Raw genomic sequence first — 144,179 nt, 5'->3', positions numbered from 1 at the left:
ACAAAGTAATTCTTATCTATTTTTTTGTTTTTCTAGCTTTTGTTCAGATTACTGATTAATATCCAGTTCCTATAACTGGAACGTTATTAGTGGACGATGTAGTGTGCAAATGATTTTTTTAAATTTAAAATTACCCTCTATGCAGCACTTCTCTATAATCCTGTATCAATTGAAGTGTTGCACCTCTGTTATGAAATTTTAGGAGTATACAGCTTTGTTTGCAACATCATTCTCCCACTAAACACCTTGCTGCTCATCCCACTGATTTCATGTGCACACCCCTATGGAGACAGAGACTCGTCCAGCTGGATGAGATGTGATGTTAACCCTGTGCTGGCTCTCTGACCAGCTGTGGGCTTTGTAATGGCTTTTTCATTTCTTTTTTTGCTGGTTTTCCTAGCAGAATGTAAAGATAGGGGAGTGGTAAGAGGAGGCATTTGCCCTTTTCCATAAATTTCTATTGCAAACATGTTGCTCAGCACGTCTTCATTATCCCAGGGGCCTGTTGCACATAAATCTCACTTAAATGTTAATCAGCTTCAAGTGAGCTGCAGTCAAATGAAGGTTTACAGATGAAGCAGCCCAGAAGGGATCTGAAGTGGAGGAAGAATCAGAGACTGGTCTTCTGCCTTACTTGGGATTCAATGCTCTGGACAAAAAAGAAGCTGTTCCATTGTGGTCCTATGTAGGGAAACACGAAACTTTTCCTAAGTTTTATTGTTGCTGTAGGAAGCAGATACTCTGAAATCCTCAGAAAGCCGTGCCTTTCTTCTCCAAGACAAACCATGGAGCTCTGCTCTCTGGGTGCCTGGAAATGCCTGAAGCAGGGCTGAAGGCTCCTGCTGGCAGTGGAAGAGCCAGCTGCCACCAGCCAGTGCCCATCCCCAGGTCTTGGCTGCTGGGCTGCCATGCAGGGCCACCCATGCAAGCATCTGGGTGACTTCCATGGATTCATGGCATCAGTGGTACTGTCTGTGCACTGCCAGAAGGGGGAAGGATGGTTTGTGTGCTAATTTTGATTGATGATTGGAAAACTGATGGTGGTGGCAGGGCTGACTGTGATGAGGTACCACAGGTTTAGAAGAATTCACATTTCATACTTTGTCTCAGTAGATGCAGGCCCTGATCATCTGAAGCTTTATGTATATTCACAATCCATGAGTGTGATTAGCTGGATTACTTTATTCAAGCTGTTCAGGTACTTCAGGTGAAACACTGGTGTGTGAGGCTGCAACACCAGCACCAGGGTTTTATTGGCTCTGAGTGCTTGAAACTGCTCTACTGGCTGGTGTTTCATTTATTTCTGTAATTGTGTTACACAGCCTTGTTAATGACTGCATGCCATCACAAGCAGAAATATTTACAGAGGCTGGAGGGGCAGGACACAAGCCTTGCATGCAGTGCTGAGGTGTGGGCCAGGTGGTCCTGGCAGCTCCTTCCCAACACCCACCACCAATCCCAGGGGGTTTTTATATGGCACCTTGTTTCTTGTTTTTCCCCTTAGCTGCAAGTTTTTCATAGGCTGCAGGTGATCCACACCCTCTTCTCTTGGAGTCCAGCTAGGAGTCTCCAGCCTGCTTTTGATGAGTTAAGTGAGGAGGAAACCATTCCAAAGCAAGGCTTGGCACATGTCCAGATGAGCCAAAAGCACCAGTCTTTTTCCAGGAGCAAGATTCCAGCTGAAACTCAGCATCTTGCAGTGCAGAAAAAAGGAGCAACATGCAAAAAGCTCTTGTGGGCAAGGGACTTGGGGAGGAAGCCTTGGGGCATCTTCTGTAACAGACAGCACCTTCCTGGATTACTGCTGTGTGATTTATCCTGCAGGTCACCATCAGCTGGATGAAGCTGTCCCAAAGGATTCCTGTGTCTCACATTCCTCTCCAGGGCAGTGCTGCAGCTAGAGACAGGCAGGGCAGCCCATGCTCCATGCAGGAAGGGCTCAGAGGAAGGTGCTGCCCCACTGCCTGCTGTGCCCTGATGTGTGCCACCACTGCAGGCTGGCATGCAGGGGGATGGAGAGGGGCCCCCAGCTCCACTGTGTTTCTGCTTGGTGCTGTCATGTGCAATTGCTTTCAGATCTCATGCTCTGACAGTTTTGTGTAGCTCGAGGGTTTTTTAAATATTATTCATCAGGCTTCAGGTTGCAAAGCACTTAGATGGAGCAACCACCTGTACCTGTTACTGAGCAGCCCTTATATTGCAAGGGCTCATGAAGAGCAAAATCTGCCATTCAATTAGGTACAGGCACAGTACTTAACTGCAGGACAGGGTCTGTGTCTTGTACAGAGCAGGAAGGCCAGAAATCCATTTGCCACAGTCACTGATTCTCCCTGGATAGCTTCAGTGTAAAATTCTTCAATTCCTGGAGCATTTAAAATGAATTTTAAAATTGGCCATCCATGGTACATTAAACCCTGCTCAGAATATTTACAGACTTTTATATACAGAAGTACTTTAGTTTATACTAGGCCTGTGGCTTAGGAATATCCCTCCTATCTCTTCACCACTGAGAGCTTTGCTGGTAATTATTTATATGTAAAACAGAAAGACACTGAGAAGGAATTTCAGCATAAGAGGCTGGAGCAAAGTCCCAGAGAAATCTGAAGGCAGCAAGAGGGACACAAAGTAGGAATGAGCTGTGGTTGCTTGGAGGACGTGAAAAAGCAGAGGTGCAAGACCAGCAAAGAGGGAGTCTGGTATAGCAAGGATGGCAGCTGGGCAAAGCCAGGCTTCTTCCTGGCTCAGCTGTGTCACTTGGACTGTCTCAGAAGAGCTCCAGCTCCTAAGCAGCCTGAGAACAAATAAACCTTGTCATGGCACTTCCTTCACCCATGCTAGAAAGCTGTATGTGCTGCGGTGACTAGCTAATACAGTGCAAAAATCCCTTTTGTAGGGCAGCTTTATTTAACTTTTGAAAAAATAAGGTCAGAAATTTAGGGCAATTAGTGTGAGCAAAGCTCAGCAGGTTCACATCTCCCTTATGCAACCAGATCTCTAATTACTATCTGCATATTTTAAACACTTTATACACTTTGAAATATGATTTTTCTCTGACTACAGTGTTGTATGCTATTTCTTGGGGTTTTCTAGCAGTTAAAAGCTGCATATGGTTTCTGTCTTAATATGTAATTCTCTCTCTACTTCATCTTCAGTAATATATTTGAGTAAATTTTGCTGTTTATTTACAATTGCATTTGGAATTACAGGTTGTAACTTGAGTAAGTTGCATGGTTAGGAAACCGTAATGAGCTGTTGAATTATATAGATTAAGCTTTTGAATTATATAGATTAGATATGTGTAAGCAGTTTCATGGGTAAGCAGTTTACTACATTTGTAGACCTGCTTTATGGAAGGTATGTATTTTGTACCTTAAGAGTTGATATACACCTGTTAAGCTGATGTAGGACTTGCAGTTTTGGAAATACAACTGATTTTAATGTTTTGTGTCCATTTATCTTGTTTACACAGAGACTTTGCTTACGTGGCAAGAGACAAGGACACCAGAATTCTGAAATGTCATGTGTTTCGATGTGACACACCTGCAAAAGCCATTGCTACAAGTTTACACGAAATCTGCTCAAAGGCAAGTGGATTTAAAATCAGCTGCATTTGTCTGTTCAGAGGTCCCTGAGCCTTATACATGTAATCAGCAGTTGTGTGCAGTGCTAGTTTAGTTTATGTAACTGGCAACAAGAAACAGTGTAGAGGATTTGTAAGGGAAAGGATGCAAATAGATGGGCATTTACATTTGAGGAGGATGATATGTGCCTTTGATTTGACAAGTGTGTGTAGAGGCCAAAAGCTTTCCTGAATAATAAGCTGCAGGTTCAAAATGGAAAAAGAACACAGAGGTTCAATTAATAATAAACAATGATGTTAAACTCCATAAATAAATCAGACCTTGTTTGAATGGTGTTATTCAATGGTATTATCCTGCAGGACCGAGGAAAATAGTTGCTAACTGTTAAAATTATTAACTGTTAAAATTGTTATTTAAAAAGAATAACCTGCTTAGTCATGTACTCTCTGACTTATTCAGATTTCAGAAATAGGGTTGTAAAATGAGTAGATTGTAGTTGCTGCTGTACTATATATATATTCTTTTTAATGCTGTATTATCACTGTCTTCTTCAGATTATGGCTGAACGGAAAAATGCTAAAGCTATGGCTTGCAGCTCGTTGCAAGACAGGACAAATGTCACCCTTGATGTTCCTCTGCAAGGTACTGTGTGTTACAGCTAGTATCCTCCTCAGGATGGTCCTGGTTTAGATAAGTGTTGTTTCTGATGCAGATTTTGACAAAAATGGAGCATGCTGGATGGAGAAGTCAGGAGTGTATCCTGATGTATCTGTAATATAATCTATTATATCATTAATCTATAATTAATGTATCTGACTGATTGTAATCTGTTCCTGTATTACTTTAAGAATTTTTCTTGGTTATGGTGGCAGTTATGGAGTCCTGCTCAGTTATGTCAACTCATGCATTTCCTCTTTTATTTTGAAATGCAAGTGTTTCAAACACAGTCATACTTATTTGTGGCTACTCAGGATATTGTCTTTTTCAAATCAAAATACCTCCTGACTTGAGACTGCACCAGTTGGCCAAATCTTCCTTAAAACCAGAATATTCTCCCATTACTCACTTGGATTCAGAAGTGCCATAGGAGTTCTCCTCCTAGGTTTCAGCATCTATTTTAGCAGCTTCTGAGGCAAGGGTGCAAGTGCTGGGATGTCATCCAGCTTTTGCAGACTTTACTGCATGGTAGAAGGAAGTTGCCTTTGTGTGCTGTTGTCACATCTTAGTAGCTGCTGTTTTGAAACTGTTCCAGGAGAACAAATATACTTTGCATTAGCTTTTCAGAAAATTATATGCCTCTGGATCCACCAGTTTGTACTGAATATCTTGCTCCTAATCCATACATCAGCTTGTGCAGTGGTCTGTGTAATGTGTTCTGTTCAGGCAGTAGTATTGATTACATGGAGACTGTGTTTAACATATTAGCAAGGATGGTATTAAAGCAGATTGTACATAATTGTTGTAGTGAAACTTAGGTCTGTACATCTCAGAGACCCATATTTTCTGTGGTTTAATATGCCAGCATTATAATGCGCTTCTATGCTTAGCATAGACCAAAAATTCCTTTAGAAATTATTGAGGCTTGTTCTTGTTAGAAGAAATAAAAATTTCTTTAAATCAAGGCAATACCTTCAGAGTGCAATTAATGGGTAAACAGTTTTATATTATTGATGAAATAAAAGTGCTTTTTTTTCTTCTGTGAATGCTGATTAATAGAAACTGACTTTTGTTCCCATGCAGTAGATTTCCCAACACCAAAGACAGAACTGGTACAGAAGTTTCACGTCCAGTACCTGGGCATGCTACCTGTAGCAAAACCTGTGGGTATGTAACACTTCAGTGAATTCCAGAGTTCCTTGCTTAAACTCTAATGGCTCATCAGCTGCCAGTGTATGACTTCTGGAGGGTAGCACCTCTTCTGTTTCAGTCACATGAATCAGGCATGAAGACATCCAATATTCAGGGCATCACATGAACATTTGTTTTGCAAACAGGGTATTCTGGGAGCTGCCAAGAAGGCAGAGTTTCTTTCTACAGCTTTCTCTGAATATGAGTTCTGCTACTAATGAGAAGGACTGAAACAGTATAAAAGCTAAACAAGATGCTATCCTGGTTTTTTGTAAGCCAGAGGCACCTGCTTTGCTCTTCCAGGGGTGGAGAAATACAACTTCATAATACCTTCTTCCATTATCAAATTAATTTTAATAAGGAATCCAAAACAATCTGTTTTCTGTACTGCTGTGTGAAGATAAAAATATCTGTTGTTATATATATATATATATATTATTTTTCAGTGTTGCATTTTATTCTTTTTTAGGAATGGATACTCTGAACAGTGCCATTGAAAGTCTAATGGCTTCCTCTAGCAAAGATGACTGGTTGCCAGTTACCATGAACGTTGCTGATGCTACTGTCACAGTCATCAATGAAAGAGTAAGGCAGACTGTGTTCTTTAAAACACAACTAAAATAATATGAGTATTGAAATCCAGGAATACAGAAATGGTAGTAGGGTTAATTTTAACTAAAATTCATTTGCTTATTTTGCATTTTATTTCTTTCCAGAATCTGCAGAGGCTCTTACTGCTCATATCAGCTTCAGTTTTATGTATCATTCCAAGCATGTTCTCAGAAATAAATTATCATAAATATTCATTAGATAATTAAATTCAGTGTTTTCCTTTCTAGGAATTTCAAGCCTAAAATGTTGTAGGTTAAGCCCAAAGTAGTAGCAATCCTAAATTCCAAACTGCATTTGCCTTACTCTTGGTATGGATGCCAAGAGTAATATAAAAATCTGTGTTACAGAAGAAAATGTAGAGCATTTTCCATAGAGGTTAACACAGTGAGACTTACTAATGCTGTATTTTAAATACGTCTTTTGATGAGGTACTAAACCAACATCTCCATAACACACCAGTGATAGGGGAGCATATTTTGGAGTCATTATACCTATGTACCCATGTTGTTGGTTTCTTCACAAAACAAGCAGTTTCCAAAGTGTGCAACATTTTAAAATTTTGTGGTAATGCTCAAAGCCTCAGTGGCAGCCTAGAGGGGGAGATCCAGCCCAGGTCTGAGCATGCTTGGGTCATACAGATAAGAAGGAATTACAATAATGTATCAGGATATCCTCCCATTTAATGAAAAGTGGAAGTTCCACAGAGCATGCAGCAGTAATGCTGAACCCTTTGGTTCCTGAGCAGAATGAAGAGGAGGTGATGGTGGAGTGTCGTGTGCGGTTCCTGTCCTTCATGGGGGTGGGCAAGGACATCCACACCTTTGCCTTCATCATGGACACAGGAAACCAGCACTTTGAGTGCCACGTGTTTTGGTGTGAACCTAATGCAGGCAATGTATCAGAAGCTGTTCAGGCTGCTTGTATGGTAAGTAACCTTCTTCAAAGGCATCTAATAGCACTTTAGATTTTCACTGCCTCCATAAATTCGCATTTTTTCAAATTTGTAATTGTATTCATTTCAAGACAGAGAAAAGAAAGATAGAAATAGGAATTAATATTATTATTTAATCAATTAAAATCCAAACATTTTAGTGTTTGAAGCACCAGCTTAGTGAACAATGCCCCTTTAATTATTTTCCCTCCTAACCTCTGCAGCATCTATGCAAATTAGAAATCTTTTCTTTCACTACACAAATTATCTAATGCCAAAAAACCATTTTGCTTGGATTCATGTTATGAAATGCAGAAAATAATCCTTTTTCAAGAGTAACTGAACCCAGAAAACTTACTTTTCAGTTTTCAAATGGGTATTTATATGATTTACACCAATATTTGTTGTGTGCTAATGGACAGTTTCTGCCCAAACATTGACAGACCAATTTCCGATTAACTTCAGCTGAGCTTTTTGCCACAGCCAAAGCAGATGTTTGACTAATGAGAAAATACAGAAGTGTGTTTGAAATGGTCAGTGAATTCCTTGCTGCAGAAATGGTTTCAGAGTGGCTTTGCTCTGTTGCAGTTGCGGTATCAGAAGTGCTTGGTAGCCAGACCTCCCTCACACAAAGTCCGGCCGCCGCCGCCGCCCGCAGACTCGGTGACCCGGAGAGTCACCACCAACGTGAAAAGAGGAGTCTTGTCCCTCATTGACACTTTGAAACAGAAACGCCCGGTGCCCGAGATGCCATAGCTGCTCCAGAGAGAAGGCTCTCCCACCAAGGGACTGAAGATAGCCTGGCCTCACTGGGGCCAGTGAACGGACCACGTCTGCCCTTCCATTGCAGCTGCTGATGCTTCCTCTCCAGAGAGTTCACCCCATGGAAACAATGTTACACACGCATGTTCTCTCCTTCCTGCCACCATCGCCTGATATGAAAAGAAGCATGAATAATTTTTTTGCTGTCAGTGAGTTACATCATGGGCAATGGAAGGTCTGTTTGATTGTAAATACATGAACTTTACCTAAACTCACACAAAAAAGAGAATATGGCCACGTCCCTCCCAGTGAACTCGTGCTAAAATCTTTGGAGTGAATGATGCCTGAGTTAAAAATTTCAACTTCTTGAGCTGGATTTGTCATAAACCAATCTTAAATCCTACAGCACTTTGCTCTGTTTTCAACACTGGAATAGGTATCAAGTATTAGCTACCATTGAATTACTGTAGATTAAATACCAAGTTTTATTTTTTACTGAACTGCACCTGTTAGTTTTAAATTGTTTGTCAGCATTGGTCTAGCAACTACTTTAACATCTCCCTGACATGTTTTTGAATTGTAGTGTCATTATGTCATCTTCTGGTTACACATTATGGTCTTACAGAAGAATTTTGTTTAAAACCAAACCAATGATGAAAAATATAGAAGTGTTTTCAGTAATTGAGTTGCAGGCTGATCCAGTGAAGCTTTTAAGCTTTAAACATACAAATTCAGCTGCTAGCTGTTAAATTTATTCTCCTAAATCTATCATTAATTCATCAAAAATAATTTGTTTCATGGAGGGCTCAAACCAATCAGGAATAAGAAGTAGTTAGTGATTTTATTCTCTTACAACTGTTATAGAGACTAAACTATTCCATACCTTTTCTATACAAGTGTTTGATGAAATGTTCAGTTCAGTGTCTGGTTGCGTAATTCCCCCTTCCCCTTGGAGTTTGTTGCTGAATACTTAGCATGCCAGAAGAACAATTACATTTCTTGTTATTTACAAAACTTCCTGAAATTTATTTTACTTTCAATAACTTTTTGTTACTCTTGTAACAAAATAAGAAGAGAGTTGTTTTTTAACAGGGTAGTGTTTCAGGTAGTACAATTGGATTTCACTGCTTTTGCTCCAAAGACTTCATCTGATTGATTTGCTTTACACACCTGCAGACCCTCAAAATCAGCCCAGCATTGCCCTCAAAATTGTACCTCAGGCTGATTTTGAAATGCAGTCCTGCATCTTCAGTCTCTTCCTTTGTCATCTTCTGTCTAAACCTGCAGATTGATACAGATTTTGGAACATTATGTTTAACTAGTGTTAAAAATGTTTTGCCTCCATTTATAGCTAGGTTCCAAACTGTAACTGTCTCCCAAGTCTGCAAATCTTGTGATAAAGGAGCACTGGCAAAGTTTTTGTTACAATAGCTCTTTTATTTTAATATGCAAGAGACTGTTATAAACAAACTATTTTCTTTTTTATTTCCTTGTTTGAAGAAATTAATGACCACACCTGGCGAAGTAACTTAGGAACACAACAGGAAAATAATGATGATTCAAGAAATTTCTGCGCTGAAAAATGCAGGAAAATCATTACCAAACTCAGTGTGATGTATGAGCAAGTGTCAGGTGAAGGCTGGCTATGCAACTATTGTAATTAAATTTAGCTTTCTACAATACCCTCTGAAGAGCTGATCCTCTGAGGATCTCAGATCTCTTCATGACCACGATCCTGCACGTCGGGCACTGAAGCAGCTCTTTCCCCTCTCAAGGCTCACGCTCTTGCCACCTCCTTTGCACCACCTCTATTGCCTGCACAGCTGGAGAAGCTGCTTGTGCTGAGTGCACAGGGAGGGCTGGAGGGGAGGGCGTGCAAACAAACCCAGAGCACAAAGCGTGGGGATGGCAGCTTGCATATAGCTTCTGTAGTTCCCAGTCCTGATCCCAGCCACCCTGCTAGGAGCAGTGTAAAACTCACTTCTAGCACAGAATCACACAACTGTTTGGTTTGGAAGAGACCTCAAAGGTCATCTCATTCCAAACCCTATCAGAGGACACTTTTCACCAAAGCTGTCCATCCAACCTGGTCTTGAATATTTCCAGGGATGACTGCTCTCAAACTGTGGTGGCTAACAGGTACCCTTAGGTAGGATTGTGATGTTAAAAGTTTCCTTGTTCATCCTTGTGCTAGTGATTCACATTTTATTTTATTTTAAATTAAATACTTTGAAAGTATCTTTTTAAAGTTCCTGCTGACAACATCGTGATTTGAGATTGGCAACTGTTGTACAGCAGTGAATTAATTTTAAACAGTATAATGGAATTTTTTCATTGCATCTGCACCATGCTGATTCTTCCCAGGAGAGATCCAGACTCTCTTTAACTAAACCAACACTTGGCAAACAGCAGTGTAAAGGTTCTACATCCGTGTTGTCAAGGCTAGAACATCTGGTTATCTTTCATTAGCAATGGATGCAACTGCAGGCAGGGCTGAGGAGAAGACAGAAGGGTATTTGAAAAGCTGTGCATCACTCACCCATGTATGTTTTAAAAGGTTTATGTCTGTTAACAAAATGCTGTTGATTTTCCAAATATTTAAGTAGTGTGCTTGATGATTTGACTATACGTGGCCTTTTTGCTTCAGTAGAGCTCCTAATTCTCCAAAAGATTTAATATACACCCAGGTGTTTGCAGAATCAGAGCCTAGTATTGCAAAGCCTATTATCTTTTGTTTCACAATATATTCAGACACTCTTTTTACCACGGCCAAAAAAAGTATGTATGAGGTGTGTGTGTGTTTTTGAGCAACTGCAATTGTTCTAGTTGATGTTATAGCAACCCTTCAGTTATCTATGCATTTTTTATAATACCTAGTGATTCTGTAGGCCGGCAGCCATGTTCACTATGCCTTGTATGTCTGATGCCATATTCTAACTTAACCTGTTAAATACAGCTTAAAATATTTTTATTTTATTTATTCTATTTTTACTGAAATATCCTGCTTTATTATGTTGATGTATTGTCTTTACTGGATGTGCTCTTGTAACATTCTCCACTCTGTATACTATAGGTTGTCTTAAAAAAGGCAGGCTTTGTAATTATTTATAGTCACATTTTTATTGAAGTCTGTAGAAGAATCATGTAAAGCAAAGCTAATGTTGTAATTTTTTTCAATGCAAGCAGTAAGTTAGAGGTATCACATGTCAGTCAGTCATGTCATTAACACACCCCCTTGCAGAAGCAAGGAGATTTATATTCACAGTCAATGACTAATAGATAAAAGCCTTTCTTTTGAAATCTGTAGTGCTGGCTGTAGGTTTTATTTAAGCCACTTACTGTTTCATTTACAGGGGAGCAAGGAGGTGTGGGAGATGCAAGGCTATGGAGGCCACCTACAGGGTGGTTAACTGGGAATGACAAAAATAGCATAGGAATAGCACAGAATCCATTCACAATAAAACAAGGTTTAGTGATATATTTCCTGTGCAGAGTCACTTGTACCTACAGAAGTATTATGCCCTTCAGTGGCAGAGGAACAAAAATTGTGGAGTATCTAATAGCTCACACCCCGGCTGTCACTAAGGGTTCTACATTTCTTAATTTTATCAAGCATTTCATAGATCATTCATCATGGAATCTAAAAGTGTTAGTACATCACCCATGGAAAAGAGAACATTCTCATTTCAAGAGCCATTATGGGCACAGCATTTCAGCATTACCCCCAAATGCATTACTCCTTTCTTGGGCACATTAATTAACACATTGTCACATGTGCTGTCCCATCAGCCCATGCAGGTTTGATTTAACAACAGTGAGACAGAAGGAAACACAACACTGTTTATTAGCAGAGCCCAGTCTTACATAAAAGTACATGACTGACAACAAAAAGGACAGTTTTCCCTGCTGTTGACCACTTCTCCATATTTAAATGTAATCTGTTCTGAGAATAAATTTAGCTGCATAAAGTGATTGTCTCACCTGTTACTGCTCCATGAAACTGCAAAATTATTTTGTTCAGAATGGTGGTTGAGGGAAGGGAAAAACATACTGGTGGTTTAGAGGCAGTAGCAGTACTCTGAGAACTTTTGTATCTGGAAAGCTGAATCAATAGTTTCTAGTTGAAAATGACAAATAACTGGATTACAGAAAAGTAGTTACATAAGATGCAGTTTTACTGAAAAAAGACTGTTACAGGCATCTACCTACAAGCCTGAAGTCAGTCCCAGGTGTTGCCACCATGTGATGTTCCATGCTTACAAAGTAAGCTGCTGACCTGCAGTTGAAAAATTCACTCTCTGATATTCTTGGTAAGCCATCAAGATTCTGACTGGTTTAACCTCCATAGTGTGTTAAAAATGCAAATTCCTGAAAGCAAGACAAGGGCAAGTGAGGGACATCATGGCACATATTACGTAAGTAGCCCAGAAATTCTGTTATTAGACACATGTATGTTGTTTTACAAGTAATTTCAACTTTCATAATGAATTATACAGATCTTGATTTTTTTTAAAAAGATCATTATTTAACTGCAGAATCTCTTAAGTTTATTTTAAGCATTTAACAACCATATTGGGGGAAAAAAATCTCCACAGTGTCCATTCCTTCCATCCAACATGTAGAATCCCTCCTCCTCCAAGATGTTTTTGAAATAAAATAAGATTTTTTTTTCTGGTTCTACACATGGCATGTGTATGGGTCTAAATCTATCCTAACAAGTTTATTCCGAAATAAGAGTAGAGTTCACTGTATTACTGGAGCAGGCAAGGAGCATGGATTGCTCACAGGGATATGCAGAGGGTGAGGGATGTCTTTGTATAGGACAGCTGGCTCACATTAAAATGCTGTAAGAAATTTCACTGATTCAGTGAAGCAAAGATATTTATAAGATGAACAAGAGCCAGCTGCCTACACTGCTGGGGTAATATCATTCACATCCTTTCTTTAAAAGGTACTGCTGATCCCGTAACACTGACTGGTGTGGGTGAAGACAAAATAGAGATGTTATAACATTTTCTCTGGATGGGTCTAAATCCAGACTTGTATGTCAAACTGGTTAAGTCCCACACTACAGTGGTGATGCTCCTGGCAACACTTCCCAAGAATCTGAAATGGTTGCCTAGAGGAAGATTTCTGGGCCACAGATACCTTTGTCTTTCTGTATTGTTGTGCTGTCTCTTTCATTTTTACAAGTTCTAGATACAAATCAGGTCTATTGTTAAAAGTATCTCTGTGCCTCCTTTTATCCTCTACTCAGATTACAAGACAGTTGCAGATGTTTTACAGTTATTTTATCTTTGCTAGCAAAAGGGAGCAGCTTAGAAGCCCACAGCTGTTTCCAAAGACAGGCAGCTAGTCTTTGTCCAGTCACTATTCAGCTGACTAGCAGTAACATTTATAAAAATGTTACCTTGACAGTAGCAGATCTTTTCAACTATGAACTGTTAAGAAATTGATAAAAAGCAGTTATGAACCATGACATAGTCTGATGCGACATTATATGATGATTCAGTGTTCTTAGCATGAGAATATTTGATCTATTTTTCACTGTTAGTATTTCAGTGCACACTTAAGAAGAAACCAAGAGAACACACACTAGAAAGCCTATGCATGGGCTTCAATGTACTTGGCCAGTTTCCTGGACAAAAGTTCACATCTATTTTTAAAAATACAAGGCTTATTTTCCATGCATCTGTCTTAAGTGGAAACTCACAAAAATAGTATCTAGCACTTGTAAAGAAAAGCCACTTTAAAAAATTCAGTCTCACTTTAAAAACATCAATTTGACACTGATTACCTGTACAGGTTCAGATACAGTGAAGGATTGGGTATACAATTCAACTTGTCACTTCAGACTGTATAGCAAGAGGCTATAGGTTTTTGACCTCACTTCCCCCAACAATATATCGGCCTTAGGCAGCTGAGCTCCATTCACTTAAAGTATGATTACTGGACGAGAAGTTACTATCTAAACATGGATATTTCTATATACATAGCCCATAATACATCTTTCCTAAGGCCAGATTATCCTTGCATAAATTTATACTGTAATTTAAGACTATTGATTAGGATACAGTAACCTTTACCTTCTTTACAAAGGGAGGGCAGAGTCTGAAGGTTCATACAGCCAAGTTGGCTTGACCATTTTTGACCAGGGTGGTGGAACTATCCAACCACTTGGACCCTGTGCTCCAGTCTGGCCATGAAAGCCACGTTAAGTTGATACCCTGAGTTTGTTTCATTACAGCCTTTCATATGGTGTTATCAGTGAAGGCAAAGTGATTGTTGTGGGCTTCAGTACATCCCTGTTCTGTTCTGTGCATGCCTTTTGATCAGGTGTCTGTCTCAAAAACCTTGCCCAGAGGTGACAGATGAGATGTTGGCTTCTGCACTTTCACTGGTGCTGTGTATCAGTCAGGGTTCACAGATTTCTTCAGCTCAACACAGCTGTCTGTTCAGGGCACATTCTTTTGCTGTGTGTTACTGGCTGCTTTTTTCCCTTGCCCAGTCTTCTGTGGTGTATCACTGGCTGCTTTTTTCCCTTGCCCAGTCTCCTGTGCTGTGTCACTGGCTGCTTTTCTCTCTTGCACAGTCTTTTCTTTTGGGGAGCCTGCATGGTTTTTTTGCACCTTACTGGCTGGGCTTTTTGGGCATATGGGGCACACATGTGTTTCTTGTATCTTATGGGCTGCTTTAGGCACAGGAGCCTTAACCTTAGCTGCAGTTGGGCGGGGAGGGAGCTTTGCAGCTTTTGGCTTACTGTCACCAGCAGCAGCCTTACGCCTACGTTGTTTTACTTTCGGCTTTTTCACCTCTTCTTTTGGTTTTTCTTCAACAATGCCATCTAGTAGAGCTTTTGCTGCAGCAGAAGCCAAAATGTCTTTAGCAGACGCCTTTTTCTGAAAATTTCACAGGAAACAACAGTGAATCTAAGCCACAATACAGAGCTTCTCAGAATTTACTCCATGAGAAAAAGAGCAGAATCTAGCAAAAGGACTTAAGTTGCATGTGATAAATGTTAACCAAACTATTTATTCACAAAACTAGGAACTTGACTTGTGTAAAAAGGTACTGGAGCATTTGTTCTTCATAGGCTTTCTTCTCTGCTGACCCAAAGAGGGGAAGCTCAGTTCTGCCTCTGTGATGTGTGTCTGTCTTAGCAACCAGCTGTTTAACCCCAGCCCGTCGCCAAGCCCCACACGGCCGCTTGCTGAGTCCCCCACCAAGAGAATCAGGGAAGGAAATGGAAGAGTAAAGCTAGGGAACTCCTGGGTTAAGATAAAGATTGTGGTTCCCTGGGAAGACCAGTGCCATTACTGCAAAAGTCCTCCCTTCCTCCTGCTTCCCCCCACTTTATGTATTGAGCACGATCTCACAAGGTCTGGGATATCCCTTGGTCAGTTTGGGTCACCTGTCCTGGCTGTGTCCCCTCCCAGCCTCCCACACACCCCCAGTGCCCTCACCAGGGTGGCACTATGGAAAGCACAAAGGGCCTTGGCTCTGGGTAAGCCCTGTTCAGAGGTAACAAAACCATTTCTAGGTCATCAACCCTATTCAGCACAAATCCAAAACACAGCTCCACACCAGTCACTGTGAGGAAAATTACCTCCACCCAGCCAAAACCAACATATTCCCACAGTGACCTGTTCTGTAGTGTGCCTGTATGAATAAAATATCCATTGTGTGTGTGTATCAGAAATACTTACTAAAATACAGAAATTTCAGTAACATTAAGCATGAATAATTTTCACAGTAATGAAAGTTCTTGCTTATAATAGATAAGCAAGGAACTCTCAAACTGGGAACCGGCTCAACATCCAAGTATATAAAGAGAAACGATGGGAGAGAAACTATTTACAGCTAGCTAAGAATGTTTCTGTAAACAAGGAATTTCAGTTTAAATTGTAAATACATGTTTTCTACTTTGTGGAAAACGTTCATTTGCTGAATCACCTAAAAACTGGCCATTGGAGCAATTGCTTCTTTGTATTAGAATTTAACCCAAAAAAATTACTTGCATTAACTACCTGCAACAAAAGTGTTTGTTTCTCTGGAGAGAGACAATATGGTAGAGAGATGAACATAGCATGATTAATTAAAACTCAGACCAAGTTTAAAATATTTAATATTGTAAAGAAAGAGGTTAATAATAGGTAACTTGAAAGGCTTTTCATATGTAATTCTCTTATTCTTAATAAAATCTACCTTCCCCCAAGAGGCAAGCTTCTTTCAAGCACTGTAATTGCAGTATGACAGAAAATGGTACAAATAACCAAGACCTCCTATCTTTAATTTGCAATGAAATTGGGATTAGTTCTTTCCCACAGCCCTTCCACTTTTGGTGGAAAAAATGTGTGTTTTTCTTAGAAACAAGAGGAAAATGTTGATGCTCAGAGATGCACACTAGCCCTTTAAGGCCTTTCCTCAGGAATCATGCCAAGACTTTTCCGTTTACTCAGCAAAAGTCTCCTGTCTTTCAAGCTAGATTTGCATATGCCTGAGTTTGGGAAGGAAACATATTCATACCTATTTTATTCAAATTGTAATAGTGACCCATAGGGATTAAGATTTCAGCTGCTTGGAGACTGGAAAATCTTGGTGACACATATAACAAATACATTTACTAGATACCATTTATCCTGAGTCTAATCAATCTGTGCATTTCATTCCAAAGTGTGATAACAGCAATGTATTTCCTCCAGATCTTGCTGGCACTAACTTGGATCAAGGGTCTGCTCTGATCATGAGCTCCACAACAGGCACAGCTTTTAAACTTGTGCTCAGCATAAAATTCCACAAGTGGCACATTTCAACTGCTCACCTGTCTTTTGGTCTTAAGACAACTAAAAAGCAGCCAGGATTTTTATTTCAAATCTCCATTTTGTTATTCTTCTGTGGAAAGTTGCACTACTCATCTTCTATGAAGTGATTTTAAGTGTTTATTTTCATAGCTTACCTCTCTCTCTAGAACAGCTAGGAAACAACCACTGGAAATTTCTGATGGCTCTATTTTGAAAAACATTTCAGTGGAAGACTCTGAATCAGAGCAAGTAGAAAAAATAGAAGGAATAAGCCTGTGAAAAAGAAGTGGAAGACCAGAAAATAATATTTAAGAATATAACAGGAAATAAACAAGGATATATTAAAAGTAATTTTCAAATTATGTCTTTCATTAACATAGATTTATCATTATTTTAAAAAAATGCAATTCAAGAATGGCATGAGAATTCATCTTTTTAGAATTAAGTGGGGGTTTTTTTTCATTTTTTTTCAGTAATTCCTTTTTTTTCCCAATTAATAAGTATATTAATCACCAGATAATAAATACATAATATGACAACAAAAAACTATGTTCTTTCTCAGTTGTGCAATTATTGAGTGATCAAGTTGTCCCTGAAGTTGGGGAATGGTCTGAAAACACTAAGGAACTGCAGAAATTGTAGAGGTGTTGACTTTGAGTTATAATAATAATAGTACTAATAATAGATATCATAACTAATACCTATCTAAGCTAAAAATCTTAGGCTAGGAAAATTTGCTATTTGTTCTAATTGAGGGCTTTTTCTCCAATTTTACAGTTTTGCCTCTTCTGTTCTCTCTGAATTCCAGAAGTACCTGGCTGTTACAAAGCAGTCTCAAGGACTTGGCTCATATGGCTAGCAAACTATACTAAGCTGTCTCAGTATAGAAAAACACTATCAAAATGTCCTTTTGTAATTATAATTCCCTCCTCTTCACTGAGGGAGTCCTACTCCTTAATGCTCCACTAACTCTCTTGTGAGACAGAGGTTTATTCAAAGATGGTTACAGAGAAATGCATTCAGTATTTGAAAGCAATAACCTGGTTTGGCTGGCTATTTCACTTTTAATGGGAAGTCTGCAAAACTGCTTGTTTCCAAGTTCTCACCACCATCTGGATTTTCTATGTTCCTTGGAACTTGATAAAACAGGCTGCAAGGCTCAAATCCTCCTCACATTACTAAATAAAGCTCTTAAGTCTTATGACACAGACTTTTGATTTTACATCAGCTTATTCAATGGAAAAAAAACCCCAGTGGCAATCTTTTATTGTGTACAAGTTACTGTTCACCAGGAATCTCTTCAATGACCCTGGAAAATGATGTAGAAATTAATTCAAATTTGATAGGCCAAAGCAAAATGCATGAGTGGTATAGACTACTCTATACACACCTGTCTGCCATGTGTACCCTTGCTTTAGGTAAAACTGCTGCTGTAAACTGTCATATCCTGAAGGTAAGTTCAGCTTCACCAGTGTGAACATGTTTTAAATCACCTTTAAAACTGCAGAGCCCTAAAACCAGCTGTGTGACCCCAAACTCCAACAGAGCTTTCTTTTGTTTGGCACCACTTCAGTACTGCAGAGTAATTCCAAAAAGATAAAATGCACATAAGCAAAAATGTTTTAAGAGTTTCCTGAAAGCCCTCAATTTTCTTGGAAAAGGGAATTAGTATTCAGTAGATCTTTGATGATTATACAACATGTTTTATTACGACTTGTCTCTCAAAGATACTGGGAACGTGGGGGTTAGTAACTCTGCAACAGCCTTTCATTCTGTACTGCACTGTTTTAGTCAAATAAGTTGTCTAATTAATTCTAAGAAAAGTGTAAAAGGAATTTTTTTAAGTAGTACATGCATCTTAAATGGCTTGAGCTTTCATCTTAAGCATAATCACTCTGTATATTTTATTTATGGCAATCTATTACTGCTCTGTTTGTGCTGATTACCAGCAGCTTTATTGTAGCAAGGACTATGATGAAACATCCAAGATACTGCAGGGAAGGAGGAACTGAATCTGAAATTGTCATTTATGAAACTCAATCAATTGTCAGTCAGAAATTTGCTCAGGTCTGAAAAAATCCTAATGTAATTTTATTGTCCTTTTCTTACCATCCAAGATTGCCTTTTTGAAAGTGTAGTATCATTGGTGCTTTGACAACATTCATAATGCTTCTGCACAACAGTGAACAGATTTTGGCTTAGCTTTGTGGGGAGGGAGGGGTTTTACACAAGGGGGGATTTTTAAAAAAATAATTAAAGGTCCAGGAACTTTTTTAAAAAAATAATTTCTATGTCATGAATTTAAATATTATTTATATTCAATAATTTAGAGACCATTACATTCCAAGGTTCCCCAAGTTCTCCCCATAGAGTAACAGCTGCACAGAGATCAAGACAGGCTCCAGAAAATTTCAAAGTCCAAAGGAAAACACAAGCAAGAGGCCATAAATGCTTTTGGTCTAGCACACCATCCTTGGCAAGACATACCCTGATTTCATCCCACTTAATGTAAATAGACTGCTATTTTCTATCAGTGAATTTGAAAAAATATGCACTTTATTGCACTGTGTCTTATGAATAACATACAACTTTTAAACCTTCTTTGGACTGGACACAGTTAATATTTACTCTTTTAATCATGCAATATTTAGTTACACTGAATATTTGAGCCACAGTACCTTTTCCCTTTGATAGCCAGACTATTAACTAAGGTAATATAAAATCTAAAAATACAGTATGACTCTTCTGTGATTTTTACAACATAAACTCTTTTAAAACTGCATCCAGTAATCCACTATTGTATCTATGTGCAAGTGAGTGCCAAGTGTTTGCACTTATGTGAGTGAAAGGAAAATACAGAAAATACCCATCAATCTTTGAACAATTCCTCTGGCTGACAGGGTGATAGCTAACAGGTTATAAGTACACATGAAGTATATAGCATACATACTTTTTTCATCTAAGTTTGTGTTTTCCATGATTGCACAGGATGATCTCTTACTGTAACCTGTCCTTCCCAGAAGTCATTCATCTGAATACAGCAATGAGCAATCCTACAGCAAAGGGTTCTTATTCTTCTGTATGATTCTTAAATTTAAGATTTAATTTCTTTTTCCTTTGAAATTGATCATTTTACATCAGAAGCAGAGAGCATGCTAGCAAGTTAGTTTCATTCTCTGAACACTAATACAGTAATAGCAATAGCTCTATCTGAAGAATGTTATTTCCAACAGTGATGCTTTCCTCCCATCTTAATTTCAGATGAACAAAAATATTAGATGAAAAAGTCAATAGAATACTGCTAAGCAATCTCATAAACAGAAAGAATGGCATGACAGGCAGAAAAAGCTATTTTAATTTCATGCAAGATACATATCAGTCTAGGATAAGAATTATGCCACAATTCAAAGTCACACTTTAATTTTTCCACAGATAAAACTACTCATTCTGTACCTATAGCGTCGTGCTTTATCTCTCTCCACTCCAGATTCCAGTGCTTTTTTCACTACAAGTTCATTTTCTTCTGGGTAAACTGAGCAAGTGCAGTAAACAATAGCTTGTACTTTGTTAACTACAAAACAAAACACAACTTCTTTACTCTTCAGATTCTTCATACTGACAGTGGTTTGGTAAGGATTAAAAGCATCATAAAAACTATGTCACTTTTAACTCCCGATCTCTAGTGTTTTTAAATAATTAAAATATTTTCAAACATTTGCAGATTGCACAAAGTCAAAGCTGTCTCCAGTCTTTTCACACAGCTACCAAAGGAGAGAGGAAAAAAGAGGCAGCATGCAGATGGGGGGAGAATACATTTGCAGAATTTCTAAAGCAGAGTATAACTAAGCCATAAGCCAGCTCTCTACAGAATACTGAAGAGTATTATATTAATGTCTGTGGACACTAGGGCACAGAAACACCTTCAGACTGGAGGAAATCATTGTTCAGGGGGTTTGGTTACGTGCTTATTCATAATAATTTGTGCATTTTTAACTATATTAAAACTGGTGATACTACAATGGAATTGATAGCACAAAGTCTTCCCAAAAATTGGGAAACCAGCACACTTACATTTCAGTGCATGAAGCAACTCATTAAGCTGCCTCTCAGCAAGAATCCTCAGTTTATCCTCTGACACAAATCCCTGGAAAAGGTCTTGTAGCAAATCTGCATCTAAAAGCAGACAGTAGTAAATTTAGTCTTGCAAACTGGTGTCTCTTACTTGCTTCTAGTTAATGAAGATTGCACAGTGAAAGGATTTATACAAACAGTCAATACAGGAATGTAATCAAGTAGAAAATTATATACATATTGGTATCTTCAAATAAATTTTCTGCCTATATCTTTTTACTTTAAAAGAAGCTATACACACTCTGCTCCCCAGAATCACCCTCACACTTTCATACTATCAATCTGAAGCAGTCACAGAATCATGCAAGTTAATTTATAGCAATTAAAATAAAGAAGGTTTCTTTAATAAAATTATACAATTTACGGAAGCACCTGCGCTGATTAGACTAAAATACTTGGATCTATTTCTACCAGAAAGCATGAGCTAGATATTGTATCAAAATTTACCTCCATGTTCACTTAAAATAAGCTCCATTGGATTACCAGCACCCAGTTCAGAGCACTGTGGTATCAGCAAAATAACTGTTGCCTTTTCAAGTCTTGGGTCTGTTGGCCGAAGCTCAGTAAAGTCTTCATGTAACAAGCAAATATCTGAAAAACAGGGAAAACTCACCACTTACAGACTGCAAGCAAGCCTGCCTACAGGTGACAGAGGTGAAGAGACTGTGGTGTTACACGGAATTGGACAGAGCTGGAGCCTGCTAGATTCAGATTCTCCACAGTATGGCCTATGGATTCAAGCTGATTGAAAAGCTGCATCTTCCACTGAGAAGACAGTTAATGTGCTGCATTCTGTCCTGTCAGTGTCCTCCAGGTAAACTGGACAGGTGTGTCTGTTTTGGATTAACACTCTCAAACAGCTGGAAATCAGAGTGAAAGCTAGAGCCAAAACACCAAAAGTTCCCCACTACCAGCTACACCAACTGCTAAGTAGTAGTCACTTCTACAGAAAAAATCACCAATATTTCAGGAGATATGATCTGTGCATCTGTGATAGGGTTAGACTAATTAACTTGACTGTAGCTGAAGAGCTATCAGCTCACCTTGTGACAAAAAAGTTGTTAGTGCCATCCCCAAGCCACCAAAGAAGGGCTCTCTGAGTTCTGACAGAATTAGTCCATATTTACAGATATCACAAACTGTATCTCAATACTTCCTCAATACCAACTGTTTCAGCACCTACTTGTACATCCCATGTGACTGAAACTGTTCATCAGTTCTTCTTCTTTTGCCGAAGATTTCACACCACAAACAAAAATGCTGGAGCTGCTGTCATTTGTCAGCACTGACATATGGGCAATGGTCAGGTGGGAACCCAAGTGAGCCATTATAATGTCAGCACCCTCAGTCAGCAGCGCGCGTGCGGAGTGCACGGCGAGGCTGCGAGACTTGTCCTACAACACAACGACACAAAAGTTAACTGTGATCACCTATCTTGGCTTCTGTGAATGCCAACCTTCTTTTCCAAATGAGGAAAGTCTTCCATTCATAGGAAATGGAAAAGAAAGGAGGAAAAAAACTAATAAGGGATATTTGCTAATACAGAATTAAATACATTACAAAACCAAGCAGTCACTCAATAAATTTAAATAACTTAAATCTAAATAATACAAGAAAAAGCATAGTATCTGTAGGTGAAATTAAAGTATATATCATCCTCGTAAGGAGGAACTCCTACCAACAGCTTGTTTCAGAAAAGACAAACATTGGCCACAATTCAGGCAGAATTCATCCTCTGAGGGAGCTTAACAGAGAAATGCAAAACTATTCACATAGCTCTTGATGATAATTACAGGAGAAATGTTGCCCTTGTAGATCAAAGATCAAGATTTTGCTGAAATTTGAACAGAGAGGCAGATAGGAATGCAGAAAGCACAAGAGACATTTCCACAAGAGTAAATGCTCTTGTACCACTGGTGATTAAGAGAAATTTTATCAAATTACTTAAAAAGGCAAGGAGTGATGATACTGACCACAATTACCAGGTCTTGCATCAAATCTGACAAAATGATAATAAATAGAAAGGGAAAAATAAAGTGCTAAGCTTTCAAATTCACATCACTGTCTATGTACACAGAGCATTCAAGCAACACCCTACCCCACCACAGAGATGGAAGTTTTGATGGTTTTATTTACTCATTTTGAATACTTTTAAGTAATTACACTCAGAATTTGTTCCCATTACCTACCGGGCTGTCATCTATAGTTCTTTTCTGTAAGTATTGTATTTAAAATCTACAAACTGAAATGGAATATTGACTACTGAGTCACTTTTTAAGTTGAGCAATAAATTTTGAGACTAAAGTTTTCAGACATGTAGTGAAAATGCTGGTTGAAATGTTTCTGCTAGCATTTCAGATAATTCATGGTTGTGTTGATGCATGGTTACTGCAAGCCCCTACTCTAGAACAGAAACCTTCCACCAAACTTCACTGGGAAGCTCAACAATGGCAAGTCAGGAAAAAGACCAGTGGAGATTATGGAGATCAAGGAACCACACTGCACAAAATACAAAGAACTGTGATCATTCCATCACAAACATGCATTTGAAGAGGAAGAAATATTACAATAGTATATCACTATCTACTAAGTGAAGGAAAGCATATGGAGTTATATTGAAACTTTCCTCACATTTTCAGAAGTGAGACTGTCTCTTTTGACCATTTTTATATTTACTTCAACAGTTCTAAAATTAAATTTGAAACATTCTACTAACTCAATTACAGCTATCAATTAAGCATTGACATTTGTATGCTACATTTAGTAAGTGGATCAGTTTGTAACCTAATTATTACAAATGTCCAAAACCTTATGAGAGTTTATCACTGCCTGATTTAATAGAATAGTCACTCAATTCACAACCTCTTTCTAAAACAAAACAATTATTTCAATTTTCAGATCATCTGACTCAAGGCTGAACATCAACTCACCTGCAGCAAGAGTTTGCAATCTGCAGAAAGATCTAAATTAAGCAGTTCTTCTTTAAGAGAGGAAGGAAAAACCAATACATCTCGGCAATGTTGGTCCACAGCATATGTGTAATGGTCAAAGTCTGACACAGATTCAACCTTTGTGAATCCCTTCATCTCCAAATCTTTGATAACATCTTCAAGGCTGTTAACATACAACTCTGACCATTAAATATACAAGAGTTACTTAAGCAACATAATTTACATTGATTATAAGAATTTTTTACTTCTGTTATTGTGTGTGTGTATGCATATGCATACATGTATAGGTATAAAATGCATACTGCCTAATGCAGGAGGGAAACTTACTCTCCTTTAGGCATGTAAGTTCTGGTTTGAAACAGTTAATAAGTCTGAGACAATTAATTAAAAACGAGGTATGTGTCTCCAGAGAATGATTCAATGCTTCAAAACAGAAATGTCTATGTGCTCAGGAGATGCTGTAGTAAATTTACTGCTGGGATGCTGTATTCTTTCAATTGCCTTCAATCTAGCCCAACTCACCAATAATTTTAATGGCTGACACTGAAAGAATCCTTGTGTAAATGTAATGAAGGCATAACTGCTGAGGTTAGCAATTCAAATATCATAAAGATTTAAAGGTATATATATAGCAGGAGATGTTTCTTGAAATGCTATTTTAGACAGTGCCATAAGTTTATACAGTACATTAAACATGGGATGGAAGGAGAAGATTTTATTTATTTCCTATTTAAGGGCTCTAAACTCACACTCAAAGTAAGGTACATTATCTTGAAGAGCCTATAACCTAAGCACTGAACACTGATCCAAGACAAGAGAAGTAAAACAAAATTCTTAAAAACGTTACAAAATGGATTACCTGTCTAACAAAACAGATAACAGGATAATGTGGTATGGTTCATGTATCAGTTAGTACAGAACTGGGAACAGCAGTGTTACATCTATAGTAGCCTAGAGAATACAAGGATTTTAAAATGTGTATTTTAATTTAAAGTTTACATTATCCTTACAGAATAAACAGCAGGTTTAAGTATTGTGTTTTAACACCCTTTGTCAAGATTATGGTTTAACTAATACATCTGCTTTTAAAGACATTTTCTCTTATTTTTGGTCACCAAGTTAACTCACTCATATTTTTTTCTAACTTTTTTTCCTCATTTATCTGAATGACCCACACAAACAACAGAACAGGAAGAAGAACTGTTACAAAATAGTGTATAAATACCACTACTACAATATATAAAAACTTCCAAAAAAAAACCACAATGGCACTGCACTAAGCAGAATTTTCCTGTAAGAATTTTTAATTACTGCTAAAAGTATAACCTGGAAATTCTAAAACAAGTGTGTAGCAAACTGTATCACTTCATATGCAAATACATCAATATCAGATGATATTTTAAAGATCTTACCTGATTTTAAATGTGTTTATCCAAAAACAGATAGGTAAAGCAGAAGTCCTTTGTTCCTGCTTTGATATGGTTTCTGGTACAAAGTATTCAATTGAAAGAGCATCATGTTTGATGCGACATCGTGCTAGTGCAGCTGCCAGCTTGGTCTCATAGCTATAAAAACAGTCACAAGTTTAGTAAGTTTTATAAATGTTTTCATCAGCTGTTAGCATGCAACATTTCTGTTACAAAACCATCTTGCTCAGAAACCAAATCCAAAAGGGACACCTTCTTCTGCAAGCTGCAACAGAAAATACAGTTACAGAACATTTCTACCCCAGACAACAGCAGATGCAAGGTGTTATTCAATAGCTATGATTATTTTATTTAAATCAGGCAGGACTGGAATTATAGCAGGGGACTCTCAAATACATCCATTTTCTCAGACAGTTAAAAAAAAATCTCAGCATGTTTTGGAATGGCAATGAGTGGAATACAACCATCAGATGCATTCAAACATTTGAAAAATGAAATACATACATGTGCAGAATGAGCATTTGATGAAAGCTGGCCCCTAAACACGTACAAAAACAATGCAAGTATGATGGCAACCAAGAGTCACTTTTATTATTATTATTATATAAAAATGTCTGAGAAAATATTTCCAGTCTTTTCTTCCCACAAGCTTCATGCATATTCCTGATACATGATAATTCAAAATAAATAAAAATTACTGGTGAACTACTTCAGATATCTTACTCACCACCATCTAGAAATACCTTGCACTTAAGAGATTAATGAACTTTTTGGGCCATTCTAAATCCAGCAGCAACACAATTTTGTCTAATAAATACCTTTTGAGTTAAACAAAATGTTGTTGGTAGTTTGATGGAAGAGATAATAAATATTAAAATGTTTCCGTATTCTGGTTTTTGTTCTCATTATTTAAAATAATAAATATTTAACAAAGTTTCAGTAGAAGTAGTAGAAGTACTGCTAAATAGATAAATGTTATTCCATTCCATGACCTCTTGATTCTATTACACTTGCATTTATGAATATTTACTGAATATTTAATTTCCTTCCTAGAATTGTATGAAAGTTTCAACAATGCCAAAATAAGATGCCTGCAAGATAATCCACAATATAAGGATGGTTTCTTAACTTTATTTTTCATAACTATATAAATATGAACGCTTGCCTCTAAACTAGTCTCTCATTAAAAAAAAAAAACCCACAAAATTTTAAGGTGAAAGACATGTTTATTAATTACCTTTAAAAGGCACTGATTATACAAATCTTCATTTTTGCTGATCTGTATCAACAAAAAATAGCTCTTTGCACATATACCTGTATAAATAATTTCCTATTTCCTGAACTTCTGCTACAATTTCCTCTTCAGCAAAAATCTTTCGGTTTTGAAATTTTCGGTCTTGTAGGTCACAAAGCATCACAACAAGCAAGCTGGTTAGCTCATCTGGCTGCAAGAGAAAAGCAACTGGATAGAAAAAGTGACCCAGCATGAATTATTTCTGAAAAAAGATCCATATCAAACAGCAGACTCCCATGCAAAAGACATTAAAAACCCTTAAATGCTTACTTGCAAGAATATGAAAGTAATTACTTGTGCAGAGTTAATAAAACAGTTTTTTAAAAAATATTTTTTTAAACTCAAATACATAACTTGCAAGTTGTTTTGATTATCAAAATTAAAAACATTCTCCATGTACGCAGATAAAATACTGTATCTTAACTTCTAATGTTATCAGAATTGAAACTTTGAAATTACTTACTCTTCAGAAAGTAGTTTGTCAAATAGCTAAGCTAACAAAAACTTCTTGTCTATCAATTCCTCTCTTGTGAGATTCTTATATATGTAGCATCCAGTACGCTCAGTTGTAATAACCCTTCTGCTTGTGGGATATATAAAACCTCCTTTCTCTGTCTAAATCTTTAAACCAGGGAGCATGTCCTTCTTAAGGACAATAATTTCTGCACTTCAGTTACTACTGTTTGCCTCATTACATTAAATTCTTACAGTTATTATGCCTTCTAAAATTCTCACCTTCTCACAAATAGACTAAAATTAGTTAGAAAACTCAAGTTATTAGGGAGATAGCACCAAACACAAGATGTTAACATGAAAGTCTTACTTCCTTACATAAGGCAAAGATAATGGTGTTAGATCATTTGCCTGCTCACATCAAACTCCACAAACCATATCAGCTCAAGTTTATCTTGCAATTTTCAAAGGCATCAAAGAAAAAACTGGAAGGAACAGCAGACTATTGTGCCAGCTCTAGAATTCCTTTCCATGTCAAAGCAGGAAAGCATGTTGAGAGAGTAAACTGGACCCGTTTTTGCCAGAACAGTATTTGTATACAGTGCTGTTTGCCCAGAAAATGAACCATGGGGTCAATGCATTTTTTTGTCCAATGGGATTCACACTATGCTTTCCAACTCCCAAGGATAGGAAGGAAACATTTTTTTCTCCTGCTCACAAGGGGACACAGCTGGAAAGGAAAGCACATGGACATGGACAATATCACTGAGCAAGTACTGTGCTGCAGTGAAGTTCATGGCTCACTCTCCCACCTTCTTCCTTTGAAGGCTTTGACTTCCAGCAATCAGTTACAACAGAATCTCACAACAGACTTTGGAGATGGATAAGGTCAGCAATATTTCAGTCTAAGGCTGTCATGTACAACAAAGGTTGTTTGGAAGAATGTTATAGAATCCTCAGAAAAGGTACTAATTACATCAACAGAGAAAATAAAAATGCCTAAAAAAAAGGTTCACTTACTATTGAGTAGGATGGGTAAACCTTACTCTCTACCAACACTTCTTCAAGAAGATCTTGATCTGCAAAAAGAAGAAAATGTTGACAAGTCATGCCACTCTCTACAATATTCTATGGAAGTAAGTCACTAAATTGTAATTTTAAACATCATGAAAATTGAGGGCAAATTCAATCACCGACAGCAGCAACCCTATGTAATTAATTTACATGAAAAAGAATAGGCTTTACATGTTTGATTTCACAAATTCTAATAACACTTAGCTATATTTAAATATTTGAGTAGTCTGGTAAATACATATATTCATCCATAATTAGGAAGTGAAAAGAAGCACTGAGATGAGCTCAGTTGGTTAGAGCAGGGTGCTAGTAACACCAAGGTTGTGGGTTCAATCCCCTTACAGGCTTTTCTTGATGATTCTTGTAGATGCCTTCCAATTCAGAATATTCTGTGAATCTGTGACTCTGTAATAACCTGAAGCTTTACAAAAATTTCCCTAGATCAGGCAGACACGGAACATTTGTTTTTCCACGTTTTTCTGCTGCATTATTTCTGTTAGCAATTCTTGAGTGAGTTCTGTACTTACATTTTAGAGTTTTGAAAGCCAGTTCATAGGACACACGCCTGGACTGCTCATCTTTAAAAGCCACCGTGGGAGACCCCGAGGCATCGCCGTAGCGCAGCAGGATTTTACCTGAACTCTTTTCAGTACGAAGGCCTTGAAAAATCTTAGCTGCATTTATGTAGATGGAGTCAGGATAGCCATCCTTCCCAATGTGAGGCACTGCTCTTTTTTTAACAGATCCCTTCTCATCCGAAATTTTCGTTTCACTCAAGACTGAAGTACCATTTATAACATCCACATGTGAAGACTCCAAATTACTTTCAGAATCTGGCATTTTTCCAGTTGCTGACTGTGTAAGGGCAAGTCACAATCCTGCTGCGTCTGCAAAAAAGCAAAGTTTGTATCGAATAATGAAATTTTCTTTCACTAGAATACACTTTTCCCTTCCTTTGAGGGCTTTCAATTTTCAGGCTCTAATCTTGCAATTACAGATATATGCGTATCATCTATATCTCTATACATCTCTCATCTTACACATCATAGAGAAGTATTTATAAGAGTTTTCTTACATTTGTTTTCACCAATGCACATGCAAAGACTGGTTACTTGTTTCAAAAAGTCCAGTGCTTTACAATCACAGGTCCTTCATGGAATATACACACAGATCTGATTCTGTGTCCAATAAGAACCATTATTATTGCAGGCAGAATAGCATCTCTTACTAGCAATTCTCCTTTAATAAAAAAGACACCAAAATTTCAAAGCAGACATCATGTCTTGCAAAGAGCCATCTTGGAAAGAGCAGCAGTGAATTCCAAATGCTTGTCCACTAAACTGCATATCTGTTCTTAAAAGTGGAAAACATAGATCAGCCAAATGTTAAAGTATTTAATGCATTACCTAAGCACAATTTTTAATGCAGGAAACCCATTCTGAGAGTCTTTAGAGATAATATCCAACTCTCTCTAAGTCCCTGTGCATTTCTTAACTTTTCTACACATCTTACATTAACATATATAAAAATGACCTTCCCAGAGGTGGAATAGGGCTTCAAGAAAATGAAAGTGTCCCGAAATTAACTGAATGCAAAAATATTCTAAAGTTCCACATAAAACATATTTGAAATATTGGATTTACCCTACTTGCTCTGGTTGTTCCAACATGCATTTATGATAATGCCTGGATATGCAGAAGTCATATTAACCGTTCAGAAGTGGGTTAAGCCAAAACAAATTTAAACACAGAATAAAGATTTTTAAAAATCTAACTAGTCTTCCTGCCTAGGAAAGAATAATACAAAAGAACTATGAGGAATTTAGTAGCTATAGCACAAAAAGCTAGGCATGGATCTCAAATGGAAGGGGTCTTCTTCTTTGCTACATGATTTAGTTCATTACAACAATTCTCAAGCTTTTTCCCTGCACTCCCCAGCACCACTAAGGATAAAATACACACCTCTTCTCCCCAGTTCAGAAACACTTGCTCAGCATCCTATCTTCCTCTCCCCTTTTCTCCCTCCCATCACAAAAAACCAGAGTGGCAATGGAGGATGGCAGCACACAGAGTTGGAGGGGCAAGGGAGGGGGACACAAACTGTTCCTTCTCCAGCAGGCAGCCATTAAATCTCCATGCTGGGCCAGCATTCCCCCATTCAAACTCCCTTTCCCAAACATGGGTGACACTCAGCCCATCTCTCCCCTCTCCAAGACCAGCACAAGTCAGTGTCTGACCAGCCCAGCACACTCCACACAATGGACCAGTGTGGCTTCCCGAATTCTGGCAACCCATCTGGAGGAGGCCACATCTCATTCTCCTTCCTCAGGATTTGCTCTCCAAAACTGAGAACTGCTAACCCTGCAGAAGCAACCCTTACTGTTACTTTACAGAGGCCTCAGACAAACAGCTTCTTCCAGCAGTTTTGCTCCAACATCCCTGTTAGATGCAGCAGTTATGGATCCATGGAGCAAACATAAATGTATTTTATGAAGCCATATTGAAACACAACAAGCAATGCTATCAAAAGAAAGCCCTATTCTCCACTAGAATGAAGCACCAGATCACCTAAAACAAATTGAAACACTTGTGCTCAGAAAGGGAAAAGAAAAACCATAAATGCTTTCATGATCTTTTACACTATTTTGACCAGCAAACATATATCTCACAGAAACAGGGGCACCATGTCAGAGACCTGAAACTTATATGTCTTCTCCAGGGGAATGCAAATATTCTATTTTAGAATATGGAACAAGTGAACTATGTCTGTGGTGTAAGGACTTTGAAGATTTGTAGAGTTTCCAATTACTCTTTGTGACTTCTTTGCCAAAGCCATTTCTGCTAGCCACAACACACACTGCTATCAATGACTTGATGAATATACTTTCCCAAAAGATAAATGTCACCCTAATAAAGATGAGATGCCAGTGTTCTGCCCAGTACAGCATGTTTGCAACTCTGTAAATCACAGTCTGATTTACTGAATGCTGTACCAAGCAGACAACGCCAAGCTGGATTAATACAAAGCTCAGCTGGGAAGAAGAGCTTCCCAGACAAGAGAGAAAAGATCCTGCCTTTGTTTGTGGATCTCAAGCACATTACTCAGTTGATAGGGAAAGAAAAACCACTAAGGTCTCAAGGTCTCCAAAACCAGAATGGCTTGAAAGATAAGTCCAGCTTTGCCTTAATAAACTCAAGCAGACAGAATTATGACATTTATTCACTGCACAGCATAGTAAGTGATTCACACACACATCCCCATAAAAATCACTAATTCCTTTGTTTATACACCAGTAAGTGTATTTTTCCCATTTCCTCAGTTATCACCTTTTTCAGTAGCCTCTACAAATAAGGAAAATAAAGAGAAAAAAACCCACGGCACCTGTGTTGTATCAGGTACAGGAGGCAGCCTGACCTCCCAGCTCCGATTCACATGAACAGGGACCCCACGAGAAGCGGGTGTGTGAGCATGGACGTGGCTGCTCACATACAAACAAACAGTAAGTCCCTGACAGCCGTACATGCACCCCGGTTTTCGTCTCACTAACTCTGTGGGGACGCATGGCTGCATCTGTTTCCTACCATCCCTGCGGACTGACACTGAGCTCCAAAGCCTCGGCTGTCCCCAGCTCCAGCCAAGCTGGAGGGCAGCAAAGACTGCTGAGAGTCAGGAAAGTAAGTCAGCCACGACACCATTCCCCTACTGCGCTTTATTCATGAGAAACAGCTGAACTCCACTCACAGGACAGGCATACAGAAGGGCAGCAGGGAAAAAAGCAGCTATTTCTTTGTAAAATCAGGCAAAGCGTTGGTTCGTTGAAACCCTGCTCTGACAGGCCCTGAAAGGCACACCCAGCTCCCCAAAGCCGCGCGGCCGCGTCAGCGCCACTGCCCTTGGCCTGGGCAGGGCCGCGGGGCTCGTACCTGGCCGGGCTCCTGCGGCGCCCTCGGGGCGCTACGGGCGGGGCTGCGGGCAGCACCCCCGGGCCCGTGCCGGGCAGGGGCCGCCCCATGCCGGGCAGGGCAGCGGGGCCCCGGCACGGCCCGTCGGCCGCAGCCGCCCGGCCCCGCCGCGGCCCACACGCACCCGCGGCACCGCTGCGGGGGCCGGGGCGCCGCCACCCGCTGTGCTCGGGCCGGGGCGCCGCCCGCACAGGCCCCGCCGAGCGCGGCCTGGGGTTCCGGCTCCATCCGCAGGGGCCGGGCCGAGCCCCCAGCCCGCGGCACCCAGCGGGGCACAGAGCGCTCGGCAACGGCGCGCACGGGGCTGGGGCGGAGAGCGCTTCCAGAGGCTTCCCTGAGCCGACCTCCGAGCAAATCCCTTCGCGGGAGACAGAGCTGCTCCCATGCTCCTTTTGGAACCTCAGTTTGTTTTGTTGTTTTGTTTGGTTTTTTTTAAACCCCATTGGTTAAAAAAAAAGTCCAAACAGCATTAATTGTCGCAAACTCCATGAGCACGCTTACAGCCGAGTGTTACCGACACTCTCACGCCTCACAGCATCCAAACGCCACCAGTGACAGGACTGGAACTCCCCCAAGTACAGAAATAGCCCCAGAAAAGGTGCTGGAGTTTCACTTGCACTTCAAATTAGCAGCGTGATCGTGTGACGTTTTAGCTGTCTTGGCCTCTGCTTTTACTCGGAGTTTGAAAACATAATTGGGACATGTTCTATTATTGTTTCCAGATGTTTTCTTTTTAAAAAGGAAGGGAAAAGGGAAACAATTATTGAAAATATTTCAGCAATCAATAAGTCAGCCACAACCTTTGTAAAAAAACTAGAAATCTCCTTTTTCCCTGTAGAGTTTGTTCCTGTTACATAATGCTTTCATGGACAACTTTAATTCTCCTCAATAAGGGGAAAACTGCTGTGATTCTGTTAAAATCTGTGATGACTTTTGGAGTGTCATTTCTCCAACAAGATCCTGCCTAGCACCTCCCAATAGCACCTGTCACAGGTACGAGTGCCCTTACACAGGGAAAATAGAAGTACAGACTTCTGCAGCAGGGCTGCACAAAAGCTACGTAACCAGGGCTTTGGTATAGGTTGGCTGCACGTTTGGTAGAGCACAGTACAAACCTTAGTATAGCCATGCTTTTACAGATTGTGTGTTTACAGAGTTTTTTGGGAACAAGCTCCATTGAAGCACACAAGCCAGTGCTTGTTATTCCTGCCAAAAACTTGGGTGTTAGCCAGATCCCTTTCTGGTATCAATCTTATCAGATATCTAAGCAAACCAAGATGTGACTCTGTGCAATCATCTGCATCAGGACTAGAAAGTTTGGGGAGTCAAAAGCAGAGCTTAATTTGTTGATGAAACCTCTCTGGTCTGGATCTGCTACGTGCTCCAGCATGGCTGGTGCAACTTTGGCAGCAGCAATTAGTTACAAAGTGAACCAAATATGCTGAGTAGACTTTGCACGTAGCAGCTCAAACAGATCTTGAATTCCTTCCTGATAAACGGGTAAAATACATGTTTAATAGGTTGTGTGGGTCAATAGGGCAGTATGCTAGCTACAGTATAGATAGAAAGGAATTTTTTGTGCTGGTTTTTCCATTTTGTCCAAATAGATACGGCAGGTCTTTTACAAAGACACGGCTCAAAATTGCTGCCCAAAGTCAATTTCATTTATGTGTACTAATATTTCATCTTTACTTTGAAATAGTTTATTTTGCTAAAAGTTCTGCTAAGAATTTTCAGTATCTGGAGCTATTTGTCTTTTGAACAAAATAAATATATATTAGCACCACTACCTCATTTTAATTTTGTCTGTGACGTTTTGATCTACTATCCCCTCATACTAAGCCCCTGTAAAACTCCCTCATATTTTAAGTTAGACTTTTTCATCTACATGCTTTTAACTTATTCATGTACAGAAAAAAGGAGAACGGTGTTCTGTTCCATCTGGGGCCTTTCTTCTCAGAGCTTAGGAGGCTCTGGAGCTGAGCAATCTCATTAGGGTTAATTTGATGCAAGCTGAAGTGGCTCACTGGCTTGCAGGCTCAGCACCCTAGGTAGTGCATGAATGAATTGCTGACAAAGTTCAAGTAGAACATTAAAAATGAGAATAAAAGATTAAATCTCACTTTCTTTCAGCGCAGCTTGTAGTACTTGAGTGTGTTTGTTAGGCTAAATAATGTCAAATTTGGTAAATTGTTTCATTGAAGGTGAGCAATAGAAAACCATTCAGCTGTTTTATGTAAGACAGTGGTTTAAACTATATCTTGTACTACTCAAGGACTGGATAAGGTAAAATATCCAGTGAGCTTGGTGGCTTGAAGATGACACAGTGCATTGAGTTGATACTTCTGCGGCAGTGAGATTTTGCTCCTAAGTCACAACTTTCATCTTAGAGTCCACCGGCCTATATTTGAAGCCAGGGATCTTTTTTTCCTATGTACATAATTTATCTGATTTTTATCTGACCACTCCCTCTGTATCCTAAGGTCTTTCTGACCTTATTTCTAATGGTGTCCCTCATCCTTAGTACTCTGAATATTTTTATGTATTGGCAAACTATCACATCTCATTGCTCCTCTCCCTTTCCAGATTGTTGCTGAACAAAAAGAAGTCAGTATATAAATTACTAAAGAACTCCACTGATGACTTCCCTTCTCACCTTTCCTTACAATCTTTTTGCCAGTTATTCATCCATACAAGGACATTATTTCGTACCCCTCTTATTTTGAAATTACAATCCCAGTATAATAAATTATGCAGAGGCAGAAAGATCAAAATCTGCCATACTGATTGTGCCCACAAATGTTGATTTCTGAAACTCTCAATTTCTCCAAAAAATCAAGAAACATCAAATATTTGATTTTTCTAGTGAAGTGGCAGGTCCTGACATGGTACAGTAAAACCTAGGAGTTCACAGGAGTTTCAATTCATCTAAGCCTTTCACATTGTAGAAGTTTTGATTACTCATTGAATTCACAGGAACTTGGGTTTAATGGCTTGTGAAGTTCTTCATAATTAAAGCCCAGTAAATAATTTACTTAAAGCAAGTAAGATGTCATTAACATTCTATACCAGATGCCATGTGTAACAAGCACATCTGTACTTAGCACCACGCTGTTATTGGTGGCCATGGAACCTGACCCTGTGTGAGGTTGCCCTTTTTTTGTAGTTCTTTCAGACTAGATTCAGTATGTGAGAAAGGTTGCCATTTTTTTTTTATTTTTGACCCAACACAGGTTGCCAAATTAATATGTAAACAGACCTACTATGTAGTAACTGGGAGTGGGTGAGTGAAAAAAGACTTCACCAGTTTTGTCTCTTTTAATCACTCTGTAAGTAACTGTGATTTCAGTGAAACTGAAAATAATTTTGATGCAGAAATGATAATAAATTTAATTGTTCAAAACTGATAGTCACTGTAATACTTTGTTTCATTCAAGGGTGGTTTTGATTCCCTTTTCAAACCATTTAACAAGTACCATGTGTTAAACTTAAAACCTTTAGGGAGCTGTAGTGACGAAAAACATATGACATGTTACCTTAAATTCCTTTTTTCTTTTATGTCTTTCCTCCTTGTTGAAGTGTTACATTTAGTGTAAATTTCTGAAATACTCATCATATCCTGGTTATGGTCAGCTTCCCTGCCTCAGAACTGGAAGATTTAGAGCAGAGTGTTTTCATTAGATTTAGAAACTAATTTGAATTCAGTATAATAACTTCAGCCTTAAATCTTCATCTATTCAAGCATACACAAACTGGAGTCCAGCTGCCTGGACTCAAATGTAAGCTGAGAGCATGGAACAGATGGAGGAAGTGCAGGTGATAAACAAATCTTCCTCCTTTGCTTTTCCAGTCGATTTGCAAATCCAGTCAAAAATGTAAGGGGTCCATTCAAAACCCATATTTTACATTTAGTTTTTCTAGGTTATTTCATTTTATTTTCAAAGATAATGGCCAAATGAGTCCAAAAGTTGCTAATGGCTACTGAATGATCAACTCTTCACTGGAAAGCTTGCCCAGATATGTTTTATGCTTAACAACTGAGATTTCATTTAATTTTTATCTCATTACACTTGCAAGAAATCTTGTATTAGGCTTTATAATAAGGAGGGGGAAAAGTCTGTTTTGCTATGGAATGTTATGAATTTATCTCATTCACTCTTCTGACCAATTATTTTACTGCTGGGAGGACTGGAACTCAGAATAACACAGAACAACTAACAGGAATTGGCTTGAAACTAACAAATGCCCTCGTAGAAAATAATAGGATAACTAAAGCATTATTTTAGCACTTGGAAGTGTGGAGGACAAGGGAAAGCTGATGACAAGGAAAGCTCAGGAAGAAATCTGAAGATCAGGCACCAGAATAGTTGATGTTAATAAGATCTGTAGGAACTTGAAAAAAGAATGGAGGAATATGAGCTGCTTCAGGGATAATAGGAGTAAGAGACAGAGGAAAAAGAGACAAAATTTCTAGCCAGAGGCTATCTATCAGAGAAGGAGCAGAGCAAATTAGTGGAGTTTTCAGTCACATAGAAGCAAGGGGTACAAAAATCACTGCAGTGGTAATTAACATTTTAGTCACTCGTGACCTTAGCTTTCCAAGTCTTCAAATAATATTATTATTATTAACATTCTGAAAAAACACAGCAGCCAGGGTATTAATAAAACATTCCTCTACAGATACACTCTTTCATTACAATATAGATTATGTAAAAGTATTTCTATCATTTATTTACCAAGAATATGCAAAACTGAGTGCCTTATTTCTCGTGATTATGACCTCTAGCTAGTATAGTAATCATTACTGCCAACGTTAAGATTCAAGAGTGATTTTCTGTTCACAAATACTTTTTATAGAGAGACAGGCATAAATTCCTGTTGGTATACATGGACAATTGTCAAAATAATATTGTTTAGCAAAGCTAGACTTTGACATATTCATACAAAAAACCACCCTCTTCAGATACTCTTAATATAAATATGTGTATATACATATGCAAATTTTGTAATTTATATAAGAATATATAGTATAAATATATATTAATATTATATATCTATATTAAAATACTAATAAAATTGCAAAGGGGTCTGCCAGGAAGATAAAGGAGATACAGCACAGAGAAGTAGAGCACAGTCAGATAATTTGACACTGAAAAGCAGCAGCTATGTGGTCTGGCAAGATATGAGAGAAGACATTCTTTCACCTTTCCGGGACAAAACATTCTGGTTTTAGTGACATAAACAGCTCCTTTAATTTTCATCTTGTACATAAGTAAGCACACCTCTACAGAATGGAGAGCCCTGAAGCTGTACATGCATAATGAATCAAGCCTCAAAAGATTTGTTCACATCCCTACAGCTGCAAAATAAATAATGACCTGCCTCATTAGTACATATTTTGTGGTACATGTCTAAAGTGGTGCTCAACACTTCTGTTGTCTGTTTTCTTCCTTTCTTCCATAACTCAGGTTCAGAGACAATCTGAATGTCTAGGACAACTTGTGCAGATGTGAAGAAATGAAACCCTCTGATCTGTTCCAGCACCCCTGCACAGGTAACCCTACACACCAAAACAGATGTAGGCTCTTGACAGAATGGCTGGGGGGGGCATTCAGCCTTTCACAACTTGCATCTACTGAGATAAATTTAAAGACTGCTACTGAGTTTAGTGATACAGGATCATGCTTTGCCTCTGCCCAGGTAATATCCACCTGTCAGTTTTGAGATTCTTAGTTCATTGTACCCATTGTTCCAAATTAAGTTAATTCCATTCACAAGGAAATAGTAAGTATCCAGTTCTGCAGAAGGACTGGTGTTGTAGGGTTTAGATGTTCCTTTCCCCACTCTGACATGTCACACTGTTGTTGATACCCCTCTTACTGTGATGGCAGTTTCAGTTACAGAGCCACAAATCTATGCCTGCTAGTTCTGCCTAAAATCCAAATTCACTGCTGCCTATGTCTCTCCCCTGATCTTGTCTCTGCTCTGTAAATCAAGGCCAAGGTAAATTCTAAAGAAGGCAGTAAGATATCTGTGGTCTAAATCAAGTGAATACACATGCTGCTAATGCCTGCAAGCACCCACTTCACTGTGGTTAATTTTGTTGTTAGCATTATCAGTGATACACCCAACCAATCTTCTTGAGCTTGGTTAATTTTTTCTCCTTTTTCTGGAGGGGAATTCCAGTTTTCAAATTCCTTCCATCTGCAAATGGGTCTCCAGCCCCTTTCTTACAAAACTGGGAGTATTTGCCAGAGCAAACAGCTCTTACAGCTCTGGCTGTTTATACCTTGTAAGAACAGGGGTGATTTAGCAGGAGAGCCTTGCATTCCAGTAGCCTTCCCCATGACTTACTGCCATCCAATAGCACACTTTTCAGCCCATTTTTGTGTCTCTTAAGAGTTTGTAATATGTGTTAGGCAGTGATATAAATAAAAACTGCAAAGCCTAAAAAGACAGAGATCAGTACTCTAAGCACATGTTATTATTATTGTTGTTGTTATTGTTATTATTGCAGTCCAGAAGATTTTGCAGGCAGAAAATACCATCTTTGTGAGGGTTTTCCTACTTTCTTTCCCTGCTGGAAACTAGGTAACATAGTAACCAAGAGTTGATCTCAACTGAATGTCAACATGCTGACTTTGCAACTTAAGATACACACCTGTGTTACAGACACCTTTCTGATTAACAGCATTCATCACAGTGCCTGCATGCAATTTTCTCTGCTGATGAAGCTGATTTCTCTTTCAGAAATCTTCGGCACTCCTCTGCAGATAAGAATATTGCAGAGAAATCTGTGAGTCTAACTCTTCTTGGAATGCTGCCAACCATTTGAGGTCTCAAAATTAACTCAGCCCTATTCACAAGATCAATCACTTCTCTATCAAATGTATTTTATGTAAAGCAGATTTGTGAAGAGTGGTTTTAAGCAATGAAATTTCATTGCAGCAATTGTGGCAGTGCATATGCATCATCAGATCACTGCCTAGGAATGAGATTGCTTGACCCATTACGCAGCCACAGCCATAAGAAATACACTGTGCTCCTGTTATTGCTTTTTACCATTTGCAACCCACTTGGTAAGTTTTTTTGAGTGAAATTGTCCATTTTTTCCCTTCTCCCTTTGTGGCACTCTTCCAGCAATAATGACAAAATAGTCTGTTAATAGCAGGAATGGACAAGTTTTTTAGAATGACCATTGCATTCTCACCAATACCTGGCAGAACTGATAATGAAAAGACACATTCTTAGCCCTTGCAAGTCACAGTTGCATTTTTATCTTCTTGAACAAACAGAAATGAGAAAGTCCTCCCAAACAAAGATTAAAAGAATTTAATTCACTGAACAAGCAGAGGCAACATAGGAGTATTCATCAAAGCCAGAGGGATAAAGAAGAGAAACAGTGGTTTTGAATCACATTTCTGTTTTGGTATTATGCTGAAGTTCAATGTTGCTCAGGACATAACCTAAAACTAGAAGCAAGTTGTCACTGTTTGCCTTCTGATACATCTTAGATAAGTGGCTTTTTTCAGACCTCTTGTCTGCAAAACAGGTAACCTGCATACCTCAGTGACTTTTAAAGCTGTCTTTATGTTGTGTAATAGAACACTGCTAGGGCTTGGAGCCTGTTCTCACAGTGCCCATCCTTTCCTCTCTTTGTGTTCCTCACTTTGAGCCTGGTTTCTTTTAGGGAGTGAAGAACAGATGTGACCTGTTATAAAGTCTGGCACTTCCCTAGCCTGTATCCTGCAGTGTTTAAGTGCTCTAAGAAATGGGGCAGGCTTTAGAAAACACAGCCTTCCAACTGATTTCATGCATCTAATAATAGCATCTCAGGCAAGGAACTGTGCATGTGCCTTGTGCAAGCAATCACAGTCTCAAAGTAGGCAGAGACATACAAGCTACAAACTAAGAAAAACAGTTTTATAGGTTGCTGACAGGTTTCTATTCTTTCCATGCAGGAAAGTACATCAATTCAATACTGGAATGGTCAACATGAAGATAAGAAGACAATTTTCTTCCCCATGGTTTTAGTATAAAAGGATTTATGCAGCTTTTACTGTTCTCATTGAGGACTGGCCTGAGTCTTTCTTGCATGTGATTTTATGGCTTGTTTGCTTTTTTGCATTACTCAGTGGATGTTGGTGATAAGGTTGCACTTTCTGAGTGGTTAAATTTGTTAATATTAATAGCTAGAGATACCAAAAGCTGTTGTGCACTGCTGTGATCATATTAGCTTTCCAAGCAAAATTTCCTGAACAGAAATAGCTTGTCTGTCCTAGATCAAAACAGCCATCAGGCTTCCATTTAAAATTTCACTGATTCTGCATCTGTATTCTAGTCTGGTTCAAGCCAAAGAACACTGTGTACATTAGCATTTCACAACTTAGTAATTGTTCTCAAACAGTTTGAGTTTCTGTAGAGACTGTTGGAATTTTATCTATTGCTTTTCATAGAGAAAAAACAGTTCTATTCAAAATACTGCAAGGAAAATTAACAGGGAAATACTAAAAAAAGGATGAGAGTATAAAAGATTGTGAGTATATTCTCATTTATCATAATCTTTTTTCCCAAATCTTTACATATATTAAATTCTTTGTGAAGCACTCATTCAGTTATGCTAGCAAAGGATACCATGACATTAACTTGCAAAATAACATGGAAGGTAAAGCTCTTCCGTTCTTTCACTTGTTGAAACCTTCAGTGATACTGTTAATCAAATAGAAGCACTGCTGGGCCCTGAGTTTTCATCTTTTTATGTAGGTGAATGAAACACTGACTGTTTGATATCAGTGTATTTATTGGCAATTTGAAGATTTTGTTCTTCCTGACCGGGCTTCTTAATTTCCCTTTATCTGCAGAAGTATCATTGAGAGGAAAATATAGGGATGCAAGTCTAAGCAACATTTTTCCTTTCAGAAACAAGTGCTCCAATAGGTTTATATTTAAGTTACAGAAGAAGTTCTCAATTATTTAATCTTTTCTAATTTATTAAATCCCTGTCTTGTTTATCCAAATCAACTCCACTTGGATTCAGCAGTGTATTATTGGTCACAGGAAGCCCTAGGCAGTGGTATTTGTCACAGGAAGCCCTGGGCAGTCAAAATACTACTTAGCTCACCTAGTTTGAATTTAAAATGTCTTTGTTACATGGAATTGCATATTTTCTAAATTTATGTGTTCAGGTCATTGGCAGTTAGAAAAACTGACAAAGATTTCTAAAACAAATGAAGAGTATTTTACTTCTGCTTGAGGATATTCACCCTGTAGATTCATCCCACTTAATTAGTGCAATTTTTTACTTGAGATGTACCAGTGAGAAGGAGAAACAATTAATAATGGCCATTTCAGTGATATTCCAATAAGGAATCTGAACATTGTCCTCTAAACAGGCGTTGAATTACTCCTAAGAAATCTTCCAGATTTAATCTCTCAAGTTTGTGTTGGAAGTTCACAGCATGAAGTCCAATGATCCATTCAAAACCTACAGCAAAAATCTCACAGAGTTTTTACAGATTTCAGTTCTGGCACTTGGCTGCTTTGGCTCAGCAGTAACCCCCTGATGATGTGAAAGCTCCCAGAATGTGTGGAAAGGATATCTGTGGTGTAGGGAGCTACTCTCCTCATCTGAAAGATTTCTAGTAGTGATTTGTGTTACAATTTCAGCCAAGAGAGCAGTTAATAGTAGTATAAACCTGATCTGATTGCTGAATTTCCTATGGTTCTGCTACTTCCTGGCACTGTTCAGATTCTTCCAGTTTACCTTGCAGAACTCAATCCACAGTGGTATCCTGATACCTGCATAGAAGGAAATTGAAAAATACTGCCATCTATTTCTTCACATGAGAAGAATTCCAGAGGAAAAGCAATATTTCCAAACTGAACTCTGACAGAATGTTTTTTAAATTGAACGTTACAATGAAATTCTGTAACATTGCACTGAATTTACCATACAAAACATAATTTCAATAGAAGACATTGTCAATTTGGCAGTGCTTCATCAGACATCTTAGTTATCTGATTGCATTAATTCTACATATCCAGATTCTCCTTGTTCTGGTGTTATATCTCTCCCCACTGGAATCCAAGCCCTGGAGTCAAATAAGAAAATATCCCCTACTCTTTGAACATGTTGGATCAAAGGAATGAATGACATCTCTGATCTCAGAGAACAGAAAAGCACACACTTCGGTAAGATCTTGCTCACTGTTAAGAAGCCATGACTGAAGACACAGCACATGGTTAAGAGAGTTAGGGCCAGCCCATAAAGTCCAGAGCTCAAACTTCATCTGTAACTGAATTAATGTGATTTCTGGTGCTAATGCTCATTCAGTCCCACACTGAAAATTGCAGATCCAACATTTGTGTGTTTGGAACATAATGTTTAAATAGCATAAAAGTCATTAAGCTTTTCTCTAGATAAGCTTAATTTAATCACAACCTTTCTGAGCCCCTCATAACAATCTGGGGTTTTCTCCTACATTCCTGAGGCATTGACATCCCTTCAACTGCTATGAAGAAACATCACCTTCAATCAAGTAAAACAGCATCATTAGCTGGTTCAGCAAACTCCTCGGGCATTAAGGCGATGTTGTGGAGTCAAGCGCTCTCTGTTAATTGTTTCACTCAGACTGCTGGGGGAAGCGGCCATCTGCAGCGTGGCGCATCCCAAAGTGTGTGCAGTACACCAGCCTCAGGCTCCGGAGCTGCCGGGAGCATTCAGGAGCTGCAGCCCTGCAGGAGGGGCAGGGAGCCGGCCAGTGCCCGGCTCGGCATTGCCACCTCCCGGCCCAGCCCCGGCACTCCCGGCCGGCATTCTGCGGGATTCCCTCCGCTCCCGAGCAGGGGCAGCGGCTCCGGCTGCTCCAGCGCCGGGCAGCGCTGCTGGGCAGGGTTTGCCGTGCAGGAAAGGATGGTGAGCGAGGAAACACGGGGCACAAGGGCACTGGGAATCCCGCAAAGCCCGTGGGACAGTATGAAGGTGCTTTCATGGGTGTGAGGTTTGTGCATTCACAGAGGACACTGCAGGTCCTCGCTGTATTTTCAAATGCTAAGGCTGAGAATCAATCCACTGTTGCACCAGGGACACCCTCACCCGTCCGCTTCATTGGCTTTACATGTTGCTGGCTGACTTTTGGGCAAAGTTCAGTATTTCTTAACTGGCATCCAGTACAAATGAGCAGTAGCCTCATTTTCCTTGCCTGTGCTTCTCCATTTATCTCAACCTTCTGTATAACCAATAGTTGGTAGGGACATACAACATTTGTCCGTCACAAAGGTAAACCTAAGCCTAAAACATTTGTTCATTTGACAGATGGATTAGAGCTAATGCCTTTTCACCACACCTTTTGTCCTAGGATTTCTTATCACCTCTGTGTCAGATACCACTGGTGTAATGGCACCTGAACACTCTGTGGCCATATCAGTGCAAAGTCTGATGGCTTAACTTAAGCTGTTGCACAAGGCAGTTCAAGTGAGGCTGGGGGTTACTGCATAGATAATGGAAAATGCCCGCATATTTTCTTCCACCAGCAGAGCTGAGAGGGACACACATTCAGAGGGGGGCATACAGCTGGGAGCCAAATGCATTGTCAGTTTCTGGTACTTTTTTCAGTGAATACTTTGTGTATAACTTCCATCATGCTTTTCGCTGGGGGCTTAGAGCTTGGTCTTATTTAGAGTCATTCCATTTAAATATTCCTCAGCTTGCTGTGTATGAAACATTTTAACATCAAATTTAGAAAATGCACCCTCCCCTTGCAGTTTTACAGGTGCATTTTCTATTTAAATCTCATGAATACATGAAAATACTAAAGTGCTGAGTGGTTAATAAATATGACAAAACCAGCAGAAAAAATTATATAGTTAGCATTATATATCCTTTCTTCTGTGCCTCTGGTGAATATACCCAGCTGTACAGCAGTCAAGGAGCCATTTTAATTAGAATTTAAATTAGATTTTGTAGACCTGTGAAGAAGAAGGAGGCAAAAATGGGCCAAAAGATACTACCAACTGCAGAGAAACTCATCATGCACCAGCAGTGTCCTGGTAAATAATGTTCTCTAGCATGATGACACTGGAGAACAAAGGCATTGCAAGCTCTATCACAGAAAGAGTGCTTATGTGAGGACTTCTACATATTTGAACCTCTCAAGAAGACATGTAAGACAGGAAAACCTGAGCAATCAGCAGTGGTTTAGATTTCCTGCATCAGTAGCTTTATATGTCATTTTCCAAGTGAAAAACTAATTTGATTAAGATTTTTGTAGTATTCTATGTCAAAGCTAAAGCTGGTTTTTGGATACTTTTTTCCTCTGGGCAATAGTACATGCCAATCTTCAGGACTGGCACTTCAGCACTTTCACCACCTTTCCATTAAAATGAATTTAAATGTTAAAATAAAAAGTCTGTGGGTCTGCTGTTTCTCAAATAGAGCAGATTCATGGTGCTAATTGATAAGCAAACTTCTCAGATCCTGTTTTTTCCTAGGTGCAGGTCGTGAACTGAACCTTAGCTAGATTCAAGGTGCTGACTGGGTAAAAGCATTGACCTTTGGGGTCCCACAGATCGTAACATTTACTGCAAGGTCAATAGTTGTAATGTGGATGCTGACTTTTGAGCTGTTTTTTCAATTAGTCATCAGAGTGCTGTGAAATTAGGTGTCTGAACTGGTGCTGACTAATGTGTGTATCACAGTAATTATCAGTGCATTTTGCTGTGGAATAATCACAGAGTATCTAACACGCATGCCCGCCAGAAAGGAACATTTTTTCTTCCATAAGGGCTAGTGGTATATAACGGCACTGTTTTATGTCTGCTGGTATTTTCAGGGTTTTCCCTTTATTAAATGACGAAACGTTTCATTCAGCTCGGGAAAATGACTGGTCTTGGCATCGGCTCCCAGCGCAGAGGGCCAGGAGCCGATCTCTCCTTTTTCCTGCAACTGTGCTGCTTTTCCAGCAGGAGGAGCTGCAGGAACGAGGAGCCAATTCCTCTCAAATTTAGACCGAGGAAAAATACCTGGGATCATTTGTCAGGAGAGTTCCCCTTCGTCTACGCTACTCTACAATAGGTCAAATACAAGATATTTTGGAGAGAGTAATTTATTATCAACCGATTTATTCTTCATTTTGCAAGGAGTAAAAGGTCTATCAAGTAATTAAGGTAGTGCTGTTGAGTACTCATGTATAGCAAATCTTTTTAGTTTCACCTGTCAGTTATTAGCCACTGAGTGCATGACAGCTGTGAAAATCCAGGTAGAAGAGACATAAATATGGTTGAAAGGGACAGTATAGGTTTAGCTTTTTATTACTTAGGGCAGTATTTTTAAACAAGCAGAATAGTGCAACTAAGCAAAGGAAACTGAAATGGCAGCATAAATAGACTGTGCATGATAATAGATATTTAACTATGGATCTATGGATAAAAGGAAGTTTGGCTATCTATTCAGCATGTAATTTTCCTCTACCTTTCTTGTACATTGGTCTGTTTCATTACTAAATGTATTCATCCTGCTGGCATAACTTCATCTATATCCTCACTCTTTTTCATGGAAGTTTTTTTCTTATTGTTCATTTGTTTCACCTTAGGACTTTGTTATGACCAGCTCCTGTGACAAGTTCTCTGCATGGGTTTGATTTCATTCCTACACGTGTGGCAACAAACACTTTTGTAGTTGGAAAAATTATACAATGGCAGCAAATAGACAACTTACGTGCTCTAAGTTGAGCAAGAGCAAAGCACTCTGTAGGTGTAGGATTTTGGCCTTATTCATAGCAGGTTTATCCAATAACTTACATCTGGTTAAGTTTTGCTGGCTGGTTTGGTCGTTATCTTTGCCCCTCATGTCTCTTTCTCAAACTGTGCAGCGTCACTGATATTTTTTTCCCTCTCTCATTGGGCATTTGTTAGACGAAGACCATTGTTTCATTTACCAAGTTGGGCTCTGTAATAAACTGGAAAATAACTGGCCAGGTCCTAAAAGCATTTGATGTTCATGCACAAGGAATTAATATAAAGTTATTTGGCACCTAAATACCTGGATACTTGTACCATCCTTTTTACCTCACTCCCTTTTATAAACGCTCAGTGAGCAGCTCTGGTAGAGCTTTGCATTCTGGCACAGGGTGTCACACTACAACTTCCTTAATTAGGTGTGCATTTAAACTGTGAAACAGAAGCAGCCTCCAGGCCAGGTAGAAAATATCCAAATGTAAACTTTATGGAAGTTTGGGTTTAGATATCAGTCCATAACTTCACTATCTCTGAAGCAGTCTTTTTGGGTGCTTTTCTCAATGCTTCCACAGAGTTCCAGAGCCATGATCATAAGCGTTGACGTGACAGTTTGCAGAATATATCACCTTCCAGTCATATTCATATGTTCTTCTGCCTGTTGGTTATAGCAGCCTGACAAGCTCCTGAATCCAGATAAAATAGTAGCAGAATCTTACTGAGGAGAAGTTTGTCTTATCTGCTTGTTTCATCACATTAGCAACCACTTCACTGGGAGTAAATGAGTGGGTCCTGCCACAGAGTTGTTATACTCAGGAATTGCTTCAGTCAGATTGAGAAGGACAAATCCCCCTTCCAAAGAATGGGTGAGGCAAAGCCAGAGCTTATTCTGGAAGCTTTCCAAGCCAGACTAGGCGATAATGTCAGATCCTCTCCTTCCTTTAATCAAAAGAGTGAACTTTCAGCATGTGTCACTGTGGACATGTTTATTTATTTAGTTACTTGATGAGGTGGAAACAGGACATGGTCACAAGGGATAACCACAGAGCAGCCAGGCTGGGAGTGCTCCTCACAGAGCTGAGCAAGTCTTGAACCAAAAAGGAAGCAAATATGAAGCTTGGCTGCCTCTGCCTCAAAAGGCAGGATCACCATGGTTTTGAGGGAGGAGATAATGACAGGAGGCTGCAGCTGCACATATACCACTCTGGAAGGGTTCTAGGAATTTCCCCATGTCTGCCAGCCCAAGATCCTGATGAGTGCAAAATATTGTGAAACTATTGAGGATGTTTGTGTTTAAGTAGGAAACAGAAGATCCAGTGTGTTTGGCATCTTTTCTTCCTGACTTCTAATACCTTTCAGGCAAGAATCCTAGGCTGGAACCAGGTGGATCTTGAGGTGTAAATCTGGTGTTGTTGCATCCTGATAGCTGCATGCACACTCATACAATCTTGGCATTGAAATGCTGGCGTTTGAAAATATGGAAGGGGGTAAAAGTGGAACTACATTTGATAGTATTGTGAAGGAATTGCACTGCTTCTGAAGATTGTCTGATGCCTGCACTTGTTTTGAAGTCAGGGCAACTAGATTTTTTCCAGTTTCTATGCCTGAGTTAATGTGCCAAGAGAAATACAGGGACTCTGTCAGTCCTATTCTGAGTCTAGGTGAGACTCAGGGATGGATGCCCACCATTATCTTCCTCACACGAATTTTTCTGGAGGCCTCTCCTTTGTTTGCTGTCTCCTGGAACGAAATTTTCCTGCCACCCTGTTCAGACTACAAAGAAAGTGATTTTTGTTCCTCTTTCATCACTTGTATTTTATCAACTATCACCTTATCTCCAGCCTGAAAGGTGTCTTCATTTGAGTATAGCTCCAGGCCTCCACTTAAAACATTACAGACATGATACTTTTGAGTCTGTTGAGAGCAGTGATCCTGCTCCAGTGATCCTTTAAAATATGTAGATATAAAAAGTCCAGAATCAGTAATCCTTCACCTCTGTAAAATATTTACTTATTAGATTTTTATCAAAAATAAGGATGCTTAATTTGCTCTCTGAATATGTCTAGGGCTTACACAAATTTCTTCATCACCAATGTTCTAATTATATAAAATAGAGGTGACTGTAAACAAAAAGCATCTTTTCTCAATACTTAGAAAAATATAAGTAGATGTAAATAAGTATAATATGTTGTTTGATTTTGAAAGATAGTAAATTTATCATGAAATGTCAGATACACTCAGAGTTTGTCTTGATTCTAGCTCAATTTCACAAATTAAAGGCAAAAAAACATAAGTTCATGGACTATGATTTTAAATTCCCATCATTGGTGAATAAAAATCCCTGTATCTTTTTATTTTAGATACAGTTAACTGTGTCAAATTTCTGAAGAAATGTTGCATCAAATGTGTATCTGTTGTTATGTTCCTCAAGCTTGTGACAAACTGGGTAGAGATAAAAAAACAGACTCTTTGGTTTTGATATGCAGCAAAAGGATATTGAGATCATTCTTCTTTGATACAGATTCTTGTAGTGAATGGGTATCACCATCAGAGTGGAGTCTTATCCTGGCATTTCTTGCTAGAACAAGAAAGATTTGTATATTTTAACAGAATATCTCTATATAATAGTCTGCACAAAGGTTGAGTCCCTAGTCCTTCTGCCCCATTCCCCCCTGCCCATGAGAAGGATAAATTACTGCTGTGTATTTACTACAGTTTTTCTTTATCTTCATTTACTATGTGCCCTTTAGCTCCCTGATAGGTAATTAATAATATATTTGGTCTTGGGGTTATTTGTATTTGTAACTTTACTCTTGGGGAATCTTAACCAGTTTGAACTATATCTGACCTCATTTTTCAAGTTTTTCTTAAGAGCAAAGTTATTAATCTTCAGATTTCTCAAGCTGAGTCACGCATTAATGTTCTCAAAATAACAACCACAAAAAGTCCCTGCTAGCCTTTCACTTTTTTCAGATTTTGTTTGTAGATACCCTACTAGCTAACCCAGAAAGGTAGTTTCAAGCTGTGGCCTCACAGATTTTTTTTGCACTCATGCTTTTGCTCTGATGTCATGAGCAGTACAATGTTGGCGTAATCAAAAGTATAGTCATGTCCTTGAATGCTATTAAAATCACTTATGCATCACTTAAATCATGACAGCCATACATGCATGAACATATGCACGCATTCATGAGGGTAAGGACTTTGCTAGTTTGGTAGGAGTCACTTCAATGATGCCTGTTACTAACTAAAACCTTAACAGTAATAACTGTCCAGACTACTGGACTTTCAGATACATTTTTTGTCCACCTTTTGTATTGACATGCCTCCTCTTTTCCCCACAAAACTAGCAAACCACTCCTTTCTAATGTAAAGAGAAGGCAGAGCATTAATTGTTTGAGTGGAACATGGGGATAACAATTACAATGATTCCCAGGATGCATTTAGTGATCCTGAAAGCTGAGCATCAAAGCATTTCCCTTTGTTTCACATTCTCACAAAGCAAATCTATAGAGGAACTTGATGAATGTAATTTTCCCCCCTTTTTCTGCTGCAAGGACTGTTCTGGCTTCCTGCTGTTGTCCCTGTTCTCCATTTTTGCCCCCATGCCTGGTGCATGTCTGTGCTGTGTCTGTGCCACTGATTGCTTTTGTTGGCTGGTCACATGTGCTGCATGTTGCCACACAACTCCTTGCCCTTCAGAAAACCCTTTAACTCCACTTTCCCCTCTGATAGCACAGCAGTGTACCAGCAGATCCTTATTTAATACTTAAATCACCTAGGTTGTGTAAGAGGCACAATATTGCTTTAGAGAGTTCTTTGTGGTAGCTTTTAATGTAGGAGAGCACAACCTGTATGAGGCAGAAAAGGCAGGAATGAGAGCTGTTTACCAAAGTGATCATTACTAGTCTGACCAGTTGCACCAGGTCAATGGTGAACAATCCATTTCTTTCTGTGCCTGTCATGGCAAAAATATATTGTCTGTGTATTTTTGTGTGCTGCTGATCCCAGTAGCATCGCTAATTTCACCCAAGTTCATGTAGCTTGGGTTTTTAACTATGCATTAATTTTGGAGGTCCCCACCAGTGGTGTCGTTACAGGGGGAGATTTCTATAGATGTAAATCCTACCCCAAATTCCTCTGAGGCAGAGGGTGCCCAGCTTTCAAATCTCTTCCTTTCCAGCTCAAGAGAAGGTGGTTAGAAATTACTCAGAATTTGTGAAACTGTACACCAACAACAGCCCCCATCTGCTGAAGAGCAGAGGATTCAGGGAACTGGTGTCAATGGCCAGAGCCAATCAGTGGGAAAAGGTTTGCAAAGAAAAAAAAGGAAAAGGAGAATGATCCCTATTTATCTCCTCTAGAACTGACCAAGCAACTGTATATCGTCTTTCGGGGTCGTACACAATCAGGATGGCAGGAGCAAGCTCAGCAGTTTCAGAGTTGAAAGCCCCTTGGACAAGCAGAGGCTTTGCTGGTAGATGTAATGTTTGTGCTTCCTTAGCCTGCTTCAGTGAATCCATTCTTCACTGCTTGTAATCTTCAGTATTCTAGATCTTGCTGTTCTGCTCTACAGACCTTTATTCCATGACAAATAAATGAAAGTTGCAGTTTGTGACCTTTTTCTGCCTCTATGCATGCTGAATTTGAAATTACTACTACACTAGACTCAGGAACGCCCATGTTAGCTGATCCCAATTGGACAATAAATATATCTGCTGGTTTCTGCACATGCAGTGGAATATTAGAAAACTGAAGTGTTTTCCTGTGTTTACCCATGGCTGTTTATATCTGGGTATGCTTCCCCTACATGTCACTATGGTCTTGCTTTGAAGTCTTGGACTAAAACTAGTACTGCACTGATTTCCAAAGCCTTTGTGTACATAAAAGAGTTGCTAATGATGCCAAATACCACTAGTAAATGCTGGATTTCACAATGTAGAAGAGATGGGCTGGGACAGGTTTCCAGGTGTCCATTCAAATGCATCATTCAGATATCTCCTCAGGAAACAGGAGAAGCTTTTAATTTGAAAAAAACCAAGGCAAACCTTTTCCATGAGCTTATACAAGTCAGAGACCAAATGACTGCACTTCACTTTGGTCTTAGGAATCTGCAGATTCTGGTGCTTGTGAAGCTGAAGACCTGCATTATGTAGCTCTCATCAACAGATTTCTCTTAATATATGAGCTTCCTTAAATACCTTAATATCAGACAAAAGAGCCATTGTTCAATAATGTCAGAGAATGAGATGAGGATTAGTATTATTCCACCAGTCTAGTATATGCCTGGATAAGAATTTTATTTCCAGTAAAGTTTTGAAATTCCTTTGCAAGTCAGAATTAAGTTAAACAGAGAAAGTTGAACCATTCATTTTCCTACATACTAATTCAGCCCTGTGCAGTTCCAGTGCGGCCTATTTTTAATTTCACCTCTTCTTTCTTCATAGATGTGCTTAGGTGCTCATTCCCACAACTCTACAGTCCGATCAGTTTTGCCTGCAAACCTGAAATTTTCTATGAGGGCTGGAAATGAGCACCAGAAATTTTTAAAAAGTGGGGTTAAATGCTTATGTTTGCAGTGCTACTGAGAAAAAGATCTATGGAACCACAGGTGTACAATGGTACCTGGGCATCTGTGAGACCCTGGTGTGGTTTTTATTGCAAACCTCTTGCTCTGTGGAAGGTGGACAGGTGATGAAGGTTTATCTCTTACAAGGCAAACATTTGGCTACCTCTTCTGTAGGAGTTTTTGACTACTTTATATAATCTCAGGAATACAAATACAGAAATTTGAAGCCAAAACAAGTCTTTCACGCAACACACAGAAATGTTCAGTTGCTTGGTACTTTACTGTTCATCAAAATCTGGCCAATTCTTGAAAACAATTAAGTCGATCTTAGTCAAAATTCAGAAATAATCCGTCAGATTTATACTATGACAAAATTTCACTACACTGGATCACACATCAGCTCTGTAATCAAGGAAAGGCTGTTATGCTTCTGTTTAATGCATAACCCTGTTATGCCAGATGAGGAAACCAGAGGTGCTTCCACACATCACTCATTTAGCAAAGCTCCCACTAACGGCACGTAACCAGGAGAGATACTCTGAGGTGGGGAAGGATTCTTGTGTCTCTGTGTGCACTTGATTCTCATCTCTCTGTTTATCTTTGCCTTGTCTTCTACATGTTCTGTTTTCTAAAATGGCCTCACATTCAAGTGACCATCTCATGTGGCTTAGCAGGAGAATCCATGCTGCCTTTGTGATGGGCTGTAATATACAATGCTGAGGTTCTCGATTGTTGTGGAGGTTCCTCCAGAACTCAGTTTCATTTCTCTTCCAGATGGTGTCCCCTTCTCTGCCAAGACATCTCCCCTGGTTGGCAGCAGTGGCTGAACTGCCAAAGCTGAATGACAGCTGCTACCTAAACTAGAATCAAACCAACAATTTGCAGGAAAAGCATCCTGTTCTGAGCAATCAGATTCCCAGTTTCAGGAATAATTATCTGTGACACCTTCACACTAAGGCATATGCCAGTTTTTGGGTAAAGAACATGGTTTTCTGCCATTCAAGACTTCCATTTTATGGATAACCTAATTTGCTGCATATGGGGAGGGAAGGCACAGAATTTCTGACCTGTGTTTCCTGACAGTGGCAGACTTCACATGTGTTCTTTTTCCATTAAATTATATTGTTAGCTTTATTTATCTACCAACTTTTGTATAGGATGTTGCACGATTTGTTAAAAGGTCTTTGCTACTCGGCTGGATGTGTGAATCCATACTACAGCTGACTTTGAATAGATTGCTTTTCTACATTCACAATCCATCTTTCAACAAGCAGCACAAAAGAAAAAATCCAAGTAATGCTGATGGTTAGAAGTTTTCCCTGTTGTTCATCAAAAATAAGCACATTGTTAGCTTAAATCCAGCTGAGAGTTTTGTGGAGAGTGGAGAGAGGCTGCAAATCCCTGGTTGAAAACAAAGAATAAAAAAAAAGGTTGAAAAAAGTGTAAATATAGTTTTTACAGATATCAGAAGGAATTTAAGAAAGGTGCACTAGATCTTGTACACCTTGTGTTTTTCTTCCATTGAAGTTTCCCCACATACTCTACAAATGCCTGCTGTAGCTGATGAATTTAAGACTATTATTCAGTACAATGTGTTTGCAAACAGTGGAAGGAAATGTTTTTCTCCAATGAAAAGGGTTCTTTCACATAGCTGTGTTTCCATTCTTTCATGTGGGTGAGTTAATCTGTACCTAGTTAGTGCTTTGGAGTGTTTAAAAAGTGTTAAAAAAAAAAAAAAGAAAAATCTTCTATATTTTCTATATATTAGATCCCTTTTATTCCCTTGCAAGAGGCCAAGAACCTAAACAAAAGGCTGTCTATCTATGCAGAGAGCTGTCAGGCCAAAGAGGGTCTCACTGAGCCTTTGTTCACCTGTTTGGTTTGTCTAAAGCCTCTCATGCGAGTCGCATTTCTGAATGCTGTTGTTCATGTTTTATGGGAATGGCCAGCTGGTTGTGCTGGGTTTGTGAAATGCCTGCAGATAAAAAAGCAGGTGATCATTTTAAAGGCTTTTGTGAAGGAGCTACCTTGAGATCTAGCCCAAGCTGACCGCAGTCCTTTGCATTTGGGGCTTGAGGCTCAGCGTGTCCTGTGCTGTTCCTGTGGTGTTTGGGAAGGCACAAAGGCTGGAGCTCCTTCTGTTCCACCCCTGCTCCCAGGGATTAGCCCTTAGCAGCAGTAACTAACCACAGAAGTCTTGCAGAGAAGCCGAACCCTATAAGCACAATTTGCATTTCCAGCACAACACCAGTTATGGCAAAGGAGCTCAGCCCTCGTGGTTTCGACTGCCATGTCACCCAGATGAGTTATGTCACCATTATATGATACAACTCATTAAGAGGAAGATAAGGTTATTCCCCTGCAACCTGAAGCCTGTGAGTTATATTGTTTCTGCACAGCACTATTAAGTCCCGCTTGATACACTTGCCTTAAATAGCCATGCAGATGGGGATTTTGAAGAGTTTTCTGTTGAATAGAAAGGGTTTAAATTGGAAGGGTGGCCTCAGCAATGCATTGTCAGAGTTCATATTCCTTAAAAGAGCTCATATGCAAAGGCAGCTCCTTGTGCTTCTGAGCAGCTCTGTGTTGCCATCGAGGTAATACATCAGTGCTAATACCCACTCTCAAGATCAGATGGGGTCATGGACAGGAAAAGAGAGCTTTTAGCTCTACATCAACCTCTTCCAGTTCTTCCCAGACAGCTTTGTTCAGCTCAGAGCAGGAAAACAGGAGGTCTGTCCTATCATTTCATACAGTCGCATGATGGACTTCATGGGATGACACTATGGGGACTCACCTGGAATAACCCTGGGGCTAAAAGGCTGTTGTGTGGCCTACCAGAGGGTTTGAAGGGATATTTACATCCTTAATAACACAAGACCTTCTTTGTAAGGGGGCAGAGGGAGATAGCATTATGGTCTCAGGAGCTCCTCATCAGCCTCCTCCTGGCCCTGGTCAGATTGATCTGACATACCAGCAGGAGGACAAAGCTGTGTAGGCACTAGGTGTATCTATGCCTAGTCCTCTTGAGTCCCTGTGCAGAGCAACCCAGAAGTGTCTTGTCTGGACAGCTTCAGGGAGTGGTGGGTGCTCTCAAAGATGCTCTGCTTGCTGTCTCCCTCCAGTCCTCTACAGACCAATTTTTGAGCTTATAACCTTTACACCCTTTCCCTTTTTTTCCCATTTGTTGTCTCCTGGAAGCAGTTTTGGTTTGGGGTTTTGTGTGTTTGGTTTTGGGTTTGGTTTTTTTATATTGTTTTGGGCTTTTTTTTAAACCCTTTCCCTTCTGGGAAGGGCTTGAGGATTTTGTTAGAGCCAGGAGCAGATGAAGTGATATGCTGTCCTGGGTGCAGCCAATGGTTGCTTGGAGAACCTGGGAGCTTGGCTGTGACCCAAAAGGTCTAACCTGTCTGGAGATAAGGTGCTGGGCTCCTGGGGCTGGCAAGAGACCAGAGCATGGTAAAAGCTGAGTTGCCCAATCAGGCTGAAGGGGTAGGAGCTCTGCTTGCTCTGGTAGAGTTGGGAAGAAATGGCTCAGCTCTTTGGAACTTACTAGTTCTGTCAGAAATTTTATATCTTGAGAGAAGTGTGATTTGAGTTTCCTAGTAATGGGTTGGTGAGCAGTGTGAGAAAGAACATAGGAATTTTCACACAGCAGCTGTTTTATGAGTTTTCTTGCGGTTGGTAATGGCTGGGACTTGGCCCATGGTTTTGAAACCCCAGGCCAGGACACACAGAAGAAAATCTTAGGTTTTGTCCAGAATTACTTTTTCTTTAGTTAACTCAACTGAGGTCAGCTCCCAAACATGCGATTTCCATAAGCAGAAGATAACATGCCCAGCTGAGGAGTTTGCACTGGAGATGTCAAGTTCAGCTGGTAGAAGTTTATATCTGGACATTTTCAGCCTACTGAAACTCAGGAAGACAATTTCCCCATGCAAATATTTGAGATTCTTAGCCTCAGACTATACTGCTGAATCTTGATGTTCATTGGGACATTTGAAACTACTTGGGGTTGGAAAATGTACCTGCAAAATGTAGGCAGTCATGTTTGACTGTGATGGAATTTCAGTTCTTGTTGCAGCCACACATACAAGTGGAGTATAACTGGTACCAGTGCTGTGTGCTGGAGTTCAACTGGTGCATGTCTTCAGCCAGGCCCCACAGCTAAATGTATGCCTAACTATTTAAAACACTGTGACAGTGTTTTTAAATATAGGGTGGCGTTACAACAACTTTACTCAGCAGTTTTCTGGAAATAATAGCCGCTTTATTAAAAAAATTCCAGATCAGCTTACAGCTTAACCCCAGTCATTGACAACCATTTATAATAACAAACCTCTACTTTTTGTGGAATGGGACTCATGCAAATTATTGAAAGATCAAACTCGTGGCTGACATACTTTTTAAAGATCTTTAAAATTAGATACCTCAGATATCCTTGCAGAGTGAATTAAAATACAAACGGCTTTTTAATCCTTCTGCAGGGGCTGCATTGGCAGCATGACCAAGTTTTGGCCAGGCTTGGGAGACTTGTGTCCCCTTGATACTTCTGAGCCCAGGGTGACTCCCTTGTGCAGAAGGGTGCAAAGCAGAAGTCCCACAGCCATCACCAGTACAGGTGTTCATCTATCCCTCAGCCACAATGATCGGTGAAGAAAAGCCTGAAGATTGCTCTTCCTCCACCTCCCAAAGGAATTTTTTGGCAGGTCTGGTTATTTCATCCAGACATTAAGATGCTGTGTTTTATCTTCCCATCACTGCCAAAAGCTCTGAATAATCTAGTGTGTCAAAAAACAGTCTTCCTTTAGACCTCAGGTAATAAAAATGAAATAGAAATCATCACAACTTTTTTTAAAAAAAGCTTAAAACCTGTGAGCTGAAAGTTTACAACCAAATCTCCAATAAGGTGGAGATTTAGTAATTTTTAAGAAGCGGCTTCCCCAGTTGACAGGAGTTTAGAAATCTTCCGCAGGTACCTACAATCTGTCCATCTCTTAATTTCTTTACCAAGAATTGATGTTAATAAATGGAGAAGACATTAATTTCTTCACACACAAAGACTCATGTTGCCACAGGGTCTCAACATCAACAGGGGCAATTTTTTCTGGCTTCACAATACAAAGCCAGCCATCCACATTAGCTTTGAAGCCTGGCTGCACTTAATGCTCTTTCTTTTTTCCAACAAAGGTTCATTCCTGAAAACATCTTGTTCTTTGAATAATGACCACTTTTGGATGTTTTCCTTTGACGGTCTCAGGCTTAGCAGGTTGCTTGTGCTACTGGGTACCAGGCTTTCCCCTGAGGGACTCTGCAGTGGGTGCAGTGCTGGTAACTGCAGCAGATTGAGTCCATCGTTTTCTTTTGAAATTTTCAGAAACAGAATATATTGCTCTTCCCACTGTTTTTCCTATTGAAGTCTATGGAAAATTAGAGGCAAATTCACAAAAGTATCTCTTCCATTATAGACAAAAAAACTGCTTTTGAGGAGAGCTTGAAACCACATTGACACTGCTGTACTTGATCCCTCAAATCACTTTTGCTAATTAATAAGTAATTTAAAGGAAGTTTACATCAAAACTGAGGTATTAGGGCATTACTGTGCCTGCATACTGCAGGTTTAAGTTCAACTGCTAAAATATTCTTCTGATCATACTCTGTGGCAAGCGTATCAGGCTGGTCGTGTAGCATTAGGTCTCATGTAACCCAAGTCTCCTAAACCTTATGGACACAATCTTCCATTTTGCTTATAAATCGATAATAATGGTACATTTGACTTTCAATTTTTTATGTTCTTTTGTTTCAGAACTAGGACAGCAGATAAATGTACAAGTACCTAAAGGAATGCCAGTCCCATCTCCAACAGTCTCTTCATAAAAGATTGCATATGCTGACAAAATACATACTGTGACCTTCCTTCTGCATTTCTTATTTATAAGGTTTCTGGAGAGGCACTCTGAAGATGCATTTCTTATTTAGAAAGAAAAATTCTATTGAAAGAGCAAATAATGTCTCTGAACATTTGCTTATTCAAAAAATGTGCTTTTTCACATGGGACCATAGGAGCAGTCTGCTCCTCTGTAGCAGCAGCAAAGCAACTTTTCTTGCTGTTAAATTTTTACATCTTCTCTCTGCAAAGTTTGCCATCAGAGAACTGCAGAGGGAGTGAAGGGACAGTGACAGAGGTGGGGTGTACCACAGGTAAAACATGCTTCTTCCCATGTCAAAAATGCAAAGCAATACCCAGGAGCAGTTCTGGCGTTCAGGGACTTCACGGTCCCCTCCACTCCCAGATCCTGGCTCTCCTGCTGGTGGCCAGTGGTGGCTGCCCCTCTGGCCTGGGCAGCATGGTCTGACAGACCATGGGGGGTTTCTAAGCATGCTAAAGAAGCTAAAACAGAAACATCTCCAGAATAGCACAGTGGGATGATTCACAGATACACAGCTCCACTACATTATCCACTATCCCAAGTGATGTCCATGTCTCCTACATTTAATATGGGATTCTGTGCATTTTCTCCCCCTCCAAACAGGGGTTTAAAAATGGCCAGTACAAGATAAATTAAATTATTTCTCTAAATACTTCTGGAAAGCCAAACTCCTCCTCTGACACTTTAAAGCTTTATCTCCAGCTGTGTCTTGGCGTATCTCCTCTGAGCTGGTTTGCCTACGCCCTCCTTGGGTATATTCTCACCATTAACTAAAGGCTGTCCCCCAAAACACGCCAGTACAGCATCCCGTGTGGCAGCTGCAGCTCAGCAGCCTCCTGTCTCCCCTCCACTTGCCCTTCTGGTCTCTGCCGGGGTTTGCTCCAGTTCTGCTTATTCCTGGGATTCAACACTGTCTGCCGTCAGGTAGCCATGAGCTTCCCGACATTACTCCCAACTGTGGAAATTGTCTCAAAACATCTCTGCTGTTGCACGGCCTTAGCCAGCATCTCTTTAAAATGCAGGCTCCAGGTGATTGACTTCCAAGTAAGAGGAGCTGAATGGGTTTAGACAGATTAACATTCTAGCAGTAAGTGGCAGTCATTCCAAGGAGCTAAATCAAATTCTCAAGTGCTCATTAGCAACAGGGGAGAAAGAAAAAAGAAAAAGAAAAAAAGAAAACAGAAAAAAAGAAAACAGAAAAAAGAAAAAGTAAGGGGGGAAACTAGTTTGAGAGCATAAAAACAACGAGCACATAATGGAGAGACTTGGTGGAAGCTGTTTTTTCATTAGAGTTTTTCATTGAGGGCCGTCTCCCTAAACCAGCAGGTCAGGGGGTGCTGCTGCATGGCATTTCCTTGTAACACAAGTGCGAAGGTGCGTTGACCCAGGGTCACTCCAAGTTCAGGATCAGCCCGGTCCGTTTGTCCGGCTGGGTGTGTGTCAGCGCTTCGGTGGCAGGGGGAGAGCTGCCGCAGCTGCCGCTTGCTGTCCAGCCTTGGAGGGACTGCTCCGCACCCTGCAAAACAAAACACAAGTCTGCTGTGATGAGTTGACTCGGGTCATCCAGGGCACTTGGTGTGCTCGCAATAATTTGTCTGTTTGGAGAGTCCCAACAGGACAGAATTGCAGCAATCGTTGTGAGGGGGAGGCGACGGGGACGCTCACCGCTGAGCAATCCGGGCAAGAAATGCTGCTCTGTCCGAGGCGTGCAGGGACCGTGGCTCCACCGCAGGTTCTGGAAGGTGCCCTGGCACTGGCCATTGCCAGAGTCTCCGCTGAGGAGGGCGGCACAGTGGCCCTGGGGCAGCGGTCCCGGCCCGGCACCCTGCGCTGCGCTCCCGCACGGCTCCGCTGCCCCGCTGCTCCCAACCGGACCCACCGCCCCTTCCCCACTGCTGTCCTCGTCCAGGCTTGGGAGCAGGGGGAGTCCTGGGTCCGGATCCTGCTGGTGAGTGGAGCAGTTTACATTTATACAAAATATTTACAGTTTATTCTCAAGCTTGTTTTCCTAGAGTTCTGCAAATCATGCAAACAGATTTTTGCAGTTTAGGCAGTTGCTCTGCAGAACTTCACCTGTTCATAAAAGAATATGAAAAGACGTAAATAGGAAAGATTTGAAATTATTAACAACTCATCCCGTGAAAGTAAAACCAGCTCTACCTGAGTGCAGAGGGAAGTCCCCATTTACTTTTACATTTCAGAAAAAGCAGAGGCAAATCCTGCCTCAGGTTCCCTTTGCCGCTTGATTTACTCAGAGAAATATTTTCACTGCTGTTCCACACAGCACTAATGAGTTTAAAACTCAGTGGGTTCACAGCAGCTGAACGGAGGTGAGAGCACAACCCTGAACTGTACCCAGCTACAGGCTCGCCTGCAGGAAAGGAGGAAAACCCAAAAGCACTCTACAGGCTTGAATGCTTGAAGAAAAGTTGTCTAAGGGATTGGTTTAAATCAGGCACCCACACCTGGCTTTGTACACATCAGAGTTCCTGATGCCAGCCCTCCCAGGTTCTGCTTGGCTGCTGGCTGATGCTGCTCCATTCCCTGCACCCTCCACCTGCTCTGCACAGTGTGCTTTGCCTAAGTGAAGCTCACCCTTGGCACAGGAGCGTGATGGAAAGTGCCTGGGTGTTCTGGCAACAGAGCCAGCATTAAGCCTGGAGACAGTTGAATACATTCCTTTGACCAGCACCCACATTTTTCAATGCCTTTTAGAAAGCGGCTTTCACTGAAAAAAGAAACAGCAGCAAAGAGATCAAGATGTCAGGAAATGCTTTTGCTGACTTGGTGTGAAGAAAATATTTTTCTTATCCAAAGCAGCAGAAGAAGCTGAATAAGTCACTTGACCTTCCTTCCTTTCCTCTCCTTACCCTCTAGGCCTTCTGCCTCTGCAAAGGATCTTTCTTCAGCCATTTGCCATCCTGTCTAGCACATTTGTTCATTATTTTTCCCCTTACATAGTCAGCTCCGTGGACGGTTCAAAACACCTCTTGATTTGCTCCTACCTTGCACTGATGAGCATGGCAAAATCTTCTGCTTGAACCCATCACACACACAGTGGTTATAGCATTTTGCTTAAACAGCAGCTGTAATGATAGCAAATGAGTTTTCTTTCAGGTGTTCTGAATCTCTCTGCTATAGTCTCAATAGTTTACAAGCTGCAAATTTGTGGATCTAAGCCCATTATGCTTGAAAGCACTGCATACTGCAAAAATTCGTGCAGGAATTTGAGCCATTTTGCTAGGAAGTGTCATGCATAGCTCTCATGATCACTATTATGAAGTATGATCCTAATTAAAAGAAACCCAAACAACAAAAAGCACCTTTGTGTTCAGAATCCTGATAGTTTGCTAGTGTAAATTATTGTTTGTTTCCCTTCTCCTCTGGATTTCTTTGATCCTCTAAGCCATCACAGGTAAGGAGCAGAAAGCTGGATCTTTTTTGTTTGCTATCTCATGCATCCGCACTGCAAATACAGTCCCCACTGCAAGCACTGTGGGCACAACATTGTCTCCAGGTTCATAATTAACAGTGATGGTTAATGGCAAAGTATGTCAGAAACTTTGGGAATAACTGTTCATCCCTTAAGGAAGGGGGATGCACAGGATGACCTCTCAAAGTCTCTTCCATCACTGTGACTCTGGGACAACACAAAGCCAAAAGTCCCCCAGCTTGTTTTTCTAGCAGTCAGCTCTTTGCAGGGCTGCAGCTAACAGCCAGGAAAAAACATCCTTCCATCTGCAAGGAGAGTTCATTGATATGTATGCAAAACTCTCCTGCCATTAAATATTTTTATAAATATTTGTTTATTTTCTTCCAATTATTACCACAATTGTACTATGATACTAGCTGCTAATGGCAGGCTCTCTGTTTCAAATTATGCTTTTTGTGACAGCTGTAATGTATGGATCTGGAAATGGAGCCCCAGTTGCAGGGGATGTCCTGCTGTCTTGTTAGTTTAGAGACTTCAGCCCAATGAACATTTTTAGAATTCAGTCCAATGATATATAGTAAAATTACTATTTTCTTACCTGTTTCAGTTGAAACAGGTTTATATTAGAGAAGAAAGGAGACACCATATCTCAGAGATTTAGATTTTTGCAGAGCCATTTTCATCATTGCTCTTCTATCTTCCACAAGAAAACTAGGAACAACAGCACACAAGTCAATGAAAATTTCAATTTTCAGTAAAGATACTCACCTTGAAAGAGGAAAATTACTTCACCTGGTGAACATTTTCATGATGCTAATGTGAATGAAAGTGTGATGGCCTGAAACTGGTGCCACTGCAGTAGCTTGTGGGCATGAACAGGTTTGTTCCCAGGTGGTGACCATTCCTTGATAACTGAGCGTTTCCTCCCCTGCTGCCCTCAGTAGCACCTCCCTGGTGGCTCAGGGGCTGTTTATGCTGAGTGAGATGGCTCTGACCAGAACAACATTTGAGAGTGCATAAATGATTTCTTTGTCAGCTCAGCTTCAGCTTGTACTAACAAAGTGGTAGAAGATGGGAGAGAATAGGGTCGAGCACTCTAGGATTTTGTGTGGCTTCTGTCTGAAATGTTTCTCAGATGCTCAAAGCATGCTTCTAGATTTCTCCACTTGCTCCTGCACACTGGGTAGAATCTATGAATTTTTTTTCTACCTGCAGTTTAAACTGGTGAATTTTAGGAAAAGCTGCAGAGGGAAGGGAAGGGAAGGGAAGGGAAGGGAAGGGAAGGGAAGGGAAGGGAAGGGAAGGACTTTGTCCATTGTAGTAGGAAGTGCTGCTAAAAACCTGGTTATATCAGCACTGGCTAGAGGGAAGGTGCTCCTGACTCTGTGCCATTCCTCTTCATCACTCCTGCTTAAAACAATACCAGCAGATAGTTTGGCTGTGTCAAGGTTATTATTAGCAAACCACTAATTACTAAGCTAATAGAATTAAAATAAACACCCCACAATTAAGGCCTATAAAATTCATATAATCTCTCTAATTTTGTAGGAGCAGTCTGACAGGGATGGCAGAGCCCCATTACATGGCACAGAGGGTGGCTGGCTTCCAGCTCGTCAGTGTAAGTCATCAGCTCTGTGGCAACTTGTGCTTCTTACTGCTGTTGTTAAGAGACTATTGGAGGGTGCCCAGATTTATTTGACCTTCACTTACTAAGACCAGACTAAGCCATTAGTTTTTCTTCTGGTGAGTCCCATTAATTAACCTGCCAGATATCTCATCAGAGTCCCTAAAAGGAAAACCTACAGAAGAGCTAATGTTTATTATGGTCACTAATGTAGCTTATCTTACGGTAGATCTGGATGGACTTGGTCATGGATCAGGATCCTGTTATGCCAAATGCTGCCAAATGTGGATCACATCCCATGTTTTTCCCCACAAAACTTTTCATCTGAATAGACTGTGTCAAGAGATCTTCCTTGAGGTAGAGTACACCTGGACTAAAAAGATGAAACAGCAAGAATTGCCTTTTATGTTGTGAGTTATACTCAAAAAAATATAAATATAACTTTAAAGTTAATACTTATTTAAAAGTGAAATGAACTGTATCTGTGCCCCTCTTTGTGACTGTGTTCCAAATTCTTCTGCTTGCCATATTATGTATAATCAGAACTCATAGTTTTATTTTGATCTTGTTCTTATTCATGAATTGATATATGCAGTGCTAAACATTTGCTTCTAGATTAATTTTTTAAAGAACACTGAATTACTTAGAATGTTGCAACTAAGACTAAAATAAAGCATGAATTTTAATGTGTCATGGCTTTCATTCAAGCATATACAGTCTGCATTTTTCACATAGGCTGGATGAATTTTATCTTTACACTACATTTGTAATTAATTTTCAGCTGGGGAGGATTTACTTGCTCTCTAGAATCAACTTGTTTGAACTCTCAAGTTAAGCTGAAAAGATGCTGTGAAATAGTGAAAAAAAGGAAGGAACAGAAACATACAAAAGTTCATTGTTACCTAACTGCAAGGCACTGCTAGTAAGGAAATTAAGCTGGTAAATATGCTTTCTGTATAACACCTCAAAACCGTGTTGTACTGTTCATCTTGCTGCTATGAATCTGAAGGGGCTGGTAAGTGTAGGCATCTTCTCCAAATATTGCAGCAAGACACATTGTGCTGCTGTTATATGATGATCAGTTATGAAATTATTTTCATAGAAATTTTCAGAACTGGACTTCAGCGCTGCTCAGAGTGCTCCTGCCTGAGCAGGCCCCTCTCTCTAGGTTTCAAGCAGACTAGACAGGCAAGCAGAATGGTTTTAGACTTCCTCTATCCAATTTTGAGACTACACCTATTGAGACTACTCAGTACAAAACTCTTATAATGGCTTACAGTTCAATTAGTTTTTCAACATGATGTGGGGGTTTTGTATGATTTGTCTTTCTCTTAAAAAAAATTAATAAAAAAGAGAGAAAAGAAAAAATATTGTGGCCTCAACTACTTTCCTGTCACAAAGCTTTCTGTTCCTATTTCCCAGATAGATGTGTGGATTTTTTGTCATGTTTAATTGCTCCTTGTGCCTCCATTGCTAATGCTTATCTTTCTTAGTCTGCATCCTCTTTTTTCCTTGTGCATCACCAATTATTAATTGTTGTGTAATTTTTGGAGGGTAAGAGCCACGGAACTGGGTGCTGGCACTTGGTGTTTGATGTTTACTCAACAGTGGAAGAAGGCAGCAGCTGCCCAAAGCCTGGGATGAAAAAACAATCAAAGGTGATCAAGGGCTCAATCTTACTATTCATTTTGCCCTGTTATGGCACCATGGGAATATTTTAAGGAATCATTTCAAAAATTAGTTTGATCTCATGGAAGTTGGTTTCTGACATCTGTCACCCTGTATTGAAGGAGCTCCTGTACCAGAGTGGGTATTAGAAACAAAAACAATATCCAAACTTGAGTCATGACCCAGAACTTTGATGGGAGTCGAGGCAAATGTAAAGGTAACCATAATTTTCTGCTGAAATTTGTCTTTGGGCGTATGTTCTCCCAGGGTTAGATGGTCAAGAACATGAAAACTGAACATTTTTACAAAAAGCGTTACTTAAAAGTGTTCAAAAGTTTCAGAAAGAGTTTTAAACCGAAAGAGGATACACTTATACTAGATTTTAGGAAGGAATTCCTCACAGTGAGGGTGTCGGGACACTGGAGCAGGTTGCCCAGAGAAGTTGTGGATGACTCATCCCTGGAGCAACCTGGTGTATCTAGGGAAGGGTGTCCCTGCCTGTGACAGGGGTTTGGAATTGAAGATGGTCTTTAAGGCTCTTTCCAACCCAAAACATTCTATAGTGCCTTGATTACTCATGGGTGGGTAGACTGAAGATAATTGAGGGCTCAGAAGCTCCAAGCCAATGCACAGAGGAGAGAAGAAAAGTGACAGATTACAGCAGTGCAGGTGAACAGTCCTACCGAAAGCCTGTGGAGGAGCCTTCTGATTTAGCATCATCTGTTGCTGAAATAAATTATTTCATGATTATCTGATTTCTCCTGCATCCAGAAAATTCCTGACTTTGTTGCAAATTGCTAATTAAAAAGAAATAATTTTACCTGGCTATTTAAGTCAAAAAGCATATCAGTGTTTGTTAACATAAGGCTTGTGTATCTGAGCGACCTTCCTATTTGATGGCTTCCTTTTGTGCATTATAGTCCCACAGCCTGTGGGACTCCTGTGTCCTGCTAGAGCACTTCTGTCCATTGGAGTGTGGAAGGCGTTCGGCTCTCACCATTATTTTCAAGTCCCTGAGTCATCTGAGTCCTTTTTTTTCTGGTAACCACCCGTGGCTATTACGGGATGTGTGTGAACACTCCCTCCCTCCCTCCCACAGTCACAAACCTTCCTGGTTGTTCCCCTGATCTCTGCTCAGACTCACACCCAGACAAGCACATAGATGTCCACATGCACCACAGTGATATCTGATGTTGTCATGGTGGCCTCTCAGACCTTGCTGCTTATGTGTGCTGAGAGACAGAGAAGTAAATTTAGGCCATGTCTTTCTTCTCCTCCCCCTTTTTAAAAGGATTAATAAATAGCTGAATTCTTGGCTTGACTTTTGTTCTGTTCTTCAGTCTTGCTTCAGTACATAACGATAATTTCCTGCTGAACTGCTTCTGCTGCACTTTGCCTGTTTCACTTCCCTTCCAAAAGAAATGACTGCAGAGTAAATACCGGACCAGAACAGTGTGACTCCCCGCCAGGGTTAAATCTGACCACAGAGCCTTGTGATTTTACCCAGCTTCTGATTTCACCAGCAATGGCTTCCAGTTTTGAGCTGAAGTGTGTTTGCTGTGAGGAGAGCACCCAAGTTTTCAGCTGTGAGTTCTCAATAATATGCAAAGAAGAAGATAACCTGTGCAAACTATCTACTCTTCTGAGCTGCAAAACTGTCAGAGAAGGGTAATACTACGTTCAGAGTGGTTTGCCCTTGCTTTTTCAGGTCCTCATTTTATTATGAGGACTGGAAAACCACTTTGTATGTGTGAGAGAGCTCAGCATAATAACAGTGGAAATGACATGACTATTATTATTTCTGTGCTGGAGGTGGTTGTGGCTCTGTTAAAGTGTGGAGCTCTCTTCCCTCCAAAGCTTTAATAAAACCAAGAGGGAAGAAGAGCAACAGCTTGTTGCATTACTCTGTGAGCTGTGGGTTTGGTTGGAGGGTTATGTAAGGGCATGTGTGCATACAGCCAAGGTGCATCATGCAGACACCCCTGAACAGTAACACCCAAATGTGTGCCTCTGGCCAGAACCCCCCAAAGGCTATTTGCTAGCCAAACAATTTGCAGCAGGAGCGCGTGGCATATATACCAACCTGCCAGCTGCCCCAGGTGAAGGGCTTACATCAAAGAGAAGCAGCTGGAGCTGTGACACCCCCAGCCTGGGCTGATGGGGACAGAGCCCCTGGCAGCTCACAGGCCCTGGGCCGAGGGCAGCAGCTGCTCCTCTGCTGCTGGGGGCTCCTGCACAGAGCAGATTCCAACCCTCTGCTTTGTGCCTGGCTCCCACAGGTGTAAATGGCTGCACAGAGACCCGGGGCCTGGCGTGGAGGAGAGTTATTGCAGTGAGATGAAGGGCAAAGAGAAGACAGCAGCTTCAGCACAGCCAGGCAGGCAACAGAGCTGCTGCCAGGGCCCAGTGAGAACCTCCAGCCTTGTCAGCCCCATCCCAAAACACAACACTGGGAGTCTCACTGCTGTCACAACAGATAGCCTTTAGGAGGGACTCAAAGAAAGGACAGCAGTGGCTTTACCCCCTTCTTTTTTGGGGGATTGTATTTGGTGTGAGGACAGCATGGAAGAACACATGAAGTTACTTGTAGAAAACCAAATATTACCATGACTTGGGCTGGTACTGCTGAAGCTGTGGAAAGGCAGAGGCAAAGTGCTCAGATGGAGAATAAGAAGGGCTGAGAAATGATGAGTTTAAATGAAAGCCTGAATCTGAAACGTGTGTAGAGGAAGCAGCTTTTGAGAGGGGCAGGATGGTCAAACCAAGCAGGAAAGGAAGAGTTACAGGGACGGGGGCCACAGTGACTTCTGTCACAAACAAACTTCATGGAAGTATCACAAACACGATCTTTCTGAGGAAGAAGATGCTGTGTTACAGACTAAGCATATTGAGATCCTAGGAAAGGACACGATTTCACAGACCACTATCAGAAATGCTTACTCTGCAAACTTCAGCTTTAACTAGGAAAAAAATCAAATGCTGTATGATTGCAGACTTATTTACAGACTCTTTGATTACCGAATTATATTCAAATGTTTAACCTGTAGTAGGAAACATTCTGTGTTAGAAAACTTAAACAAAATTTAGAGTTGAGGGTAGAGGCTTTTTAATTTTTGACAAAAGTAGCAGGTGTTCTACTTCTCCAATTACTTTTCTGGTAATTAGAAATTCATTCTTGAATAATATACTTTCACTTATTCATAGTTTCCCAATTAGAGTGAGGGTGAAAAAAACATTTTGCCATAATCTCCTTAATGAAATCCAGTCACCAAACTTTCAACATGCAGTTTTCTTGCTGCAGTGAAGTCAGCTATTGGACAGGAGTGACAAACTCTACAATAGGTATTTCAATTACTGATAATACAGTAAGCCATATTCAGAAGGAAAAATTACAGTTCAGGAGACACGGCCCTCCAAAAACACACTGCAAACCTCCCGACATTTTTTATTGCAATTTTAAGATCAGTTTTGGAGGACACCTTTCTTAATCAAATACCATTGCTTTTAAAGATTAGTGTTCACAGCCTAATCATGCTGCACTTAGCTTAATTTGCTTTGCTATGGTCTCATTAAATTCTTTCTTTTGGTCAGAAACCCTGCCATGGCTTGGCAGAGAAACAGGAAATTTCTTCTCCATGTTGGAGGGTTGTGACTGCTCTTTCATTTTAACACACAGACTGGAGAGTGCTGCAGCAAATTACATGTGGGTCACCCCTTCCTTCATATGTAAGGAGCTCACAACCCCTCAGAACACTTTGTCAGCTGGACAACTGGGACAAAAGGGAGAAAAATAATCCTTGTGTCAAAAATGTCTCAGATTGTAATTTTATCACTTAGATCTAAAGTTTAATTTTAGGTTACCTGAAACCTCAATGGCAACAATTCCTACAACTGATTGTTGAGGTTTCTTTTGTCCTATCTCAGCTTGTGATACATTCAGCGTTTGGTGGTCAAGAAGAGACTTTCCTGAATTGCTCCTCTCCTTTGTGCTGAGAAAGTGCACTTGGGGAACAACCTGGCAACATTACCTGTTATTTGATCTGGAATCTGTGAACCAGAGTAAAGCACAAGCAATAAATAGTAGAGGTTTTGCACTATTGTTTTGTTGGCAGATGAGAAATGTAAAAATTTCTTTCCTCACCAAAGTCTGGAAGTCCATTAAAAAGTTGTGAGCAGATGTTTCACAATCATCCCTACACCTGCAGGAGTATGCAGAGAGATGTGGTACCTTGCAGTCTCACCTGGGCCCATGGAATGTGTCTCCTCACCCAGATGGTGAGCAATAAGGAGTATTTTAATTGCTGGATGAGCTGCTGGCAGGGATTAGATCTAACTAGACACCTCTAGTGCTGTCACAGACTTCACCTGCAGCTGAACTGAACTAAGAAGAAAGTCAAACTCTTTCCTATCCTTGGCTCTTCCAAGGAAACCTATTTGCATCCTGCACCAGAAAGGCACGAACTGGCTTTCAGAGGTAAGGCCCACAAGCACATGTGCAGTCAGTAGAACAGGCAGAGCTACACCTTTAGCAGCACACCTTAAAATAGTTGACTTGAGCACAGTGGTGCAACCATGGCTTTCGGTAGTGTACCTGTGTTCTGGACATGCAGGGCAATGCACTCACATGTCTTTCCATTTTCTGTACTAGCCATTGTATTACAGAGATGCTCATTTAGAGGTAATCTGTACATGTTGGCAAGGAACTACTTCTGCCAGTAAAGCCAATTTGCTCCTCTAAATGGAGCAAATGGAGCATAGGTTCTCTCTGCTTGAGATGGATTGCCTGAGAACTTTGTTGGCAAACTTATCAGATGAGGATTCTGAGGGAAAACCTCCCTTTGGATGAATGGGTCATGATTTTAAAGAGTACTAAAGAATACTTGAGAGGTTTTTGTACCACTAAACCCTACATTATTTACTATTCTGGACTATTTTTTCTTGAAGAATTTAACTGCATAATATTTGCTGCTAATGCTGAGCTCCCATTTTAATTCAAGTATTTAATGAAAATTTTCCCTGTGATTATTTGCTCATTACTGCAGGTAAGTTCTAAAAGATTTTTTTTTTGGTTTATTCTTGATGCATTTAGTAAAACTGGACTCACATGCTTTTATCAACTTTTGAATTGCAATAGTTTGGAGAGAACACACTGTTAACTTGAACTTTGCAACGTTTGACTTTATGAGCTTTACTTATTATACCAATAGTAGTTTGATTAATTGGTTTCTACCTGCAGCAAAACTCTCTTAGGGATTTGCTTAGGTAAAACCTGTGAGATTTTTCTATACTTGAAAAAGAATACAATTAGATTTGCAATTGTTTAGGACAAACTGCTTTCAAATAGTATAGGTAATATGACAGAAAAAATGGTAGTGGGTACCCAGCTCCGAATAAATATTTTTAAAAGATTAGAATTTAAAAGAATTAAGAAGAATTCTTAATTAAAAATTGCTAAGAATAATTAAGAATAAAAATATTTTTTAATTACAAAGAATTATGGAAATCAATTTCTTTCACTATTTTTGAGCTCCAATATTACTTATTCTTTAAAAATTTAACTTGCAGGACTTCTACTGTTGGGGACTTGAACTAGCCTAGATGAAGATCTTCTGTCTACTCATCAGTTACAGATGTTAATTGGGGTGAGGGTCATGATACTAATCAGTTGCACAAATGACCTACATGTGGAAACAAATAGATGAAGAATATTTCCAGGTCACCACCAGCGGTAAATATTGCTCTGTTAAATATTTACATATACAGATGGAACATTGCTTGTTTGTTTTGGGATTTTGGTTGGTTGGTTGATTGGTTGGGCTTTTGCACTCCAGAAAAAAAAAAAAAAAAAAAAAAAAAAAAAGCCAACAACAACACCACAAAAAACACCACCAAAAACTCCTGCATTTGAACAAAAGTGATTGAAGGGAGAAGAAAAACCATTTTTTCCCCCTATTTCATGACAATGCTAGCAGGAATTACTACGTTAAAAAAAAAAATCTGCTGGTGTGTGCTTCCTGTTCCAGTTTGTTTAGTCACAAGTCTGAATTAGGTCTCTCTGTTGGTCGGTTTCGTTTACTATAAACAGGTCTTGTGCTTTGTTTCAATACATCAAAGCCCTTAGCCAGGCGCAGACAGGTAAGGTAAAAGGGTGTAAGAAAGTTTACAGTCTTGCTTCATTGTTTCTTTAAGCGTTCCAGACAACGGTCAGAGGGATCACACGAAGTTTAAAAGAAGGCTTGGTTGCTGTTTTTCTGTCTATGTAAACTGGTTTCTCTTTTGTTCCTTTTCTAGAAACCACATGTAACTTTAGGTCAGAAAAGTGTAAAATGTGGCACTTCTCAAACCAGCGGTACGGCTGCCCTGGGGTAACCCGATCAGGCAAAGGTGCAGGCTCCTCTCCCTGCTGCGCTGATGCCTGCTGCCGTCCTTCAGGTGAGTACCGCAGGTTTATTTTCTTTCCAAATATCCATCCACCTGAAGGAGGCAGATGGCAGAGAAGGGTATTTTTTCACGACTGACACTGTCAAAGAAAAACCCAACTCACTGCTTTAGCCCTTTAGAGATAAATGCGAATCACTCCATCCCACAGTATTTTCAGTAAAGTTGCTCTAAAAGTTTGCTTCAAGCCCTTGCATCTCTCAAGGTTTTCTTCTCTGGTTTTGGGGGGTTTGATTTTGCGCGGGGGGGGGGGGAGTTTGTTTGGTTTTTGTTTGTTTTTTTTTGTTGTTTTGGTTTTGTTTTTGGGGTTTGGGTTGGGGTTTTTTTTGTTTGTTGGGGGAGGGGTTTGCTGTTGGTGTTTTTTGGGGTTTTTGTTTGTTTGGTTTGGTTTTTTTTTTTAATCTGCCCTCTTAAAACAACAGGAATGCTGGCTGGCCCTCAGCCAGCCAGAACTCAGCAAGCAGGGTAAAATTTCAGTTCAGATTTACGGGAAGGTGTTGGGAGTAAAAATCTGGTTTGGTGAGTTTAAGGCAGGGAGTAGTCCGGAGACAACCTTGCTACTGTGAGTGTGGAGAGAAAGAGAGGAGGGGGGGAGGAGGATAATAAAAACCACCCAGGCTGGAGATTAGAGACCAATTTTTCCCCTGTCCGAGTTTCAGTGCGTGTTGCTGAGCTCCCGCAGCCTTATCGAGCTTGCGGGCAGAAAGCCGGGTCTGGGGTGCTGGAGCTGCGCGGTGCCGGCAGAGAGCTCAGCTCAGCGCCCTGGAATGTGCGGCTTAGGGCAGGGGCGAGCAGGGGCTTTGGCTTAGCTGGTACTAATTGCAAGTTTTAGTGCTCAAAAACTCTGGTAAAAAAAAAAAACCGAGCAAAGAAGCAAAGAGCCAAGAGAGTGGGTTAAGATTGGGAGAGCTGTTGCTCCAAGCAGCAGGGCAAGGAGTTGCTCAACTCTCACTCAGCAGCGCGGTAGGAAGGACAATGCGTTGAGGTCGCTGCCCCAAAACGCCGCGGCCGCCGCTGCGAATGGTGCTGGGCGCTGAGGTGGGCTCCAGGTAGGTACCGCCGCTGCTCGGTTTGCTCCGCGCTTCCTCCGTCCTTGGCTGTGCGTTGGATTGTACTCACTCCTCTCTGATTGGGTTGACAATGTAATCCACCAGAAGTTCACTCAGAAAATACATTTTAAAGTATTTTTACGGGGGAAAGGCAAATGGAGAGAACCGCAGAGGTTTTCGATGGAGTTTTGGTGACTCTTTCCAATTGACAGATTTCTGGTGATTCTGAAGTAAGATGACAGGGGAGAGGCACAGGCAGGTACTAAAAAAGGACAGATCGAGAAGTGATTTGCAGATCTGAGAGATTTAATTTAAAATATGTGTTTCTCCAAGTCAAAGATAAAGCACAGCGTGACTTGCCTAATGTCTTTGGAGTCAATTTCGGAAGTAGTGTTTCGTTTCATGGCTGTTTTTTCTTTTTGAGCACTTAAAATGCTGTAATTTGTACAGACCACAGAGCCGTGGCACAAGTGACAGGGAGGTGACAAGAGGGCTCTGAGTCTGCTGTCTGCCAATCTGTTATAGACATTAGCATAAGAATGGGACCTTATCTGTGAAAAGTTTCTGAAGACCATTTAGAATACATGTATCCATCAGGAGATCAGGCATCTTCACGCTGAGATATGCGTGAGTAGATGAGAAATACTAGGGTTCATGTTAAAAGAAACAGCAGAATTTAAAGGTTTTTTAGAGGAAAGGCTGCGCAGCTCATTTCTTCTCAGGAACTTGAAATAAAACTTTGAGCAAAAGCCAATCTATTGTAATGGATAAAGATGGGCTGGGACCTTACAGGTCGCAAAATCCCTACTAAATTTTATCGGCTCGACTGAGCTGACCTGGCAGAAGGCGGGAGCAGCATTAGACGGGGCTGAAATGAGCCGCCCGAGGCTAACGCGAGCTGAGTATCGGTGCCCTGATGTGTCTCCCAGACTGTGCAAACGATAATTTGGACAAGCCTGCAATTACTCTGTCCCGGTGCTGCCGTGGTGCGCGGGGAGCGCTGCGGGGAGCGCTGGGTGCGGAGCTGCCAGGCCGGGGCAGAGGCCGCCCGCGGTGTTAAGCGGAGCCTGGTATCGTGGTGCACAGCTGGAAACCGGGAGGCAGCTGCGCTCTCCGAGAGGAGGTGGAGATAACGCCAGGAATGGGCCGCTGCCCGTGTCCGGCAGGCTCGAAGCCTACAGACCGCTGTCTGCGAGATAAACCAAGAGACAAACACTCCTCCTGCACATTCAACACTCCTCCTGCACAGTCCTTCTCCCTCCCGCCGCTCCCCTGCATATTCCCGTCCTGAGGGAGGTTGTTCTCCGGGCTCGTTTCACAGCTGTGCATCCCGAGAGCTGAGGGCGGCTGCTCCCACCTCACCTCGTAGCCCCAGCACCCTCTTGTGCTTTTGGGGTCTGACCTCTTCTGAGACACAGGCTCCGGGCCCTCAGTGTTGTTAGGGAAATATTTGGTGTTGACTGGCATTTAAATAGGGTTGCTAATAATTTCTGAGTGTCCCTACTGCAGCTGAGGATGCAAAATCTTCCCTTGAAGTTTTAGAAAACAAAAGAACGTGCTGCCTTCAACGAACAGATTTTTTTAAAGTTGAAAACATTGTAATAAAAATATTTAATATAGGCAGTGGAGATGGTGGAGCCTTCAGGGAATACTGTTTCTATGTCAGTTTGGTCTGAACCCTGGATCTTGCGTGGCCCTCACCTGGCTGGCTTCAGCAAAGCTATCCCTGGCACTGGGGTCTGCTTTTGCAGCTTCCCACATTTTGGAGTCTTGGCCTCCTCCACATGGCAGAGCCCCTCATTTTGCTACCACTCTATGAAATGCTGCACCCTCCTCTGTGAAAGCTGTGGGAGCATCTGACAGCTAGAGAGAACCAGGGATTACCTGTAGTGATGTGAGAGTACCTGTTGGGTTACCATGGGGCCCACTGCACTGCTAGGGTGACAAACTCCAGCAGAGGTGGCACCACATTTATGGGTGAAACAAAAAGGTGATCTTGGCTGATCACTTGCGTGCAGTTTCCTGAACCTGAATATTGCTATGATTTACTGAGAAATTTAGTAGGGGCAAGTATGTGCTCTTTGTGAAGAAACATGGGCAGATCCTGTTCCTGTTTAAAAAAAAATCAATTATAAATACAAAGGTGAACATAAAGATCAGGTCTGCTTTGTAGCAAGGAAGCAGATCTAACATAAAGAGTATAAAGAGACTATCTCAGTGCTTGTATATGATATATGTAGTTGCCTCTTTTGTCATGAAGTTGAAATCTCCAAATTACTGATGACTTAAACCAACAAATCCTTCCTTATATTGTAGTCACTTTGAAATTTGTTTCATAAGGGGATTTTTAGGTGCAATTTTCAAGTTTGTAAAATGGATCCCGTGAACAGGATATTTTTGTCTGCTCCCTTAGTAAGAGGGAAGGACTCTGACCTTTATCTTTCCAATATGAGGCCTAAAATAATATTTCTTTCTGCTGTAGTAATTTTTTTCAATAAAATGCTTCTGGGTACACCCAGCTCTTGCCAAGATCAGGAACATCTCAGTAGCCTTGCTGAGACAATGCAGGCATTGTATAGCTATGGCTGGTAGGGCTTTGGTGACACAGTAAACTCAACAGAGAAAAGCAACTTTTTAGAAACTGCAGAGCTGACTACCTGATACTTGAGGGCATTTTTGTCCTTTCCAGGCTTTCATTTGCCCTGATCCCAAGTAAGATTTTATTTGAAAAGAAGAAAGAGGTTTCTGATATTTATAAAGTGTGTTTTACAAAATATGCTTAGAGTTTGGATATTATCTTTTGCTTAGGTAGGTCATAAAGCTGAGACTGAGTCAGCACAGATGGGCTTATTTGCCATGAGATGGAAAGAAATTATAAAGGCATGAGAATCCTCAACCGATAACAATGCGACAACAGTAACTTCCATGTATTTCCAAAGGGAGAACAGCTTAACCAGCCTCTAACAACTGAGAGGCTTTCTTATTTGCCAATGGGAGAGCCATTGGAAGGTTTACTCTGGAAAAGCAGCACCCCGAGTGATGTAGGTCAGAGTTTGCTTTCATGTTTTGGCCTTTTGAGTACCCAATGGATGGGCTGGAGCTGTTCCGTAGAAATAAACTGAGGCACTGCTTCTGCCTTTTTGTCTTTTACCAGAGAAACTCAGCTCCACCGCAAGTCAGGGTGTGGGCTGAGTTTCAGCAAGCTGAGTTCCCAGTAACATTGAAGATGTCATTTATGATTGCTGTGTCACAGAGCTGGGATTCCTGACCTGGGCGTTTCTGCTGCGGGGAGCCGCTCACACAGGCAGAGTGGAAGGGCTGCCACTGCCAGTGGGGTTTGTGCACAGCACAGCTGCTGCTGAGAGGCAAGGGATGGGATGGGATGGATGCAGGTGGAGCACAAGGAAGTGGTGAGGGGTCAGCTGGGTACAGAGCAGAGCAGCATGCCAGCAGGCTGGCTGCTGTTGGGCTATCTCAGCAGCAAGGGAGAGATTTTAGAAGGAATTTAGGAGAGGTGAGCAAAGTTCCTCTGCAGCTGAGACCAGGGAGGCAGTCCCAGTGAGGAATTATGAAGGAAAACAGAAGGGCATATGATGAGAAGCATAAAGTGGGTGTTCATAAGCTACAAAAGACACCTGGTTATACTATTCAGCTCTGCCTGCCTAGGCAAGTATTGTGTGTAAGGACCTTCTATTTTATTTGTTAGAAGACGGAAAGAGGATCAACAGGAGCACAGAAGATGAGTGGCACATTCAAAGCTATGAAAATGGCTCTTGAAATAATATTTGGAAGATAAAACAGTGATCAAGATTGTAGATCAACAGTGGATCAAACTATGAAAGAGCAAAAAGGATTGTCACCATTAATGAGCTAATGTGGGGGTGAGACTCCAGGGAAGCATTTAAGTTTTGAGGGCAGAGAGAATAGCCAATGTCCTTGACATGAATGCAGAAAGCATCAACAGGTCTTAGCTGTACCTTGAAAGAAAGGCTGCCCAAATAAAAATAGTGCTCTGCCTGCAAACAGAGCAGTAATGGTCACTGTGGAAAGGAGAGAAAAGAGACTTTGGGTATTCCTTGAGAGGGGGGCAGTATTAGAGGCTCTGCTTTATCCACATATAGCTGGAAGTGATGGCTGGGTTTTCAGCAGACAGTGTTTCAACCTTTCTAGCAGAAGAGCAACAACTGAGGGGTGTTGGTTGGGCTGGATATTATAGGAAAGAAAATCGAAGAGAATTGAAATGTAGGGAGATTTTGCAATTTAACTTGGTATAGAGGTAAGGGCTAAAAGCAAAAGAGAGGTCATGAGGGTTGATGGAATGGAAATTGCAAAAAGGCTGAATAGTGGACATAATGGGGGAGGCTAATGGGTGGTGCTGAATGGGACCACTTGTAGTTTAGTGCAGGAATAACCCAGCTGTAGATAGCCTCTGGACAGTGCATGCCAAATAAACAGTCCTTTTTAATGAGGAAAAGAAAAGGATCAGGGCAGAAGAGGAACAGAATTGTTAAAATGGACATAGCATGACAAAGAGGGTGATATGGGTCGTCAGCATAAATCAGCAGGAATAAGAAGAGAAAAATGGGGAATCAAAACCCAAGGAGGAAGGTGATGGACTTGGGTGAAGGGGAGGCATTTGCAGGGCTCAGAAGAGAAGGGAAGGGAGAAAATGACAAATGAGCAATCCTTGAAAAGAGGAGGAGGAGGAAGAGGTGTAGGAGGAAGGAGACAGGGGAGGAAAAGGTCAGTTCACTGAGTCTGATCCCCAAATGGGATCAGAAAAGCTGAGACAGAGGGGCTTTATTAGGGTTTGAAAGCTGTGTTCAAGATTTCAGGACCCTGTAAGGGTGAAATTATGAAGAGACTGTGGCTAACAGGTCTTTAACACTGGAAGTTGTGTTGGTGTGACAAACAAGGGTATGAGGTGTGAGCAGTATGCAGGGTGCAACTGTGGGAGCTCTTGTGGCTGGGGAGGGAGGAAGAGCCGGAGCGGGAAAAAAGCATGAAAGGCAAGGAGGGAAGATAGAGTCAAACACGATCATGCACGCAGGGACATGTCCTCTAGATGTTTTTGCAACAAAAGAGCACGTTCAACTCACCTCAATTAAATATTAACATTATTACCATGACTTAAGGCCATGTTTCTGGCAGTAAAATTTCTGTTGACTGTATGCTGAAATTTCACCAGAGTTCATACACTACTATCCACATCCTAATGTTAGTTAGTGCTCACAGGAAGCATTTCACTGTCATTAGCATTTTCATTAAAGGTAGCACTAATACAGCACCAGAAGCTCACAGGAGCATAGTCACAGTTAAGGCTGCAAGCAGACCTAGACTTGATTGGTAAGTGCTTTCCAACTTTTGGGACTGCACTATAGTCTGTGGCTCTTGAAGATGGATTCTGCCTTTAGCTTCTTGGCCTCAGGAAGCAGGCAAGAAAAGACACAACTTATCTGACTTACTGAGTGCAGACTTTCAATGAACATGGAGGTGCCTCTGGGTGGGTCAAGGAGATCTGAACGTGCTTGCTGTTGCTGCCATTTGTGGTGTCTTAGTCAGTGTTTACAAAGCAAATGGGATGAGTAGATGCTACTGACAAAGCTGTCTGCTCACCCTGAGCACCCAGGCCAAGGGTGGCTGCAGATGTACCCAGCAGCCTTGCACAACCCCAGGGCCCAGAGCAAGCTTCAACCTGGGCAGGGCTCAAATAGGCCACAGTTGTCCTGCAGGGAAGGAAAAAATGTGATTTTCATAGAGGATAATTGTATTGAGCAACAATAAACAAAAAGGCTTTTACATGCTTCTTCCACATACTGAAGTCCCAAGTCTCAGCTTACCAATGTGAGTCACAGGTCAGACTGTATATGTGCAGAATAAATCTTCCTGAGCACCACAGGGGTGGCAAGAGGTATCTGGGATGTCAGCACAGAGCCCTGCCTTCCATGGTGTGTGATCAGTGGGAAGAGGGTCTGAGCTCCTGAACACAGCTGTGTCTGTGCTGCTCTGCCCCTCTCTGCCTTGCCAACTGGGAGCCCTCCCTGATATTTTAGGGTCTGTTCTCTGACCTGTGATTCACCACAGGTGTTTGCAGGTCCTTGCTGGAGGGGGTGAGAAGGTGTCTTCCCATGGTCACTCTTTAATTCTCTTGGAAAGCTCTGGTTTTCTGCAGGGAGTCATCAGCAAGCTTACACTTTTGGTAAGCAGCAAGACTGACTGGTGAACAATTTTAGTTTTTACTGTTTGCTAACCTTATGAGTCTAAGTAAGAAAATTCCTGTGCAAATTCCTGCACAAATTCCTGGCCATTCCCATGGCCACCTGCCTCAGGGGAAGTTTATCAGGTACACTGTCTGGTTGATATACAGGGCACTGTATAAATCCTACAGCTGTGAGGAATGTGGAATGAGCTGCCAGAAGCCCTGAGTAAATACAGCAAGTATTGCTAAACCAAAGGCACTGGTGGTCTTGTCTGTTGGTTTTCGCATCAGAATGAGAAGAGCCCAGGGCAAGCATTTTGCTGACAGAAGAGTTTCAGGGCTTTTCCCCTCTCCTCTATCTAGAGCATTATCTGGAGTTTCAACAGTGGCTTTTTGATTCCTGTCATCTCCCAAAGATGGGTTTATGGTGGTGTGCCAGTGGGAAGAGAGGCACCTTTAAAAAAACGCAGGGATTTGAGAGGTGTTAACAGTGATCCTGCTAGTCCCTGGGCTCTGGGGCTGCTGAGAGCAGGTTGTGGTGTCCATCTCATTGGCCTTTACCAAGGAGACTGAAATCTGAGTCAAATCCTGGCATTTCCATCTGTAGATCACTGAGGTTTTGGGTTGTTGGGTTTTTTTAAAAAGGAAAATATAGTATTTATATTTGTATATTTGTACATATATATAAACAGCATGTGCATTAGAGGTATCAACACAAATCAGTCTCAGTGCTGGATTTCCAACTCCTAAAGCACAGTCAGTTACCATTTTTATCTCTGTTTCAGGGAGATGATCTTATGGGATCATTTTGCCCACTGTGTCATATTTTTTTCTCTCCCTCTGTATACCAGAAATACACTCTTGAGTGCCACAAGAGACGAGCTGTTAAAGAATATACTACATATATAAAAGAGGTGAAGCATGAAGCATCTCGGCCTCTGTATTTTCCAACAGATACAGCAGGGTGTTTTTTTCTAAATAAATAACTTGTGTAAAAACTACAGGTTATCCAAAGGAAGTTTAAGCAAAATTGCTGACAGTGAGGTCTACTTTCCCATGGGCAGTATGAGAAACTTAATTTTATGGAAAATGCCATCCATCTGTAAGCCTAAAAGGTTAAGTTCTCAATAAAGCTTCATACTGGTAATAGTGAAAATCAGTTAAAGACCTCAACTCCCAGTGCATGCTGCCAGTACACAAGACATGGGCTGAACAGGGGATTTGTAAGCTGGGGTGTAAGTTTGTAGTATCTTCAGGTGCACCTTCATGTTTTTCATACATGGGCAACTAACTCTATGTTCTTTTTATTGCTGTACTCCAAAGCAATTGCAAAGGATCCTGCTGCAGTTTGGGAGCTGTAATTGTGTTGTGATTATGGATACAAGGTTACCTGTCCCCTGTGCCCCAGGAATACCCACAAATGGGTCAGACAAACCCTTTGCAGAGCTGAGGCTGGTGCAAAGAGGATTAGATAAGCTTGCTAGTTGCTGCTGCTATGCAAGTTTCTTTCGGAATTCTGTGTTCAAAGCTGGCTCACTGCTTTCCCATATTCAGAGGTTCACCTTTGCCTTCTGGCCCTGGTGCCAGTTTCTGGGTCTCCATGCTCTCTGCATGCTCTGTCTGTGTCAGCCAGTGAGTCTGGCCCTGTGGCCAGGGATCCTGGCACAGGATACGCGCTCTGAACTGGCGTGTGTGTACCCTGGTGCCCCACAGACCACCCACTCTGCATCCTTGCAAACAGCTGGGTGTAGAGGTGTCGGAACCGTGGAAAAGCAAAAGGGGTGAACCCTCTTCTGACCAACATCAGGAGCTTTGAATGACAGGCAAGGTGGATGAACCAGACCTTCCTTTTCACTGCTTTTCTACATTGTTTAAATGTGGTTTCAGCCACAATACCAAGACACAGAGAGGGCTTAGCTTCTGCCTGAGCTCTGATGAGGGGCACTGCTTTTGTGTCTTCTAAAGCAAGCACTGTAACATGAACAGTGTGAGATGAACATAATTTTGTTCGTCCTTCTGTAGATCCAAACCACTTATATCACATTTCCTCTTCATCTAATCTTATCTGTTTTGTGTTGCAATCCTTGCTGTGCTTCCCTATTTCCAAACCAAAGCACAATCTTTCTGAAAAAATATCTGAAAGCTGCTGCCATTTTGGAACGTGGCCTTTTTCAAACAAAGAACATCAGGTGGTATTTGACACATTGGTTCATTAATCCTTACCTGGAAAGGAACTGATGCCAAAATCATTGCATTCTTAAAGCTCCTGCAAATGTCAGTCACTATTAAAGGTTTCTTCTGAGTTCACAGGTACTATTGTGCACATATGTGCAACAGGGTGTAGAACAAGCCAGGCAAGAAGCAAAAAGTATACAAATGACTGGTTTTGCAGGAAAAGCACCAGTGTAAAACTTAGGAAACCTGGGTTCATGTCCCTGCCTTGCCATAGAAAATAACACACGAGTTGACAACGGTACAGTCCAGTGGTTTTTGTGGATATCTGTTTTGTGCTTGCTGGTCTCTGCTGGTATAGCTGAACGTCCCACCAGGTTGTGAGGTCTGCTATGGCCAGTCTGTGGGGAACTTCAGCAAATCTCAGGGATTTTTCTGTGTTTGGTTTATGCCTTCATTTTGATAGGGTCGGGTCGTTGTGCAGTGCGAGTCCTGGGGAAGGATGAGGGAAGGTGCCAGTCCCAGCTGGACACTAACCCAAACCTCTGGCAGCCCCTGGGCTCCTGGCCTCAGCTCCTTCAGTCCCACAGCCCTGGGGTGAGGGGGACTCCATGGAGCACTGCAATGGCACAGGTTGCCAAGGGACGGGAAGGGGTCACTGCCAGCATTTCATGATCCAGCTGTGTCCCTGTGAAGTGAGAGCAAGGTCCTGCTGACAGAGCAGTGAGCAGCACCTGCTGTGAAACTCCAGGGACCGAGGAGAGCCGGGAGTCCCCAGGATGTTGATGGGACCATCCCAGGTTTCTGCTTCAGATCACTGGTTTTGGAAAAGTAGATTGAAATGTAATGCTAAAGGGCCTGAAGCTTTAGTGTTGATAAGCAGATATAACTGTTGTAGCCCACTCTAGAACTCTGTGGAAAAAAGTGTCCACACAATATAACCTACAGAGATCTAGGACTGTAACTGCTCCAAGTGTATGACATTTACCATCCAAAAGTTTCCATTGTACAAGCAGATGTAAAAGGAAGAAGATAGAGCATCTCTGGTTAATAAGAATGTCCTACATTTTCTATTAGGAGACCGTTTTTATTTGTTCATGATTTTGCAAAGGTTTGCATTGCATGGCAAGATACCTGAGGCCCATGAATTGTTCTGCATTTACCTGTATAGAGACCCAAGAGCCACTTAGCCTAAAAGTGTTTGACAATTTCTGAAAATCAAAGCTAGAGAATTTGCTTTTTTTCAAACTTTTGCAACTTCTTCCTAAAGTTTCCTAAGTACTTGACCTCAAGCAGGGAAGTAGCTCTTGTGGAGGGTCAAAGCAGGATATGAACCTTTGAAAACTGAGTTTCCATGTGTTTACTGGAAACTTCAACTTTTAGCATCCAAGTCCCCGAACCCAGTATTGACACTGCCTGTGCTCTGAGAAAACTTGAGTCAGAGTTCTAGCATGAGCCTGCTGGGCTCTCTGCCCTGTGTTCAAGAGCAGCTATAGGATATCTAAAGATAAAGAAAGCAAAGAAACAGGTGCTGGGCTGTGGGGCTCCTGAAGAACAGGTTGAACCTAGTGGGAAAGGAAGAGGAAGAAGAGAGACAAAGAGACAGGAGAGAGATGAGCACTGTCTGCCTTGAAGAGCTGATGCAGAGTCAGAAGGCTGATGGAAAAGGGGATTTGACAACTCAGAAATGACTGAGAAGAGGTGGCTGGGCAGGGAGGCAGCACATGGGAGCTAGGTCTGACATGGGGGCTGCACTCAGAGCCAGGGTTCCCAGGGCTAGAGACAGTGACAGGAGGCAGATGTGGGAGTTTGAGCCACTGCTATTGGACAAGGGCAGGAGCAGAAGAAAGGGCAAGTCATCCAAGGTGACTGGATGCAGCCAAAGCACTTTGGGATGTGAATTCAAGGATTTTTACCACTCCAACTTTCCCTCAAGAAGCTGTGAGGAGTCCCCCACTCATGCCTCTTCCCTCTTTCTCTGCTGCTGCCCTGGCTTTGTCATTTACTGTTCCTTTGTGAAACAGAAGTCCAAGCAGTAAATATCATGTGCCACCCCTCTGGTGACACATGCATCAGTAGGATGTCTCATGATGGAATTTGGGGTTGGGTTTCTGTTTTCATAAAAAAAAAGCCAAAAACAGGGAAGCTTAGGAAACCATGCACAGCTATATCCTGCTCATAAAAACGTGAAGTGCCAGATTTATAGTCTGCACAATCCTAGTTTGCCTTCTGTTATATATATTATTATAGTATGATCGTGGCTTTTTGACACATTCAGTGCTGATGAGGCTTTTTGAAGGAGCCTTGCAATATGCCATCCATAAAAATGAGGATGGACAATAAACTTTAAATTATTTTTTTTTTTATTTGTCCTGCTGTTTGGGATGTAAATGGTTCATGCTCTTGAATTCCAAATCTCTGAAGAGAGATTTATTACTCTTTGGCTTTTTAGTAGTGCTCATTACTATAAATTTAAATACTTACAAACACTAATGAGATAATCTGCATAACAACCATTTGATATTTATTTATTAAAAAATAGGGACACAAGATATAAATGAAGAAGTTTGCCACAGTTTTGATTTTACAGTTTGGGATGCTAGGGCCAGGCACAGGTGAACTTGCTTAGATAAAGGTCATCTTCACTGAACAGTGTTCCTAAGGGTAAACAAGCTCTAGCTATAGGTTTGTGTCAAGCTAAGAGGTTGTTTTGGATGGTCACAAATACAGGTACACAAATAAGTTGATGTGTTATTTCCATGTTTTCAAAATTGTGCAATCACTTTTTTTTTTGCTTTAGAGTGGAATTTCATTTAGAAAATATCACCAAATTTAACGATAAAAATGGGGTAAAGAGTTCAGAAATGTAATGTTTGCCTCAAGGCAAAACAAATTGTCCTCTTTTCTTGTCTTATTTGTACTTCAGCTACTAGTATAAGTCAGTCACACTGCTTGCCTCATGACTCTACTTTCCAGAAAACTTAGTTTTGCTTAAGATCCACATTTTCAAAATGCATTTCCCAAACAGTTCCCTTGCAGCTCCAAGTGCTCCTGCAAGCAAATTGCAGTTCAGAAAATGTTCCCATCTGGAAACCAGGAACATGCCACTGGTCACCAGCTGTACAAAGCTTGGTTTAAATGACTTGTCCAGCGACACACAAGATCCATGTGCAGACCAAAGGCAGGAAGCTGTAACCAAGAGCCTCTTTATTTGCCTTAGCCGTGGATTCCCCTTTGCTGCAGTGCATCAGGTGCTGTCACCTCTGTTGTTTCTGGCAGAATGTTGGGGACAGCAGCCACTGTTGGTGTCTGAGCCCAGCTTCTCTGCAGGAACAAGGCCACCTTCTCTACTGAATATCAAGCAAAGGAGGCCCCTGTCTGCCATGAGGGTCCAGAGCAGTGTGAGATCAAATCTGCAGGTTCCAAACATGAGGAGCTCCAGGGGAGCAGCACATTGCACCACTCACCCACCCATGCACACGTCTGCAAGATCCACCCAGACCCAGACTGGGTGAAACATGGGGAAACATGGGAGTGAGGGCAATGGTACCTGGCCCTTGTCAGGCTGGAGGGTACCCAAGGAAAGCCCTGCAATGCTTTTGTCCCTCCTGGGCTGTAGAGCTGTGTTGGGGTACACCAGAAATAAGTGGCTGGAGTGGGGAGATGCCAGCCCCCTGCCACTGCCTAGTCAGGGATGTGTGGGGCCAGGAGGAGAACTCACAAGTAGAGGCATCCTCATCACCAATGGTTGATTAGGTATTGGGCTGGGAAGGGGAGATCCTGGGTTGTCATTTCTGTGCCATGGCCCCTTTCTGTGTTTTTTTCCCATCCCTACATGTTGTGGTAAAAGAGGGAGGAGTGAACCATGGCTTCTCATGGTGGGAGTCACTCACAATCTGAATTATGCTGACTTAGGGGCTAGTTTGAGGATGCAGTGGTCCCACACTGGGACCATGCATCCCTGATGGTCAGCTGGACATCTGATGAGACTGGCCAAGCAGGACGGGTGGCCAAAACCTTGCAGGGCAAGCCTCGTTTGCTGACAGCATTGCAGCTGAAAAAACAGATGAAAACATAAATGAGGCTGGTGTCCTCTGCATGGTAAGAAAAGATAGGGGGGTAACGAAGGAAGACATACAGTGAGCAGTGTGCTGAGGACTGGGATATTACCTGTGCTGGGTGTACTAGGGTTAGACATTCCCTTGCTTAGGGAATATGTTCAGCATGGCTCTGGCCACCACAGTGCGCCTCTTCTAGAGATCTGTTTATTAAAGTGTCCTGTAAAGTGGCAGAAGTCAAATGTAGCAATTCACCCTGTGCTGTTGTGGTGTTTTACTCTCCTTTTCCTGGTGAATGAGAGTTACAAGTGATAGCTGCCTGAAGTTCAGCTGTTTTCAGGAGAGGAGCAGGAGATTGGTCAGAGGCTGAGGTGATGGGACTGTGCACCCAGGGTTGGCCACCACACAGGCCTGTGGTTCTCCTTTGCACTTTGCCTGCAGGCAGCCCAGGGCTGAGGAACAGCTGTACAATGGGGCTGCTTTCCCTCTCATACCAAAAGCAACTGTGCCTCAAGAAAGGTGCAAGATCAAAACCTGAATGCATTACATTTCCTAAACAATGCACATTGGGAAAGTTTTGGTTATTTTTCAAGCAGAAGTGGACAACTGGGAAACACTTGTTGCACTGGGTGCTGCAGTTAGCAGAGGAAAATATCCCTTGATCAACCAGCTTGAAATCCAGGATCAGAAATGAAGCACACAGTACAATCTCCCTCATTCATAGCAAATGGCCAAAGACAAGGATGAAAACTCCTGTCCCTGGTTGGGCTGCAACACAGCCGATTATGCTACAGTCTTCATTGAGCAAACCTGAGGTGTGAACATGTTTGTGGAAACTAATGGGTGAATGATTCACAAAGAGAGAAAAGGACCTCCCAAAAAAATAGAAGAGTATGCACCTCAAATAGGGGACAAAGCAATGATACTCCTCTCCTACTCCATGGTGGTAGCATTTCCTTTCATGCCCCTGTGCTCATGCTGTTCTGCACTTTCTCTGTTCTTCTGCAAGGCCATAGGCCCTGAGGAGGACCTGCAATACCTGGAGATTGCTTTATAACACAATAGCAACTCTTGAAAAGATACAGGACTGACATTATCATTTAATGTCTGTCCATTCCTCTGTTCATTTAATAGAGCAACCACAGAGAATGCAAACCACCCTCTTTTTGTCTCCAAAGCTTTTTTATCAGGTCTGTAGGCTGGCCCAGCTGTGTTGGCCAGATCACATCTAGTTCCTTCTTCTCTGTGTGCCTCACCTCTGCTTTCTCACACTGACAGTGCTAGGGGCCATCCCTGACCACCACACTAGGAAACATTCTCTGTCTACTGGCCAGATTTCACCTGTCTAGGCTGTATGTGAAGTGTGCTGGTACAACAAACAGGGAAAGCACAGCCTGGGTTTTGTGAGAGCCAAGGCAGCTTGCAGTAGGGACCACCAAGCAGGTCACAGCCACCTGGGCAGTCTAAGGCTATAAGGAGAGCCTGTGTCTGCACAGGTTATGCCCACTCACTTGAAACTGAGCATGTGGCTTTCAGGTTTTCAAAGCTAAATTGCTGTCAAAATCAGCATGTGGCTTTCAGGCTTTCAAAGCTAAATTGCTGTCAAACCCCCTGGAGATAACATGCATTATTACTGTAGTACTTGAGTGGGGTGAGTTTTTGTTTTTTTTTCCTTTGTATTCCCTCTCTATTCAGACTTTGACTTAATATTCCTTCTCTCCCTCTGTTTTGGTTACTTTGTGTCTTAGAGCTTAGTGATTTCCTGCCCATATATTGAAAGTTTTTAATGAAGAATTTCAGCAACACTCAGAGTTACCAGTAAAAGCCCTCTGCAGATTTTGACAGAAGGAGTTATATGAAATTACTTCTAATCTCTTTATCCTTGTCACACCACTCTGCTATGCAGTAATACACCAAAGAATTTCCAGAAAGCAAAGGTTGGCAATTACAATACCTACTCACTTGGTTGAAAAAATAATTAATAAAGGAATTGGGATGTGAATTCAATCTGCTGCTTTGTTAGCTGAGGGACAAAGGAAGGGAAAATTGGGGAAAGAAGACTGGAAAAAGTAAATGTTTTTCTAGTTTAATTTTGGTTTTTTTTCTAATAAAAACTTGATGCCAAGCAAGCCATTTCCCTCAAAAGTTTAGATCGTGTTCTGAAAGTTAAAAAATGAAGTGTTTTGGTTGACTTTATCATGGCAGCTATCAATGGCATGTGGCTAATCCCTGTGGCAAAGCAGAGTGTAGAGTGGCAAAGCTGCAAGACAAATAACAGTATGTCCTTGAGTGCACCAGTTCTGTGCCTGACAGGTTTTCATTTTTCGCCCCGTTGCATAACGCTGGCACGCACGCACAACACGCAGAGTGTGAAACTGGCTGGGCAGGGCTTGGTCCTGCTGCCATTCAAGGCAAGGCCAGAACTCTCCCAGCTCTCAGCAGAGACAAGGTCATGGCATGTGCTGGAGCTGACAGCAGCCCAACGGGGAGGCCAGGCAGCAATACTTTGGGATAGCTCAGCTGTCTCCTGCTCTAGTCCCACCTTACCTGCACTTGTGTTAGGACTCAGCATTTGAAATCCCATGACAACTAATGACTTCCATTGTTTGTTTTCTCAGATTTGTTTCCTTGAAAATAAAAACAAGAAAAAAGGGGGAAAAAACCCCCAGGTATTATTTCCTCCTGAAATACACGCATATAGAAAACAACATATTGGTTTTCTCGTAGTCTTTGTTTGTCAATCCTTGCCAAGCATTGTGTGTAGGTGTAATGTGATTTAAAAAAATAAGATGAAATGTGGGTGGGACTGAAAATGCAGTTGCTATTATTCATCTGTTTATGCCATCATACACGTGTGATCTTGTGCAGCAGCCTAGGAACCTATGGATTGCTTGAATCATCTTCTGTAAAAGAGCCAGGAGATTTGTTATTTAATACTTCTACTAGATCAGCAAGATCTGTATATACTACATTTGTATTTCATAGCTACAGCCAGCCTCAGCCCACACATGTGATGAAACATCAGCATAGAAATCCATACCCATACTTTTTTCTTTACAATATGCAAGCTCATTGGGATTCCAACTAGGATAAAAATGTGTAAACAGCTTACATACTTACCAAAAGTGAAGATTTTGTAAAAATAAAACTATTTAGGTCAAGTTTGCAAAACAGACTATCTGTATAAAAATTAAAATTCTAAGGAAAATATTTCCAATTTTCAATTGTGAGCATTTTGTGTGGAAATGGAAGGAACCTCTAAACTGCTGGGGAAAAATTAAACTGAAATTGATTTTTTATTTAGTTGAGAAAAGCAAGTAAAAAGACTGTTTCTAATTGCTGTTTCTGGTGTCAGCTTGTGATAGAAGAAAAAGGAAGGTTGTTTCTACACCTTTAGTTTTGCTACACCTCCTCAGAAGGAGTGAAAATGTGGCACTGGCACTTGCTTTCCAAGCCATCCTCAGCTGGATAGAGCAGGGAGATTTTCCATGGGAGTCCAGTCCTTAATGCTCCTTCAACTCTGTGGAAACTTAGCTGTGACGTATGCAGACCATCCAAAAATCTTAGGTACAGATCCCTTATCACTTTTTTGCAGGCTCAACCACATTCCTGCTTCCACAGAGAGCAGTTCTTCTAGCTGCAGGCAGTACAAACTTGCGGTGCTAATTATTTGATCATCCGCCTCAGCATTTCCAGATGTAAAAGATTTCTTTATTTTACTTGTTAAATAAGGAGTTTGGTTTTCTATCTCTGTTCCCCATTAGCTACATCTCTGCTAGTAAATCGGATGTATCCAGAATTACTCTCTGCCACAGGGGCTGGCTGCCTCCAGAGGAGGATGCTGTGTCACCTGCCAAACCCCAATGGCTGCAACACCCACACTGTGTGTAAGGTACAATGAAGAGCTCACCCTGAGTCACAGTCTGTGCCTGGGAGAGTGATGATCTGCCCTCTGGTGTACTTAAATGACATGGATCCAAAGTGTGTCAGCTGTTCTGGACTTTAAAATGTGCAATTGGTTTCCATTCCAGCACCTAGGAATGCCCACTGACATGGTTTGACTTCACTTACTTCTGTGGAGGTAGTTCTTACATCTCTCCCTTCCTCATTGGCACTGATCAGCTCAACAGCCTTCTTTCAGAGGCTCCAAAATCAGGTGAATACTTATTATGTCCCCAAGCAAAGTATTTGCATTCAAATAAAAGTATAATTAGTGCTAGCGGCTTTAGCAGGTGTTCTAGAATGAGGCTGGTAGGAGAGAACGAAGCCATCAAGGTAAAAACCTGGGATCCTTGGGATGTCTGCCCAGGAAGGAGTGAAACAAGGCAAAATGACAGGTAGCAGCAGATGCTGATGGAGAGGGCTGCTGGCTGCTGCTGAACTGAACAGTTTCACTGGGAATAAAGTCAAGAATTTCTAAGCAAGCATAAGATCTGAGTCTATTTGCAGAGGGGGAGAAGGAGGAGTCTGGAGGCACTAATGGCCTGGATTTTGTGAGGTTTTTAGGGTTTTTTTTATTTAGGGTTTTTTTGGTTTGTTTTTTTTTTGTTTTGTTTTGTTTTGTTTTGTTTTGTTTTGTTTTGTTTTGTAGGGAGGAAACAAATTCAGCACAAGTATGCTGTGGATCAAAGTTCAATTTTCCCTAAACTATTCTTACTGGGGATACAATTGCAAGCAGTTCCCTACTGGAAGAAGAAAACAGTTGACTTTTGATTCCTATGAAAATGTAAAAGAAGCTGATTCTTTTTAACTGAGACCCCCCTGGAAGGACTTGAGAGGCACTGACTTCCCAGCTGGTCAGTACAACAACGAGACTCATCCAGTTTCTCCGTGTGGTAGAGGACAATCTTTCTGATCAAAGTGTGGAATTGAGTTGTGCTTAGCCAACTTCTGGGGCTATTTGTTTATGCCTGTTTAGTCAATGAGCTATAGTAGTAAACCTATAGAATAATGGAAAATACCTACATGTCCTTTGCAAGAAGAATACAGGAGATCAAGACTAATTTTTACTAAAGCTGGTTTTGCCATCTCTGTGCAGAATAAATATATTCTCCTGTTACATCACAATATTGAATTCAAGGAAGCGCTTTTTCTGATGGGATATACCTGTCATCTGAGACTTCTGTTTCACCTATTGATTTTGTTATCCACTCCTTCACCCGCACACAGTGGGGTAGCATTTTTAAGAATTAACAGCAGCAACTTTGTTTTCTCAGTTATATCTAGTTTAACTAACATCTAATCTTCTTAGCTCTTATACCCTCACAAACAGGGGTTTGTTTGGCTAAAAACTTTTAATTAGCCCAATCACATGGAGCAGGTATTTAACAACCCCAAGGCAAGCCCATTTCAGACATCAGAAGTGTCTCACCACCAGATTGGGAGAGCTAATTCTAGGAGCCTTTTGCTGCAGGCTGCAGAACTTGAATAACAGGGTTGGTGAGTGGCTGGCACCCAGTTTTTCTACATAAGTGGGCAGCATTCTTTAATGGCAATTTGCTGGCTCCAAAGAGCATTTCATGATCCTCCACTCACCCCTCATCTCTGCTCTCCCCCCAAAGCAGCCCCTCAGTTTGTGCTTGCACAAGTCAAGCCAGCTCTGAAGAAAGGCAGGGATCTTCTCACGGGATGGTTAAGACCTGTAAAGACCTGGCAGGACACTGGAACAAATAAACATATAAACAGACTGACTGAGCATAGAACCTGCTGAACTTTTGATCCTAGTAATTTGAATCCAGGAGAAACATGGCAAGAGCACTACATGAGCCCTAACCCAGGAAGCACAGGGTCACTGCTGCAGGGCAGGCAAGGCTGGGGGGAGAATGCTGATGCCAACAGGACCTGGGCTCCTGTGGCGCGTGAAATCAGTGAGAAAAGGAGTGGCTATCACAAAGCAGAATTGATACCTGTGAAAAAGCAGGATAAATGCTTGCATAATATGCTAAATGTGCAATTACTAACTTGAGACTAGCTCTGCCACAGAACCAGGGCCCTGGCTGTGCAAAGCCCACCCATGAGCCCACCCATAAGTGATTCTCAGGTCCAAGCCGTTTCTCCATCAGTCTCTCTCAGAGGGGTCTGGGGGCTCTGTGAAGTATTTAAGAGTGCTCCTCCAGCAGGTCCCTGGGGAAACCAGAGCAATACTGTGATCATTGAGAATGGAGAGAAAGACCATGGGTGGTGACTCACAGGGGTATCACTTCACTGCACTTTTACAGCAGTATTGTCTTCCTCCGCTGTGTCTGCTGCCACTGTGGTGTTTTGGAAACATCTGTGCCGGTAGAAGTGATGCTGATCAAGTCACCCCCATTGAGTGTGCTGCCATGGAGTTATTTCTGGTCTACATGATCATCTTAAATAAACATAAGTAAATAAGTGAGAAAAAATATCAGCATCTTCTATTTAAAGTTGCTATATCCACCACTTTCAGCCCTGAGTTTGCAATATCATGAGAGCTTTCCTAGGCACTAGCTTTAATTGACTGTCAATTAACCCAAGGTATTTGATACATTTGTCCCACCATGCTGCATATATGTGTTCCCAGCTCCAGCTGCTGTTCTTCGGGATGCCATTTGCTTCCCCTCAGGGCTGGGGAGCCCTGCCTGCCCTCCCCTGCCTCAGCAGAGGGGAAGATGTCTGCAAGGTCTGCATAGTGAGCAGGGCGGGATATGCTTTTGGGATGCTTCACAGACCTGTGAGGAATATGACTGGCCAAGCTGATTTTTACAGATGTAGTTTTGATGAGCTGCCCTTGCTGTAAATAATTAAAAATGCCCTCCTGCCCCAGTATGGGAGGTAAACCAGGTAGCCATATGGTGCATATGTAAACACAGGGTACCTGCTTTAAACATATTTTCTTGTGTTCTAGCTAGACATAAAATCAATTTTTAAAGCAAATTATTCTGATGAATGGATGTAAAATCAATTGAAGGTATGTTGCCTGAACAAGATCTGCTTGATCAGGCAGAATTTCCATTCCAGCCCACTTACTGAGAGAAGTTAAAATACCAAAAACATAGAGCATTAGAAATCATTCCTTAGGAAGCCAGATTTTAAAGAAGTTTGCTGACTGAGCTCATGAATTTTTTACTTTCAGAAGGCAACTGAAAATCTTACTCAGTAGCATCACATGCAAATATTTGCAGGAAGCAATAAATATAGGAGTGCTTACAGTGCTGATGACCATTAGAAGTTCTTGTTTCTGGCTTACTTACAGCTAACTGAAAGCAAACCATAAGGCAAATTAAAATGAGGCAGAATGATGTGATGGAAGGGAAACATGACACCAGGCAATACAATAAAAAGCTACTGAGTGCACCTAAGTAGTGAGGGGATCTTACCTATAATATCCAAAACTTAATACACCAGGTAAAGCAAAATCTTTGGTACTTTGCAAAGTACCAAGAAGAGAGCAATTCAGCACTCACACTCTGACAATGAAATATTTGAGACCAGTGGCCCACACCAAGCTTCGTGTGGCTGTTGTGCTCAGTGTGCTCAATGTCCAGCAAGTGGATGAGGGCTGAAGTTTTGCCACAAGGATGTGCTGAGACCCTGGGCAATAAGAACATTTTAGTAAATTCCCTAATCCCCTGGAAAAAAGCAACAAAACACATGTGATAGTCAGCCTCTGGCTGAGTAGGCTCAGGCTCAGGCAGAGATCACCACGGGGGTTTCTTTGATTCAGGTCTATAAAATCCAGGGTGGTGTGAAATGGGTGGTTTGGGGTGAGCTATTCACATTCTCTCCCAATGCAAGAGGTAGTGACTGTTAGACAAAGATCTAGGAGCCATTTTCAGAATAAAAGGAGATATTTCTTCATGCAGCAAATACTGGATTTGTGAAACTCTTTAGTAAAGGTTGTGACAGTTACAGCAATTTTTTTCAGACACTCAAGGGAAGACTGGGCAAGTATTTGGAAGAGAGGTCCACCCCTGGGCAATCTAGATCAGGCTGGAGGAGACCCCTGAGCTGAAAATGGTTGGAGGCTGGGAGACAACTTGCAGAAAAGACCAATTATGTTCATCCTGTTGTTGCTATTCTTCAGGGGTCAGTTTTTTGTCACTGCTGCAGACAGTCTACTGCACTACATGAGCCCCAAAAATCTGAAATAATAACACTGTTTATTTTTATTTGAATTGTGAGCCAATTGTATATCAGTTTTCTGATGTGTAGATTAATTTAAGGTGCTCTGACTTCCCATCTATGCCTGAGCTGGAGGGAGAGCACTGCAGGGAGCAGTGGTGCCACAGTACCTCTGGGAAGCAGATCATTCTGTCCTCTAACCATGGCCATAGGTACCAGGTGCATGGGGAGACACAGCAGTAGGGCTCAGTGGCAAGGGCAGCATTGCATGATAGTGTATTTTGTCTGGGGTCCAGTAAATTGCAGGCTATGCTTTGTGAAGCCACGTGCTATAGTGCTCCCATTTATTTACACTAGGATGGTTTTTTAACCCTGTTAAACTAGCCTGACAAGATTGCCCTAGCCAAGAGCACCTTCTCTGTCCCTTCTGTTCCACTTTGTCCTTCTTTTTGTGCATAGGAAGACTCAGAACTGAGATCTGTGCTTTCTTTTATGTAACTAAAATAATTTTTAAAAGTTTGTGGATTAACAAATGACCCCAAGTTCTTCCTTTGTCCTCCAAATAAGTAAAACATGGGTCACAGCAATGCAGCAAAACTTAGATTGCCGTTGTACTTGAGAATATATAGCAAGAAACATTATACTCAGTAGTTTAAATTAACTTGCTTATCTTCAGACTACCAGAAAAAAAATATTATTTATCCCCCTCTCTTACAGAGCAGGAAAGATAAGCACTTAGTGAAAAACATCAGTGCAATTCCATTGCCTTAAAGTCTGAAGCTGTGAGGAGGGGAAGCTCTGAGAAGCTGCTTCTGGCCCACTGTGTTTTGTGGGTTTGTCATCTGAGTGACAATGTGGGAAAGTACATGCAATATGTGTTATGAAGGAAAAACCACTCTGATACTCCTATGGCTTAGAAATGGTAAAAATTATTTAAATAAGCATTCTAAAATCTTAAAAATATAATAAATATTTTTATTTACAAATACTTTTTCAAAAAGGGATACTGCAGGTTTTGTGCACACATATATACACAAAATCATGAGAATTGTGTCAAATGTGTGCAGAGATGCATGTAGTCATAAGATGTGACTCCCTGTGGCTGCAGGGAGCTAAGGCATGTTTTCACATGGGCTTTTTTTTGAGATGTGTACATATCTGTACTGCCTGGAATACAGGCTTTTATAAAGTTTTATAAATGGTGTATGCATTATTTACGTTTTTTATATAAGCATTAATTGCTATAGAGCTTCTAGGTTTTGTTTCAGAGGGAATAAAGCCACTTTTTCCTGATATTAGTCACATTGCTTGAAGCTCTGCTGTGAAGCCCTCTGAAACAGGACCTCTGTCTTGACTCTAGTGGAACTGTGCTAATTGGTTTAAATGAAGAATGCAGACTCATTAGTTAAAAGAAGTTGAACTGATATCCCAAGGATGTCAGTGGGTTCTGATTGACACATGAATTTTTATGACTGAGCGTGGTATTTTTCTTTAGGTTAGAAATGCAGACATTTAGCTTGGATATTCCTTCAGTATCTCATTCACAAGGCAAAAAGGATCTTGGAGACACAGGTTTCTAAAAGAATGTCACCAAAATATGATAGAGCTGAAACCTCTTTTTGAGTGACTGCCATAGTCCCACCTTCTCCTTCTTCACTCAACTGGAATGAAATTAATAGAAAATTTATTTTCTAGCAACCAGTTTCCCAGGAATGTATTTTTAATGAGGCCATGAGAATTCCTTTCACCTTCTCTGGAACATCATTTATCTTCTTTCCTTCCTTGCATGTACTACTTTACATAGGTCTACAGGTGGCAAGGGAGGGATTTTAGCTGAGCTAAGAAAATACACACTTTGCCTTCATTTCCAATTATCGTATAGAAGGAACAAGGATGGAGTGAACTTTGTTTTAACAGTAGCAATTCCTTGGTACAACCCTGGGCTTATAAATCCATCTCTCCTTTGCTTTTCCCCTCAGAGATACAGCATCACAGGTGAGAGATCTGCACAGCAAAGGAGATACACACTACCATTTTATTTACTGTTCCTTAACACATCAAGCAATCAGCGAGATGCTAACACCCAAAACATTGACTAACACACCGATGAGAATGAAGTTTCAACAAGGCTTACTCCATTTTTGTACAAAGGATCACTAAAGGCTCTGCCAGACAGACTGATTCACAGTCTGGAATTTCAGGCTCATACACAGTGTGATCCCACAGGCTTACATTCATCGATGTCTTGTTCATGTTTTTAGTGGCTTTAGCATTGCAAGAAAATAAAGAATTTCACTGATGATTTACTTAACCACAAGCAAATGAAATTATATGCAACCTATCAATAAATGGCAGCAGTGAGAAACGAGAAATGGGCTCAGCAACTTGGATTCAATCAATAACTGAAACCATGGCATCCACTGTAACAACATCTAAGTGTCAAATGTGCCCATAAAGAATAGCAGCAAATCCAAAATGTGTAATTTTTCCTCCCTCTGTGCTTCTATTTGTTTATTTAGATTGTCTGGGTTGCCCCCACTTGTTTGTGCCAAGGAGTGAGGGTGTTCCAGCATGCACTGCCATCACTCCTGCGAGCGGCCTCTGGTGAAGAAACAGCTTCACCTTTGTCCTGGGTGTGCTGGGGTTACACCTCAGCCCGGGCGGGTGGCAGGCACTCCCAGCCCTGGCTGCTCTCCCAGCTCCTCGGGCCATGCTGGGAGGGAATGCCGGGCTGGGGGAGGATCCCGGGATCTGCCTGGTGGCAGCTCACGGGTCCAGCTCTGGAAGGTGCCCCAGCCTGGGAGTGAGCTTGAGAGAGGGGTGAGGCTGCCAGAGCTCAGCTGAGAGGGCAGGCTCACTCCAGCTGTGTGCCATATCTCTGAAAAGGTGCTGCAATGGCAATTCTTTCCTTGGCTCAAACAGGCCCAGTGTCTAGCAGGAGATAATCTGTTTCTTCAAATAAAACAATTATAAGTGGCAAACAGGAAATTTTTAGCAGTCTTGCCTGGCCCCAGAAAAAACACAGCAGAGTCGTTGCTCTTTTTTGTCTTCTTGGTCTCTGCAGTTCTTTGCTTTTGAGAAGTCTGGTGTCCCCACTGCCACCCCAAGCACTGGGTGAAGGTGTGGAAACACTTTCCATGATCTGGAGCCATTTTCAATTTTAATAGTTAAATATATGACAGCATTCTGACATTTCCTGTGATGAACGGTGCTTGCTGCTGGTACGTTGTGTCTGGAGACAGCATTGTCCTTTACTAAGAACAAAAATCTTTAGAGGTGGCCAAGACACTCAGTTTCCCATCCCTACATTTTTAACCAGTATCTGACTAATGTGTGAGATCAGATAAATGGCTATGCTATCACTCAAAATGGTCACAGTAAACTTAATGAAACCAAGTGTTATTTTTTAATTTCTTACTTTAATCATTCCAGTGTTCTCCTTCAGAGCTGACTGTATGTCAAAGGAGGTGAAAGCACCATGTGAAGAACAAGTGAGCTGGGATTCCTTCAAGGGAAAGGCTAAGGAAATGTACACTGTTATGAGGATTTGAAAGCCCACAAGAACATAGGTGTAACATGAAATACCAACTATCACTGCAGAATACTTCAGGATTATTTCAAACTACCAATCAAATTTCAGTCTAGATTCAGGTGATAAACTGTAAAACAACCAAAAAAAAGGAAAGTAATCAATCATGAAGAAACCCTGCTAACAGGTTTGTAGCACTGTTCTCACACTTGGGGACAGGACACTAACAGTGTAGATTCAGCATTTAGTATTTTGATGGTGATAAATTGAGTGACTTGGACTCTGTCTAGCAATCTTTACTAAGGCATCTTCTAAGACCTTTCTCATAATCTGGTGATGCTTGGAGTCTTGGTAATCATTAATTAAAATATGATTCATCATCTCCCTTCACAGTGGTCTATGACATCCATTTAGGACTCTTTGTATGCTATTTCTGAATGGCTGTTTTCATCCATCTATTCTGTTGTTTAAAAAACAGGAAAAAAATGTAGTTTTCCATGACTGATGAAAAATGACCCAGCTAGGGGTCCACAACATAGGCAAAATTTCAGTGCTCTTCAAAGTCCTTATGGAACAAATGGAGTTGTGTTGAATCAAATTAAGTACTTTCAGGTGTTTAATTCCTCAACTGCTTAGGGGACTGTTTGGAAAGCAAAAAGCCAAAGAGTGCACTCTCAGCACATTTGCAGATGGTGCCAAGCTGGGATGCAATGCCACCCCTAGGGACCCAGAAGTGGGTCCAGAGGAACCTCACGAGGCACAAGGCTGAGGGCAAGTGCTGCACCTGCGTAAGGGAAGCCCCTGGCATCAAAGCAGGCTGGGAGATGAAGGAATTGAGAATGGCTCTGTGGAGAAGGACTTGGGGGTGCTGGTGGATGAGAGGCTGCACATGAGCTGGCAATGTCCTCTCAAAGACCAGTAAGCCAACCACAGGCTGGGCTGTATCAGGAGAAATGTGGCCAACAGGCCAAGGGAGGTGATTCTCCCTCTCCACTCCTGTGAAACCACACCTGGAGTGCTGCATCAGTTCTGGAGGGCTCAGCACAGGAAGGACATGGACCTGCTGGAGCAAAAACCAGAGGAAGGTTGTGAAGATGATCAGAGGGTTGGATCATCTCTCCTATGAGGAAAATCTGAGAGTTCAGGTTGTTCAGCCAGGAGAAGAAAAAGCTCTGGGGAAGTCTTATAGCACCTTCCAGTAGATAAAAGGAGAAAGATGGGGACAAAATTTTAGCAGGGCCTGTTGCAATAGGACAAGGGTAATGCTTTTAAAGTAAAAGAGGGTTAATAGATATATCTATATCTATATCTATATCTATATCTATAATATATCTATATCTGTAGATAAAATATGCAGACTAGATATAAGGAAAAAAATTTATGATGATGGTGGTAAAATGCTGGAACATGTTACCCAGAGAGATGTGAGATGCTTCATCCCTGCAAGTGTTCAAGTTCAGATTGGACAAGGGCTTGACTAATCTGATCCACTTTCACTGTTACTAGAGGGTTTAAAAAATAGAAGCACCATAAGATTACTCTGGGGAGCAGGTAGAATGGCTAAATGCTGCAGTTTTCTGGGAGAAAACATTGTGTTACTCAGCTCTCTAATTTTCCTACAATAGATGGGAACTCCACAAGCATAAACTATTACTGGCTGTGTGTGCATAGGACTAAATGATATCTGGTTTTAGTCCTTACATAGAAAAAACCTAAGTTTTACTACATATTTTTTTTGCACATGTGATGTAGCTATTGTACAGAGGGTATCGCTGGTTTTCCTAGGAGCCTTTTATATTAGTATTTTTGATTAGTATGAAAATCTGCTTGAGAGTATTTCCATCATAAACAGGAAAAAGGTTTATTTGACATTTTTCTTCCTCACCTGTTCCCCTTGCAGTTCCCACTCCTCCCTTCACCCTGGCCCAGCCAGCCCTGCCCTCCCCAGCCCTCTGTGCTGCCCTGGAGGGGCCACAGTGCCTGCCTATTTCTGACACTGCTCCGCTGATTGCCAGCAAGGGTTAACAAGCTCAGTCCCTGCAGGCTGCACCCAGCACTGCCTCTCCTTCCTCCCTCTGCTCAAACACCTGCCGACACACTGCTCCCCATTGTTTGCCTCCCAAAATTGTGCACCTCGGGCTCTCTCCTGCTGCCCCAAAGATCTCTCATTTCTCAGCACAGTGACTGTCATTCAATGTCCCGTGTCCCTGTTAGATTTCTCTCTTCTCAGCCTCACAGCTTTGCTTTACTTCTTGAAAGTGAAGCAAGACTTCACCCTGGTCACAAAAATGCTCCCTAACTGATCAGATCCCCATGGGCAGTTTATTTTCTGATCTTCAAACCTCTGAGCTCTCATCACTTTGGTTTTCCCACCAGTCCCTCTTGAATAGTTTTCATCCTTCCAGCTTCACCACACAAGGAATTTTGTCCCTTTTTTAATGTGGTTGGGCTTCGTTGCACTGTCCCTCTGACCTTTTCCCATTTCTCTCTCTAGATGGACTCCATTTCTTCAACTTTTGAGCAGCTTCCAGCACCCAGTGCAGTGGTAGCCAGATGCATGGCTTGGAAGCACACTACCCACCAATTCTCCCTTCACCCAGGGACTAGATGTCCTTTTGGTTATGTTCTTCCAGTACACTGTTATCTTACCTGACTCACAGGCACTCCTTCAGAGCCAACATCTGCACATCCTGTATTTGCTACTTCCTCTTTCCAATTCAACCCTCATTTTCTCCCTTCTCACAAGCATTATTGTGTCTCATCAGCTGTCCCTCCAAAACAACTTCACTTCAGCAGCAGGGTTGCCCCATCCTATTTTTTTTCCCTTCAGAAACTGTGGATTTCCTTTTATCTCTTCTACTCACAAGATGCCTTTGAGCTTTATCCCACCTCCCTCTCCATCTATCAGCCACCCTGTAAGGAGTTCCCAATATCCTGCTCCTCCTCAACCATATGTCTATTAATCTCCATGATTTTCTCTTAACTTCTTTCAGACAATTATCAAGTCATTCACTCTATCCCTTGGCATCCTCAACTAACTCACGCTTTTGTGGTAACCCATCTACCTCCACCTCTGTCTTAGCCATTCTGCTATTTCTAGGCAGGAGCTCTTTATTGAGTTCTACCAAAAGAGAGAAGTGAGAGGCAGCCAGACACCTCTTACCAGCAGCTGATAGGAAAACCACAAAGCAAGGGGTCCACGTGTGGGTCCAACCTTCAGATCTTCATCCCATTCCTCTACAAATGTTTTTCCTTCTGCCTTGAATTTGGTGATGAGGTGGATGTGCTGTAAAAGGCATCTGTGTACTGAAGCTTTGGGATGTTTTGGGCTGCATGGAGATAATTAAGTAAATAATAGCTTCCAAATACGTAAGTACAGTCCTCAGGAACTGGCCTCACAGAGATCCATATCAGTATCTCCTTTGAGATTTTGAGTAAAGCAAATAAGAATAAAAATATTTCATTCATCATCTTGGCAGTATGTTCTGGAAAGGCTGATTCAGACCCATTCTTTTCCATTCAGCTATAAAAATCTCTGTATGTACTACCTTCTTAAGTGTTATTTTAAATTAGAAACATTATTAGTCTCCTGGGGTTCATTCAAAGCAACTAGCTGCACTTGTGGAGTCTAATGAAGGTTCTTTATGTCATCAAATATTAGGAACTGAATTTGAGAGCAAATATTTGCCCAAATTTAACATAAGGTGCTAAGGACAGTGTAAGAAGAATGCTCAATGCTGAAATGGCTACAGACTAGTTTCAGTTCCAATGTTAATGCCCAAGAAAGTAGAATTAAAGTATTGTTAGCAACACATGTATTCTCTTTTATTAGAATAACTTTTTAGAGCTCCACGTGTCCAGTCAGCTCTTGCAAAGCATTTAAAAACCTAATGTATCTTGACATAAGGCTGGATAATGGATAATCGATAATAAATAAATTAATGTCATGGTCCCTACACACCAGTGCCCCACAGACACTGCTACCTGCAGCCAGTGCCATCCCAATGCTGCCAGGTCAGGTGTGCCTGCCAAGCAGCTGTGGTGGCACAGTGCTCCTGAAGGCACCTCCTCCCAGACCTGTCCATCTGTCCCTCTGCACCGCACCTGGTCTCCACAACTGGATACAAGGGCCCAGGGATAAGATGGGGACATTGTTAAAGCCTCCAGACCACAAATACCCCTCCCAGCTGTCCAGCGAGGATCCTGACTAAATCAGCACCACCAAAGCCTGAGCTTCTCCCTGTTTACATAAAATTGCCCTATCAGCAGATCCCAGAAGCAGCTTAGATGGGAGACTTTTGCATTAAAATCAAACCCATGGGGTATGTCCATCCCTGATTTTAAAGCACTGAGTTTCCCAGGTCCTTTCCTAAGAACGACTGTGGGTGGCACCACAAAATGCAGCAATACATGTAAAAGTGGTTTAACAGCCGTGTGTTCAGAAGAAGGGAATGTTTTGAAATACTTGTCCACAGTGTGAAGTTGCCAAATCACAAGTGTAGTGTGGTCTTACAAAACAAGATAGAGTAAAAATAGGCAATACTCCCTGAAAGCTTTGGATGATAATGTTTCGTAATACTATTTTTGAGAAAAAAGCAACAAATAAGGGAGTGAACAAGAAAAGTGGGATATGTTGGTTTGTTTCTTGAAAAAAGGCCTCTTTTTGTAGGATGTTTTCTAGCCTGATATATAATTTTGTATCAGTGTTGCCCGTTCTTTGGTAGCAGCTCTACAGAAACTGCTTGCAAATGTTCTTCCCCATCAACATTTGGTCTCTCTGTGAATCATGAGCAACTTTTCTTACGTATCTTGTGTATTTTGCAAGGTTTGCTCCCTCTAAGGGAATAGTGATGACTTCAACTCCTATCCAGTGAAACCACAAGCCAAACAGCTCTGGGATCAGCTAGCAGCAATGTTTCAGTTTCCTTACCATCTCTTTTGTCATCCAGAGGAGTATTTTGTCAAGTGCTGAGGACTCATTCTCTGATAGATGAACATCTACAGGGCATTTTGATCTGAAAGCTCAGCACAAGATACTAAATTATGGACCAAAAGGATGAGTAGGTATGGCAGGACTGTAGATCTTGCACTGCTGGCATGTCCAGGTAGGATTTCCAAGAGCTCAGACACCCAATCAAACCCACAGCTGGAGAGGTGTCCTCATGTGTGCAGCGTTCAGGCCGCTGTTGAAATAGTGCTCTCAATTCATACTTCAGGTCTCTGCTGTTTTACTGTGATAAAGATCTTCCACAGCTCACAGCCATTATTTTCCCCCTCCCACCTGCTTTTTAGCAGCAGCAGGTAGTTGCTAATCCTTCTGCTCCAGAGAGGGGGATGTAGCTCCTCTAGGAGGAGATCAGTGCTGTGCCTGTATTTCCTGGGGAGGTGGTTTCGACATGTCGCTTAGGGATGGGCCTAAACATATTCCTAATAGCCCCATGTGCTCAGATGCAGGCTCTTACTGGGAATGGAAAATTTTCAAAGCCTCTGCAGCAGCCCCTCTGGATCTGCCTGTACTCTTTTCCAAAGCAAATGTGGCCCTGCAGGATGAAATACAAATGCATCTGTTGAAAGAGAACTGGAACAAAATTAAGCCCTATTTAAGATTCACAGAAATTCCCCTCTGTTACCTGATACCCATGTTTTAGTTTTGTTTTTTGGTCTCTGTGTTGTTAAGGTTGTTAACAATTTGTAAGTAAATTGGTGTTTCATTGAAAGAGCTTTGTGAATTTTAGGTGCTTTCTCACTTTTAATGTCCCTGTGTATTAGTTGCTCCCAAGCCAGTAGAAGTTACATGATGTTTGTATCAAATTAATGTTTGACTTCACCGTCTGTATGCTGCCCAACCCGGCACCTCCTCCATCCACAGTGAGTAAATATGCAAGTGTTACATTGCCCTTGAAACCTGTGCTCTGTGACAAAGGTTGCAGGCTGAAAGGAGACTGAAATGCCAAGTTTCCATGGGCCCCAGTCCCATCTATGAGCCGTGTGTTAATCAGGAGCCCACCCCAGAGACCTGCCCAAGCCTGGTGGGGCACACCTAGGACCAGGTGACACCAGGGCAGACTCGGCCTCCTCAGAAGCATCCTCCTCTCTCTGAGCCCTGTGGAAACCTCATCTCTGAGAGACGAAAATGTGTGAATAACACACTGAGTTTTCTCAAGGTGATGGCTATGCAGGGAAGGGTCTTTTTTTTATTTCTTGTGCAACAATGAAAAAAAAGGTTCAGTTTCTGTTGCTTTATATCAACTAATCTGCAAGGGCAGGTTTGGAGGGAGGACCCATCACATTTTCCACTGCTCTCTTTGCCAAGGGGAACATGACACAACTTTAGGTGTGCTGTAGTACAGCCATCATTTTTCTGTGGTAGCTATACCTGGCAGCTACAACTGATAACTGAGTTTCTTCGAAGTCCTCTGCCCTCAGAGTGTAAATACAACACACTATTTGACTTTCTTAGGCTTGTACCAGACTAACATGATTTGTAGAAATGTTAGCACTGTGGAAAATTGAGTATTTGTACAACCTTCCCATAACAGGCAGTAACCTTGTCTATGTTGCCAGGCAAACTAAATTTGAGCTGGCTCCATGACCCAAGTACCAGCGTGCTGCTCTTCTACTCCCAAATCTCACTACTGCAGCTTCAGTTTTCAACTTGCCAAAGTCCAGACCATGACATGGAATACAGCAGTGACAAAAAATTTATCTAATGGAGATCTGTGGCCAGATCTCCTCCAGAGTCTTCTGTGAAATGCTACTGCAACCAGAAAATGTTAGACTGCCAAAAGTAAATCTTTTCACAGAAACATGGTCTTTTCCAACTAGGTTTTGTTGGGAAAATCTGAGAGATCTTGAAGGGCCCCTTATCCAAACTGAAGAGAGCAACAGCTTGGCTGGACCTTCTCCCTTGCCTTTCTAGTGCACCTCTCTGAGAGCAGCACTGGTTACCAGGTGGAGCAAGACTACCATGAGAAGTTTCTGCTCCCTAAATCTGGTTAGGCAGGGTCTTAAGCCTAGATAAGCTCTTTCAGATAAATCCCCTGCTTCTGCCTGGGGGTCTCGGAGCTGATAGCCACAGCTGAGACTCCAAGGAGCTCTGTGGATTAGCAGGGTGTTCTGACTCCTACTGTGGTATCAGCAAGGCACAAAGAGGTTATCAGGATGTGGCTGACGAGCCTGAGAAGCTGGCAGAAGATGGGTCTCTCCCTCCCCTGCACAATTATTGCCCTTTTCCTGACAGGCTGGGAGCAGATGCTGTAAAGCAGCTGGGAGGCATTTTCATGCAGAGGGTATAAAAATTGGTGTTGGGAATCCATGAGGTTCATGCAAAAGGTATTGATCAGTCTTGCAGGTTGCCCTACAGCAGCAGGATTGTGTCTAGCAGCTGTAGGGAAGTCCACATGCCTTTTCTAATCATGCCAGCATCCTGCCCATTCCCAGTAAAGAGCCATCCTAGCAGGCAGTCACAGGCCAAATGCATGAGACATTCCCATTCTGCCTCTCCTTTTCCAGGTTAAAGGGGATGGGAGGTGAATGCAGGAGGGAGCAACACACCTGGAAACACACAGAGCAAAAGGACCCTAGAGAGCTGAGCAGACTTTTGTGTGCTGGGTACACTGGGCATCTGGAATAGGCTGCAGCCACAGGGCTTGTGTTACTGCAGCAAGTGGCCATGCCTCAGCCCCTGCAGGTGTGCCCTGGGCTCTGGGCACTCCTGGCTCAGGGAAGGCTCTCCTGATTCCAGTGACACATCTGCTGCAGTCAAGCCACAACCCGCTGCTGAAGCAACGGTGTCACATGTGTGCAAGCTGTTGAGCTGGATGGAGCTGTGCTGCTGGCCACCTGTGAAACACACACAGCAGTGAACCCAGCAGGCAGAGAGTGCCTCTCCAACCTCACTGGACCTAGATGGTGTCCCTCAGCCCAGCAGCACCAGGTATGGACATCCCCAACCCTTCGCAAGGCTGTACAAGATCCAGACCTACAGCAGCCCCATCACAAGGACCCCATTACAGTGATCATTGTTGCACCATGTGGCAGGTCTTAGCAGCTTATCTGACTAGCTGAAGCAGCAGTGGTGTATATTTTCTCCTTAAACATGTACATTAAAATACGTACTGTTTAGGCTGGGGATCCAAATGAGGTTAAATTAATTGCTCTTCCCCAAACCAGGATTGAAATCCCGTGACAGACAAGGCAATATCACAAAACCAGACCTATACAACATAGCCTAGATTTTCCCATTGTTCCTTCATGAGCGAACATCTGTGTACCAGGTCCAGAAAATGTCTCCCATGCTGGGAGCAGCCACTCCATGTCGAGTCCCAGCCTCTGGGTGCTTCCCAAGTTCAGCAGCTGCCCTTTCCTTCTCAGGGAGCAGCAGTGTCACCTTATCAGCACTGTGCTCTGTTGCCAGCCCATTTCGTCTGCCCTCTGCTTGTAATTGTTAACTTCCTGAGAACAGGAAACTTCTGTTTAGCACAGGTGGAGCTTTAACTCTGAGGCACTCCTGAAAAGCCAAGACACGGGAGTAGAGAGAGGTGTTGCAGATTGCTTTGGCCATTTCTTTCCCCTGTCTTTGTGTTTAGGCTCCCTTTGCATTATTTTGTCATGCAGTTTTAGTCTTTTTGTTATCATTTTGGAGTTTTAGCTGTCATTTGTCTGAGTGCTCTCTTATGCAAAAGATTTACTCGGAAATTTATGTACTCCCACAAATTAAGCATTCACTCAGCCCTCAGCAAGGCACGCCTAGGCTTGCCTGCAACCTCAGAACAATACAGAGAAAGGTTATCATGACTTACCTGCCACAAATTATCTATTAATAGCACCACTTATGTACCTTTTTTTATTTACCCTTCACAACACGCTTTCCCTAGATCTCCCTCTTAGCAAGTTTTCGTTTTCTGGAGTGCTTTGTTTTCCCTGCGGAGAGCAGGGCAGGTAGAAGAGGAGCGACCTTTCCAGCCCGGCTCTGCCCCGTGGCCCCGGCGCTGCCTTGTGGTCCAGCTGTTTGCCAGGAGGGTGGGACACACACGGGCTGCTCCCAGCCTGGTAAAACATTGACCAGGCGGGCGAGGCACCGGGAGCGCAGCGCTGCCCGGGCAGGCAGCGAGAGCCCACGGCAGCCGTGCCCGCGGGAGCTCCGCAGCTTCTCCACAGGTACCTTTCCACTTTCATTTTCCCGGCCTTGAAAGGCAGCAGGGCAGTGGTGCTGGGTTATGGGGTTTGCCAAAGCTTGGAAGGAGTAAGAGGAGTTAGCCTTGCTATTTTGCTGTTTGCTTTTTTCAGCTGTAGTTGGCTGAACGGGGTCGCCTAGGTAATGGGTTGATTAACTCACGCTTGATTAGTTTGGATTTTGTTGTGTCTTCAAATAAACAAAATCAGTGCATAATCGCATTTGAAAATGTCATTGTCTTCTAATAAAACCCAAACCTGACTTCTGCTCATCTTCTAACTGAAGAGTAGGAATAATAGTCAGAGATTTTAATGAAAATGTGTAATCCAATTATTGCAACAGGGATGTGGGCAGTGACTCATGCTGAAAAACACTTGCTGATTTTTGACTGAGCTTTGCAAAAATAGTCAAAGTGACTAATTTTTTCAAGACTATTTCCATGTTCCTTGGAACATGGAACGTGGACACTAGGCACAGAAAAAATGCCAGGATTTAAGTTCCTAGTATGCATAATATGCCACTCAGACAGGTTTAGATGAATGGATTCGAATAATTGTTTTAATTTTGCTCAATGACTGAAAGTTTCTGCCAGGCAGTGGAAACTGACTCATTCATGCAGGAGCCATCCTCCATGGGTGCTTTGCTGATCAGGATGTACTTTTATAAAAGTACATATCGTGACTCCTCAGAAATTACTTTTTACACCCCAGGCAACTGTCAAATAATCCTGAAGAAGGCTCAATGTGAAGTGAATGATATGTTTACTGTATTCATGATTTATCATCAGTATGTTTTGTGTGCTAAACAAAATGCAAGAGATTTAAAAAAAACCAAAAACCTGTTGCTTCCAGTTTATCCATGTCTGGCCCTGGCTGTGCTTGCTTCATGTTTAGATCCTTCCTGATGTGACAGAGATTTTCTTGATGTGTTTGCTACCTGCGCTTGCACACTACATGATATTTATGCTCAGTACATGCTCTGTGGTGCAAAGTTGTAGTAGAGCGTGGTAATATATTTACTTTATTAAAAGTAGTCTAAGTATGGCTCCAACTCTTAGCAGTACTAAAACTCCTAGAGAAAAGTGCAGGGAAAGGTTGCTGGAGAACAAAGCAACTGGATTCCCACAAAAGGCTGCTTTAAAGGACTGAAATATGATTCAATAAAATTTTGGTAAAGGCTGAAACATAGTTTCAGTCTGTTGGTGAATTTGTAGACATAAAGCATGACTTTGATTAAAACCTGTGATTTTCATCTGTTTCACAGTGTTGTGGGATTCTTGGTCTCTCCTCCCAGGAACAATATTTGACAGTAAATTTGGACTGTTGTAAAAGTTTCTGTTGCAGTAACAAAAAAAAAAAAAAAAAAAAAAAAAAAAAAAAAAAAAAGTGGTAAAATCATATCTGACAGTTCACAGACAAAAGCTGCTCAGTGTTTAGGTCCTGTTTGAGACAACTTTCCGGATAAGGGAGCCATGACAATCTGTAAATTGTGAACGATTTAAATTGTTTCGGTAAATAGTAACATATCAATGAAGCAAACCGGTTTCATCTCCTGTGCTTGATTTTCAGCTGAGCTGTTTACCAAGTTTCAGTTGGTTGAACCTGTGTACATAGACTGAAAGGAGCAGGGCTGCACAGGATCACGAGGACAATCTGGTCTGCAAAACCTTTTTCTGGACATACAAGGCAAAAAAGACTGAGGCTAGAGTTTAGACTGGGCTAGTTATACAGTTGCTGCTTAAAAACAACTCTCTCTTCATCCTTGAAGGCAGTTCCTGTGACACAGGCATTAATGCTAAACCTATATGAAATAAAATGTCCTGGATCTCACAAAGTTCACATAATGCTGCTATTTTAAATTTCTAATTTATATTTGAACCAGAAATTGCCATGTTAAAGGGGTATATTAAGTGGAAATAATTTCTTCATATACTTTGGGAGTGATGCTCCCAATGTAAGGGCCAGATATTCGAATGGCAAAAAAAGAAACCCTGCCTAGCAAAAACCCTCATGCAGCCAGGATTGCAGCATGGGCATTGCAAAACTCTGCTGTCTCCTCCCCGGAAAGTGTCAGGATTTCCCAGCTTGCCCATGCTTGCCAGGGCCCCACAGGGTGAGCAGTGCCCATCTGGAGGCTGGGATAGCCTCAGTCCCTGCTCTCTGTGGGTGAGTGACAGGGCTGGCACTGGGAGGGTGCCAGGAGGAGCATCCAGGCCCTGTTTCCAGAGACCTCCTGAACTGGAGGCTCCTTCTGGGGGCTTGCATTTCCTTACTGCACTTGTTTGTGTAGCAGCTATCGCACCTCTGGTGAGACTCCCCCTTACAAAGATGTTGACAACAAATCACCTGGATCAGATGGGTTACTTGTGTCTTGCTGTGTTGGACGTCTTTGTTTAAGAGCCCACCCCAAATGACAACTTTGTAGTTACCTTTTTTCCCCCTGACAGCTACGTGGCAGCTGATTATGGCCACTGCAGATGCTTTGGGCTTGGGACAGGAGAACAAGAGCTCTGCAGTCTCTGGCAGAAGACTCATTCCTTCTATAAAAAAAAAGCTATTGGCTTTTCTTTCTAAATATTGGACAATCTTTTCTATAGAAGTCTACTTGTACATGACCCACACGACCAGAAAAACTCTGTGTGTCACTCTGGGAGCAATTTAAAACACTGACATTTCAGTAGTTTATTTCCTTAAGGCAGAAGTGTAAATCTTACTTGGGGGCACTTTCTTTTATAGGAGTAAGATTTTTCTGGGGGAAGCTATTTATTTTTTCAGAGCCAATTGAAGAAGCATATTTTGAGACAATAAGCTGACTGTCCTCTTTCTGTTGCAGTGAACGAAATTATCAGGTAAAATGCAAACATTAAAAGACAGTGATTAGAGACAAGCAAACTTACCTTTGCACATTTCTAGCTGAGCAGAAGTACTAGTGATGCATTAAAACCTCAGCTTTTCAATTTTGCCAAAATAACACAAAATTAACCTATGAATTACACCTGAATGTGAAATACAAATTCCATAAAATGAAGTAACTTTAATTATTTTAATTACAAAAATTATTTTGTGCTGCATGCATGTATACGTGGTTCCCAATGGTGCCAAAGAGGAATGAGTGCTTAGATCTTGATTTCGTTTTTCCTTCTTTGCAATGTGTGCTTTCGGTGATATTTCTTTATGCAATTTTTGCTTCCTGCAATAACTTTCAGAACTTTTATTTCCTCCGAAGTCAGGTGTTGCACAGATCAGGGTGCAGTGCAGAGTTGATGATCAAGCATATCTGTCCAGATGAATGGCAGTTCTGCCTTCCCCTCCCTGGTGCTGGGCCACAATGTTTCCCTTTAATTCCAGCATTAAACAGCTGTCAGTATCAAACACCATTTGCTTGCACATTAGAAGGCAGAAGTAGAAGCAGTAACAAATAATTGTGCATAGATGTTTTTTAATGGCTGAATTAAAGCAAGGCTTACCTCTCATAGCACAGTATTCTGACTCCCTGCAACTCCCAGGCTGTAAGGGTGATAAGCAAAAAGACGCTGAGCAAAAGTGCCATAGTGCCATTGAACCTCTGTATTTTGAAAGAAGCAACTTTGAGAGGTCATCAGATTGTATCTCTTGCATCTAATGAGTATTTGGATTAAAAATTAAATGCATTGTTCAAACCAAATCTTTTTTGGTTTTGAGTGAAGAGTCAGCCCCTACAAGCTTCTCATCCCTCTTGAAGAACTACGGAAAAAAGTCATTATTCCAGTCTTTCCAACCTCCTGTGAAGATATTATCAGACAAAATGCTGCTGTACTTTAGCAGCACTGTAGTTTTTAATGGTCTCCAGAAAAATTGTACTTCTTGCTCTTCTTTCCTCTGGGAAGTCTCTGTTACAGCAACTGGAAACAGCCCCCACAACAGCCCTTAAACAAACTGTTAGCTGGGATCATGATAAGCTTCACTGAACAGAATACTTTCACCTGAAAAATTTGGGATGCTTTAAAAGGAACATTGTTCAGTAAATATTCTGTAATGCACAGAAACAGCTTTTGCTACCCTCATTTATGGCACTCTTGTTTATGCTTCTCCAATTCACAGCCACTCTATCATGAAGCTCTTCCTTGAATGATTCCCAGAAATGATCAAACCACACCTGTAATTAGCTCTGTATGGGCAGACAGCTTTATAAACCTGAAACTAAGGACTTGACAATAGAAAATGTGTGGATAGGCTTCTTCAGGATGAATTTTACAAGATTACTTGCTCCATTGATGTTAATCAACTGGAATAATAGATAAAATCTTGATTCTGCAAACCCTCCTGTATCTGGTGGCAGCTTTATACCTGTTAACTTTATCCTGGGGACGTACATTGCAATTACATCCCCCATACTGAAGGGACTGTGGTCATGAGTAAGTCTGAAAGGGTAATGCATGCCTGGGTCATTATATGGACATAACATCAAGGATAGCTCTGAACGGATTGCCAGGGACAAACAGGCTGTAGTCCCAAAAAATTTGTAGGATGTGCCTATGGACCCCATTCTATAAATTCCTATATTTTCATCTACTCGACATTTTTATTACAATTTCTTGTCAATCAGTATAGAAGTGCAAAGCTTAGCTCTGCATCAGCAGTCAGGTGGGAATCTCTCAGCAGAGGGGACACTGTTTGAAATTGAGTAATGCTGACATTATCATACTACAGTGCCTGCAAAACCAATGTCATAGGGGAGAGTGGGAGATGATCAAGTACATCTATCCAAATGAGCACTACTGATCCAGAGATCTCTGTGGAAAGGACTTGATATGGTGGTGGGCCTGGGAACCCTGCTGCCCTTGGTTGAGAGAAGGCTGAAAGTCAGGAAAAGGGCTCTGGACACCTGTCCTGTATCAGGACAACATTGAGAAAAATTCCATGGAAGGGAGCAACGTCACAGAAACAAGCAGGGAGATGGTGGGAGAAGGGAGTGGGGGGAGCAGTAAGGTGGGCTGATGACCAGCTGCCTTGACTTCAGAAGAGCTGCCTGTTTTAGGAATGTATCACACCCCATAGCAGAAAGGTGTCATTTGGCTGGAAATCCAGGACTAGAGTGCTGAGGAGCAATATAAAGGGCCTAAACAAGCCTGTCTTCTTGACAGCAGGCAACAGGCTCCTCCCTTCCACAATCCGGAGATGAGGGGAATGGCCAGTACATCCAGAGCAAATCTATTTTGACAGGCTCAACAGGCTACAGCCCTCTTCCTCAAAGCCCTAATGGGGTTTCACCCTGAACAAAAGTCAGACTCTCCTGATCCATTTTGTGTTGTGCAGTTGCTCCAATGAGGCTGAAGAAAATTTCTTTCTGATCAGCCGCAGTGAAAACCACCACTATGATTCTGTACTACCACCATAATAACAGATAGTCCACATTAAAGCTAGAGTCATGCACAGCTGTTGAATATGGTACTGTTCTATATGCTACGTTTTTCACTGTAAGAGTACTGCATTTTGTGGTACAGAATATTTTGATGTAAATGGGAAGTTAGTGTTGATGTTGGAAACAAATGCTATGACTTTCACTAACTGGAATATATACATGTCTGCAACTGAGCATTTTTCAAAGTGACTGCTTTCTGCACAGGTGTAAAGGACATGTTTCAATGAAGAATGTGTTTCTTTTTAGTTCATCTTAAAAGTGGGAAATGGAAAGGTGAGGCAGCCCTCTGTAAATAGAAAGAGGATATATAGAGAGATTTCTTTTAAACTTTGTGATGACACATCTTCCTAACAGAAGAGGGAAGGCATGAAATTAAATCCGGTTAAGGCATTTCAATTTATGTTCATTCAACACTGTAGGCTCAGCTCTGCTCTTCATTTGCATTTAAACAAGGAAGTTTCAATAAAGGAATTGTTGAATTACTTGGGAGTGTCTTTAGGGCAGTGTGAAAAGACAGTGAAATTCTTCATTAACCACAGTGGTGGGAAGTTTACTGACTTATGGCTACCCTTTGGGAGATGCAGAGAGCATCCATCCCTAACACCACATGTGTCGTTTTAGACACAGCATAATTGTGTTAATGTGATGAAATTTAAACTGCTTGCACTTGCTTAGATATTTTGCTGCATCAGGAGTCTAATTAGAGCTTTGTCTTGTGGAAAACTAAAGAACTAGGTTAAAAACAGGCCAAGAAGGAATTATTTCAAAAACACGCATAATAATAATTCTTAGTCAAATTTTATAATTTCTGATGGACAAGAGCAAAACTGATAAACTCATGCTTTCAAGAATTCTGCCCTCTCTTTCCTTATGGTGATGAGCAGCCTTCTTAAACTCCTACCTGGTGAAGTGAAGGGACCCTGTGCTAGCACCACATAACAGAACTTCATGGTGCAGATCTCCATTAGCCCTGGCTATGTAGGACACTCCAGTGACCTCACTAGACTTTGTGTCCAGAGTCCAGGACTGCTCTCCTTGGCAGGTTATTAACTGGCACTTAATTTGATAACGGTGCTGAACTTTGAGGCCTGATTGTTTTGTTCTTGAATATGCCATAAAGGTACATTAAACAGAAAGGTGGAGGCAGGGAGGAAGGGGGCAGGAAGGTTATTCTCAAGAGGACAGATTTTTACAGGTTTTATAGGAATTAAATTTTTTGGAATAGAGTTGTGCTAACATGCCAGGCTATGGAAGATAGGATCTGTGTCTTCTCTTTTTTTTTTTTTTCCTGCTTGTCCAATCCAGTTCCAGGGATTATGCTGTTTTGTTTAAACTCAGGTTTTCCAGAGTTGAAATTATGTAAATTATTTAATGTTAATATTATGTTTCTGTGAGTGAACTGCAAGCAATTTTAAAAAGAGTTATTCTATCTTGTGGATTAGTTTCTGTGTCAAGACAGCAGGCACTGGAAACCTCTCTGCTTTGTGTCCTTCAGGCTGTTAGTGAGCAAGATCTGTGAGTTTGTGTGAGGGGAGCATTTGCAAGGACCTGACAAACAGATGTGCAAGCAATCCCTCTGCTTTTCCTCTTTAATCCCTCTGATCACCTTGACTCTGGAAGGTGGTTAATAATCAATATTCCTGTATCTGCAGGTGGAGTTTTGGTATTAGAGATTATGGCAATTCCTGACAGAAAAGTGATTGCATATAGTTCAGCAATTGGCATTTGACCATTCCAGATCTAACTTTCTCCTGATCAAAAAATAAAAAAAACCACACTATTTTTTTCTAATTAAGCAACTTTACAAGTGTTAAATATTTTTAGCTGTGAGAGCAGCTTTTTGACATTTCAGATTAGCATATTACATTGGTGGTTTTCTTACATGCAATAGATTTTCCTGTTTGCTTATAAAAATATCTGGGACTGGCAGTTTTTAGTCATATGGTTAATTCATAGTGTCTATAATTCTCCTGTCAGTTCTATCAGTAACAGATCAAAAGGGTCAAATATTTGGGTTTTTCTGGGGGCTTTTTGGAAAATTAATGTGGGACTGAGTAAAGAGGCTGGGAGGTGGTTTTTTATGAAAACCATCACCAGAACAAATGTACCCATCTGAATCATCTCTTCTGCTTTCAAATAGGATTTATTCCTGATTCCTGAACATGCTCTATTTCTCATTTATTCTTCTTGGTGCTCATGTGAAAAAGAACAGACACAAACACCAGGAGGATGGGACCCCTTCCCCCGCCATAAAAGCAAGGAAAGTTCAGAGGGAAGGACAGGAGAGCTGCAGCCCAGGTCACAGCCCCAGCTGTCTGGAGGGCATGGGCAGGGTGACTCTGTGCCCTGGCCCATGACCAGATGGGTCCAGTGGAGAGGGAGCAGTTTTACCTTGCTGAGGAGGACACAATGCACAACCATGATGGACGTTGACTGGGCAGGTACTGAAGGGGGAAGCCTTCAACCCTTTGCAGCTTCTCAGATTATTGCACAGCAATTAAAATAGCTCCCCCCGTGTAAAAGCATGCCATCAGATAACAGGACACTCTGACTCATTAAATGAACCCTTGCCAAGATTGTTTCTGGAGTGTTCCAGTTTCTTGCTTGGGTCATGATGTTGAATCATTGCTTGCACTCAAGTTCTATGAGCCAGCTCTCTGGTTGAATAGACCCATAAACACAGCTGTGCTGGCGGCCACCTTTCAACAGGTTTGCTCCAAGCATTGGGCTTCACGTTTAAAAATAGCCTGTTTCTTTTGCACTGCCTCTCATCTTCTAAGCATGACCTCCTTGCTGAAATCTGGTTGTGAAATATGACTTTCCCATTCACCTGCTAGCAGTGGGATGCTTTCTGTGCAAGTTGGGTGTAATGGCACAGTATTTCATTCCTGTTTGGTGATTTAAGTCTGTCAGCACAGGCTGTGCCATGATGTGCCTCTGTCTCCTCTGCTTGCCTGTCTCCTCCCAGGGGAAAATGCCATTTCCATTTGTGTGGGGTTTTTTTCACCACTTGCAGTGCAAATTCCTATGAGAGGGGGGCAGACATAGGAGTGTTTGCAGCATCCTCTAATTGGTCCAATGCTGGATGCAAGTTTCTGCACATTTATAAATGAAGTAACCTTTTAGTTATAGGCCCACATTTCATACAACAACTCCACTTCTGAGAAACCAGGAGGAAAATAAATTTTGCCTCACCTGACCCCAGGGTAGGTTTTTCCTGGCAGGTTTCAGTAGAATCACAGAAAGTCATTTGGAGGTTTGACACCAAACATGTGCAGCTTGCACCTCAGACTTCCAAATTTATTTTGCCTCCTAGATATTGTTTTTGTTTAGAGTAACTTTTATAACCAACAGTTTTCACTTATATTTACTAATTATGCTGTGTTGCTCAAGGAAAATAAAAGTAGGTAGCAGAGAGTTTATTAATTTAAATTACTATCAATGTATTATTTGTGTCAGAAGCTGGGGGGTGGCTTGCTAACCTCTCTGGAGCAGGCTGGCTCATCCATATAACAGGTATCCCACGTCTTCTCTAGTACATGTGATGAGCCTCCTAGTTCTAAGCATAGTTATAATTTCTCATTTGCTTTTTTTTGCTGTCAGCTCCTGAAGTATAGCAGAGGGGTGTCATGAAACTGAAGATGTGCATTTGACCAGAGCATAGGGTCACACAGGGTCACCTGGGAGTGCAACAATCCTCTTGGAAGGTTCTGCTGCATGAGCCCAGGCAGCCATTCCTGGCACTAGCTGATCCATTGTCTGTCCCTGGAGCCACATTTAGACTTTGGTCAGGAGGAATTGGATGATTCTCTCTAAAAGAGGATCTAAGAGAGAGAGCAGAGGGGTCCATTGGCTGGGAATGGACAGGACACATGTACCATGCCCTGCTGTCTCACAGGTCAAATGGAGGTGCAGCACAGGCAGTGGGCAAGTCCTTCCTTCACCAGGAATCTCCTCCTAGGAGTATAAGTGATCCTTGTTCAGAAGGGAGTTTCTGCACCACCTCCTCAAGATATGAAAGCTAAAGTCCAGGTGATGTGTTTATGTTAAGGCCTGTTGAGAATATTTTTTTAAGCAAAACACAGTTTTGGTGCAGAGCATACATGATTAGAACCAAAAATGTCCTTTTAAGAACTAAGTTTCTATTGAACTTTCATGTCCAGAATGTAATTTATGGGCCAAACCAAGAGAAAGAACTGCTGGAAAGCAGGGCAGAGAATCTATCTGAGTTGTGAGATGCCAGCAGTAACCTCTATCCCAGCTACAAAAGTTGGGGCTCTTGTGTGCCACTCTGCACTGAAATGCAATGTATTTCTTTTCCCCATGCCATATCTCTGCATCTGTTGGTTCCTTTTTCTGAGCTAAGAGCTGACACTGAGTTTTATAAAACATTGTGCTCATAGCTTGACAGGCACTTAGAGAAACTCCTAACAGGTTTTGCTGCTATCATAAATTTGCCCTGCTTTCACACTGTTCCTTATTTTCTTTAATAATCCCAGTCTAAACATATAATTATATTCATTCTGGCTGTGCAGCTGAGGAAGCACTGACTTCCCTGTTCTGATGAGAAACAAGAGCACTGTTGATATTAAACAGTGTGTTGTTTTGGTGCTTTTACTGCTTTTGAGTGTAAGGACATCAGAAACAAAGCCCTATAATAGGATAATAAATAAAGTGTGTTTTCCCTTTGCTGAAATAAAGGCACAGTAGCATGCAGTACCTTAGCTGTCAGAGGTTTCCAAACCAACAGGCAGACAAGCAATGGGATTGTTCCCTTACACATCCTTATCAGAAGATATCCTCTGCTCTTCAGATTTCTACCTGTCCTCAGTGTTTCTTCCTTGTTTCATTATAAGGTCAACTTTTTTGGAATATGTTTCTTTAAGCCTAGGTTAATTTTAAAATTATGCCTAATGAAATAAAGTACAGCATAATCTCAGAAAATTGATTTTTACTCAGGGTTAGAATGTTACTGTGTACTTTTTTCGATAAAATTTCTGTGACCTGGGCAATATGTGAGTGATTCAAGTTTGTGTTTGAAAGACAGAACTGGTTTTTTATATGTTGCTGTTTTAAGACATGAATAATTAAAGTCAGACCTCCCAGGCCCAGTATTTAGGCACCCATACAGTCTTCAAAGGCTCTTGAGTATGTTTAGTTTGTACTTGGTGTGTATTTGACAGACAGGGACTGAAGGATTTAAAATCATTATAGCAGGCTGATCTATGACTAACACAACTTGCTAAGTCTGCTTTTCCACAATACCACTGTAGGATTATAGAGCAATTCCAGCTTTAGTCCAGGTTCCCAGCAATTCCCATCCTCCCAGCCTCTCCCGTCCCGCAGGCTGTGTGGCTGCTGAAGCCATGGGTGCCATCACCTGCACGTTGTACAGCCCTGCTGGGCACTGCTTCCCCATACAGCACTGGGGAAAAGCTCAGCTCTGACTGCTTCTCCCTTAGCTTCATATGAATGTAATCTCAGAGTTAGTCCTGGCTTTCCCAAGGCTGCATGAACTCCCTGAGACCTCTCCCCACTCATGAGTGGCTTGGCTGCACCTGGTGCAGAGATCCACAAGTGGGAATGAGGAGATGAAAGACTGGAGGACATGCCGCAAGTTTGTAGGCTCTGCAGGGGCAGGGTGTGGGACCATTTTTAGGAAACCAGGATGGAAATACCACACATTCAGCAAAACCAGGAAGGGCATGCAAGTGTTAGGATGTGCAAACAGGGAAATTAACTCAGGCAAAGACAATGAGTCTATTATTGCCCGTTTGCGCAGTTACAGCAGCAAACCTTGTTTGTCTTCTGTGCTGAAATGCACTCTCTCCTCTTCCAAATTTTACAGTAGTTTCTATGTGTGTGTTTTCAGTGTCACAGCAGCTTTGCTGCTAGAGCACCTGCCATAAGCCAGAGTGGCTTTAGCCTTTTAACCATGAACCACAGCTGGACTTTGTTCACATTGACGCGCTAACCTTTGGCCAGCTGAAGTAGCAGAGAAGCTGGCTGCTCCCGGCGAAACACGATCACAGTGTACCCAGGGAGGAACCTTCTGTAAAATACCCTTTAATCAGTTCCAGTCATTGTTAGGGGTTGTAATGATTGAGGTTTCGTTGATAGTTTCAGTAAAAGAGCATCTGAAAGCACAAGGTCTGTCCTGCTCCTTCTCTGTGACCTCCAAAGTCCCTGGCTGAGGCCTTGAAGCAGTGGATGGCTGGGTGCTGGGGACACCCTGCTGACAGAGGCGCCAGGTGTGTGACAGCTTAGCAGGACACAAACCTCCTTCTGGCAGCCAGCTGAGGAACAACCTGCAGGTTAGTCACCATAACCCATGGCAGTATTGTGGTTGTGATTGTATGGTATTTAGGTTAGCCACCATAACCCATGGCAGCACTGTCGTCGTGGTTGTATGTCCTGTGATATTTAGAAGGGGTTCCAGCTGTGTCAAAGGGGAGCCTAGGCAGTGAGAGATGTTTCAGTCTCTTGGGAAGTAGTAGATGCCCTAAAATGCAGTGTTCATTGAGGAGGGGTTATGGAAAACTTGTTTCAGAAATCTGTCTTCTTAGCTATAAAATGCAAGAGACTGTCTTATGCTTTAGATAGCAAAGTTGATCCTTTTGTGAAGCTGACTGTGCTCTGAGCATGACTGAGAATCCCTGTTAGAAACAGGCAGGCATTGTGGAGGCTCCTGTTCTTCCAGGTCACCAGTGCCACAGCATGTACAGCAATGTGCTCCCCAAGTGCTCTTTTACTGTTGTTTCATCTTCTAAGTAACTTTTCCAACTGTATAAATTGGTCTTTTTTGGAGTAAATAGACAAAGTCAAAATATTACATTTTTTCCTCTCTGAGATGATGCAACTCAGTAACTGCATAAAGAAATTACTTTTGTTGGCATCATCGAGGCAATTTTAATCCACTTAGATTTAATTTCTAGCAATAATTGGTCCCAAAAGAATTGAGAGTTTCCAAAGAAAAACAGTTTAAAGCTTCAGAATAACCTTACTATTCTTCAGTGGTCTTGTGGTACATCTTCAGAAAATAATTTTGCTTCACTTTTCAAAGGCCAGAGATTGGAACAAGGCAAACCTCACCACCACCTGATAGCTTTATTTGCTCTTTCTGGAATGTGCTCTCTTTTACATACCACCAGTTTCATACCATGAAACATACGAGAAGTCAAGTTGAAGTCTTGATATGACATAGTTCATGTCAAGCATGATGATGTGGCACCAAGAGTGTATTGGTTTCATTCAAATGAACTTAATACATCAACAAAATTTCAACCACCTCTTCATATACACCTCTAAATATAAGCAGAATAAATATTTTCTCCTACAGATAGAAAATTCAGACCTCAGAAGTGACATGAAAGTCTGAGTATTTGGACAGATGACAACCTGGTGGTTGGCACATTAATCTATGTGCTAGATAGCAATATATTATCTATTCATATGCAGACATTCTGTGCTAATCTTATGGAATACTCACTGGTGAGGCAGCAGGAAGGACAATGTCCTCATGCTTAAGTCTCTGCCTACCTCCTTTAGTTCTCTGAGGACAGCATACAGCCATACAAAGGTCACATTTCAACCATTTTAGCTTGCACAGAGACAGTTGCAGCTCCTTCTCTGGATATTTGGTAAAATGGTTACTTTGAAGATGTAACCTATAAATATTCGCACCAATTAAATGTGCTTCCTTTAGAAGTGAGTTTATCTTGCTTATTTTTAGGAAGGGCAAAGTCACTGACCTTTTAAAGTTCCTGAGAAGATTTTTAAATTTTTTCCAAAGAAATGGAGTATCTCTGCATATTGATTGCCATTTGTCACAAGCTGCAATTTCCAGCTTAACTGCAGATGCATCCTTGCAAACAGCTCATATCTCAGGTGCATGGTGAGCATTATTTCTGCCCCACAGCAGAGCAGTTGATCATATGGGTTGTATCTCTCCTAACAAATAAAACATGCTGGGGTGTGTTCCCTGAACCCAAAGACAGCACAGCAGACAACCTTTTAGATGAAGCCTTCTCCTTCCCCCCCAGAACAAGGTGGCCTCAACCACAGGGTCTAGCTTGGGCAGTCCAAGTGTCTGCATCCATCCCGGAGCAGAGAAGAAATGTGAGAAACACAGCAGAGCTGAGAGTGCAGATACTGCACAGAACATTTCATTTTGTGGCTACAGCCCCTCATTTAACCAAAGTAAAAGTGTCTCCCTGTCTCAGGACCATTTCATGTAGCTTCCAGGTCTGACTTAAGTCTTACTGCCAGTTTGGAAATGTCCTCTTGAAAATACAAACCTTCTCCTAGAGATAGGAAGTATGGGACTTAGGTTCTTCCTGAATGAGATATATCTCCTGCTTAGGTGTTGTCAATGGCTCAAGAGTGGCAGATCCTGGGTCATTGTAGAGATATTTTCTTTGCTGAGAAAGGGAAAGAGCAACTTGGCTAGTGGATTTAATAATTACAGCCATTCAGACCATTCTTTTCATTCCTAACTATTTCAGCTATTATGGTCCTTGAAACCAGACACTTTTCCTGGTTTATCTTGTCAAATACCTATTGAGGTGTGTCACCTGCACTCAGAGATTTTTCTTTGAGAAATAAGCATTTTATAGCAGAATTGTAGTTCTGTAAAAAAATCACCTCACTGTGGTTATGGAGGGCTGCCCATTAACACAGCCTTTGAGCACTTTCAAGTTTAATTAGACTGGCTGTACCCCACAGGGTGACCTGGGCAGCTCTGGCAGTCAGGGGATGGTGCCTGAGGGTCCCACAGCAGCAGCGGGCCCTGGCCCAGGTGCAGCTGCAGAGGTGAAAGTGCCCTTTTACTATTTAAGCATGTTTCATTGAGGTGAGCACGTTTACGGCAAGGTTGCAAAGTTTCTGTCAAGAGTCGCTCATGTTCCCCTTCTCTTTGTGTGCCAAGCAGGTGGCTGGGGATAGATGTAGCTCTAGCACTTGCCTGTGCTGTAGATAACATTTGGTGGAATAACAGGCAAATCCATCCTGTTTCCTACTCTGCAGAAGCACACCTCAGACTGGCAACATAGCTCAAGTCACCCCAAAGAGTGGCTCAGGAGCAGCATGCCTGCAGCTCGTTTCTGGCACAATGCTGGCTGCAGAGAAGAAAGCTGAGCTGGAGAGAGGTTTGCAGCCCCAGTCCTGCCTGCCCTAGGGGAGGTCAGCAGTGGAGAAGAGCAGACAGGATGCAGGGGCTGGCAGAGGAGGAGCCAGAGTGCTGGGCTGAGCTTAGGCAAGGCATGTGACAGCTTAGGTAGATCCGTGCTGGACCACATGGACAAAATCTGCCGTGCCATGGGCCAAGAGATGTGACCCCACTCTGGTCTCATGGCAGCACCCACCACTGATGGGTGACTGAGTCACAGCAAACTCTTTGCCTGTGAAGTCCCATCACAGCCTACTCAACACAGACTTCTCTGGTAACGGTGCCTTTGCTGTGCAAGCCAGTGCAGACTCTGCCAACATCACCAAAAGCTGCTTTTTCTAATCCTGATAGTAAACCAGTCTTCTGAAAAATGGAAGTTGTGGACATGTAATAAAATACAATATTAGAGATGCTGGACTTAATGGATATTTTAAATTCCCCAGCAGATCATTCAGTCTCCTGTAGTCTAAACTTTTCCTCCATGCTACTGGGAGGCAGAAAAATAAATTTGCCTTCCTAAAGGAAACACTGTCAGTCTCCTTATTGGATAACCTCTTTTTACACACAATTTCCATGTGATTTTTATTGCTTAATTTTCAATAAGACATTAGGAATGAAAATAGAAAAGCTCATGCTCTGACCAAAGATGATGCCTGTTGGCTGGAGGAAGAGTTTTTCCCTTAATATCCTTATATTCTACTGTGAGCTGTGAAAAAGCAGAGCAATTACTAGAAGAGACTGTGTGTGCTAACCACACTCATTGTCATATCCTGATTCTGAAAGCTCCTGTAAATATATGTTTGGAGGTCTTTATTCTCCTTCTTGTGAACATGTATCACATAACCCTGTGGTTTTCTTTGCAAAAAGGCCCTGCAAGGAACCAGCAAGAATATTGTTTGCCAGTAACCTTTTAATTATCAAAATTGGATGGTACATGGTTGGCTTGTGCTGGTTGGATATCCCTGCTAGCCACAGGAGGTGGCCATTGGATACCTTTTGGTGACCTATTGAGCTCACACTGCTGTGCTGGCCCTCCTTTCTTGGTTCCTCCAGGACCTTCAGCCCCTCAATAAAATTCCCCAGCTGCATAAATACTAATAAAGAGTTGCACTTTACTATTCTACCTTCTGGTCTCCCTGGATTATTCAGTGAGCTCCTTGGTGTTACAGAAAGGCTGTCATTTACCCCACTATGGAATCTCATTGGCCTCCTCAGAGGAGGAGCTGTGCTCTGAAACTTGATTCAGCAGGTTTTAAAAGAAACCCTTCCCCTGTTTTCCCATGAATTTGCTCAATGCTGGTGACTTGATAAATGCATTAAGGCAGCAATGCTGGCAGAGAGACAGGTCCCACCCTGTTTCACCCCTCTGCCAGCACAGGTGCTCAGGTGGTGTGGGTGGGTGGTGGTGCAGCTGCACAAACCCTTGTGGCAGCCCCAGCAGAGGCTGCAGTAAGGATGGAGATGGGCCCTGTGCAGACAGCACCAGTTTAGCCTGTTGGTGAAGCTGTGGTGTGAAAGAGTGGTGCAGCCACATCAGCCTAGCAAGGGCAAACCTTTTTCCTATGGATTGTTTTATTTACCCTAGGACTGAAAAGCAATTATTGTATTAACCTCCCTTGTAGATATGTCTATCCAGAACCCACCCTGTATTTATTTGATTGGAAAGCAAACATGCCACAGAAATGTAATGACTATGGCTATATAAAAACAAAAAATCTACTGTGTGTTTTGCCAGTTTCCTCCTGTTTTGTGTGCTAATTAAAAAGCTATTACACTCTATGGGTTTATTCAGTATCTGTCTTATATTTTGGAACCTAAAGCCTGCTTTCAAGTTTAAGTGAAAGCGCAAAATTCTACATGGGGAAACTGAGCCTGACTATTACAGTGATCCTCTGTGGTGACTTTCATTGCAGAATGACAATGAAATAGATTTTTGCTAAAAACAGAACAAAACCTTTGCCTAGTGACCAGAAAGGTTATCAGAGCAAATCCTACTGCCCAGGAACTAAAAAAGCCTAAGACTAAAAAACAAAATGGGAAAGCCTAAGGTGTCCTTGGCCAAATTTCCCCCTGTTGGTACTCCACCTTCAGGGCTGTGGCTTTGTCATCTCCATGGTGGGATAAGGCATGTGGCTGCTGGCAGAGCAGATGGCGAGTCCATCTTTCAAAGGGTAATTCTCTGTGATGTGGCAAGGTAAGGGTTAAAACATTGACATAGGTTATGCATAGAAGAAGCTTGGGTGTGAGAGAACTTGGAAAGTTGTGCCTGTTACAGACTTTATGTTCTCTGAAGGATCTTCCCAGATTTTGGTCTGCAATAGGTTAGGGAGGTCAGGAAATTACAAAATTTGCTGTATTAACTCACATTGTATAACAACACGTGTAAAATAACATGTTATTAATTTAAATAAAGTGATGTTGTCCCTTTAAACATTCAAATAGGCAATAAAATTGTTCTATAAACATGTGGGAACCTGTTTCGCCAAATACAGAGTGGCTTTGTTAAAAAGAGAAGGAAATTAAAGAAAAGGAAAAAAAATGCTGTTTGTTACATTATGAAATCCCAATTTTTGTAGCTGTATTGTGACTGATCCTGGGTTTATGTGTGAATATAGTGATCAAGACTTTCTGAGACTGAGAGTAGAGACCTTGCCGGTCACTCTTACATTCATGTGTCCTTTCAGTGAAAATTTTACTCGGTACATTCCCTTCTCTTTCTACTGCAGTCTCTCAGTAGTTTTTGAAGAGCAAATAAAATCATAAGGCCAACCCATTGCTCACTCCTTACTCTCCCTTCTTATTTCACTTGCTCATATGTCTGCACTGTTACATAAAGCTAAATTTCCATAATGAAATATCTCCTGAAAACCTATTTATTACCATAATCATCAAAAACACTGACTCTTATCTGGACAATGACATCCTGACATTGTGAGCCTGTGCTCAGCCTCTGGATCTCCCAAAGCATTTGGGTTTGATCTTTCTAAAAATCTCAGAGGCAGATTCAATGCTTCATTAGACAGCATCACACTGAGGAGCCCAGTGCACTCCATCTGTAAAAACCAGTTTATGTGTGTATTTGCAGAAGAGAGACAGCTGAGGGGAGCACACCAACTCCTTGGAAGTCTTTTTTGCATCAGGGAGAAGATACCCATTCACAGGCATTACCATATTCCAATGAATATCATTTTTCTCCTTTACATTTCTTTTCTATCACTGTGTTCAGGAAAATAATTATTTAGGAAAAATCTTTCACCTGCAATCCCTCTACAGGAAAGAATAAAAGGCAATGGAAGGTTTAAGGGAAACATGGGCATGGACTGGTCTGGACTGTTTCGTTTCACATCTCTTAGGATTTAGCCCCTGCTTCACTGTCAATAATTAAAATGACAAAACAACTAAATATATATGTTATTATTGTAACAGTGGGTGGGTTTTGTTCATTGTAGGCATCTGTATGTTAGGAAAGAAGTGCTGATATTTTTAGCCCAGAGCAGTGGATGCTGTATGAAGAGAGGAGCATGTGGTGTACATATAATCCATTCTCCTGCTGCTTGCATGGCTCTGCCCTTAACACTTTCCACTGTTCCTTACATGCCATCATAAAGAGGTACATAAAGAGTTGTGCAATCACTATGAACACAGTGGTTTTGAAGTCAAAGGAAACCAGGTGTCTAATGTCAGGGAAAGCTGGGAGACACACTGCAGAGTTCTGCCCTAACTTCTGAAGTTTCTTATAAAAGCACAGCCTGCAGGAAAAACTAGTACATTTTTAAATTCTGCCACTGGGGATGGTAACACCTCAGAATACTCTGCAACAGATGATCTGTTGATGATCCTTGCTTTAAACAATAACGGGAAAATAACTTGGAAACTAACAGCAGGATGCAGCTAAAAGTGAACATATGAAATGAAAGCCATGGGTTTGAGAGGCCTCCCTACATGATCCTAATTGACACAGCCTTAAACAGTCTTCTGAAAATGAGCCCATCAGCTCACTAGCATCAGTGCTTTCTCACTTACATCAGAGGACTCTTCTCTGGGCATTCAAGTACACATACAATTGTAGCTGATAGAATTCACTTTACAATATTTTTAGCTGTAAGTTTGATTTGTTTTCCAACAGAAAAATATGAAGTAAGAGAATGATATTGAATTTTAAAAATAAATTAATTTGGAGTTTTGCAAATTCATAACTGCTGATTCACTTTTATTCACTTTCTTGCGGAGATCAGTGGCATTAAGGCATGGATCTTATTTTGGCAGAATCTCCTAGATATTTTCCCCCAGTTTTGACACTGATTTTTTCTATAGTCTTGGGTAAACCATTTAAATTTCCATGCTGCAGCTTCCCTGCCTGCAGGGCAGTACCTGCTTCTCTGCAGCTCTTACAGCTTAACATTTGCAGGGATGAATTCTGAAGATGAAAGACTTGCACAGTAGACTTGGGCTGCCAGCACTCTGGGACCAGGATCCAGGCTCCAGGTGTGTTTGTACAGTGCCTAACACACCACAGCCCAGCACAGTGGATAAACAAGAATAAAAATCCAGAACAGAGTGATTGTAATCACCCATTGGTTTGCAGTGTAAGTAGAACAGGTCTCCTTCCTGTTTGCTTTCAGAAACCACCACAAAGATGCTTCTTTTGCCAGTCTTTGCCACCCTCCATATTTTTCTAACTTGGAGCCGTCCAATATTAGAGTGCTTATCTCTACACCCCACTGACTCCCTTACCCCTCTTCCCTATTGACCAGCCTCTGACTTGGCAATTTGAGGTTATTTCTTAAGTTTTACATGCCCAGACTAAAGGATTCAGAGGACAAGATTAAATTATTATGTAGGACCATCTCAAACAAACTGATTCCGCAGAATATACTTGTATTTATTATTTGTCACTGAGAACTTAAGACACTTTTCCTTGCACATGTGCATGGCCTGAGGTTGTTGCTTGTGTGCTTTGGATGGAGGTTTGGATCAAGCTTTCTTTTCGGGGTAGGAAAAAACAGTAAAAAAGGAGAGAAAGAAATGGTTATGCCTGTAAAAAAGACCTGGGAAAGGACTGAAGACAATAGTTGTTTTGCTACTGCAATATGCTGTTTGCTTTCCACCTTCTCCGGGCTGTCTCCTTTCCCAGAAATGAGCCATCTCCCAGGGTTTGCCCTGCTCCCTCTTCTCCCGCCGGCTGGCTGTGCGCACTGCTTGCCAACTGGGCAAATCTATCATCCAGAGAGTGTTTGGGAGCAGTTCCTCCTCTTGGCTGCTCGAGAAGGTGTGTTGTTTGCTTTGCCTAAGTGCTCCCAGGGCCTAATGCTCCGTTGTTATGTACAGACCATTTCTACTGTCATGAATCATGTTTTACCACCCCTATGCTTTTACTTCTGCACCAGGTGCTTTTTTTCCTTTTGAGCAAACACGTTGGAGTTTCCGTGTTTACTGCTGACACAGTGCATGTCGGGTACACGGCACAGGCTGAGTTATTCCTACCGTCCCACCGCCGACATGTTCAGTAAATCTGCTTCCCACTCCAGGAGCTGCAGACTCTTTGTTTTTCCTACAACCAAAGGTAAATTGATTCAGCACACCCTGAAATAATTTTACCAGACATACATGAAGAAAAAGAAATATTTCACTGAAAAAGCCTCATGCAGTCAAGCAAAATATGCCCTTTTCTTATCTTATCTGTCATGAGTAACCCAAGCTATTTGCACAACGCCTTGTGCTAGGAAGGAGTTGTTTGTACATGTTTCACTCCTTTTTTTCCAAGTTTTGAATTTTGAATGAAATCTTTCTCCTCAAACTCTTTTTACCTGTGAAAATGTTACAATTTCTCGTTCCTATGCTTCCCTGAAGGTTGGACCCAGCCCTCCCTCCAAAGATCCCTTCGTTGCAGATAGTTTTCTATTAATCTTCAAACCACTTCGGAGAGCTCGCGGCGTCTGGCAGCACTAACATCCCCTCTCCCTCCCGTCCCACCCACTTAGCCTCAGCCTAAGAGCCCTTAACAAATGACTCCCAAGGAATTTAAATGGCTAACGCTCGCTGGCCAATAAAGAGATGCATAAACTCTATAACCAGGTTGCACAGCTCTTGCCATTAGGAAGAAAGGTTGCTCAGGCAAAGGCGCGAGTCCCCTTAACCTGTTGCACTTCGATCGCAGGAGCGGAGAGGTAAGGGAAATCTTGTTTGCTCTGCAGGGCTTTTCATCTGGTTTTCATTTATCAGGGGGTTGAGACCAAAACTATGTCATCATCAAGGTTTGGGTTCAGGGGTTTGCCATCCTTTAGAGGGTCCTAAGGGGTTGTTTGAGAATTAAGCAACTGCTTGTAAGACTGAGCTGTGGGATCAACATGTGAATATCTAAAAGAATTTGCATAGCAAATACCAAAAAAAAGTCAGAACAATGAACACTAAACCACTGATATTTTAAACAGAAGAAAACAAAATCATGTTTCTGAGATAGCTTTTCTGCCATCTTAAATTAACGAAGCAAAAGGTAGCCAATTGCAACTGCTTGACATTGTGTTTTCAGTCAGTCTGTCTCTGCCATTGTCTGTGCTGCCTGGTATTTTGTTCTGCTTTTTCAAGAGATTGACATAAAAAATAAAATTTTAAAGGTGGATTATCAGTTTTTGGTGCAGAATTTGGGGTTTGTAGATTGAAGGTGGCTAGGAAGGTTTAAGAAAACAGGGTATATATGCAAGTGTTATTAATACAAATGAATCTTTATAGCTCAATGTGCATACTGAAAATTTGAAACCATTACAGAAAGTCAGCTTTGATATTCATATTCTACTTAAGCAGCATGTGAGATGTGTAAGACTTGTATGTGACATTGGACACATGACGCTAATCTGTTCACTCTTATTTATTTCATTATTAATTTATTGCTTTATTGGGGTCAGTGCTGATAACAATAGCAAAGTTTGAACTTAAACCAGGAAAAGAATAAATGTAATTGCTGAAAGTAAGGTTCAATTAAAGCCAATGACAAAAATGTCAGTTTACATGTGTTGTCCTGTCCTGAGCTAGGTGGGATTGAAACCATGATTCAAAATGTGTCTGTAAAGCACCCCCACTCCCCCTGCGCATCCAGGCTTGCCATGAGTGACAGCCTGTGCTCAGAACCTTTGAGGGATGTCATGGCAAATGCTGTGCCCTGCAGTGCTCCATGGCCTGGCAGACTGGGTTGCAGAAAGGACATCCTTTTCAGTGTTATCTCTGAAGGCCTTCACACCCAATGCAGTCTGCAGTTGGTGCTAGCTGATGGTGTTGCACCAAAGACCCTGCCAGTGTGTGTAAGAGTTGAGAGAGGTTTCTAATCAAACTGACATGGTTAATCCAACGGGACATCGAAACGTGCCCTCCTTGTTTGTCAAGGCAAGGCCACATGACTGTCTGTCAAGAACTTGTTGTAATGTTGTTGGTCTGATTATTTTTCCATGGGTTCTCATACAGATTTGCACTGTATAATCAAGTTTAGATAATATGTTGCATAAAAATAAAATTAACAAAGATTTTGCTACTCTTTTTAATGATTTCCATTCAATTCTGCATTTTACCTCCAGTCTTTGCTGAAAAAAATTTATTGAATCAAATGATCCTTGTCTTCTCTCTTCAGCTTCTAATTAAAAGAGAAATAATCTCACCTAAGGTCAGGAAAAGGTGAATTTCAAATTATATGTGTCTCAAACCCCACTTCTTTTTTGGAGTGAACAGAAATTTCATTTCAAAACCATAGATATTTCCAAGTGAGCTGTAATTTCAGTAGACTTAAATTGTCTTGAATTAACCCAGCACAGGAGAGTTGCCCTCTGAGAGATTTCCTGCCTTGGTTAAACATTTTTTTAAATTTATAATATTAACACTGGGCACGGGTAACAAGTGCTGAAAATCTCTTCCTTGTACTTGTAAATCTTGTTTCTCAATTCTCCAACCCAACGTTCAAAGGTCTTTACAAACTCCTTAGCTCAGAGGTCAGGTACAAATTGCTGCACTTTGCAGCTCCTTTCTGCCGATATGACAGAATTTCACAGGAGGGACGATTGCCTTCCAGCCCCCACTCCTGCGTGCAGGCAGTTAAAATGGTGATAGGCACAAGTCAGCCATTGGTACCTCCGTTTAATTAATAACTAACTTGGTTTCAGCAGTGCAAGGTGCATATTATAAAAAGGGTCAAATGTCAGTGCACAAAGGAAAAAAAAAAAAAAAGGACAAAATCCCAGCCACTGACTAAGCCAAATGCTTTGAGTTTAATGTACTTTCAGCAGTGAACATTCACATATTCACATCCCAACTGTGGTTTGCTTTATGTTGATCTTCATTTCGGTGACCTGAGGGGGAGGGAACACGTTGAGCCACTTTCAGCTTTTCCTGGAATCTCTGCCTCCTGCTGAAAGCAGGGCTGCAGGTTGGGCCCCCTGTTGTTGCAGAGCTCACGTGGTATACACAGAGCTTAGAGTGTTGCAATGAAAGTAGTGCCTGGGATTAGGGTAAACTCGAAATTCTGAGGCTATTTTTATTGTAGAAAATTTGATAAGCAAGTAGACTTTATACGAACAGGCAGAATGTGTTATATTTCACTCTGAAATCTCCAGGAGAGTTAGAGGGAAATGTTTGATCAGAAAAGCTGCAGATAATGAACTTTTGAGATACTATTGATAGCACTGCAGAGTGGAACATGCTACTGTAATATTTATGTAGACAGACAGATAGATACTGTGTTATAAATTCCTTCACCACAGAGTTCAGCAAACACTTTGACAGACATTTTCAATTATTGAACTAAATCACCGTGTTCATATATAAGATTTTTCTTCAGAAGAACAAGAAGCGAAATAAGTGAATGTGTTATCTTTCCCATGTAATGATTAACAGATGAGTCTAGTTGTGGTTTTGTTTTTCAGTTGCAGAATATTGCTTCTCCTCTCCTTCTTATGGCAAAAGCTTGCAAGCTTCTAGTCGATCCTGAATGAAACTTTCTCCCTTTCCAAGCAGAATGCTTTCTAATGCAGATGGTTAATGAGGAGGACACACTTACCTGTATCAGCATTTCTGCAGAGATCAGTGCTGAATTTCATTTTTGGTAAAGAAATGCTGCAAAAAGTTTCCCATCGAGTACAGCTTATCCAGAATAGGAAAGAGTACACTGAAATTTATATATCACGCATTTTCCTGTCTGATCATGGTAATGATGGACTTTATTGACTAGGCTGAAATATGGGAATTTGGGGAAAAGGGGATGGTTGTTTCCTGATCTAGACAGCTGATAATAATGATTACACAAACCATGTCTCATCTTCTCAGCCTTCCTCAACATGTGGCTTCAATACATTGCAGGGTAATAACTTCAGCCTCAGCCAGTAACAAGTCCTATCAAAATAGGGGAGAGTTATGAATTAGTGTCAAATGGAGTGGGTAAAAGATGGAGCTGGGGCAAACAGGATAACACAGGGGTTACACAACTTGTTGGACAAAGTTCTGAATGACTTGCAGAAAAGTGCATTATAAAATAAAGGGGGGGACTAGGTTTTGCTTACCCAAACTTATTACTCATATCTCATTGAATATAATTTTTGCAGTTTTTAAGCAGGGGTCAGGTCATTGAGGGACCTTCCTCCTGGGAATGTTCACTGTTAGGCATGGATAGTGCTTACATAAAATGCAAGTGGATCACACACAAGATTAAATACACCATAGAAAGATGCAGAGAGAGTTGGTAGCAGGACAGGCAGGATGTTTGCACAACACAAGGTGCCTTTATTTTGTATGGGAATCATAATTTTAGCTCCATTTTTTAAATTGTACATAAATTTCTGTGAGGCCAGATTAATACACCATGGGAACTGATATAACAAGGTTAGGGGAATTAGATCCTTAATTGTTATTTTTCTAATGATAAAGGTGAAAATAAGAAGTTTAACCTTCAAATCCTAGTTTGAAGCTGTAGCCAATTGTTGACTGTACAAATTCCTTGTTGAATTATCTGATTAGAATTCAAGTTTTAACCTGGGAAATTCCAGGATATTAATTTACAGAATAATTTCAGGTGTTTTCCTACTAAAAAGGAGGAAGAAGTAAAAGAACAGATTTCTAGTAATTTTGTTACAATTTTTAAAGCCAAATACATTGCTTTTGATTGGTGTCTGGAGAATATAACCTGTGACTGCAAGACCTTTAAAGCTGGATTTTCTGTAATGCTCATCCCTATCTTAAATATATCCCTCTTGCAGCCATTAGAGTCTTGTAACTGATGTCAGGGGAGTCATGCTACATGTGAGTACTGTCAGAAATATCACACTTTATTTTCTGTTTCTTTCTTTGAACCTAATACAATCAAAAGTCACAGTCAATTGATTTTGGTGAGTTTTAAATGGAACAAACAATTTTTAACATGTTTAGCCACTTAAGACAAATTTAAGCAACTGAAAACGAAGCACAGACTTCCCTGCAGTAAATCCACCCTGAAGACTGCTTTTCAGGCCTTGAGCATTAACTTGCCCTATACAAAGTGAACATAACTAACTGACCAGAATAAAACTGAAGTTTAAGCATGAAATACAAACTCTTGCAATCAATCAGAACTCTGATGATAGCCTCTAGATTAGAATGCTAATTGTCACCATAGTAGAAGTGGGAATTTCATAAAATCATAGAATCTTTAAGTTGGAAAAGACCTCTAAGATGGTTGAATCCAACCATTAGCTGAACACTGCAAAGCCCACCACTAAACCAGGTCCCTAAGTGCCACATCTGCATATCTTTTAAATACCTCTGGAGTTGGTATTTAAGCACTTCCCTGAGCAGCCTGTTCCAATGTTTACAGCCCTTTCAATGAAGAAATCTTTCTTTCCCTGGTGCAACTTGTGGCTGTTTCCTTTTGTCCTAATTTCAGCAGCTAGCCTCAGGATTTAATAGTCTGGTTTATCCTACCTCTCAGGCATTGTTGTTCTCTATATTTAAGCATAATACTTCTAGTGGGCAGAGAGCCTCTGCTTGTGCATGTTCTTGTCTGAACATACGTGGGAAATACGTGGTGCAGCAAATGCTGCTCCGTGCACATCTCATTGTGTTTGTGCAGCACCTGAGCAAAACGTTCCTGACCCTGGCTGGAGAGGGACAAGTTCAATGACCCAGTTGAGGCATGCAGATGATGATGAGAATAAGCAGTCCTTTAGCAGTGCTGGCAGGAGGATAAATTGCACAGCAGACAGACATGTCATTGTCAATGAACTCTGAGGTTACTTTCTTCCAAGCCGTTCATCACAAGCTACTCATCAAGCCTCTCGCCAGCCGTTGTTCCTGCCCTTCAGGTCTGCTGACTCAGTTCACCACTTTTTCCACTGAGTTTTGCCAAAATGGTCTAGATTATGAAAATTCACCTTTTCAAAATGTTTCACCTAGCCTGCAGCAACTTCTTCGCTCAGTTCAGCTGCAGGTAAAGATGTGTCTGACGCACTGCAGACATTGTCATGGCCTGTTGGCCTCAGGTATGGCTTTTTTGTAAAAGGGTGAAGGCATCATCCATCCCATCCAGCCTTTGCTTTCCTGCCTGAAAGACCTTCAGAAAAGGGCCTTGGCCAAAAAGCTGTACTGAAATGCTGCACTCTGTTGCACTGACCCAAATCACAAATTTCAGCTTTGGACACCTGAATTTCATTAATGGCAGAATGTAGGAAATCAAGTGTGATCCAGTTCCTGTTGATCCCCACACTGGCCCCAGATCCTGCAGCTGGGCATGCCGTGGCTCAGCTTGGGCAACAAAGACACCTGCTTTTTCAGCTCATTGATGAAATTAGTGAGGAGGAAAAGAGTGACAGTCTTGTCAAGAAAGAGCAAAGTGAGGTATAATGACACTGTAATCATCTTTAAGCAGGGAGGTAATTTGCACAGGACACTTGAAGCAATGCACAAGTCACTACCTTATTTAGAATTGATGAGGCTGTTGAATTTTTCTGTTCAGCCAATAGATCTCTAAACAGGCAAACTGTGTTTGCAGCAGAAGCATTTTTAGGGTGTCTGATGTTTGTGGTAAAATTACACAGTTGTTCTTAGTAAGCTGTTGGTTTTGTATGCATTTTATGAATATAAAGTTGTCATGGAAATAGAGTCAGGATCTGAAAATAAAGAACTTTAATGGCAGCCATGCTTTTAGAGCTGCTGCCTATCATCATCAGGATCAACATTTTCCCTTATTATTTCAAGTAAAATACCAGGAAGGTCACATTTAAACCAGTAGCTGTTATTTTCCTCTGTCAGCTGGGTGTATTTGAAATTTCAGCAACTGTCTTTCCCTCTGTGGTTTAAAATACAAAACTGTGGCAGTTTCTTGAAGGAAGCAGTAGCTGTGCAGAGTCCATGAGGACACACCCTGTCAGCTCAGTGGGAGTTTGTGCAGTACAGGGTCTGCAGGTGGGGCACAGGTGTCCCCATCCCTCCCCTGGACAGTTATCACAGAGACAGCACATCTCCCTGGTCTCTCCAGTTGCCTGTGGTGGTGCTGGCACCTGTCCCCAGGCTTTGTGACTGCCAGCAGTTGTGTCACCCACAGATGATGCCACTAAATCCATGTAACACAAAACTGGGAGGGTGAATTAAGTCCAGACATAAACAACCTCATTTTCTAGGAGCACGTGAGTGAGGTGGACACACAGTTACTGCCACAAGGACACTGGCTGTGTCCCTGTGTTTGTAAAAGCCTGTTTGACCACACTAGGATCAACAGAGGAGAACGTGTCTGCCTAACTTCACAGGGCACTTGCCCGGTGCTGGACTAACCCAGGGATAAGTTCCTTTGTGGACTTTGGGCATTGCTTTCCTGATGGGGCCCCAAGCTGCCTTTGCCCTGGGACATCACCATCTGGCCCTGCATTGTTGTTGATCAAGGTGTGGTATTTCTACTTAATAAAATACCTGCCTCAGTTAATCAGCCTGCCCACAGTATGCTTTAGGTCAGTCACTGCCAACGCAGTAACCTTGCCATTTAATATTCTGGGATGTGGGATGCAAGTGCCTTTAAAGAGAAGGTAATTAATGTTTAGGGCAACAATTATTTACAATCTTCCTACTGGCAGCAGAGGAGTTTCACAAGCAAGGTGAAGTGAAATTTGAATGGTTTCAGTGCAACATGTATGTCTGCTAGTTCACCTGTGCAAGGAAGTCCTTGGAACAGAGGACTGAGGGGCTCGCTCATGTCTCACTCCTGAGAGGCTCTAAGTCTCACTCCTGGTAGGCTGGCAGATGTTAGCATCCATCTAACAACATCTGGTGCGAACAATCAAGCAGGATTTACCTTTTTCTAAAAAGAAGCAAAGGACTCGTCTCAGTCCTGATAGTGAGTCATTTAAAACTTGTCTGTCTCCAAAACACAACCTTTCTTGTTAAAAATATTTATGTCTGTCTCTCTTTTTTTGAACCTATGTTATCAAGATCAGGTGTACCTTCCTCCTCAGAGTCTAGAAACCCAGCACTTATATTTCAGAAGACACTGCATTTTAATGGAGATTAAATTTTTGCCTTTGCTAGCATTAATCTCACTTATTGGATGCTGGGAATCAGTTTGTCTTTATTAAGGCCACTAGACCCATATTAACAGCCCGTGCCTTGTGTAGACCCACAACACAGGGTAGCAGGTTTTCATGACCAGTTTATTGTTGACTTTAAAAATGCACAAGCAGGTTTTAACACTTTGGAAACTGGTATTTTCAAAAACTGTTTTCTTGAGAGGGATTGCATTTCAGTCTGAAAAGGGTTAAATTGTGTTGGTAGCCCATTTTGAAAGGCGGTAGCAGCAGAAGAGAAGAGCTCTCAGACCAGACAGGCTGTGCATTTTCTCATCAAGCTACAGATGATCACTGATGATAAATGTTCTGGTAACATTTATCAAGGTGTTGATTGCATGAACGTAGTCAAGGTGTTGATTGTGTAACACGACAATGAACAAGTTGTTAAGTGTGTATTTAGTTACAAAAATTAGGGCTATATGGGCCCTATAACTTTCTTAGGTAGGACTTACTTATGAAACCCAGCTCTATGTAGCTGCACAGGAAAAAAAACCCAAACCACATTTGATCATGAATCTTGATTCAAAACAAATTACATATGGATAAATGCATTTTAGGTTCATAAGGAATTTTTAATGATGCACTATCACAAATGGTGTGTGGCAGTGTCTGCAGCAAAGGTGGCCAGCAGCACTTAGAAGCAGCTTCAGGTACAACTTGCAATATGAGAAATCATCTTGCTGGTGCAGTGCAAAGTGCTGGAGAACATGCAATCACCTGCATGGCCATTGAATTACCAACTGGTTTCTGGGGGTCAGGGGAGATTTTTTCATCTCCCCTCACTCCACAAATCCAGTAGCCATCTGTAGCTTTCCAGACTATAGCCCCAGACACAGAGCCCTGCAGATAACAAAGATATAGACACCTATTTTGTGAGTTGACCTGAAACAGGTGGCTTGAATGGAATTGGTAATTTTTAAACTTAGCCAAACTTGGGGTGATAAGTACTTGACTTGCCAACAGGTGGCTCATGTAAAGGTAATTATTATTTCCACCAAAGTGTTTGTATAACCAGCTGTGCTTTTATTCCAAGAAAGGTGAAGTTACACTTCTAGGAGCAAACTGTCAAGTGAAAAATGAAGATGTTTTACTCTGTCTTAAGTTCTTAATTATTTCAAATAATTCCCAGGAATAAAATTAAAATGTGTGTTAAAGGGTGTCTGTTAAATAACTGTTAAAGGGTGATGTTTGAATCTGAGAGAAATGTGTATCAACAGTTCAAGAAGCTATCCATGACAGATAAGGCTTCAAAGGAATCATGTTTAGTAAAGTATTACCTGAGCATCAGCATCACTTTTACTGCTCTCCACTTTCTTTATCTTCTCCTCTGCTCTCCATATTCTTAAATTAAAATGGCTCAGATGCATCAACATGCAACACTCATAGCCAAAAAACACGTGCAGGATCAGGTCCTACCACAGACCAAAGCTCAGAGGTCTGGTTTCCCAATCCCAAATACATTTAGGAGTTGAACCAGGCTCAACAGTGTTTGCCCTGGCTTGTGCAGAGGCACCTCTGGGTATAGACCAGCACAGCTCTGGACAGCTCAGGAGCTTTACTGAAAACAATCTGAGGTGCTGAGGTTACTAGGATTTTAATAGATTTTGTGAACCATACAAATCAGACTTTGGTGCCTAAAATTTGTGCTGATATTTTTGTGAACTTGGTCTTGCTGCACTAATGAAAAATCTTCCTTGGTGGTCATCAATGCAATAATGGGACAGAGAGAAGCCTGTCTCACTGAATAAGAAAACTGTATAGAATAAATAAATCTCTCTGAAGCTTCATCCTTTTTTTTATTTAAAATAAAAAATAACCCTGTCAAACCTATATATTGGGAACATTTCTTACAGCGGTTCGCAGTGTCCTACAAGGGTGAGTGTATTTTGACAGTTCCATCAAGAGACTGGTGATGAATGCAAGTCATGACAAATAAATCAGTGAAGGAAAGACTGATGGAGTTGTAGAATGCCATGGGAAGGAGCCAACTGTGTAACATTCAATAGGTGGGATCTGTTCGAAATGCAGTTGGGATAGGGCTGAATGCAAGGTTGTGGCATTCAGAGTAGTAAACACAAGTCATGCCTGCTACATGGGACATAACCAGAGCACGTGGTGCTTCTATAGAGGATTTGAGGTTAGAATTGAAAAAACCCCTCCCAACTCCATGTGACTTGCCAGTGACAAGGTGTGAAGAAGCAGGCTTTGGCAAGATACACATGGGGAGAAGGAGGGATGATCTTCATCCCTGTATATAGCAAAGGTGAAAAAGGCTGAAACTCTAGAGAGCTGTCAAAAGACCAAAACCCAATAATTTTAGGATAAAGTGACTAATTGTGAGCTTAGCCTGCAAGTTCTATTCAAAAGACAGACTTGTGTTGTGATTCAGTGACTTAAATATCACTAGAAGGCATAAGCAGAGGTCTTGAAAGAGTGTTTAGTCTATCTAATCCTGTCTGGAAGCAAAAGCCAGAGAAATTCTCATAAGAAATATTGCACACTTACTTGTATGATGGAGTGGTTAGCAAACAAGCCATACAGGGATGTGTGGTCCACAGTTCTCTGATTCCTTACAGCCAAGGTCCTTGTGGAAAATACAATTTACTCAGATAAATGCTGTAGCACCTAATGTGCAGATAACACTAAAATGTAATGGTCCATGTCATATACAATCACTTGTATTAAATTGTCTGGTGGACCATTGCAGCTTTAAAAGTCAATGAACTAAGTACTCTCAGAGTCCAAGGTGTCTTATTTAATTGTGCTCAGAAAGAAAGCTCACTGTCTTGCAGTTTTGGTTGTTAGCATGGTCATTTCCTGTATGTCTACATTTCCTGCTCTCTGCCTGTGTTCAAATGCAGAATAAGGTTTCTGTGATTAGCCTTCTTCTTGCAGGCTTGCGGTGCCATGCTTGGTTTAAAGCACAGCCTCTCATAAAGGAGTGATTCTCTTCAGCTTTTGTCAAGTCCTGCTGTAATAATGGAAGAGACAAACACCTCAGACATTGTAACACATGCAGTAGGCAACTCAGAAGCTTGTCAGATCATTCTTTGCACAAAAGAACAAGAATTGTCCCCCACCCCCACTGCTAAAGTGAATTTATTATTTCCTACTTGACAGTTACTGCAGAGGTCTAGAGGAGCAAGGGGTTGTTATCAAATGGAAACTGTCTGGTGCTTCTCATGCATTTGCCACCTTTCACCACGGAATATGGCACCTGGTGGTTGTGCTGTTCAGGAGTAAATGGATTAACTGATGAGTGACTGAGAGGGAAGAGAAGGCTCTGTAGGGTACCTCTGTCTTCCTGTCAGTATCTTCTCTCTCCCAATTCGGTGTAATCTCCTTCTTACCAGTTCAAAGGCGTCTTGAGATATTGATGTACTTGATGGCATGCATTCATGTGCCTTTGGTGTCCTGTGACAGCAGCTCTTGATGCCTGGGATGTGTGAGCAGGTGATCCTCGACCATTCCCCCAAAGAGGAGCTTTGCCTATGTCCAGGATGCCCTGTCCCTGCAGTAACATTCTTCAGGCTGGTGTGACTTGTTCCTCTGTTTTTCTGCAGCCTTAGTCCCAGTTTGAAAAACAAACTTGCAGAACAACTACAGGAAAATGAAAGAGAGAGGTGAAATTCTCATGGTAGCTAATAGCTTTTAACGAGTGTCCTCCTTCTTCATTTGCCCAGGTTTTATCAGGCTGTGAATGAGTTTGACACCATGACTGCTGAGGATTCCACTGCAAGGATGAGCAATGATTCCACTAATGTGGCCACCACAAAAGTGCCCGAAGGCGTTGCCGGTGCGCCCAACGAGGCGGCTCTGCTGGCCCTCATGGCCCGCACTGGGTACAGCATGATCCAGGAGAACGGGCAGCGCAAGTACGGAGGGCCTCCTCCCGGCTGGGAGGGCCTGCACCCGCCGCGGGGCTGCGAAGTCTTCGTGGGCAAAATCCCCCGCGACGTCTACGAGGATGAGCTGGTCCCCGTGTTCGAGTCTGTGGGCCGCATCTACGAGATGCGCCTGATGATGGACTTCGATGGGAAGAACCGTGGCTACGCCTTCGTGATGTACACCCAGAAGCACGAGGCGAAGCGCGCCGTCAGGGAGCTGAACAACTACGAAATCCGCCCCGGCAGGCTGCTGGGCGTCTGCTGCAGCGTGGATAACTGCCGGCTCTTCATCGGAGGCATTCCCAAGATGAAGAAGAGAGAGGAGATCCTGGAAGAGATTGCCAAGGTGACAGAAGGCGTGCTGGATGTCATCGTGTATGCCAGCGCCGCAGACAAGATGAAGAACAGAGGCTTTGCCTTTGTGGAGTATGAGAGCCATCGAGCAGCAGCCATGGCCAGGAGAAAACTCATGCCAGGAAGGATCCAGCTGTGGGGACATCAAATTGCTGTTGACTGGGCAGAACCAGAGATAGATGTGGATGAAGATGTCATGGAGACTGTTAAAATCTTATATGTGAGGAATTTAATGATTGAGACCACGGAGGACACCATTAAAAAGGTGTTCGGTCAGTTTAACCCTGGCTGTGTAGAGAGAGTGAAAAAAATCCGTGATTATGCCTTTGTGCACTTTACAACCAGGGAAGATGCCATTCATGCCATGAACAACCTCAATGGTGTTGAACTAGAGGGCTCGTGCCTGGAGGTTACCTTGGCCAAGCCTGTAGACAAGGAGCAGTACACTCGCTACCAGAAAGCAGCAAAAGGAGGGGCTGCAGCAACCTCCGAAGTAACGCAGCAGCCTAACTATGTTTACTCTTGTGATCCATACACACTAGCATACTATGGATATCCATACAATGCCTTGATCGGGCCAAACAGAGATTACTTTGTGAAAGGTTAGTAAGCACAATTAGGGGATGTGACGGGCAGCTTTGATCTTAGGCTGATGCCAGAGGTCTGCCTCAGCCAAAGGACAGCTAGTTTTTTCTTAATACTCTTGTATAGGCCTTTTTGTCATATTTCTGTTGGGTCTTACTTTAGTTTATGACTACATAAAATGTATATATCTATAAATAATTGCAAATGTGCAAGATAGTATAAGAGAGATATCAAATATGGGGTTAAGAATAGGTAAAAACCAAGCATGAGATGGGGAACAGATGGATCTGGGTTTTATGAGCAATGTACTAAGTCTGAGCAAGTCTAAGGATTCCATTGTCTGATGTCTCCTTTCAAAGAGCTGGATCCTATGACAGAGTGCTTTGGAGACGTGGGTATGGTGACCTATCCAAAGGGAAGGAGTTAGGGAAAGCCTTAGTTAGGAGCTCTCTAGGTGTCATTTACCTTCCTCATTAAAATGACAGTAATGCTGTCCTTCATAAAGTCATTTGAGAACTACAAGCAGAAGGAATCACGTGAGTGAAAAAAAAAATATTTTATTATATATACCTTAATTAGTTATCTGTTACAGTCATTAAAAATTAACCAAAAATCACTTATTCATAAAAAAACCCGAACAGCTATAACTAGTATTATAATTACAATTATCCTGTACTTACAGGAATTAGAGTTTCCTGACATTTGATGTGTATTTCCATAGAAGAAGCAATTTAGCATAAATATATTCTTAAAGCTCCCACATAAACCGAGAAGTATTTTTGACCGTAATCGTTCAAGAATTTCAGCTTCTTCTCAATTTCCAGGTTTGTACTTGCAATGAACTATGGCAGAGTTGAGTAACAGACTAAATATTCAATTAGGTCATCATAAAGTACATCAATACTGCAGTGTTCAAAGTACTGTCAGAACAGATGTGTAGTCACTAAGATGAATAAAGGCAATATTATTGGAAATGGGTTATATACACCTAATAAAATAGCAGAGAAAACAATTCAACAATGTAAGTGAAAATATATGCAGTCATGGGACAAAGTTGATTAAAGGGCAGGTGTGATGCTGTGCCATCTTGGCAGAGTCCCATTGCAGCCAGTTGGGTCTCCTCTGGAGGACATCTGAAAGCAGAAGCTCTTCCTAATGCACAGAAATCAGCCAGAGGGTCCCCTCACTCTCTACTGACTGCATTGAACCTGTAATACTCACCACAAGAGTTCCATCAATATAAATGAGCAATGAATATATGCTCACAAACATCAAAAGCTAAACAAGCATAGGATTACTGGATACTTCTCAGGCACTTCTGTTTCCTTAAGCAGGGTCACTAAGACTCACCCATGCTGATTTAAGCAGCCACATTTCTGAGTGCAAGCCTCCAGGTTTCAGCCATGCTCCCCACAGGGCTGTCAACTGTCCATTGCTCACCATCTTCTGTGTTGTTATCATAAGCAGGCAGCATACGAGGCAGAGGGCGAGGTGCAGCTGGCAACAGAGCTCCGGGTCCCAGGGGCTCCTACCTGGGGGGATACTCCGCCGGCCGTGGAATCTACAGCAGGTACCATGAAGGCAAAGGAAAGCAGCAAGAGAAAGGATTTGAACTGGTTCCCAACTTGGAGTTACCTGCAGTCAATCCAGTGGCCATTAAGCCTGGTGCAGGTTAGTATGTGTAAGGAGGGGAGGAAAGCAGGGGTGGTGGGCAGGCCCCCACTCCAAGCCCTGTCTCAGGCATGTGAGAACCCCTCCAGGGCCAGTCCACAACTGCAACTGCAGCGATGGGGATGGTCCCAGTGCTGGGGCTCAGTCCCCCCTTGTGCAGAGTGCCTCCTGGCCCTGGCCAGACTTTCTTCACACAAGAGGCACACAGCGGGATAGGGGACACAAATATCTGGGAGTTCTTCAGACCAAAGTAAAAAGGACTAAAGCAACTCCCACTCCTCCTCTCCGCTTTTGCATTTGTTTAGGAGGAAGCAGACTTTCCTCTCCTTCTAGTCCTGGAAACCAGAACATGGTGACTAAGATCAATCTTCCTCTCTTTTAAAGTCTTCAATGCTAGTTTCACCCTGGGAGATGCCTATCCTAGATTTCCAGCCAGGCTGGAGCCCTGCCCTGTTTAGTCCATCTTGCTCCAGTGGTATGAGGCTGAGAAAAGGATCTGGGGCTTTCCCATTGCAGGAAAGTCCCTGGGTGAGGCAAGCTCCTCCATCTCCATCAGTGGCATGGGGAAGGAGCAAGGCAGGGAGCCCTCAGGTCCATCTTTGCAGCTGTGCAGTGCCTACAGGAGTGCTCTCATCTCTGCTGGGCTCTGATGGGCCAGTCCAAGGGCTGGGGCAGGGATTGCCCCCTTTCTGCTGCTTTGCCAGCTGAGAACCCAGCCCTTGCCATTCCCAAGTGAACAAGAGGAAAGCTGAAGCTCTGCAATTCCTCAAGATCCTGTTTGGAAAGATTTTTATTTGGAAAAGTAGCCTAAGGAAGAAGGTCCTTGAAGGGGATGGGGACCCCATCCTGAAGTCCTGATGTCTTCTCCTTCATTTTTCTTTCCAAGTAAACTGTAAATGGCAAGATTGCTTAATAATAGAGATACTGTGGTTTCCCAAAACATGTTTCATTTATGTCAGTGAAAATTTCAGCTTGCATCTAATGAAGTCTGTGAAGAGTTCTTCATAACAGCTGGATGAGATAATATCAGAAGTCTAGAGACAAAGGAAGGCTGTTGAGATTAGAGTTGGAGAAAGATCAGACTTCCTGAGAAAACTACCCACTCACCACCAGAAAATATTGCTGCTACGTGTGTTTGCAAAGATACTTTAGGAATTCCAGCTATTACTAAAGGATGCTTGAAAAGTGAGCTTGGAAATGCATGCTAATTAGTGGTGTCTATATTTCATTCGACTGCAAACAAAAGCTTGAAGCTGAAGCCAAAGTGTTTCTACACTTGAAGCATGTTGAGATTCAGGGTTTTTTATCAGACCTTCCCCTGTTGTATGGTTCCTCTGAGCACAGCAGCACCTGCTCTGTTTTCCCCAGTCACATCAGCTGATCTAATAAGAGGTACCTCACAAGAGTTACCTCTGTTATTAAGAGGGTATGACTTTGAAAGTACACTACCAGAACAGAGGAGTAGAAATGTACTGACTACAAAGTTTCCTGCCTACTGTTTAGACCAACCTTAAAGCTCATTTCTCTGCAAATAGTTGGAATACTCCTGGGAGGTCGCCCCAATACCCCAGACGCCTGCTATGGTTTTTCTGCCAGAAGTTATTGCAGAATGGAGCATGTGAGCTCTTTGCCTCGGTGAGAAATTATCCAGGATATTTAACCACAGATAAAACTGGTTTGACCTGACCAGGTGGACTCTGTGTAAAAGGAGAACTGGAAAACCTCATGTGTTTGGGGTCTCTGCTTGAGGAAACAGTGGTAGTCCACTGGTGGAGAGCACATTTCTGCCTGAAAGATACCTGATCAGCTTCCTTGTTGGAGTCTCCAGGATCAGAGCAAGAGTAGTGCTTTCTGTCACCTCCTTCCACCAGGCATACCTGCACACTTTAACACTGCAAAGTTCCATTGCACAGAAATAAACCTATGGACATATTTGGCTTCATTTCTGGCTTAGTGGCTCCACCTCCCGTAAATGCCAACGCCATCTCTTAGTCCATCATCCATTATTTATGGATTTCTTTGTTTTCCTTGTGAATAGCCTTACTGCTAAAAAGCTAACAAGCTGAATGCTGAAGAGTGCGATATGAGGCAATGATGGAAATCACAGCATCATAGAATGGTTTCCATTGGAAGGGACTTTAAAGAACGTCTAATCCAATGCCCCTGTCATGGGCAGAGATGTCTTAAACTAGATCAGGTTGCTCAAAGGCCCATCCAGCCTGAACTTGAACACTTCCAATAATGAGCCACACAAAACTTCTCTGGACAACCAATCCAGTGTCTCATCAGAGTATTTCTTTCTTATGCCCAACCCTTTTTCAGTTTAACCCTGTTACCCCTTGTCCTATCACTAGAGGCCTTACCATAAAGTCTTTCTTACAGGACCCCTTTAAGTACTGAAAAGCTCCAGCAGAGGTCTTTATCCCGAAGGCATCTTTTCTTCAGGCTAAACAACCCCAACTCTCCCAGTTTGACTTAACAGCAGAGGTGCTCCCTCTTGTTTAACCTATTCTGAACCTGCTCCAACAGGTTCACATCCTTCTTATGTTGGGGGCTCCAGAACTGGACACAGCACTCCAGTAGCAAACAGATGGGATAAAACATATTTAGCCAAGCTAGTCCTGGGAAATGCTGGTAACAGAGCTGATATTTTCACAGGATTGGCCAAAGGATGGCATGTAAAGCAGACCCATTGCTGCCTGTAACTTCTGCAGTAGAAACCACAACTTTCTGTCCTGGAGCAGCTCTTCCTATGGCAGCTACATATTCCTTGATGTCAACAGCTGGAGCAGGGACTCATTTGATGTCAACAACTGGAGTAGGGGACATTACACACTCTTACTGCCTGTGATCAGGCCACTCTCAGCCAGAGAGAAGGACAGCAGTGGTCAGAAGGGGTTGTGTAAATCTGGGTCACAGCTCCCAGTCCCCAGGAGGACTGGCCCTAGGGTAGTCATGGCAGGAGCATGGGGGAAAAAGCAGGACCAAGCAGCACTGAGCCTGTCACTGTGCATCAGCTATGGTGCTCCCATGCATGGGAGGGAAGAGATGCCCCAGGTCCCCTGCCTGCACAAAAGGCTACCTGCCCTGATGAGAGCAGCACAGGATCACAGCTGGAGAGTTGGCACAGCTGCAGGGGAGAGTCTTTGACAGGAGGTCCTGGAAACTCTTTCCCAATGTATCTGATATGTCTGGTCTCTCCTAGTGGCCATCCCTGCCATTGGTGCCCAGTACTCCATGTTTCAGGCCGCACCACCAGCCAAGATGATGGAAGATGGCAAAATCCACACTGTTGAGCACATCATCAACCCCATAGCTGTCCAGCAGGACCCAGCTAGTGCAGCAGCTGCCGCAGCGGCCGCAGCCGCAGCTGTAATACCAGCTGTGTCAACACCTCCTCCCTTCCAGGTGAGCTCAGCACAGAAATCCCGCTTCCCATGCATCCTGCTGTGCATACCCAGGGTGGGGGGAAAGCCTGCTCTCTTGCCCTGCTCCATTCAGGACAGGCTCTTGAGGGTGTCACAGTGCCCAAGAGCCCTGAGGTCCATCTCACCTGTCAGACATCTCTGCACATTGGGCTGTTGCTTTCCCCGCTATGGGGGACCCAAACCGTGAGGGGGAAGCAGCCTCCCCTGGCAGCATAAACTCTCAATCAACAGCGCACACACTGCCTACCCTCTCCATCACCCCCTTCCCTTCCGGGGCTTTGCCATTCATGGAAGTGGGGTGTCACAACAAAGCGCATTTTGCGAGGTCTGCTCCCTTTCCCTGCAGGGCCGCCCCATCACGCCGGTGTACACCATGACTCCCGGCGTGCAGCGCATCCCTGCCGCCGGCATTTACGGGACAAGTTACGTGCCCTTCGCCGCGCCCGCGGCGGCCACGGCCACAATAGCCACGCTACAGAAGAACGCGGCCGCCGCCGCCGCCGCCTACGGGGGCTACGCCGGCTACATCCCGCCGGCATTCCCGGCCGCCACCATCCAGGTGCCCATCCACGACGTCTACCCCACGTACTGACACTGTCGGCGGAGGAGGGTGCTGGGGAAACACACACTGAAGGAACACTTTACTATTTATGAAGAAAGAACTGTCCGCGAAAGAGTAAACATTTGGGCTTGGTAAAACAATGCAGAAAGTGAAGAATGTCATAGAAAAACGTGTTTGAAATATTTTCTATGCTTGAAGTTTTCACTAACTTTTTTTAGGCTATTTTTAAAAATTTAACATGCCTGTATTCATACATTTCCAAAGGACCTCGGTGCATCCAGCCCACCACTGACATGCATTTTTATGCACTGCAGTAGGGTTGCATAGGGTCTTTTTTTTTTTTTTTAGCAGTTATATTTTCAATATATTTGTGGTATGAAGGTTTTTTTTAGTAATTTCTGCACTCCAGAGATGTCTATTTTGTAGTGCCTTTAATAATATATCAGCTATATATTAAAAAGCACACCTGAGCAGCTAGGGAAAGTTTTAACAATATATTTTGAAGAGTATATTCAATATTTAAATACATACCTTAGTGTTTTGTTTTGTTTTTTGTTTTTTAAGAAGAAAACAACAAGTATCTTATTTAAAAATTATACTGGAAAGTGCAATTTGAAAAATGTGCAAGACCTCTGCATTTTTTGCTGGCATTAATACAATCTGCTCATTCTCATTTGAAATCACAAGTAACTAATATTGCCTGTTTGGAAGAAAGAGAAAAGAAAAAAGCCTCCTCACACATACCTCTTCACAGTGTGATTTGCAGGCTTGTTTTCAGCTAAAGAAAGGCTCCAGGTTTTCCTTAGCAACTGGATTTTCTATTTATTGAAGCTACTTGTAGTTGCAGCACGTACAGAAACGAGTAGCTGGTGTTTCACGCGAGGTGTCTTGACTTAGATCTTCATCCAGTATAAAGCCAAGGCTTTTTCTCAATGCTCTTCATTTTATTCTTTGAAGTATATGTTGTAGTGACTGAGAACACTTTGTGTTGCTGTTAGCAAGAGTAGCCACGCTCTCACCAAGAGGATGTGCAACATTACTTGCTCATTGCTCCATCATGCTCCATGAGAAATTCCAAAG

The 144,179-nt window shown here is 41.7% G+C and overlaps 3 protein-coding genes across 7 annotated transcripts in view; 2 read left to right on the top strand and 1 right to left on the bottom strand.

The window, feature by feature from the left end:
* Window positions 1-7,728, top strand: part of APBB2 (amyloid beta precursor protein binding family B member 2) — a 160,410-nt gene extending 152,682 nt beyond the window's left edge. For all 5 annotated transcript variants that reach the window (XM_054294609.1, XM_054294630.1, XM_054294618.1 and 2 more), the window contains 6 exons: window positions 3,470-3,584; window positions 4,136-4,223; window positions 5,322-5,405; window positions 5,899-6,014; window positions 6,787-6,966; window positions 7,561-7,728. In XM_054294609.1, coding sequence (XP_054150584.1) covers window positions 3,470-3,584; window positions 4,136-4,223; window positions 5,322-5,405; window positions 5,899-6,014; window positions 6,787-6,966; window positions 7,561-7,728 — 751 coding nt within the window. The remainder of the gene's footprint in view (window positions 1-3,469; window positions 3,585-4,135; window positions 4,224-5,321; window positions 5,406-5,898; window positions 6,015-6,786; window positions 6,967-7,560) is intronic.
* Window positions 7,729-9,593: 1,865 nt separating this feature from the next.
* NSUN7 (NOP2/Sun RNA methyltransferase family member 7) lies at window positions 9,594-28,712 on the bottom strand. The gene is made up of 11 exons (XM_054294597.1): window positions 28,393-28,712; window positions 27,812-27,870; window positions 26,359-26,489; window positions 25,030-25,182; window positions 23,597-23,780; window positions 21,850-22,060; window positions 21,114-21,257; window positions 20,607-20,708; window positions 19,989-20,106; window positions 16,691-16,808; window positions 9,594-14,633 (listed from the first exon to the last, which is right to left on the bottom strand). Exons 1-11 carry the CDS (start codon window positions 28,703-28,705, stop codon window positions 14,190-14,192), a joined length of 1,977 nt encoding a protein of 658 aa, XP_054150572.1. The 5' UTR covers window positions 28,706-28,712; the 3' UTR covers window positions 9,594-14,189.
* A 41,434-nt stretch (window positions 28,713-70,146) lies between these two features.
* On the top strand, window positions 70,147-143,564 carry RBM47 (RNA binding motif protein 47). Its single transcript, XM_054295297.1, has 5 exons — window positions 70,147-70,214; window positions 136,296-137,455; window positions 138,903-139,109; window positions 142,315-142,517; window positions 142,884-143,564. The coding sequence occupies exons 2-5, from the start codon at window positions 136,327-136,329 to the stop codon at window positions 143,127-143,129; spliced, it is 1,785 nt and encodes a 594-aa protein (XP_054151272.1). The 5' UTR covers window positions 70,147-70,214; window positions 136,296-136,326; the 3' UTR covers window positions 143,130-143,564.
* Window positions 143,565-144,179: the final 615 nt, after the last annotated feature.

Source organism: Melozone crissalis, unplaced genomic scaffold (assembly GCF_028551555.1).
Source record: "Melozone crissalis strain CALT ecotype California unplaced genomic scaffold, PUWL_Pcris_2 ptg000006l_1, whole genome shotgun sequence".
NCBI lineage: Eukaryota > Metazoa > Chordata > Aves > Passeriformes > Passerellidae > Melozone > Melozone crissalis.
This window is presented reverse-complemented; position numbering and strand designations above follow the sequence as displayed.

What these genes read in the sequence shown, in the direction of transcription:
- NSUN7 (XM_054294597.1), bottom strand. Translation starts at nt 28,705, where the DNA reads ATGCCAGATTCTGAAAGTAATTTGGAGTCTTCACATGTGGATGTTATA. An exon ending in GATAAAGCACGACGCTATAG is followed by an intron (nt 16,809 to 19,988) that starts GTACAGAATGAG and finishes TCTTTTTCACAG; the next exon opens with GCTTATTCCTTCTATTTTTT. An exon ending in TAGCTGTTCTAGAGAGAGAG is followed by an intron (nt 14,634 to 16,690) that starts GTAAGCTATGAA and finishes TGAAATTTTCAG; the next exon opens with AAAAAGGCGTCTGCTAAAGA.
- RBM47 (XM_054295297.1), top strand. Translation starts at nt 136,327, where the DNA reads ATGACTGCTGAGGATTCCACTGCAAGGATGAGCAATGATTCCACTAAT. An exon ending in CAGAGATTACTTTGTGAAAG is followed by an intron (nt 137,456 to 138,902) that starts GTTAGTAAGCAC and finishes TGTTATCATAAG; the next exon opens with CAGGCAGCATACGAGGCAGA. An exon ending in CAACACCTCCTCCCTTCCAG is followed by an intron (nt 142,518 to 142,883) that starts GTGAGCTCAGCA and finishes CTTTCCCTGCAG; the next exon opens with GGCCGCCCCATCACGCCGGT.